The following is a 141,223-nucleotide window of genomic DNA, read 5'->3' on the forward strand; positions in this document are numbered from 1 at the left end:
ATATATATTTGTCTCTATATTTTGACTAACTAAGCTCGAGACCCTCCCTGACTACAGTTTCCCTCCCTCAATAGCTGGCATTGCTGCCCCTGGTGGAAATGCTCATCCGTCGCTCTACGCGATTCGTGTGTGGCAGCAGACACCCAGGCGGTGGATAACGCCATCTTCTTGGCCGGGACAACAGTGTCCCATCTGTCGAGGCTCTGCTACGAAAGGGGGCATCGATATCGCTGCGCGAACTGCTCAAACTACTGCTAGCAATCTCATCCGTGGACTCTGTATGGTCACCGCTGCTCTCCTCCAAACAGGCACTTCCGATGACCAGGAAAGAACGTCGACCGGCACCAAAGGATGCCGCATCGTAGAAGGAACAGGATCCTGAGTCGGGGGTCAGAACTCCATCTGTGTTGGCCACATCGCTCGTGGAGCGCTTGAGCTTGGGGAATTTGCTGAAGACTCGCCAGAAGCGGAAAACATCGCGAAAAACATTCTGCACCTGGTTGGAAAGGCAAGTATGTATATATTTTTATTTATTTTTCAAGTGCTAGATGATGGGAGCTGTTTAATTGCTTTGGCAGCTTATTGATTAGGTAGAGATAAAAAAAAAGTATTATATTTTATAATTTGGAAATTCTTCATAGAAGAAAAAAGTCTATACTCAAAAAGTCAATATAAATTCAACCTTTAAATCTGTTCAACATTTTTTTAATTTTGTTTAATTTAACCTCTTTCGAGATTTTTCCTTTTTTTATTTAATAAAAACTTTTGTCTTAAAAACTGAAAGGTTCTCTTAAGGTTGCTGCCAGTGATTTCCTTCCTTTTCTTCTCTTCCTCTTATATTTTTGTGACGAGTAAATTAACTGCGCAATTCGCCTGCATCACTATCGTCATCTCATTCACTCTCACTCACGAAACAACTTAAGGGACCAAGCTCAGCAATAGATAGTTTGACTCAGTTACTCGTTCCATATCTAGCATAACATGAGAAAGTAACGAACTAAAAATTAAGAAAAAGGAAACAACAAACTACAAATTGGACATTCAACTACAAACTATAGGCACACAACGACCAATACATAAAAATAAATTCATAGTCATATACATATATACTTTTTCCGCAATTATTTAAGTTTAAGAGTGATTATTTTAGCTTACAAGTACTGTATCTTAGTGATTTTCCCCCTTACCTGATCCACACTCTCTCTAACAGAGATCTCATGAAAACATGCGCAGGACAGCTCCCTGAACCTTCGTTGACCTTCTTCCAAGCTGACCATTCGATCGCCGGGCTGATCTGTCTTGTTGCCCACCAAAATGACAGGAATATCCAAAGTATAGTCCTGGTAAATCACAAATATATAGCTATGAATCCTATTTGTACTATAATCCAGATACTCACTTTACTGGCCGAACCCAACTTGCGTCTCCGCTTGTTGTAGTTGATGAGGAACTTCAGGCGACTGCACTCATCGAAGGAGCACTTGTCCGTGATGGAGTACATGAGGATAAAGGCGTCGGCCCAGCGGATATTGGACTCCAGACTAACGCCATCTAGTTCCTTTATAGAAAGATAGTACTAGTAACTTTCTTTATATTATATTTCTAACCAAAACCTTACTTGCAGCTGTCCAGTGGCATCCAGAATGTCAAACTGGATTTGCTCCTTGTCCAACGTGGTTTGGCAGGTGTAAACCTTCTCCAGATTCGGATCATATTCGCCAATGAAGCGTCGGGTAATAAAACGCACCACCATGGCTATATTGGGAGAGTCCCTTAATTTTGGTTTCCTTTATATTTTTGGGAGGTGAGCGGAAAACTCACCCGTTTTTCCCACGCCACTCTGGCCCAAGACCATAACCTTCAGAGTCTTTTGTTTGTTGGTATGCAGACCCAACTTGACCAGCGATGACTTTGGCGAGGTGGCATTCATTGCAGATACCAGGAGCAATTGTCTGCAAAATGTGAGAAAGCAGTGGGGTGAGAGGAGAACTAGGTGTTAACTTTGATATTTAGACTTGGATATACCCTAGATTTTATGTGAATTAGTAGATTCATTTTTAAAATCTTCGTTACTCAACTTTATTACTATATTTGGATTACTATATTATTTTTTCAATAATTAAAAAAAAACAATAAAGCTGTATTTAAGATTAACCCAAAAAACACTACCTCATTCCTTCTACATTACAGGGTATAAATATCTGCTTTATTTGGTTTTGGCCGGGTGTTAAGGTCTCGTATTTCCTAGACAATATGTCTGTTAGGAATGAGTGACACGACCTTTGTTGGCCCCAGATTCCTGATGCTGTTGTGCTGGCTAGTCCTTGGTCCCCCCCTTTAACCCACATCAAAATGCCTATGGTCTGGATAACAGAACTAGACCAGGTCGCTTTTTTTTAATTTCGGTCAGCAATTTTGCATATTTTCGGTGCGTAAAGACAAATAAGACAGGGAAATCTTGTAGAAACACTCAAAAAATTAAGAGCTTAGAGTAAGTTTTCAAATATTTTACAAATTTAAATTACAATATCCAAAAGTTTAGAATTTCAAACAGGAATAAAAAACAACAAAATAAAGAAACATTTTCTGTACTGTTCTTAAAAATGAAAACCTTTTTTGGAATATATTTATTAAAAACTCATAAAATTACTTAAATTATTTTTTAAAGTGTTTCAGTTTTGAGAAACAGCAGGAGGACTAAACAGAAGACGCTCGTCTTGTGTGTTCTTTATGGCCACCCATGGATATAAGCATATGTGGGTGTGGGGTTGGTGAGGGAATGAGTGTGTTTGTGCTTTTGATAAGGTCAACAATGTCAGACTACCGACAACTATGAAACATTTATTGGACACTTTCTGCGTTGTCCTCCAGAAACAGCCGCAGACGCAGAAAAAAAAAGGAGAGAATAAGAGTGGGAAATGCAGGAGTCCTTGGCCATTGTCATGGTCATTATTATAAATTACAAGAACACTCCCCAACCAATCGGTTGATTAGCGCAGGATGTCAAAGGATATCAAAATATGGCAAAACTAGCAAAATAAAGCGACACTCTGAAGGACGAACAACAAGTGACAACAATAAAATATCAATTATCACTTGGCCAGCAATGAATGTCTCTTGTTAAGACAGTGTCCTTCAGTTCCGGATATCGATGGGTCCTGGAGTTGTGTTCAGTTCAATGACATGTGACATGTACTGACAGTGGGGAACAGTAAAATAGGAAAAATATTTAATCATGTAGTAATAAATAGCAGCTGATAAGTATTTGCTGATTAAGAATGAGTGCCGCGACTATAAATAGCCGTGGTTAGAACAGTTTCTTGATTTACTTACTAAAAATATAAACATTTCATTATATTTTAACCCAAAAGACCTTAATACTCAATAATCTATAAACATTATTTAACATTTTCATCTTTAACAATCCAATATTGACTTTGTTATTTGTATTTTCCAAAGCAGCTGCCGCCAGTTCAATTACAATTCTAAGAAAGTTTCGTCTTCAATTTCCCATAATTAAAACGTATTTTTCGCTGGAAAACTTCACCTCTTTTTAAGGTTTCTTAGGGAGCAGTCAAGGCATTGAGCTGTAGCCAGGTCCTAGAGAAAGTGAAACAAATGTTCTCAATGGTACAGCCAACCAGGTTGTGGGCCAAACTAAGTCCAGCTTACCTCACCTCTTCCGAAACCATGGCTGAGTTTGCGACGCTTCAAGTTTTGCTGCGTAGATTTTAATTAGTTGGATTTGAAACTCAAACACTCGACGGTGCGTGCTTAATGAAGCATTTTCCCGCTTTCCTATTTTACTGTTTTTCCTGTTTTCCTGGCTCGTGAGCTCAGATTCCTTTAGCCAGCTGCTGCACCAACCTAACATCCATGGCGTATACGTAATGCCCAGCATCAAGTGGTTTTTCGGAATGGGCTTTAAGCTGATCCGTAAAGTTTCGTCTCTGTAGCCAGACGTTTTTAATCCCCGAAAGAGGAGAAACTTTTCCTGTTTCCCTGCTAATTTGTATTTAATTATACATTTGGGGGAAATTCTGTGGAATCAAGTCTCGCCGTCATGTTTGGTTTTTCCCACGCCCGCAAAAGTATGCAATGGAAGTCGTAAATTTATATTATTTCCTTGCCTCTCCATTTCACTCACTATCCCAGACTCTATCCTCTTCATTCGTTTTTTATTACGCAGAAAGTCTTAAGGAAAGGTAGAATAGCAGGGTCCTTGAACAAGAGATGATTTGCAGGTGAGGGGGTTGCACTGAGGCAAGGTGTAAAGCAGCTCCGGCACGCCCTAATGAGTTACCGAGAATTTCAAGTTTGGGGTATTCTTTCTGTTACAACATCAAGGCCCAATAAATGAAATCAAATGGAAAAGATTGGATTCCGAGGCAGCCTTTGGAAAAGCTGGGCTCCGCCTAGGAAAATATAAACAAGTGCTTGCAGTTGAGGAAGCAACAAGTAGATTTTCACGGACTGATGATTAAGTGGGCTGGCCTCCGGCCGAAATAACCATCATACTCTAGGCCAAATTGATTTGTTGGAAATTACATACTAAGGGGCTTGATTGGCCTTGAACTTGTTAGATAAAAACTGAAGTGTTTCTGTATTCGTGTGTTATTTTTAGTAAGCAATAAAATTGGAAACACTTGAAATGAACTTTTTAATTTAGAAACTATGTTAAAAGTTAAGTTAAAACTCTTATATGATTTATTAAGATTTTTTATAATTTTTTCATATTTAACAACTTCCACTTTCTTTCTTTCAGAAACAGGTCACGAAAAAGTTTTAAGTTCCCAGAAGTCGTTAAAAATCAAGACCCTAGCTAGGCTGGCTAATTAGTTTTCCACCTAAAGTAACACCCTCTGACTCATTAGCCAAACCTTATAAAAGCCACCCATAAAAGTTCTGCCAACAAAGAGGACTATATAGAAGTATCTGCCATCTTATCTTTCATCTCAAACAAAACTAAGCCCAAAACCAACGAGTACCCCTTATGTCAGGTAATGACAGGACACTCGCATGTCTGAGCTGCCAGGACGTCGACCGGACCTTGGCATAGGCATTGAAAATGAAAACCCCAGAAACGAGGCAATGAAGTGAGTTAGGGCTGTTGGGTTGTTGACCTGGTCGTTATGTTTACCAACACATGTGGCCCTATTGCGCATCCGAAATAAGTCGAGGCCCAGACGAAGATTGAGTTACGGCACTCTATAGTTTTCCCCCCTCTGTTTTTTAACACCCTAAAGCCTGCCCCTCTATACATAATTTTCCTGACACGTGCTTGGGCTGTTGTAGTCATCGCCCTGGATGATTGGGTTGATGAGGATGATTATGCCGTTTGTAGTTCCACCGAAAAACAAATCAAACTGGCCCAGCCAACAAGTGGTTGTGGGCTGGGGCAGCCGACGAGTGGGTTGTCATGGTGCCAGCAACCAATTCCACTTTCGGCTAAGGTCATGGGAAGTGCGCCACTTGCTATGAGGCCCATTGTTGATGATCGGAGTTGCCGTTGCCGCTGCCCACTCCACGTCGTCTCGATTGCCCCTGCCCAAACCACTTTTTCCGCGTTTTTTTTTGCTTGTCATTTCATTTTTTCATTTTGGTATCGAACAGTTAACATTAACTATATATGCACTCGAAGAAAAACTAATGCTTAAGATAAGGTTTTGCTGATATTAAATATTAAAGATTTTCACTACTGAAAGGACTGGAAAAATGGTTTGGCTTAGACTAAGTTTTCGGCATTCAACATTTATCTATCCCACAGCTTTTGTTTATCCTTGCTTATGTTTTATATTACTATTAAATATCATTTATTATAACTTTTAATAGAAAGCTAAAGACTTTTCTTTCACTGTTCAATAACTGGGAATGTTGCCATTGGATTTTCTCTCACTCACTCAGTTTGTTTTGCTGCGCGGCCATGAAATTGAAAATGCGTAAAAATCGTCGGAGTTGGCGGTCAACTTCCACCACATAAGTATTCACCTTGAGTGGGGTTTAAATATAAATACAAATATATATATATAAAAATGAAAATGAAATCTAAGAAAGGAAATTTCTTTCTTTCTTTTGTTGGAGTTCCCGAGACGCAGACAGTGCTAAATCAGCCTCATAAATACAAGTCAAGCGTCATAAATGTTATTTTAGTGGGGCTCACACGGGTGATTTTTGTTGACTAAGCAGCATTTAAGTAAACATAGACGGGGCTTGTCTTTACCCCTAACTGAAAAAGAGGTCTAGGTAATGGTCTGAGAAATGGGAAAAGCTCAGAAAAGGTAAAAGGATTAAGGTGAAAGCTGGGTGAAGGACAAGTTTTAAGCTGTTTGATATATGAGATGAGATGTTATGGTTAAGTTGGGGAGACTGCTGAGGAAGTTGTAAAACTTTAATCGAAAAATAATGAGCAATGAAAAAGTTTAAGCAAAATTATTGCTTAAGAACTTAAAGTGCAGTAAATTTAAAAAAATCTTCAAATTATAAAAAAATTTGAGTTAAATTTATTTTAGAAAACTAATAATTAAGTAAGAAGATATAAATAAAATTACCATAAAATTCTTAACCAATGATTCTGTTAAAATATATATTTAAATTCTTTTTTAAACATTTTTTAGAAATTTTTAGAAATTTATTAAACCAACCAATAAAAGGGAAACCCCAAAAATCCCTTTTTTTGTCGTTGTTTTTCCTATAAAAGTAGGTCCCACATTTCCTTCCCAAACATCACCCACTTCACATAATTATTATCAAATATGGCTGGCTTTTATCTGCTTATTTCTGCTCCTCTTTTATTCCAATAAAAATTTGGGTTTTCTCATAAATATCAATGGAATTTATGAGGGCGCACAGAGCGATACCAACGCAGGCCGCAAATTGAAAGAAATCTCTTTAGCCTCAGACATGGCCTGCCGCATTTGCCACATTTTCCACATTTGCCACTTGTCGTAGGCATATGAGATGCAAAATATCAATAACTCAGAAAGCCCCATAACATGTTCTACAGCCCCCAACCCCACTTGAGCCAGCCCAACCCTTAACTTGCTTCCAGCTTTCTGCTCTTTACGATCCCCATCCCCATAAAGTTCCCTTGCACTTGTCATACCCACTCATTGTGTCAGTTGTTCGTAACGATGAATTATTTTTGATACCCTAGGTTAAAGGGGTAGTATTTGGTTTGGGGATAAGTTGGTTTTGATTATTTGTGGGTTGATTTGCTGTACTGGAAGCAAGATATAGAGATTAAGGTAAGGTAACTTAAGAGAATTTATAGAGGTGACTTTGCAGTTGGAAAAACTAAACTTGTTACTAGAGCAGAACTTAATTTAAAAGGTTTTTTATAAGACAAACAAGGCAATCATTTATCTTCCAATTAAAATTTATCCAAAAAATAAATCTAATAATAATAAAAAATCATCAAGAGAGAGAGCTAGAGTAACCCTATTAATGTCTTCTTATGTACAGAAAATCTATTTTTTCATTTCAAAGCTAGAAAATATCTTCAAATATTTCCTTAATAATAATAACTTAACCCTAAAAACAGTTTATTCCAAACTTTTTTAAGCTTCAATGAAAGTTATCTTACAATAAGATTACCCAAATTTCATAGAGGGTATCAAAAATCTCCATCCGCAAACTATATTTTATGCCACTCGATTATTCTGCGGCTATGGCGTTTGTCATCGTTTGCTACTGTCTGCGGTCGGCTGGCAATAAAACGCTTTTGTCTGTGGCTTTATGGCCAGCAGCACAAAGTAACAGCCAAACGGTATTAACTAGTCACCTTATGATGGTATGAAGGCGGTGGTGCGGAAAGGTGCTAACAGAGGGTTTCTGATTATGTTTTTGTTGGTATAATAAATCTTGCTGGGCCGCTGAAAGACACCTCTTCCCGACCCAAATCGGTTGCAAGATAACGCATAGCTAAGGATGGCCAAATCGAAACAGAATTTTGCATTTCACTTTTGCCCAGACAAGCTGGCGACCTTGCCGCCAAATTTAAAACATATCAAACAAACAAATCAAAAACAGACAGAACGAGATGGAGAGCCGCACGGCAATTTGTTTTATTTCTGAAAACCATTTCAAAGTCAAACAGTTTTGCACAAGACTTTGATTTTCGCTTTTTTTTTGTTTTTGGCGGAAGTAGCCACAATCAAAGCCAATTAAAATGATTTACAAATCGAGAGAATCGAAAAAGATATACGTATTTAGCCAGGTGAAAAGAAATCTTCCATGGGCGAGACACGAGTCAAGGTCGTCTGGAGAATTGAGTTATAATTGAGCTTTAAATACTTAGTAAAATATTTTTTAAATACTTATTGCTTGATATTTCTCTTTTAACATATTTACTTAGGACCGTTGTGTTGTCATTCCCTTTAACCCTTTACACCCCCCTTGCCATTCCCAAATTGTTTACAAAATAAACAAGAACTAGCAACAAGCTGAGAAACACAACTTCTGATTTAATTTATTATGTGTTTATGAAATTTTCTGTTTGCTATATTTTTGAAACAAAGTTTTCTACTATTTGATTGCCATAAATTTGTTGTTTTTATTTACTTGTAAAAATAATTAAGTATACGCACCGTTGGCTGAAACAAGTTTGTTCTTCTCCTCCAAAATTTTTAGATTTTTTTGTTGTTTTAGATTTTTGATAATTTACAAGAAACCATTTTCATGTTGTTTTTAGAAGTGTTAAGTTTATACACTGATAAAAAATATGTTTATCAAATATTTATTTATCAAAAAAGTTTAAATATTTCGATTTTTGTAGACATATATATATAAATATATAGATTTGGCAAATGTTTGTTGGTTTCTTTTTTGTACTTTTTGTAGGTTTTTGTTTAAGGTTTTTACGAACTTTGGTTTTGCTTGTTTTGCTATTTTTGTCTTTTTAATTGTTATTTCTTATTAAATATATTTTTTATTTTGGTTTTGTCAAAAAAGACTTCACATTATTTTAATTGGTTAAATTTTTGATATTTTCTTTGTTATGTTATCTTTTTTTATAATAGTTTTTAAATAGTTTTAATCATCTTCTCTTTATGTTTATTATTTATTCTCCACCGTTTTGTGCATTTTATTGTTTTGCTTATTTCGGCGAACTGTTGACACTTCAGCTTCCTGTTTCGCATTAAGCCGCTGGCTCGCAGCAATTATGCTTTTATATATCCAACTAGTGGCCGTGGCAGTACCGCTGCCGATGCCATCGAAGTGGGTTTATTGCGACGCAGCGCCGTCCGATGCGTTGCCATTGTGGGGCAATAATACAATAACACCGTCACCCACTTTTCCACCTTGTCAGCGGTGTAGGTATAGTCCAATGGCTACGACGATATGTGGTCTAATGTAAAATGCAAAAGAGTTCGAGTTCGGCGGGGAAGGCGGCACTACACTACACTACTATCCAACCATCCACCCACCACGCGAAACAGGAATCACAAAATCTGCGACAGAGTCCTGGAACAAAGTTATCCTCTGCGACCGCGACGCGTCGCTTCTGCTGCGCTGCCGTTGCTTGAATGATTTTCAAAGTTTATATTTATTTTTGTTGTTTTCCTCAGCGCAACATGTTGAGATGGCATTTGGCAACATGCTTACATGTCTTTTGGCTAAGCAAGCTGAGTTTCAGCAACATGTTGGTAGATTTTATTGCTTAGTTTCAGCAACATGTTGATCCAAAAAATAGTGTTGATAAACTCTCTTTTGCAGGTTCTATTGTGTTTCTGCTTCTTAATGTAAATGTTAAGATTTAATATGTCACCTTTCCGTTTATTGGGGAAAACCTACGCAAAAATGTTCGATAAGGTGCTTTAAATATTTCCAGTAGACATTATTGATGTCGTTCAGCTAGCAAATATAAAGCATTAAGTGGATTCTGAAGCAGAAATGAATCCTTAGCCTGATAGTGAGGGCGATCAGTTTATAGATTTCACACCACTCTCAACAGATTGACATTTGCTCTCTTTTGTAACCAGCTAACGTGGTCAAAGTGCATTATTAAGGAAGTAGCCACTTTATTGTGGCTCTGGATATGGCCCTATGGAAAATTCCAACTTGACCGGCAAATTATGGCACTAAATTTTAGAAAAAAAGTGTCTGAATGTTCAAGATAACACCTTTTCGTAAGCGTTTTTATGCAATGTTAACTGTAAGCTAAGGAATGTTTAACTTTGTCAGCCACAAATCCAAAAAGCATGAGCTTTCCAATCTCTAAACTTTCATCGGTGTCATCGAATACTTTTTGAAATTCAATTAACTTGAATATGATTTCTATGTATACTTCTTTTATGAACAAGATTTTGATTAAAATATAGAAAATAAAATGAATTGCAAGAAAACAATTGATTTCACTAAGCCATCGCCGTTAAACTTGACCTACAATCTAAAGATCTTGGCAACAAATGTTGCCAACGACTATTTAAAGGCCCATTTCCATTCCTGTTGCTACGTTGCTCCATTACAAACATTCGCCCACCGCAGGGGGCAATTGAATTTCGGGTTCTGCCCAGCTGACCTTCACTTAACATTAGACCCGAGAAACGAAACAAACAAAAACACAAGAGAAAACGAAAAAGGAAAATGGAAGGCCAGTATGCAAACATTTTCCATGTAATTGGCAATAAGCCATGCCCTAATGCTAGGCCAAACACGGCGCCCGCCCACGCACACATGGCTGGTGAAAATGTTTACACGGCTTGACACGCGTTAAAATCGCATTCCCCACCCCCCAAAAACCACCTCCCCCATATACTATACTATATAACACTATATAGAGCTAAAGCCACCCTATTATCGGTGTGCATCTGTGGGGGAATGTGGCAACCTGTTGACATCGAAACGCCTGGTGGCACGTCCACTAATTGCTTCTGACAGAGGCAACAGGTTGAATTTTGCCAGCCGGGCTAAACATTAATTTTGGCCAACGCTAATGCCTTTCGCTTGAATGCCTTGGGCTCTGAAAGCCCACGCCCTTTGACCCTTTCCATCACAGGTTTGCCGTTGATTTATTTGTCCACCCTAAGAGCTAACCCTTAACCCCTGATCTCTCAGCCCCTTGCCACACGTCATGCTCCTCTGTCACTTTGCATTCTTGTTGTTTACGGATAATAAGTGTAAAGGTGCTGAAAACAAGACCCCTACTTCTTCTTGGCTCTGCTAAAAAACAGTCAACGATTAACTTGGTAAGAAGGTAAAGGGGATGAGTTTTCCATGAGGATAACAACCTGACTCTTGCTTATGTTAATTGGTGTTTATCGGAGAGATTTTTACTTTGCAAGCATATGGTCAGAAGGAGGTATGTCTTGCGGTATGTATCTCTTCCAAAACTGAAATATTTTAACTTTATTTACTTTAATTTATTTACTGTTTCTATGTGAGCTTTAGATTTGTTATTGCTGTGAAGATTGTTTGGGATTTCGAATGCTTTCTTTCACTCTGAAGAATGCACAATCGCAGGAATTCACTTAAAAAGCTCGTTCTATGAATCTGAATGATCATTAAGTCGTTTTTGTTATAAAGAATAAAATAGAAATTTGTTTTAAATGCTAAGAAAGGGCTTAAAATATACAAAATCTGATTATTTTTAATAAAGGTTAAATCTAAAAATTTTAAAATATATTCCTGAAAACCAATTCTTATAGAAAAGCTTTCAATTTTCTAACAATTGGCATTTTATTATAAATTTCTTAACTAGAAAATTTATATTTTTTATCTGTAAAAACGAGTTTAGTTTAAAAATTGTAAACATTTACATTTAAACATTCCCCCCATACCCCATCACACTGTGCCCCACTTTTAGTTAATTCATTTCACTGACACCCCCCTCCTCGCTCGACCAACAGTTTTCAAAGATCTATTTATGGAGGTCAATAAATCTTCCCCACCCCGTCATTATTACCCACATTATTACCTGAGTCAGCGAGCTTGATCTAAGAGCTTCTGACCAAAAGCTTTTCGGGCCAAGCAAAACAACAATTTAGAAGCGAAGGAAACAAAATTCATTCCGTCAATTGCAAAAATATTCACCAAAAATCATTTCGTATCAAAGCTAATACCCAGATTTGCCGATTTATTTGGATTAATTGACAGATTTTTAGATGAAAAATTAGCCAAATTAAGTTTTGTGACAGCTCAATCAGTGGAAAATTCGCAAGAAAAGTGAGTGAGAAAAATCAAAATTAAAAGAGATATTCAGTGCCTGAAGAGCGTAACAGAAGAAAGAGCGGGGGAAAGGGGTTTCCCAGACACTTGTTTACCATGTGAAAATTAGTGGTCTTCCAATTAGATTGGAATTAGCAACCAGATAAAGTCCAACAGCTGGGCCACGAGCCATGAGCCACGAGCCCATTGAAAGATTCGATTGAGGGGGCTCCCAACTCCTCCAGTGACTTTGTTTATGTTCCGATATGAGCGAGTGCTGTCTGCTCTCAAACCCTCTTTGATTTGATATCCACAGCTAGCTGATAATAGTAAAGTAAGGCATGGCTATAAGGAATATTTAGACTTATAAAGGATCATTCAAATATATATGTGTTTACAAAGATAATTATTTGAGAAATATAAAGTAAAGATAAGCAACTTTAAGCCAAAAATCACGACTAAGTTCAACAAGTTAAAAATCTGTTAAAAATGTTTGAAAAGTTTAAATTAGAAACAGGTACAAACTTAGAACTGATAAACATAAAAAAATAACTTAAATTTGTAAAGAATATTTTCCAAATCACCTTTTCTTTATATATATATCAATTTTTTATCCATATTTTTATCCATTTCTAAAAGAACTTATAAACATTATTTCTTTCGAATTTTTATAACTATAAACTAAAGTTCACATCTTGTCACCCTTCTTAGTCACCTTGACTGACCTTTCTTAGGTTATCTTTAGTAAGTTTCTACTGTACTTATATCGTTAGCAAACAGTTCGGCCTGGTCAGGTCTGGATTTGTTTGGTGTGGCCTGTATATAAATTAGTCTGAGCATGCTTTCGGGGCATGCTGGGCTCTCCAGACACGTGATTCACTTTGGCACACAACCTCTGAAAGTGGCACTAGCTTAGAAAATATCATAGCCAACTGACAATGACGATGCGGGTTGCTCATTTGCCTAGTTAAGATATCGATTAGAAAGTATTAGATAATAATTAACGATTTGGAAAGTTTTCTGATCAGCGGAAGATGCCATAATCAAGGGTTGATAAGATTAGGAATAAATATTTTTATTTATTTTACAAAACTTTAAAAATAGTTAATAAATATAACACAAAACTCTGAAAATAGTTAATAATAGCTTATGGTATAGCTCCCACATGAACTTTTCAAAACCCCTTACTGCGCCACAGAGTACCAAATAAATCCCCCTCTCTTTTCCCCTTCTACAAGGACTGGAAGTTTCCCCAATTTTCCCACACCAATTTCCATAGATTTCGCGTGTGGCACCCATGCTGTGACTATTTTTAGAGTCACCGTTGTCGCCTAATCAATTCCACTGCATGCAACAAATATTTGTGCCCCGAAATCGCGTTGATAGGAATGGGAACAACAGGGTGGGGGAATCGTCCTTAGATTACCTCCTGCAGGGACACGCTTATCGGCACGTCAAAGGGATTTGGCGAGGACGTAACCAGATTTGCATTCTCATTGCTAATTAACGCCGGTCCAATTATAGATGAGGAATGGGGGTCACAATGGGACGATGCCACCGGTTGGGGTGGGTGGAATTTATGAATTTTGGTTTTTGTTTTATTGCCCTCGGAATGTGAACTTTACGAGCTGCGGGGAGAAGGAGGCAATGCACGCATCGGGCACGAAGGCAACGCATGATGCACTGAATCAGAGAAGTGGGAGGTATGCAGTGGTTGGCGTATTGCCTTTGTTTCATAGCACAAAAACCCGGCGACAATGTTTGAGGAAATCACCATCGACGGAACATTATAAAACTGCAGTTGCCGGAGGTAGAGCAAGTCAAACCGCAACGCAGATCCATCAGGCAAAGGTGTCGAAAGCTGCTCACAGCACGCCACTAACAAAAGGTTACTCGATCTTCACAGCTGATTGTCTGCCGAGGTGATAATTGCACTCAAAAGAGAGAGAGAGAGAGGAGTGGGAGAAGACTTCCCATCGATTTGGCTGCCTTATCGCCAGAGAATGAGAACTATCAAACTGCCTTATAAGCAGGTCTCAGCCAGAATATCTCCCAGTTTAATCTGAACCTCTGAGACATCACCACGTTGATAAGCCACAGCCAAACGCGGAACTAATCTTCTTCACTTAATATTTTGTAGTGAAATTCGTTGTAGTTTTCCTCGCTTTCCTTTTAAACACGACAAGGAGTTATCAGGAGAAAATGCCGGAGAAACAAGTGGCACCTGTTATCACTAACCTGGAGGGTTTCGAGGATAATCTACCCGGGTAAGTCGGATTTATTAAGTTCATTAACATCGGAAGTGTGACCTTGTCTGCTTGCCTATGTCATGTAATAAACAAACTACTGATAAGCAAGTTACTGATACGCTAATAGTCATCCCGCTAATTACTAAACTTACTCGTACTCTTAATCTCCCTTCCAGTTACCTAAACTCCGAAATCCCTGTTGCCGTACTCTTGGACTACGATGGCACCTTGGCTCCCATTGCGGATAATCCCGCCAAGACCAAAATGCCCGTGGAACTGGAATCCATACTCCACAATATAGCCAAGCATCCGAAAGTCTTCTTAGCTGTGATCTCGGGACGAGGTCTCAAGGATGTCCAAAAGCAAGTGAACATCGATGGGATTACCTATGCAGGAAATCATGGACTAGAAATCGAATATCCCGATGGCTCCAGGCACGACTATGAGCTGCCCACAGAGATCCAGAAAAACTACACGGATATGGTTAGGGAACTAAAGGAGAAAGTGGAGAAGAATGGGGCCTGGGTGGAGGACAAGAAGGTGTCACTCACCTATCACTACAGAGATACACCAGTGGCTCTGAAGGATCAGCAGAAACAGTTGGCTTCGGAGATCTGCCAGAAGTATGGCTTCCGAGCGAATCAGGCCCATGAAGCCATCGAAGCTAAGCCTCCAGTAAACTGGAATAAAGGGAGAGGCTGCCTTGTATATCCTCAAGCAGAAATTTGGTGATGACTGGGCACAGAAGGTCAGTGTGGTCTTTGCTGGAGATGACACCACAGATGAAGATGCCATGAGGGTGAGTTTTATTAGAACTTCTAGTGTGGAAAATTTTTTTATTTTATCTACTTTTTTTTAACTTTTTAGGTCCTCAGAGGCTTGGGACGCTCTTTTAGGATTGCTGCAGATTCTCAGATCCAGACTTTTGCGGACTTCCGATTGCCCAAGCAGGCTGTGATGACGGATCTTCTCAAGTGGATAGCTAATGTCTATGTTAACTAGATTTAATATATATTTTAGAAGCAAAGAAGTCGATTTTTCTATCAAATTTTCATTCGGTTTATGTATGAGCAATATTTAAAAATCTTTTCAAAATATTACTTCTAGATATCAAATTATTTTTTATGTTTAGTTAGAGAAAATTAAAATAAAATGCCTTACTTATAGGGATACAAAATAATAATAATAAAATTAACTATAATATCATGCAAGCCAAAGTTTTCCGCGGTTTGTGGGCTTGGCAAGATGCTGAAATATGGACGCCGCGTGTGGACCTCAAGAATCTGCCGGCTTAATCTCAACTCTTTATCTTTTATAGTTCCTGAGATCTCAGCGTTTATACGAACAGACGTACGGACAGACGGACGGACGGACAGACGAACAACAGCTTAATCGACTTCGCTATTGATACTGATCAAGAATATATATATACTTTATAGGGTCGGAAACGCTTCCTTCTACCTGTTACATACTTTTCAGCGAAGCTAATATACCCTTTCACTCTACGAGAAACGGGTACACCAACTAGTTTGACGCAAAACCTTTCAAGAAACCTTTTAATATATTTTCAAATATGTTATATATTTTTTCATGTGAAACCAACAATTAATAATTCTTAAAGTTTTCAAAATCATTTCAAGTTTAATTTGGATAACCAACTTCCACAAGCCGGCAAATAAATATTTGCCTTGTTTTCCAGATAATCTAATACAAAATGTGTTCATCAATCTCAAATCAAACACAGCACTTGCTCTGCTTTTGAAGATCAAAAGAAAAGCAAATAAATCATGGAATGGAAATGTTTCAGAAAGAACATTGATCCAGACAAATTACTTTTCCGTTCGACTTAATGATCAAAAATCCGCAAATGTGTTGGAAATTTTTAAGTATTTCCTAAACTATAGAAAGGAAATAAAGTCCCGATAAAAAATGTATTATTTTTCCTAAAATAATCTCAGAAAATCTATGCCATATAGTCCACACAAAATGTGTCATCTTACAAGAAAGAGCAACACTTCCAAAACACAAACAACCTTAAACAAAGGTGCATTAAAGACATCATCAACATCTATATACACACACTATATACCACCTCACCTCCCCCTCATCGCTTACCAAACCAAAATTTGCGGCTATATATACATTATATATAAACGCCTCAAATACAGCCGAAGATCCATTATAGAATGTGTTTTTTTTATGCCTCTTCATATGCCTCATAAATATTGTGGGAATTACTTGGCCAACGTTCGGGGCAGCCAGAGTTGCCACCCCACACATTTTAAGAGAGAGCGAGGCTATAGCGAACTGAGAGCAAGTTTGGATCTCGGATACTTATAGATCGCCAGCGATATATGGCTGCTGAGGATAGCTGGTCATTAGTATTAAATCGGTCGAGGAACGTCCAGCACGGCGCGCAATATCCGTAAAATACGAAATAATACGTAGACCTCAGATCTTGAGATACATATAGAGAAAATGGCTGAGCAGAAGAAGGCCCCGCTATTGAAGAAGGAGGAGGACTACGTTAAGGCCCTCGAGGGGTGAGTTTTTGAGGATGAAACGTGGCAGGATTTATCCAGGACCTAAAGGATCATTGTTCTGCCCCCGATAGATTCATTAACCCCGAAACCGATCAGGTTGTCCTGCTGCTCGACTACGATGGCACCCTGGCCCCACTCACCGAGGAGCTGTCCGTCATGCCCAAGGATACCGAGATCAATATCAAGAAACTGGCCGCCAACGAGAAAATCTTCATGGTCGTGTTCTCCGGTCGCGAACTCAGCGAGATCAAGAACCACCTCAAGTTCCCCAATGTGACCTATGCCGGCAACCACGGTCTGGAGGTCGAATATCCTTCCGGCAAGAAGTTCAAGATCGAGATGCCCGAAGAGCTGCTGGAGAAGCACAACAAGCTGGTGGCTGAGCTTAAGGAGAAGGTGAGATATATTTTTTAATTTATATAAATTTGTGGTAAAAGAAATATTAAAAGTGAAATAAGTAAAGAGTGATGTATAAATATTTAAAATTTAATATAACATTTTAAAGAAGAAGTTAAAAAAGTGGCTAATAGAAGCTTAAACTTCTTTCAGAAAGTGAAAAACGAAAAGAGCATTCTTAAGTTCAAGGAAGATAAATAACAAATGTTTAAAAAATATTTTAAGAAGTTCAAAACTTATGTATTTTTCTTCAAAAGTAATATTTAATTTATAACCTTAAATGTAGATTTTTTAAATAATTTTAACATTTTTTAAAAACAAGTTTTTAGGATTAACTTTGAGGATTTTGATTTTGAAAACAGCCATCAATATACGAGGTGTTTCAAAAGTAAGGTTTTTCAAATTTAAAAAATTTCAAAAGAGCATTCTTATTTTTTTGTTATATATGGAAGACTCTTCCTAACATCTGAACCAAGTTTCAATGGAAAATCCTTTTGTTGTCAGAGGCAAGTTACAAGTCGTTTTGCGACCTCGGCGATTTTTAAAAATATGGATTTAGGATTTGGATTTTTGGCAAAAACAACATCACAATAATGCCTCAGCCTCCATATTCACCGGATTTGGCCCCATGTGACTTTTTTTTCCCTAAAACTGAAGATAATCGAAAAATTTGAAAAATTTGAACATTTGAAAAGTCACCTTACTTTTTGAACACACCTCGTATAACTTCTAAAAGGTTTCGATAATCGAAAAATTTGAAATTCGCGAAATTTGAAGAGTCACCTTACTTTTTGAACACACCTCGTAGTTTTTAGAGCATCCTTAGGCTTAAAAACCTGTAGCCATATCCTAAACCCATTAAACCTCTATTCCTCTCTTCCCTAGGTCGTGTGCTCTGGTGCCTGGGTGGAGGACAAGAAGATCTCCGTGACCTATCACTACAAGGGCGTCACCGACAAGCTGAAGGCCAAGCTGATCGCCGAGGCCAAGGGCTTGATCCAGGCCCACGGATTCCAGCTGATCGAGACCCCCTATGCTCTGGAGGGCAAACCACGCGTGAACTGGGACAAAGGTTAGTTGGTCTTAGGTCTCTTCCCGATCCTCTTCCAAAGAGGGGGGCTATTAATACACCCGTCATCGTTAAACAATTTGCCAACTGTTGCCATCCATTTGCTAGCTGTCCCCATGGCATTCGGATTCCTTTCAGCTTTCCGCACTTCGGCACCTGCTCGAAAGAATTCGATTTTTGACTCGACGCTTCGATGATTTAATTATTGCTAAAATTTCTTTATTTTCTCTATACCATCCCATAACCATCCCAATGGGGGACCCAACGTGGGCGTCTTTCACAAAAAAGAATGTATTCTGGGAAAATTTTCACACACACACGAACGGTGCTCAGAAGTTCAGTCACAAAAATCAGACAAAATTAAAACGTCTCGGGGAAAAAAGAAAATATGTATATATACTCGTATAAGGCGGCGATTATATATAAAAAATGTTTCGCTAGACAAAACATCCCGCAGCCAACTGATGTTAAAAGCGCGCCTAATACTATATATACTAGTGGTCCTATATATATATATAGTCAGTCAAGTCACTCGCCCGATTCCTTATGATAAATTAACAAATCTTTGTAATTTTTCATAGACACGAAATTTCGCTTTCGTTTTCGAAAAATATATCTCATCAACAGTCACAATATTTGAAGAAAGTTTTCTGTTCCACTTAAAGACAACATCATTCTCATTTTGGCGGGGGAATATTCGTAGTTTTTAGTTTTCTCAAAGATGAATGAAGCCAAAATGAAGCGAAACCAATTTAATTTGATGACGTTTTTCACTAACGATGCGTGGTTTTATATGTTTTACGAACAAAATGGGGAAACATATGGTTTATTTTTATTTTTATATAGATTTTAAGTTTCAGAAGAGAAAAATTATGCTTGCAGAAAAGGCATTTTAAGGAATTTTGAGTTTCAAATACAGGATTAGGTTGGTAGACTGTCTTAAACTTTCTTTTAACTTTTACTTATAAATATTGAAAATAATAACAAATATTAAAAAAAGTTCAATTTCTTCTATTTAACATTAAGTAATTCAAAAAACAACCTAAAATCATTTCAAAAATTGAATAAAACTCAACAAAATGTCTAATTAGACAGCGCGCTGAAAGCATATATTGAAACAAATAAACATTTTCCATAAATATGTATCCACAATCGATTTAGCAATATACATTCAAAGGCTTTTCAGTCTGCGCTATCGGTTTCCTAATTCTAAAAACCAAATTCACATTTCAAAGACTCCCTCAATCTGATAATCTTTTAAAAATCAGAACTCTCAATTCACCATCTTAACACACATTTATCCCCAATCTTTGATCTGTATTAAACCCACCAAATAAACCATAAATATTTCTGCATTTCCCAAATTCCCTCGATAAAAATATCTATAAAAAATATGCCATCGCCTCTGAGGAGATTTATGAAAGCCACTTGTCAACTCTGTCCTCTAGAAGTCATCCAACCCATACGAATTGTCGCTCAGGCCAATGAGCCGTGGCGACAAAATACAAGGAAAATATTTAAACAGATAAACAGGCATTTTCATATATAGAAAGCGTGAAAATCAAAAATTAATTATGATGGTGTACGCCTCCAAAGGCAATAAATTTTTAGAGACCAGAACTGAAAAATTATTGCAGAAAAGTAAAAAGCCGACAGAAAACTCATGTTGTTGTGATACAATTTTGTGAAAAATTGAAAATTTTCAAACTGGCGCATACAAAAGAGAAACCCGAATTGTTGGTGCCGTCTGAAAAATAAGAGAAAACTGCAATAGGAGGTGGGATAAATCTGTGAATAGACTGCGTCACCAATTAAACAAAAATGTGGCGTTAAATGCTGAGCCAACGGAAGGGGAAAGAGCAATATAATAAAAATAATACGCAAAGTTAGATAAATGTTCTATTAAGTTGATCTAAACGCAATTGTTCTGATTGTTAATGCATACCATGTTTCGATTTCATTTAGCCAAACACTCGCTTACTTGGCCAAAACCAAATTACGAAACCAAAGCGAAACTAGCGAAGATCCGCCCACGTAGACGCCTAAAAATAAAATTAGAAAAGAGGAGGAACAGAGCGGTTCGGTTTCTTTGGGGGCTGCAGGCGATTTATATGATCTAATATGTGTGCCGAGAGGAATTCTAGACTTTTTCAAAAATATTGTTCTCGCTTGTTTATCGACCGATTTTGGATGAGTTCCAGCAGTGCATAGCTAGGCATGTTCTCCTATACAGTCCACATGGCTTCCACAAGACCATTTGTTAACCCCCAACTTGCATTTATTAGGAAATAAACATTATTTTAATTTGATTCTATAGGTAAATTACTAACTAAAATGATTTGTAAACATTGGCAAGCTATCATAAATAGTCAACTATTAGCTAAAAATATGTTTAGTAAACAAATTTATTGTTTATTTCTACCCAATCCATTTATAATATGAATGTTAAAAACAACCATGACTAGCTGAGAAAGGGATAGGTTGATTATTGATCAACTAGAAAGATATATAAGATATAGTCCTCAAATCTACTAAGAAGCAAACTAAACCATCTACCATTTACGTTTTCCAGGTGAGGGCGCCAAGATGATCCTGGAGAAGCAGTTCGACGCCGACTGGGCCAAGAACCTGAAGATCGTCTATGTAGGCGACGATACCACCGATGAGGATGCCATCAAGGTCCTGCACGGCATCGGCAAGACCTTCCGTGTCTCCGAGCTGCCCACGCTGAAGACCTATGCCAACTACCAGATCAAGACCGTCGAGGAAGTTGGTTATCTCCTGAAAGCCGTCCAGGCCTACTACGAGAAGAAGAAGAAGGCCTAAAGAAGGCAACGCCAGAGGATATTAAGCTTAAGCTAAATTCCACACACACACGCACACTCACATTAAACAAACACACCATAGCTACACCTAGAGGAGAAGGATTCGTCCATTTGAGTTATATAAATACTTTACTTATTGACTGTTCGACAATTTCTCGCGAAACCTTTTTTGTGTCTTTGATTTTGCCAAATAAAATATAAATCAAACATTTTTCATAACCTAAGCGTGGGTTCATTTGATAACATATTTTAAATGTTTTTAAATTTATTGGTTTTAGGTCTATGAAATGTTTTTCAATGAGCTGTAAATATGTCTACCTTCTTTGCTCATTTAAATTTTCAGAAACTTTCTTTAAAAAACAGTTTAAAATTTATAAAATATTTCCTTTAGATTTTACTGTATGAAAGCGCTTAGTGAAGTTCAACTTTGAATCCTTTTAGGTTTTATAAAAACTAGTTTATCCAAGACATCTTTGCTATTCCGAACTTCTTATTAATTTATGCTGGTTTCCATGGCTTGAATACACGTTTTTCAGAAAACCAATTATTGGACCGATTATGTAAAGTTATTAATATTGCAACATCGATTTGGTCATTTGATTATCTATTTAGAAAGAAATATAAACCCTTTAATATAAATTTAGTTCTCTTTAAGCCTTATTTTACATTCCAAAATGAAAATTACAAGAAAAACCAAATCCTTTTGTATTTTATAGAGTGTAAAGGGAAAACTATTAAGAAAACATTTAAAAAACTCTGATATCTAATCTCAAACAACGTTGATCATGAAGGATATTTAAAGAGGTCATATTAAGCTACACATTAATGTAAGTCCCAGTTTCGTTGCAGATCCTAGCCAACCCTTTATCGTCTATCCCCCTTGAGGCCACCACGTCCTCCACCACCTCGGCCGCCTCGTGTGCCTGGTTTTGTGGTCGTCTGGGGAGCGCTGGTTGTAGCCGGGGCAGGAGTTGTCGTCGCCGTGCTTGGTGCTGCAGAAACACCAGATGGAGCGGCGGCGACCGGCTGTGAGGTGCCAGCAGCTCCCCCTTTGGCGGGCAAACCTGCAGCACCAGAGCCGGATGGCAGAATTGCCGGTGGGACTGTCGCCATTCCGCTGGGATTGGCCACCGCTTGCGGTTCCGGACGCTTTGGCTCGCTCATGTTCAAGGCCTCGTTGAAGACCATGCAGAATTCACCAATCTTGAAGACCTCGCCGTTCTTGCCGGAATACAGGGTCAAACAGTGACGCCAGATGGAGGCATAGCCCTTTGTCAGTCTAACAATATCGCCGGGGGCTATCAGCTTTCCCGGCTCGTCCCAAATCGAAACATTTATGCAAGCCGTTGGATCGCCCACCTAAAAGGATAATCTTTTTTCTCAAATTTTTGTTTGTTTGTGGAAAGAGAAAATTTACGCACCTTGAAGTTTCGCACTTCCCGATTTTCTTTTGTTACGGTGGCCACGCCCACTTCCAGTACGATAAAGATCACATTGATGTTCTTGAGGCCTGGCTTGATGTCCTTGATAGGAATGCATTCCACGTTGTACATTGCAAAATGTTTAAAAGTCTCTAAAAAGGGGCGAAAATTTAGTTTGTTTTGGCGTTGGTTGTTAGCGATGGGAGACTGGACGTTAGTGATGGCAGCCGGAAAATAGCTAGAGATGAGCAAAATAAGAATAAATAAAGACGTTAAATAAATATTTGCTTATTGTTTTTATGTCTCACTTATGTTGTTAGTATTAATTTAAAGAAATGTGGATTTAGTAATCTTAGTCATCAAACTATTCTTTGTTTCAAAAAATCTTATTATTAATGTGTAGATCTTTTTACATTTTACATAACCATAATTTATATGTCAAGTCCGTATGTTTCTGTGTCTCTTGACACTGGATTTTAATGGATCCCTAGAGTCAGATAGGAATATGAATTTCATACATATCGGGCTATTATATACTATGACTACAATGCAGGTACACATCATTTTCAATATATTTTAAACAAAAGAATATGAGTAAACTTATTTCTGGGGGAATCACCTATGAGTCATTCTACGGCACCTCTCACTTTGCTTTTTGGTGTAATCTAATTATCATCTCATTCTAATATTTGATTTATTGATGTACAATATTAATCAATATCAAGTTGAGCAAATCTTGTACAGCAATAAGTAATATATTCTATTGATATCAATTTTTTTCCTTGGAGTAAGATTTCTTTCCCGATACATAATAAATAAAAATGCTTATTTTCTTTTTAATTTCTTTATTTGACGCTGTATATATTTTGATTAACATGATTTTCCTATTACAATCTCTTAAACTTTATCATCTGATTGGCAAATGAAATACTTCAGAAGAGTTGTGCAGGATTGAACTACCATTCCGTTTTCAATCCCCAAAACGGAGATGCAACGCTGGCTATCGTTGTCGTACCTGGGTTCTTTCTTCCGCCATTTCAAATAAGGAGCTCGCTTCCCGGAAGCCCAGGACATGAACTGGCCCTTTTTGTCGATATCGTTGATCCCCGTCCAGTAATTATCATTTTTTAGTTGCCCAGCTATGCCGTTGAACTCGATATCATTCCGGAAGGCTGCCAAATGGCCATCCATATCTATACACATCTGTCCGGCTGTTGTCCAGTTCACCTTTACATTGTGTTCGATGAAGAAATACCGCGATCCTATCTGTTGATATCTCTGTAGCTGAATTTTCCTGTCAATTTGTGATAGGGTTTCCTTTATGCTTGCTAGCTGGCTGTCCGTCTTCAACTGGGCAGCTTTCAACTGGCCTTCAAAGTCTGTCTGATTGCCTTCTATCCTGTCTAGCCTTCCATCTAGGTCCTGCGGGACAGCCTTCGTCAAGTTGGCCTGCAGGGATACCAGATGATTCTCTGCATGGAGCTGTGACACCGTCAACTGATCTTCTATCCGGTCTAGAATCTCCTGGGTTTCGTTTAGCTTCACCTCGCAGGTATTCCAATCCGTCTGCCCATTAGTAATGTGATCAATTATTGGCTGCAGTGCGGATACGCAATATTCGCTGCATTGATTTGGAGGATCCGATAACAGGCACACGTAGCGCCTACTGTCTTCGGCTACTGTTAAGGATCCTTGAAGAGTCGCTAACAAAACAGCGCTAAAAAATATAGTCGTACTCCTGAACATTATGGACAACCTCTGAAGCTGGAACTTGATCAAGCACTGATACTGAATTCATTGGTTACCCATTTGGGAATTGCTGATAAGCATATTCTATTTTACCAATATGATAAGAGAATTTATCATTATTTGTAGAGCTTAGTAAGGCTTTACAACCATTGATACCCAGTGCTTTATTGCCCTCTTCATTTAGAAAAACAAAAAGAAACGCTATAGTCGAGTGCCGCTACTAGTGAAAATTCACAAAGCGCCACCAATTATCAGAGAAAGCATGTTGTGTAACTGATAGTGACGTCATGAGGACCATGTGAGGCCCTTTAACCTAAATTTCTTAATAAATAGCTAAATAATGTTCCGATTTTAATAATCTTTGGTAAATTGATAGAAATTGAAAAAATATGTTATACAAGGTCAAACTCTAAACTCTATACTCTATACTCTATACTCTATACTCTATACTCTATACTCTATACTCTATACTCTATACTCTATACTCTATACTCCATACTAAGGTAACAGAGCTCGGTATAATTGTTATAATATATTTACTAAGCTCTAAAAATAATGATCATTTCGCTTATCATATTTCTTAGTAGACTAGAACAAAGAAGATCAAATATGCTTATCAAAAATTGGGCAGGTTCTTTAAAAAGTCGACCAATGAATTCAGAATTAGTGCCTTATCAACTCCCAACTTCAGTGGTTGTCCATAATGCTCAGGTCCGCGGTAATAATTGTTTGCGTCTTTTTGGCCCTGGATCTCCTTGGATCCCTTGACAGAAGCCCAGGATGGAAGGCGCTACGTGTGTCTATTATCGGATCCTCCAAATCAGTGCAGCGAATATTGCGTATCCGCACTGCAGCCAGTAATTGATCATTTTACAAATGGGCAGACGGACTGGAATACCTGCGAGGTGAAGCTAAATGAAACCCAAGAGACCCTAGACAGGATAGAAGAACAGTTGACGGTGACACAGATAGAAATTGAGAGCCAGCTGACATCCCTGCAGGGAAATTTGTCAAAAGCTGTCCCACAGGACTTTGTTGAAAGGTTAGACAGGATAGAAGGCAGACAAGCAGCTCTTGAAAGCCAGTTGACAGCTTCGCAGAAGAAAACAGAGAGCCAGCTATCTGAACTGGACCGAAAAATCGAGCTGCTGAGATATCAAAAGATAGGATCGAGGTATTTCTACATCGAACACAATGTTGTGGTGAACTGGACAACAGCCGAGCAGATGTGCATTGATATGGGTGGCCATTTGGCAGCCTTCCAGAATGAAGTGGAGTACAACGCCATAGCTGGCCAACTCAATAAGGCTAACTACTGGACGGGCATCAACGATATCGCCAAACAGGGCGAGTTCATATCCTTGGCCTCCGGTAAGCTGGCGCCTTATTTGAAGTGGAAGAAGAATGAACCCAAGTACAACAATGATAGCCAGCACTGCGTCTATGTTTATGGGCATGAATAATGTAATGATTGTTCTGTCCTGCACCACAGATCTGATGCATTTCATTTGCCAAGCAGATGATCAAGTTTAGAAAACCAAGAAGACTTTGGAAGAGGAATTTCGTTATATTCATCAAATTATGTAAAATTTTAAATAAATATATGCTTGTAAAAATGAAAATTTGCTTTTTTAATTTGAGAAAATACAATTTGTGAGATTTGAAAATTAATTCGATCAAAAATGTTCTCTTATCTGGGCATAACGAAAGGTGTTATTCGTCACTCTTAAAGGGGAAACACTGATATCAAAAGAATATTATATTTATTGTACTTACTTAACTTTTCAAAGATCTTGATTAAAGTTGTACTTCCATAAATCAAATATACATGTGCTATGATAATTGGATTATGACAAAATGATACGATGCGAGGAATGAATGGCGCGCCAGAATGACTCAACAGGTAATTCCCCCGGAAACTTCCGCATGTTCGTATTCTCTTGTTCCATATACATGACCCATGTAACATTTGCTTTATGAACTGTCGATAATTTTGACTTTGACATTTCGAATGTCATGTCAAAAGAAAATTGCGAATTTTTATAGCGATTTTAAAACGCAAATCTTTTGTGGGCCACGCTATATAGCATTATTGGGTGTAACACAATTTGTTCAGTAACGCCTGTGAATTTTTGCGAGAGGAGTGCTAGATAACTTTCAGTTCGGTCATAAACATACCCATTACCTGTAAAATAAAAAGGTATATTTGAGTTGTTGAAAAGTAAGCATATTACATGTAAAGGATCATTCTCTTGGATTAAGATTAGTAACTAATCCGGTTTAGTAGCCTATGAACTCTGAGACCTCTGGAACTACCTTAAAAATTAAGCATAGTATTGAGCATGCAGATTCTAAGTATATGAAACAGAATATTTGAATATATTATATTTAATATGTTATATATTTTATTTTATATTTTTTTTTACCATTTATTATACCTGTTAAGTTATTAAAGTTCATGGTCAGTTCCATCTCCGTCAGTTATGTAGTATGTCTTAGTGTATTGCCTTACGCCAGATGGCGCTAGTTAAAGGTGCATTTCATTACATTTTTACATTTTAAAGTGTATATATGCTGTAAGCATATTTATTTACAAAATTGGTGACCTGAATAACAGTAATCTTTATTGTCCAAGCACTTCACTATATCTGCTTTAATTATTTTCAAAATGTTAAGGTCAATAAACCTTGATTGTTTTACAATATAGTGGAAAGATAAATTATAAGAATAGATATCAGAGCTTATCAACAGTAATGAAGGGTCTTTATAAGGCCAACTAAGGAGTTCAGTATCAGTGCTTTGCACAGTTTCAAGTTAAGTGGTTGTACATAATGCTCAGGATAACGTCAATAGTTTTCGGCGCCCTGCTGGTACTGGATCTCCTTGGGTCCTTGACAGAAGCCCTTAATGGAAGAAGCTACGTGTGTCTACTATCGGATCCTCCAAATCAATGCAGCGAATATTGCCTATCCGCACTGCAGCCTGTGATCAATAACATTACAAATGGGCAGAAGGGCTGGAGTTCCTGCGAGGTGAAGCAGAACGAAACCCTGGAGACTCTTGATCAGATAGAACAACAGTTGGCAGGGACACAGGACCAACTGAAGACTGAGCTACAAAAGGCTGTTCCGCAGGACCTCACTGAAAGACTAAACAGGATAGAAGGCAATCAAACGGCCCTTGAGAGCCAGGTGAAAGCAGTCCAGGAAATTCTCTCGCGCATCGATAGGAATGTTCAGCTGCAGAGATATCAACGGGTTGGATCGCGGTACTTCTACATCGAACACAATCACATGGCGACCTGGGAAAATGCAGAATTGATGTGTAATGAGATTGGCGGTCATCTAGCGTCTTTCAAAAGTGAGAGCGAATACAACGTTATTGCTGAACAACTATCGCCTAGAACACTTTACTGGACGGGCATCAACGACCTCGCCGAGCAGGGGAAGTTCATATCCAAGGCCTCCGGAAAGCCAGTCACCTACTTAAATTGGCTTACCGACGAACCCAAATATGACAAGTATAACTTAAATGATATCCACTGTGTTGAATTCCATGGAAATGTCAAACAAATGTTAATTGATACTTGTAGACAACCCTTGTTTTTCATCTGCCAAGCAGACGATGAAGTTTAACGAATTAAAAGCAAGAACAAGTAGCATGAGCTTTGACTTTGTGGAAGTTCAAAAATGTATCTTTGTAAAATGTTTAAATAATAAATAATTTTGACAATTCTACTAAGTTGGGATGAAAATTTAATATGAAAGTTATCAAACAAACATTACCCGATCAGTTTACTCGATGATAAAACACAGTAACCACTCTGACTACTGAATCCTTTTTAAAAATATAATTATCAAACTCTTCAAAAAAAATACAATTTAAATTGAAATAAAAAATAAAAATACAGCTAAGCTTGTTGCCGAATTCCCCTTACCCCTACATCCCAACCAAACCCAAACGACATAATTCTCAAGAGCTGATTTAAAATCGACCCTAAGAACACTCTCTTAAAGCATGAAAATGGCAGTGGCCAGAAGGCCATGTCCTATAACTCCCTTTAGCCTTTCAATGCTTGATGGAGATTTTATATATATATATATATATATTATATATAAGAGTATATATTTGAAGTTTCCATAGAAAACTTTGCAACAGTTTAAAAGTATTTTTGATCCTATTAAGAATTATCATATTTTATCAGGAACACTTTTCCAGTTGACCGTATAACCGCTGAGATCATAGATTCTAAAAAAATTGTTTAATTGGTCTTAATTGAGCCAAGCCCACTCCAATGCCGATAAGATAAGAATAGCTATGTTACCTATTTTTTAATTTTTTGTAAGATATTTAAGTTTCTAAAAGGTTTAAGTCTAATGTCAGCTTAGTCGCCTGAGATATAAATAAATGTTGGTATCCACTTTTGAGGAAATCTTTATAAATGATAATTCGATGTTTATTTTTGCAGTCTTTGGTGGCAATCTACAAATATATTTTATTTGATTAAGTAAGATAAACAGGTTGTCAAATGACACCCCTAGCAATATATATTCAACCATTTTCAGTTCATCCCTGACCCACTCTTCCCTAAACTATAAATTGGTATATATTGTGGTTATCAACAAACCTTTTTTGGGCGGAACAAAAATGTGTGTAGGAACGGCAATGAATTTTTGCAAGTCGAGTGGTATAATACGGTACATTAATATACCCATTACACGTAAAATAAAAAGGTATATTGGATTCGTTGAAAAGTTGATTTTTTTTAATTATTTGTTAAACCTATTAATATAACAAAATGATTTTATTTTAAGAGATTAAATCAATTTGGAAGACTTTAAAGTCGTTACAGAGTCAGTTCCAGCAATCCGAGATAAGCGGTATTCCTTAGTGCATTGCCTTACACCAGATGGCGCTAGTAAAATGACGCATAGTTACCTTTTTGAAGTGTCTTTATGCTGTTAGCATATTTATTTCAAAATTTGTGAACTGAATAACAGTAATCTTTATTGTCCAAGCACTCCACTGTCTCTATATCTAAATTTGTATTCAAAATGCTAGGGTCATAAAATCTAATAATCATAAATCTAAATCGTCTAAGCACTCGACATTAGGATTACGTCATTTGTCATATCCGTTTCTTATTAAAAGAGAAATTATAAGATCAGATATCAGAGCTTATCAACAGTAATGCAGTGTCTTATAAGGCTAACCAATGAGTTCAGTATCAGTGGTTTTTCAAGTTCCAACTTCAGCGGTTGCCCACAATGCTTAGGTCCACGGTTGTATTTTTCTGTACTTTTTTGGTACTTGATCCTTATAGATCCCTAACCCAAGCTCAGGATCGACAGCGCTACGTCTGTTTATTATCGGACCCTCCAAGTCAATGCAGTGAATATTGCGTATCCGCACTCCAACCTGTGATCAATCACATTACAAATAGGCAGAAGGATTGGAATACCTGCGAGGTGAAGCTGAACGAAACCCAGGAGACTCTAGATCGACTAGAAGAACATTTGGTAGTGAAACAGATCGAAGCAGAGAAACAGCTGACTTCCCTTCAGGCCAATTTGACACAAGCTATCCCAAAGGATCTCGAGCAAAGACTGACCCTAATAGAAGCCAATCAAAAAGACTTATCACGCCAACTCTTTGCGATAAAGAACAATACCGAGAGCCAGCTAACCGACATGCAGGATACGCTAACCAAAGTGGACAGGAGGACCATGCTGCAGAACTATCAAAGGATTGGCACCAGGCTATTCTACATTGAGCATTACCTATATGTGGACTGGAGGACAGCGGAAAAGATCTGTGTTGAGATAGGCGGTCATTTGGCTGCCTTTAAGAACGAACAAGAGTACAACGGTATAGCTGGGCAACTGAAGCAGCAGAACTACTGGCTGGGCATCAACGATCTCGCCAAACAGGGCGAGTTCATATCCTTGGCCTCCGGCAAGCCGGCAACTTACTTCCAATGGCGTTGGAATGAGCCTAAGTATGACAAATTCGATGGCATCGATGAGCATTGTGCTTACATCTATGGAGTTAGGAACTACATGATAGTCTTATCCTGCACCACTGATCTAATGCATTTTATTTGCCAAGCTGACGATGAAGTCTAGTGAAGTAGGGGGAAAACCTACAGAGTTAATTTTTTCTTCTTGTTATCAACATGTATTTTTAAACATAAATCTATTTATATTTTCAATAAATTTGTAGAATAAAAAATAGGTGTTTTTTATTTTTTGTTTTTTTTAATAAATATTGAAATAAAAAAATTAAAATATTGCTTAAAATATAATAAACCATTCTTATATCCTTTCCGATACATTGACAGTATAAAAATTGCACATCTCTAGCCTGCAGCTATGGACAACTATCGATATTTTTCGCCGACTTCTGCGGCATTCCTCTCGCCAACCTCCTCTGGTCACTCTAATCAAAACAATAAAAAATCAGGCACTTTTGTGTACGAAAATTAAAAGACTTTCCGTGCGCTCCAACAATGGCCTTGGAGTCCGGCAGCAGCAGCTCGGAGTCAGGCAGCTCCTCCACCAGCGGATCCACCAGTGGCTCGGAGACAGGAAGCAGTTCGGACACGGATTCCAGCAGTGCGACGCCGGAAGAGAAGCCATCCACAAATTCCTCTGCCAAATCCCAGACGCAAACGACGCAACAACAACAAACGAGTTCTGGGAATGCACCGCGACGAAAGCCTGCTCCTCCGGCGGCAGAGGAGAAATCCAAGGGAAATTCAGCTTCCGCCAACAAGAAAGTGGCCAATCCTCCGAAAAGTAAGCTTTCCAGCGACGACGACGATGATGATAACGCAGCACCGCCGGCCAAAAAGAATGCCCGTACCCTGGGCAGCTCCACCGTAACAGCCGCCGCTGCTGCCTCAACGGCCAAAAGGAAACCCCCTGCATCCAGCAATAAGGCCACCAATTCCGCCAACAAATCCAGCAATCCTCCACAGCGGTCGGCAAACAACAGCAATAACAACAGATCCCTGGAGAATGGCGAGGGAAAGAGGCCCTCACTCTCCTCCTCGTCGAACAGCACAGATGACTCCATGAAGATCGTCAAAAACGGCCGCAAGGTTCCCCTGAAAATGGCCAGCACAGTAAGGCCCAAACAAGTCAAGGGCAAACTGCCGCCGGCCAAGAAAAACGGCGGAGGTCCGGTGATCAGCAGTGATGGTAGTTCTGGCTCCGAAAGTGGCTCCAACTCAGGCGACGATTCCAGCTCAGGAAGCGACTCGGAGGGAACGGATTCCACCAACTCATACAGCTCACAACCAGTCAAAGGAGGAAACAAAGGTAAACAGGGTCTACAGAGGTTGATTACACGACTTATAGGCAGCTCTATCGAAGAAATACTAAACAAATTGTAATAATATTATCCAAAGTGGGTAAATATACAGAAAGAGGTGGCTTATCTAAACTTATTAGAAGTTTATGTACCTATATTCTGAAGAAGATCTCCATTTAAGTCAATAAAGCCAGTTCCCTCTGTCAGTTTCTTAGCCTGTCTTTGTACAATTGTTCTTCATATGTCATTAAAGCGTTTCCGATCTTATAAATTGTATTCTTAGTATGGATGAAAGCAGAGTCGATTTGGTCATGCCCATTTGATCGTCTATAAGATGAAGAAAATCTCTGAAAGAGATATTCAAAAATGTTTTACAGAGTGCACCCGATAACCGTTCGACACTTAACCACAGAGACCCTTATTATCTTCATAAATAAATAACTTCACATTTAACTAATTATTCCTATTTTGGCTCCCACAGGCAAGAAAGGTGGAGCAACAAAAATCCAAAATTCCGACAGCGAAGAGGAGCGAAAAGATAAGGCCAATCCCATGAGGAAACTGACACGATCGCTCAGCATGCGAAGGACCAAGCAGCAGCCCAAACAGGACACCGATTCCGAATCCGATGGCGAACTAGAAGATGACAAAATTCCGATCTCCAAAAGTCCCGCCAAAAAACCAGCACCCTCGAATTTGAATGCCAGCAAAAGCAAAGTGAAAAGAGAGTCCATCGGAATTAGCAGTGGAGTTCTGAGCTCCATTAAGTCCCGACCCGTGTCACCTATCACGCAGACAGAGAAGAAGTGTCCCATCGAAGGATGCGATTCATCCGGACATTTGAGTGGCAATTTGGACAAGCATTTCCTGCCGGAGGCCTGTCCCATTTATCACAACATGTCCGCCTCCGAATGCAAAGAACGAGCTAATGAGAGGAAACTGAGGAATGAACAGCGACTGAAGATGCCCGTTAACATTGTCACGGCGCCTGGGAAATCAACATACCAATCTCAAAACGCTTTCGCCTGAGCAGCGTGAGTTTCTGGCCAAGACTCGCGAGTCCAGGGCTAACTTTAAGCCGGCCAATAACAATTTTCTAGACTCAAAGGTGAGCCCAAATGTTTTAGTTATTACATCTAACTAATGGTATTGTTTACACCTCAGGTTAAGCTGGAAAAAGACGTCACTGACGAGGACCGAGAACCAAATCTGTCCGGCCTGGTGCCCGACTACGATCTGCAATTGTTCCGGGAAGCGCAAGCTCAGGCCTCCGAAAGGATAGAAGACGAACTGAAAGACCTTCCCGTGGGAAAGGGAATAAAGTAAGTGCTTTGATATTTATGATCATTTTTGGATATCAGTTACAAACTCTTCCCATTCACAGATATATCAGCATGGGGAAGTACAAGATGAAGGTGTGGTACCAATCTCCTTACCCCGATGATGCTGCCCGCCTGCCCAAAATGTATATCTGCGAATTCTGTCTGCGCTATCAAAAATCAGAAACTGGCATCAAACGGCACGCGGAGAAATGCGTTTGGCGTCATCCGCCGGGCGATGAGATATACCGCAAAGGCAAACTGCAGGTGTGGCAGGTAGATGGAAAGCGCTACAAGCAGTATTGCCAACATCTCTGTTTGCTGGCCAAGTTCTTTCTGGATCACAAAACCCTCTACTATGACGTGGAGCCTTTTTTGTTCTACATTATGACGCTAGCCGATGTGGATGGATGCCATATAGTGGGTTATTTTAGCAAGGTAAGTTTAATGAATGCCTACAATGAATGTATTGTCGCATGCCACAGAGTGCTTTGATAATGTGTTGATATTAATTGAGCACAAAAGTGCCATTTTGATTGAATGTTTTCAAATGGGTAATCTAATTTGATGTATTTGTTTCGAAATTAATTTATTCCCTGCCTTAGGCTTTGTCAATTTGTTTTTTATAATAAAGTAATTAAAGTTGATTATTTGGAACTCTCAATGGTCATCTATGTTCTTAGTGAGAAGGGTTATTGAGACGATGAAGCAAAGAACGACTGGTTATTATCTTTCCGAACTTAAATGTAATTTTAATAACTTTAATAACTTCAACTTAAGAAGTTTTAAGGATTCATAAACTCTTCTGGCCCCTAATAATAATCCTAACTAGATAAAAACCTCCTAGACTCTCAGCTTTATCCCAACAACAATCTTAAGTCGTAAAACTTAACCCTAATCTAATGATTTCGTTTCCTAATTGCTTAAATTATGAATAGTCACCGCCCCCTTTTTGCGGCAGAATATTCTCGAACTTTTATGGTTATTTCTTAGCATAAAATTGAATAATGACATTTTACAGTTTTATGATTCCTTTATGTCTGGAGACGGGCTATAGAGAGATGCCAGGAATGTAGAATCCGGCGGCCCAGACTCCGGAATGGCAGCCACAGCCCATGTACGGTACATATGTACGGCTGCTAACCAGACTATATGGATGTATTCAGATCCAGACACTGCCCTGCCTTGACCATGCCCACCAAAAACCAGATGATTTTTCCATCCTTTTTTTTTTATTGTCAACGTTTTCGGGTAAATAAGCAACAGACAAAGAGAGAAACAGGGAGAGAAACCGAGAGAGCGAGTCATTTCCCCTGGCTTTAAAAGCCAGCCACGGTTTCTTGACCTCCCCCTGAATATACGGAATATACACAGGCCCGGGGATACATTCACGGGTTTTGGGATCCCATCTCCACTTTTGCAGTTTAACTGCACGAATGCACAAAGTTTTTGGGCGCTGGCAGAGACTGGGTTTGTGTTACAAATTGCGCATGTCGTTGGCTGATGCTGCAGCTGCTCCTCCAGCTCTTGCTCCTGCTGATGGTGCCCCTCTTTGGAACTCCTTTTGTGACCCCTCGAATCGCTGGCGCAGCCTGCCGAGTCACTCAGAATTTTGGAGTTTCTACACATACTACAAGTTTACATATATTTACTACGCCCATGCTAGGACATTCATAATTTCGTTGGTACCTAAAGCGTATTAGGTTCTGCTTATATAAGTATCTAGATAGTAACCAAATACGAAGAGGAGAAGTTAAAATGAATTATAATTTAATGGTATTTAGTTCATTGAAGGGAATTTTTAAACAATCATAGGACGATATATAAAGAAAGGCGGGTTATTTGATAATTAATTCAGTTATTAAGTCTTTAATTTTCCAATTCTTACTATTGTGATCATTTCTTTTAGTATTTTTACTGGAAAAGTGTGTTGAAACCATTTTTAAAGGCTACTTATAGAACTCCCTGTGAATATGATGGGTTTGAGAGAGTATTTTTCCATTTTTTATATATAAATTCATATTCTATGGTTAAAGGTTTATTAACCTAATAATATTTAGAAATATTAAGGTCTTACAGAGTCAAAAGTATTCCCCAAAATTAACAAACTAGACTCCGTATAAACTCAAGTAAGGACCCAACCCCAACTGCATCCGGCAGTGATAATTTTCGGCAATCCTTTGTCCCGCAGTTAACCTCCAACTCTCTGACTCCAGAAACGGGGTCCAGACAGCAGCCAGACACTGAGGATTGGAGAAGGGAGGCAGGGCACGCTGCTCCAATGCTCGGGATGCTGTGGGATGCGCTTTGGACACGATTGAGGTCGTGCACCTCTGGGCCGGGTCCGGGAATTTCAGCTTCTGCGTCTGCTATTGCGACTGCGACTGCGCCTGCTCCACAAAAACAGCAGAGTTGCCCGGGCTAGGAAAAGTCCGGGATGAGGGATCCTGTGGGGGGGATCAGAATGGGAAACTGGGAAACAGGGACTTCTCGGCTATGTGGTTGCGTTCCCAGACATCAAGGCAGACAAAAGAAAAACGAGCAAAAAACATAGCTCAGAAAACAAAAACCAGGCGTACTACAAAGGGAAAATCAAAATGAAAAACCCGCAGTGTACATAAATGAATTTCCGAATTGTTGCCAGATTCCAGGATCCCACACACTAGGAATAAAATTTTAATATTTAGAAACTGTTTTGGGGGCTTATGAATGTTTTTTTATCTAATCTTTTAGGAGGGAATCATGGGATTAATACAAAAGCTAAAATTTCTAAACCATTTTGGAAGTTTTGAAAGAAATAGTAGCTGTAAGCAGAACTACAACACAGCAATTTGTTACTGGATTATTATGTTTATATCATTAGTTTAGGCCAAATTTGGGGTATTTAAAGATATATTTTTATAGAATTTTACATATAGAATTTATATCCCTTTCTTATATCGTATTATAGCCAAAAGGTTAAAATTTCTTTCTTTCACTTTTATAAGAAAGTTATAATTTCCCAACATCAATCGTGATATTTTTGTCTCTGTGCCTTCTCCATGGGATTGTTTTTTTGGCAATGACCATGAGAAGAGGAGGAGAGGGCTTTTGGCATAGCTTGGCTATATCCATGTACGAGTCAGTCTGGCCTGCGTATATAGCCCGATCCCCCAGCCTGTGGTCCTCGTCCTGCTGAACAGGCTATGTGCGTATGTTTACATATTTACGCACAGTTCTCTCGCTATTTTGGCCATCTCTTTTCGGCTGCTGTGACCATCTCTCTCTGACTGACTCTCTCTGGTGCTGACTGTCTATCGATTCATTTAATTTTGCTGGTCATTGAACTGCCGAAAAAAGCCAAAAGCGACAGATGAATGTTGCCATCATCTCTTCCACTTGCAAACGGTCACATTTCCCCTCTTCTTTTGTCTGGAAAATGTCTGTCTGATCCCCCAACCCCAAAGACTTTTCCCCATACTGATAGCTACTCCTTCCCTCTGGTGGAACTCACCCAACTCCTTGAATGATTTTACCCACTCCTTTTCAGTCTGTCATTGTTCTTGAATGTTTGTAATTGATTCAATTTTAATAATATGTACGCTTAACCTTTGGTTACTTTTACCTGGATTAGCGGAATGCCAAAGTAAACCCGGCTTAAGATCTGGTTTGATTGTCTTTTTGGATTTTTTAGTAATTTTAAATATTTTATTTACTTTTTGCAGCATATTCCCTTTCTGCAGGAGAAGAACTCGTTTTACAATGTTTCCTGTATTTTAACATTGCCGCCATATCAGCGAAAGGGCTACGGGAGATTACTCATCGATTTCAGTAAGTTTATATTTGACTCTTTATATAATAAAAGGGTAATAACTTTAATAACAAGGATGTTTACTGAACAAGCAACTTCTTTGTTAGGGAAATCATAAATGCCGGACTAGAGTTGTATAATATTCTAGCTTATTGGAATGTGTTCAATATTTTTGGATTCATTTTTCACTTCTGTTGTGTACGAAGCTTAAATCTTTAATATGTATAAATCCCTTTCTTACCTTTTAAAAGTTTTATTAAATAATATTTGTGTTATTTTGTTCTGTTGTTTATTTAAATTTGTATTAGGAACCTAAAAACTACGTAGAAAATGATTGACTTATTCCAAAAATAAATGGTTGCCAAACTATTGTTCGAATTTATTATACAAATATTTTGTTATTAAATCTTTACTTATCATTTACTTATTTAATTTAATATTATTACAAATTATTGGCATACTATCATAAATAATCATAGTTTAGTTTTTATTCTTTTTCAATCTTTAAACGAATCGAAAACACTCTGGAATGTTGTTAATTTGATTTACAAGTTTTCTTTATTTTATCATTAAAGTTTAGTTTCAAATGTTTAGATCTATCTTCTATCTTTAGAAGTTGTTCCTTTGCTGTTAAAGTTACTAATATATTAATATATAATACTATATAACATAAAGAAGCAGTACTTTTTAAAACCTATTCATTTTCTAGTCATTGCATTGCCCTAAAAATAACTTCATTGTTTTATTAAACCAATCAAAAGGTTAATGTATATATTTCCCCCTAATTGGCCTTAAGCGACGAATTCTTCTTGGCGTTCTTCTACAGAATTCTTCAACTTAAGCACCGAAGTGATCCTGAAAATCAGATGATATCAATTACATTGGTTGAGACTGGCTGGGGATTCCATTGAAATTTGGCTTAAATGAGGCTTATTAGTGAAAAGTATATTGGCCACTAAAATTTCCTGGCTTTATTGAATCATTTATTCCCTCTTCTTCTTCCTCCTCTGAGTCATATGTGTGTGTGTGTGTGTTTGTGTGTTTGCCTGAGTGTGCAGGTGTGTGTGAAATATAATCATCATTGCATGAGAAAAGCCAAACATGAAAGAGTCTTTGGCTCAGCTTTCCAATTGCAGTTTTCCCCCACCCATCCACTACCATTCCTTCTGCTACCTCTTCTTCTTCTTCATCGTCTTCTCCTGGCTTTTCCTCAGGTGCAGAACATGCAATTTCTGCATCAATTAAACGCAGACACACACAGGTGCACCGCATATCGCATAAGTAATTTTTAGCGGCTGCAACGAAAATTGTTTAAAATTAATCCAAGCCCACAGACAAGACAATAAAAATACACCACACAACCTAAAAAACCAAAAAAAAAAAAAAAAAAAATGGTAGCTAACTAAAAAAAATGATTAAAAAAAAAAAAACTGAATTACCCTGTTGATGAAGAAAGAGAGGGGAAGCGGCGGTGGAAAGACAAAGAGAGTCTTGAGTCATACATTTACATTCGCAATGGCGTCGACGCCGACGGCGAAGCCGACAGAGGCGGCGGCGGTGTCTATGTAAAGTCAATACATGCAATGTGCCCCATGGTCGGCAAGGGCTGAGAGGGAGTAATAGGGGGCCTGGGGTGTTGGGCGGTAATGAACGAACGAACGAAAGAGCGAGCGAAACGACATTGACCTTACACACACACACACACACACACACACACACACAAGCACACAAGCGAAGAAGGCCCACAGACACAAAACGAAGTGCCGGCCGGCAAAAAGAGTAATGGTCAACGGGAGAGAGGAAGAGAGAGAAATAGAGACGGACTTTTAGAGAGCGAGTTAGGTGCACGGAAAATAATTGATTAATCTAATCTATCCTAAGAAAATCTAGATTATTATAACATGCAAATAAGCGTTAGAGCTTAGTTTTAAAGTTGGTAGATTTGGTTCCATTGTTTGATTTATTTTGGGAAAGTACTAAATTTGTAATTTGTTTCTTTAGTTTATAAAGACCTTTGTTATATTGTGAAGTGCAGGAAAGCTTTATAGTTATATTTGAGTAAGATTGATCGGTACCTTAAAAAGTTGTAGAATCAACGATCAACTTAGAAAAACAATTATTAAAAATCGTTGATCGGTTATCTTTTACATTGACTAAACCAAACTTAAAGCAAGCCTATATTACCTACCTGAAACCATAAACTCTAAAATATAAAATAAATTACCTTAGTTGTTAAAAAGGTGATATATTTTATTAACATTTCAGGTATTATACAGATTTATTTAATGTTAGTTAATACATTTTTACCTTATCTTAAAAGGTTTTCTCAACACGATACCTTCCTTCATAGCTTATCAGCACAATGAATAATATTATAAAATATAAAAATAATGTTATTCCTTAGAATCTTATATGGCTCTATGTACATATGCCATGTACTAGCCAACTGCTCGGCGTGCAAATCATTTTCGTCATCATTAACTGGAATTGGTTATTTTGCACATGGCAGGTGGAAGGAACGAACACTTGCAGACAGACAGGGGTTAACTTAACCCACCAGTACCCCCGAAAAATCGTGCAATGTCAGTCATGTGTGTACGAGTGGGATGGCCATAGAGCATTTAGGTCCAGGTGTAATAAATGCAGCACGCAAAATGCAAATGAGGGGGCCGAATTTAAAAGGGGCGAACAAGGGTTGCCACCTACTGCATTAATTAATGAAACTTTCTAAAAACCCACAAACAAAATTCACCCAAGTTGCCGAAAAATACACGAAACGTGCCGCTTAAAGTTTTTTTGCTTTTATCTTCTGCGAGACCCGCATAAGCAATATACCCTCTAAAAAACACATATTTACAGTGGTACTTCTGTAAGTTGAAATTGAATAGACAAAGGACTTTTAAGTTTCTTTGTATTAAATAATTTTAATATTATTATAGTATTATTCTTAAAGTATAAAATATTTGTAAAATCAAATCTAAAATTGATCAAAACATTTTTGTGATCATTTGAAAATTGGCCACAATTTTATATTCAGAATTTGAAAAGAGTATTAAATGGGTATTATAATATAAAGTATACGTCTCTTAAATGTCCATTGTACAGTCTAACATATTTCAGAATACTCAACCTTTTTTTTTATGATAATTTTTTTGAAATCCCCAAAAAATTTCAGAGTTAACCCGCATAAATCCCCCCTTACGTTATAACAACGGCACTATATGTTCAATTTATAGAATTTATACTGTAGTTAAAATTTAGCAGACACAACAACACCAGAAGAGCAACAATAACAAGAACTGTTGGCGGCAGACAACAAAGGTCAGGACAGGTCACAATGAAAGGGCGTCGTCCTCTTTGGCGAGCACAAAAGAGCGAGTAACGGTTACTCTCTCGCTCTTTGTTACTCTCTCTCTCTATCGCTGCTCATTACTCACTGCTTTCTGCACTCTTGTAGCTGCATAGAAAACAACAAAATACAACATAGAAATAATAATTAGAGCCTTGCTAATTTGAGTTAAAGTTGCAGTCGCCGTCCTCTTTTGCACATTTAGCGTATATTTTCATTCTTTAACTCATTACTGTTCGTTCGCAGCGCCTGTGGCTATGCAACAACAATGTTTGCTGCGTCAGCGGCGAATGTTGCGAGTGCGAGCGAGAGTGCAAATGTGCGAATCAAAATGGATCGATAAAGTCGTCTCGACGTTTCCACCCACACTCCCCCTTTCGCTCGCACCAGCACCGTTGCCCCGTCTCGCCGCTCCAGGATTTATCGCGGCGAGAAAGAAGAAGAGGGGAAGAAGCGAGACGAAGTGCGGCACAAAGAAATCAAAGTGCCACCCGAAAACGCCTTCTTGCGGCCAGAAGTCGCGGCAGGACAAGGGGGCCTGCCCCTCGAAATGCATAAAACAGTGTGCACAGTGGGACGAAACTAAGATTACTTTCTAGTGATCATCTTTTTGTGTTTAAAGGTTTTTATTTATATATTGCCCGACTTTGTTGGGGTCTTAAAGAAAAAAGTAAACAAAAAACATTCCTTTATTAAATGATATTAATGTACTAATTATTATACTTAATCTGTCCCACTGTGCTCAGCCGTGCAAAAAGCGAAGTGCTGCGTTTGCCTTTGCTTGTGTGCGTTCAACCCTGCGCTCGTCCAGTCAGTCAGCAGGATTCTTCCCCCTGCCCCTTTCTTCCTCTATCAATCCTGCTCTCTCCATTCGCCTCCTCAGCTGTGTCTGCGTCTGCCATTGAGTGAGTCCTGCTCTCCCATGTTCCTCATCCGTTGGCTCACAGCTGGTGCCATGGGCGCAACAAAGGGTTAAGAGAGGAGGCTTTCCTTATAGGTAATAAATATTCCAGAAGTAAGAAATTAAAAATCTCTTGAGGAATAATACTATAATTAAGTTATTAAACATTGAAATATCACCAATTGTAGAATCAACTTTAAAAGTATTGCCTGCTCTTAGGCGCAATTCAAAAGATAACATGGTTAATATTTGATAGAAAATTTAGACATATAAAAATAATAATAAGAAATATTAAATGGATAGTCCTAATTATATTATTTTCATAATGTTTATGTTTATGTTTATAAATTTATCTCCTTCTGTAAATTACTGACAATTCCTACGCCCATGTCGCTCCTCTGGCATTGCCCCTCCCTCCCTCCGCACCTCCGGGCCACCTCTGCTGCTACTAACTGTTTTTTTCCCGAGCCTGCCTCAGTGGATTTTGTGTTGTGTCCTCGCTCTCTCGTCCTCGTCCTCGTCAATTTACTTAGCTTGCAGTCATTGTTGCTGTTGCTGCTGCTTCAGGCCACCGCTCTCCTTTGCCTCGCCTATTGTGTGTGTGGTTGTTGTTGTTATCTAGAGACGGGAATTGTTGCTGCCAGACGGCTCTAGAATCCAGAATATCATTTTTTGGGGTGGGTTCCTTTGGGGTGACACTGGCGTTGGGTTGAATGTACGCCAGAACGTTGTTTAAATGTGGACCCCCTTCTACGATCCCCTTGAATACTTTGCGGAATCCTGTCTAGACACAACACGCACACACTTAAACACCAACACTCACACACACACACAGGCAAGGCAGAGGGCGGGCCCAAAGTTGGTCACCATAAATAATACGCCGGAACTCGAGGACCTTGGTTCGGAACTTCGCCTCTATCTGTAGCATACTTCTTGGGGTCTATTTTTAACCCGCATCCGTATCTTTTCCGCCTTACTTTCAGGCTATCTATTGACCCGCGTGGAGGGTAAAATCGGTTCGCCAGAAAAACCACTGTCCGATCTCGGCCTGATCTCGTACCGCTCGTACTGGAAGGATGTACTGCTGGACTATCTGTGCAATAGATCAGGGAATACAATCGCCATCAAGGATGTTTCGCAGGTAATAAATTTTTATGTCAAATTAGATATTAACTAATATGTTTTATATGCCTTTAAGAAGAAATAAAGTAACAATTATAAACTAAATAATTTTATACATAAAATTTCTAGGAAACGGCGATCTACTCTTATGACATTGTGAGCACCCTTCAGGCTCTTGGCATGATGAAGTACTGGAAGGGCAAGCACATAGTCCTCAAGAAGCAGGTAAGTAATGAAAAGATATTTCACAGGATTTATTAAGCTAATCTATGCCCATTCCTAGGATGTCCTGGATGAGTACGAGGAGAGGGTGAAGCGGAGAGGAACCTTCCCCAAGATCGATGACTCCTGTCTGAGATGGCAACCATTTATCAATATGCAACCGAGTTCATCCCCATAGCCACGTGGTTGGAAGCATGCCAGAGCATGCTTTGCGGACGCCGACGATGATGATGAAGAATCCTTGGCCCCGAATTCCTGACTTCAGAGATTTTATTTTTTTATAGACTTTCTAGAGAGACATGCCTCTGATCCTCGTTGATCTTGGTAGCCTTTAGTATTGTGTTGATTATACGAAGCTCAGCCAAAGGTATCCGATACGATACCTTACTAAAATCATCATTATTTGCATTTATCTCAGCCGATATATGCCTTAATGTAGAATAATTATAGGAAAAACATTATTTTTGCCATGATATATGGGACTACCAAGATTGACAAACGATGGGAGGTTGGTGTTGTAGGAGTTCTATTTTAATTTTTTAATATTCGTTAGTAGATCTTAAGGCCAGCCTATAGTATTTGTACGTGTCTGTGTCTGTACTTGTTGGTAGTTAAGAATTGTAGTAATTAGAGACTTAAGTTACATAGCGAAATTCTCAAAACAAAAAATTATAAAAATATAAGAAAATATACTCGGTTTACGATCAAAGCCTTGTCTTGAGATTGAGATGAATCATGAAGAAGCCGAACACCCAAGGAGGAAGAGGGAAAGAGGTGAGTCAAGGAGTGTTATATATGTACTTGTGTGCGTGCGTGTTTGGCAGCAGCGCAAAAAGTGCACACACACTAAGAAGCCGAAACGAAGGCAGAGAGACGAGCGCATTGACATTGTCGCTTCGCCCTGAGAGACAGGTGAGAAGGGAGAAGGTAAGAGAAGTGGCCAGCCCAGACAGGATGCAAAGGGGCGGAGGGTGGCGGGACATTTAGCCAAAAAGCATACATATGCACCGGGAACAGCGCGCTGCAGAGCGACAGAAAGCAGCAGCTAGAGAGAGAGCAAGAGGGAAAGAGAGCAGGAAAAAAAGAGGGCACAGTGGGCCTTCTAGCATTTAAAAATGAAGCTAATCCATTAATATATACATAGAATTTGAAATCATTTTAAAGCAAATTTTAAAGAAATTTTGTTGAAATATATTTATAATCCATTGCTGATCATATATATCCATAATGTTTTTTAAACTATTTATATGATACTATTATATAAGGCAAAGAATCTAAAGATTACTAACAAAACTTGTGACTAAATCAAAAGTTAGTCACACCAATGAACAAGAAATATTTCTGTAAATAGTAGATAAGCTTTCTTTATATGCCATTTTAAGGCCAAAAGTAATATTCAGTCATCGTATTACGGATATTCCATAAATAAGTTAAAGAATTTACGAAAAACTCTGAATTTACTTTGCCTTTTGCAATTCGACCATCGACCAGTGATTTCCTGGAATATCAAATGATATTTATATGATTCATTTTATAAACCTGTAAAAAGTGAGTTCACCGCGCTTTGTTTGCCAAAATCAGCCCACTGTGCCGAGCTTTTTGTTGCAGTATGTTTAATGGTGGTGCAGTTTTATAACAAAGGAACTCGACTGAAGGCTGGGAAATGTATATACAGTGGATACTCGATAAATTGCGATATTTGTTTTAGTTTGCCATTTCCATCCATCTGTATACAATAATGGGTACTTTTATAAAATTTGACTTTGAGTTTGGTGATATGGCGAAAACATTGATTTGAGGTAGAAATGAATCCTCGTCGTTTCCCGTTTAATTTTTGGTTGAACTTCTATTTCAGGGAAACGTTTTACGATTTCCTTAGGTATATATCTTTTTGATTAGCTCCCATTGTCTGATCCATCTTCCGTTTTAAGATCAGAGGCAACCTTTCCAGCTGTAAGAGGAGCCTTGAACTTCCAATATCGATCTATTTCCGACACAAAAGTTTTAAAGTTTGTAGATGCCACTGCCATCTCTGCACAAAGTGCCCACTGTAGCGCCCATATGCATTTGCGTATCTGTGTGAGTGCATGTGCATGTGGGTGAGGAAGAGGAAGCAGGAAGCAGCAGCAGCAACGTCTCGTCTCGTCTCGGCGGAGTGTCGTCCCCCTTTTTGTGTCGGCCCCCTTTCGGTGGCGGCGCCACTGTGCGAGAGAAACGGCAACACACACAGGGCGAAAGAGAGCGTCGTCACTGCTGCGGTCGCTGCTGCTGCTGCTTGAAGCTCTGCCTCCGTCGACGTCTGACGCCGACGTCTGCGAATAAAATTCGCGCATTTGGCTCTTGATTTGCCGCAGACATTGAGCATTTGATCGCCAACAGCCGGCAAACGCGGTTCGCTCTCTTCGCAGCTTTCCTCGCACTCGCCACTTTGGCCTTTTGCCTTGTGCCGATTTGGTGTTCGGTTTATCTCTGTGGGCAGGAAAATCGCAATCGGCCGGGCCATATAAAATAAAGACAGTTTCTGGGCTTTGGCACAGTCGTTCGTTTCGCACCAAATGGGAGACAACAACGTGGGAGAAAAGAGAGCGAGGCGCTAAGAAATATTAACAGAAAATAGTTAACGCGCGTGTTAGTGTATGTGCTGGTGCATGTGTGTGTGTGCGTGAGAAAGCCAAGGAAAAATGCAACGGAAGTTGTCAGTCGCAAGAAAAAAAAAGAAGGAAAGAAAAAAACGCAAAACGGAACTGAAACATATTGTGAAATTCGAGCGACAGAGAAGGCGATACATCAACGTGGTTTCTGGAGCTTCTGGGTTTTTCTACCAAAAGGAATTAAAGAACATAAAAAAGAACTCAAAAGAGACGGACAGAAAGAAGAGCGAGGTTTATTTTTAGCATTTTGATATCACAAGGCAGCTTTTTTCGCTACACTACGAGAAAAAATGACGCAAATGGCGACCACATGATTCTACATATTTCCATATAACCATACAGACGTAGCTTTTTTTTTGTATTTGGGGAACTTTTTGTCGCTCAAATATTAATTTTAGATTTTTTTAACCCAGACAAAGCTCATTTTGCGGGTGTGTGCGTGAGTGATCGAATTTTGAGCAGGGACTTCTAAATTTTTTTTTTGCTCAGGGTTAAGGGCAAAAAAAAATCGGTGGCTTGGCTAGAAAAAAAGCATGTGCTGCAATTTTACTGCAGAAAAAAAGGAGAGAAGAGCGAAGAGACAGCCCCACACAGACAGGCAGACACAAACACAAACGAAGACAGTCATTTTTTGAGGTTAGGAATGCCCCACCCAAGCAATGGCTGCTCATTTATATACTGAATATATATATGTATATATATATAAGGCTATAGCGCAGAAATTCGCCATTATTCACAGTCCAAAGCTGTTCGCGATCGCAGGTTTATGAGGCGTGTTGTAAAGAGAAAAAAGAAGACAGCCGAAAAGGTAGTTAAAAAATACTTTTGCAAAAATTTAAATACCCACACAGACTTGAGAGAATTCGCAAATGTATTGAAAGGCACGTGTGTGTCTCAGCCGTATGTGTGTGCTTAGAGTTTAAGAGTGTGTGTGAGCGATCACGCACGTATCTGCGGTTAGTAACAGAGTGAGAGAGAATGAGAGCGAGCGGAAGAGAGAGGGATCGCAAGAGAGAGAGCTTAAAACGCCGGTTCTTTTTTTCTTAATTTTATGCTCACTTTTTGCGTCTTCTTTGGCTTTCATTTCTTTTGCTTTTTGTCTCTTTACAGCGTTTCAAATATAGAATATCAAGGGTCTGCCAGACGAAGCGCAAGAAAAAGAGAATTTGCTGAATGAAATGTAATAATTCTCCGACGGATGACGTCACGTCCTATGTGGTCATTAGCACTCCATGTTTGAGTCAGTGGCGCAACCAGAGGGGATCACAATGGCTTTCCCTCGAAAAGAGTTGGTAAAACCCTTATAACTAAACAAACTATTTTATCAATTTCAATATATTAACAAGTTTTTACCACAATCAACGAAAGTCTCCCCCAAAGTTTACTCTAGATACGCCCCTGGTTCCAGTTCTCCATACACTCATATGACTAATTTTGGCATTGTTATTGCATAAAATTCGCATGGCGTCATCATCATCGTCACCGTGTACAACTATAGAGATCGTTAACCCTAAAGCGGGGACCTAATACCAGGCACAAGGTCGTCTCCCGTACCCCCCGCCCCCAAAACATGAGTGAACGCAGGGGTCGTCATTTGCTGCAGTTTTGTTGCCAGGCGGCCAAACATCTGTCTCAAAACTGCAAAAAAAAAAAAAGAAGGAAAAAGTAAACCTGACTGGGCTTGGCTTTATATCTACATCTCCAACTCCAGCTACAGCTCCTACTCGGCAGTATATGTATAATGATGTTCTCCCTGAAAAGGCTTAAATGTCTTCTACCTTGCGCGCTAATCAGAGACCGGGGCTGGTTTTTACATACAGTCAGGTACCTGAAGTAGCGCGCGTGGTGTCAGACATACATCTCCATATGTCTTCATCGCATTTAACTCGCTGGCGAGTCCTCAAAACAAATCCCAGGTGTATCAACTGTCTCCCATGTCTATTGTACTTCATCAGGTGCTCTGGTGTGGCCTGTAACCCGGCACATGTTGAAGTACACTCAATATGAGGTGATTTGCATACGAAAACGGCATAAGAGTGTTAAAGCTCAAAAAAATTCAGATTATTATTCAAATTAATGTATCTTACAAGTTCTGTTCTATTTCATTAATGTGTATGTACATATAAATCACAAATACAAAATTTGTTTTTAAAATTAGTTTTAAATTTAATGGGAAATTTTACTGGACTGAGCTATTACCTAAATTTAAAATTACACAATTTTTCAAAAATAAGCAAAAATACAAAATTGTTCATCGTATTAGTGAATTTTGTGTTGAGAAAATATTTTTTACTTTAATTGGTGAAACATTTTAACTTTTGACTTTTCGCTAACAAGTTTTTAAGGTAATTTGAATTTTGCTTTTGTAATATATATAATGCATAAAAAAAATAATAAAATTGAGTTTGCATTTAATGAATTGTTTAGCTATTTTGAGTCAATAAGATCATCAATTTATTACAGCTTAAAGGTTTATAATCACATTCAGATTTAACCTCTCTCAAATTTCAAAACAGGTTGTGGCTTTTGTTTAAAAATAGATTGTTTACGGCCTGGAAATCATAATAACAAATCGTTCATCATTCTTAATGTCATTTTAATTTGGGAAGTGGTGATTATTAAAAGTATTTCATTCAACAATCACCACACAGTTTTATTTTATTTGTTAAAAATAATAAACATTTTATTTAACTTCCAAGTCAAATTAAATAAACGTTTCATATAAATAGGCATATACTATACTTTTTATATTGGCATTTATGTTATTATAGGTTTATAATATACTTCTTATATTGGCATTCAATATTTTTCTTACCTTAAAACTGTTAACTAAACAACTATTATTAATAGAAAACTAGAAAAGTATCGTTCGGTAGATAGTAAGTAACTCAGCCCTATGCGATAAAAAAGTGTGACCAAGTAGAACGTAGCTGTCGAAACCTAATTGGGAAATATTTAAGCAAATCTAATTGGGAAATCCAAATAAATACCGGATATTTTAAAGTGGTTTCGTAAAAGATAATATAATTATGTCATTATATAAATGTACATTACTAACTTTATCAGTACGATAATTCTTATTCTTATTCAATAGATAATTTAATTAAGAACCAAAAAACCAGATAGCTACGTCTACCTTACAGCTATATACTTCTACTTAATGGAAAATTTTATCATTCGATCCAAGAAAATTTGTTTATGTTGTCAAATATTTTGCAAACATTTTATATTTAAAATAAATTTTCCGCCTGTTAATAAAGTATGTTTCGGTATTTCAACCACCTTTGGCATTTTTTGGCGTTCCGGCTGCGTTCACACTGACCTCCTTAAGGTTATCGGCATAATTTTGTAAATTCTCGACTTTGCCGTTTTTCGACTAGATTCGTTTGTCAAAATTCCAACTGACGCGCCGCCGTAGAACCCAGTACACCCACGCGCGTCGCCACAACCAGATTTGGATTAGGATTTAACCGGGGAGACCAACGAATTAGGACGAAAATGCTGCGCTCCCTTGCAACAACACGAAACGAAATCGGGGCCCTTCGCTCCGTGCTCCTGCGATCGAATAACGCCACCTATATCCGCCGATCGGCCGGAAATGTCGGAGTGCGCGCCCTCAGCTGCCAGCTGATCAACTCCCGGAATCTCCAGAGCCTTAGGTAAAACTGTCTCCTCTAATCAGAAATCTCAGCGCTTTCGTTGAGGTTAGAAATGGTTGTGTAATATTGCAAAATGCGTAAGCTGCAGCATTTCGTTTTGTGAGGGAACCCAGAACTGGGGGCCATGATTGACAGGCCTGTGTCCAAGTATTTAGCATCAATCATGTATTCCCCAAAAACCTATATGTATATATGTGACATTTGCATGTGTTGTGCGTGCTCCACTGCTGATTGGATTTATGGCCAAGGTCGTATACACGCTTTAATATATCGCATGATGCGTGATAGTGTTTTGGCTGGCTGATAAGCTGGAAAATTCCGTCTAATGATTTGATGGGTCACTTTTTTCGACAATGGCTTTTGTTTACATCTGCTGAGTGTTCGATTAAATACCTGTACATATGTTCATAGTTATTATCGCGGCAGTGTTAGTACGTAAACAACAACAAACCATCAGCTGACCGGGCGGCCATAAATTAACCCATCAAAGTTGCTTAAATTAATTCGTCAGGTCAAATTAGGTTTAGTTCGGTAGCCAAAGTCAATGAATCATTTTTGCAAGATTGTCAGGATAGATTTTAACTCTTAAGAAGATAAAACTATTTTAAGAAATGAATGATAAGGAAACACTTCTATTCTTTTTAATTTTTACATTGAACATAAATATTTTATATCATTCTGATGGAAAGCCTTTATCATTAATTGATGAGCTAAATGAGGAGCATTTAAATTTATTTACCCTGAAAATTACATTTGTTTATATAATCAATCACATTATGATTTCCACACTTATGCAACATAACTCTCAATGCAATTTTTTATAGATTTTAAGTTGACTACTTTATCATTTAATTAAGAAAACATAAGGGTATTAATTTAACCTTTTCTTGTAGTACTTAAAACTAAGCACAGGAACAACCTTTCTAATCCGAAAATCTCTTAAATATAATCCAGGTCTAAACTTACCACTAGCCAACCCCTGGCAGGATGGAGCTACAACTTTGCCCGTGCCTATTCCAACCTTCCGGAACACATCAGGGTACCACTGCCCGCACTCTCACCCACCATGGAGCGAGGTTCGATTGTCAGCTGGGAGAAGAAGGAAGGCGACCAACTCAACGAAGGTGGGTAGGCCTACTCTTTAAAGACCAAACCAAAGAATTATATATATAATAATCATACTTCAGGTGATCTACTGTGCGAGATCGAAACGGACAAGGCCACCATGGGCTTCGAGACCCCCGAGGAGGGCTATCTGGCCAAGATCCTCATTCAGGGCGGCACCAAGGATGTACCTGTTGGCCAGTTGCTGTGCATCATTGTACCCGACCAAGGCAGCGTAGCGGCCTTTGCAAACTTCAAGGACGACGGAGCAGCCGCGCCAGCAGCTCCGGCTGCAGCGCCAGCGCCACCAGCTGCAGCAGCGCCACCACCACCTGCCCCAGTTCCAGTTGCCGCTGCGCCCGCTCCAGCTCCCGCTCCAGCCGCTGCTCCAGCTGCAGCAGGTACGGGGCCGTGTGTATGCCAGTCCGATGGCCAAGCGACTAGCCGAGGCACAACAGCTGCGTCTACAAGGTTGTTCAATCCCAACTAATGCCACTCTTACAATCATCCTGACCCATTTCGCCATGCATGCATCACCTGACTAAAATCCATTGCAATCAATCGCTAGTTATGTGAAGAAGATAAAGATAGTTGTAGATATATAGGAAAAGTAACTTTTCAGAAGCCTTATAAATAGGAAGTATGAACCTGTAAGCATTTATAAATTGACCTTAATGAAGTTAAACAAACTCTACAGAAAAGGAAGTACATACGAGGTGTGTTCAAAAAGTAAGGTGACTCTTCAAATTTCGCGAATTTCAAATTTTTCGATTATCGAAACCTTTTAGAAGTTATACGAGGTGTGTTCAAAAAGTAGGTGACTTTTCAATTTCAAATTTTCAAATTTTTCGATTATCTTCGTTTTGGGAACAAGAAAAAGTCACATGGGGCCAAATCCGGTGAATATGGTGGCTGAGGCATTATTGTGGTGTTGTTTTTGGCCAAAAAATCCAAATCCTTTGATCCATATTTTTCGATAGCAAAAAATCGCCGAGCTCGCAAAACAACTTGTAAATTTACGCCTCTCACAACCAAACAAAAGAGGATGTTCCATTGAAACTTGGTACAGATGTTAGGGAAGAGTGTACCAATATAACAAAACAAAAAAATCGATAATCGAAAAATTTGAAATTCGCGAAATTTGAAGAGTCACCTTACTTTTTGAACACACCTCGTACATTAGTTAAAGAAGATTCAAGCTAAAATAGAACTAACAAAAATCATTTAATGGCATTCCTCAGAGAAAGGGATTTTGAAAACAATTTCAGTCGTAAATGGCTTAAAAACTTAGGGTGTAGATCAGCTTTTAAAAATGCTTAAGTTATAGAAAGTCGTTCTTTAAAAAGTTAGCTCGGTGTTCTTTTTTTGATTCTCAATATTTCAATCACATTATCCTAAGCATCCAACCTTTCATTTAGCGTCCCCTGTCCAATTGTTCTGTTACTAATCCGCGGCTTTTGTGTGCAGGCAAGGGCAGTGGAGTCCATGGCTCAATTAAATCTGGTGATCTTGCAGGCCAGCAAGCGGCAGCCAAGCCAGCTGCTGCAGGACCTGCCAAGTCAGCAAAGGCAGCCGGAGCACGTTTCGAGGACATCCCGGTAACGAACATGAGGGCGGTGATCGCCAAGCGTCTGCTGGAGTCCAAGACCCAACTGCCCCACTACTACGTTACTGTGCAATGCAATGTGGATAAGGTGAGTAAACAACATGATCTTTCCAAGGTAAATTTACAATCTAATTCCAAATGAAATTTCCGTGCAGCTTCTGAAGTTCCGCGCCAAGGTTAACAAGAAGTACGAGAAACAGGGAGCCCGTGTCTCCGTGAACGACTTCATCATCAAAGCCGTCGCCATCGCCAGTCTTAGAGTGCCGGAGGCCAACTCCGCCTGGATGGACACAGTAATCCGGCAGTACGACGATGTCGATGTCTCGGTGGCCGTCTCCACGGACAAGGGCTTAATTACACCTATTGTCTTCAATGCCGACCGCAAAGGAGTCCTGGAGATCTCCAAGGATGTCAAGGCGCTGGCAGCCAAGGCACGCGACAACAAACTGCAGCCCCATGAGTTCCAGGGCGGCACCATCTCGGTGTCCAACCTGGGCATGTTCGGTAAGGGAATCTTTTTAACATCATGATTTGAATTAAATAATAAAAATGCAAAACTTTTATAGGTGTTAACCAGTTTGCTGCCGTTATCAATCCCCCTCAATCATGCATCCTGGCCATTGGCACCACAACGAAACAGTTGGTAGCGGATCCTGACAGTCTCAAGGGGTAAGAGTTGGGAATATGTAATAAGTAATTTTACTAAAAATGATTCGTTTACAGTTTCAAGGAAATCAATGTACTGACCGTTACCCTGAGTGCTGATCATCGTGTGGTAGATGGTGCTGTTGCTGCCAGGTGGCTGCAGCACTTCCGCGACTACGTGGAGGATCCGTCCAATATGGTATTGTAAACGGACCGGCACGACCCATCACATATTAGAGACTCCAACGAAAAAAAAAAAAAACAAAAAATTTGGAACCTCTCTTTAAGCGAGGAGTTTCGGTCGAGATATAAACTATGTGGATGTGTGGATTCTAATCGGTGTTACATATGTAAAGTCTTAAATTGGATTTAACTCATCCCATTTTATTACTTATATATATATATAGAAATTAAATTGTGTAATATTTGATGTAGTTATTGATGGTCACCTATCGTTGCCATGATTGTAGAAAGAACACACAAAATACTTGAATGATATTCGAATTAACTCACTCACAGAGCTGTAAATTTCCGTTTGATATGCAAAACGTTTTGTATGCTTCGTTCGCATATGTTGATCATGATCGAGTATGAAAATGGAAGTAGTTGAAAGTCCAAAGACGCGTTGAATAAACCCAAAACACACTCACGCTCACTAGCCAATTCATAAAAAATAAATTTGGTCTTTTATCTTAATATCGTTGTGGGGGATTTTTGTTATTGAAATTAGAAATTGTTTTAAATTGTAACAATATTTCGAATTGGTTTTGAATTGAAGTTGATACTTGATTAATAAGATTTGTTTATTTACTACCATTGAAGTACTTTTGAGAATTGTTGAACTGAACAAGTTGGTCAAGTGGAATAATAAAAGGTTGGTAATTTTAAGACTTTGTCTCTTCAAGAGTCTTGATCAAATAGTTTACTTAGGGAAAGGGCAGTTTCTCTAACATCAACTCAAAACATAGATTAAAAACAAATAATCACTATTTTCATTGGTTTATAGTATTATGTAACTAGTTTATTGCCAAAATGTTTACGAACTAAGCAAACACAATTTGAAAGTATTTACAAGCATAAAGTTAAGCTAATGTCTTTAGGATGTGGATGTTTGGTTGGGGATGGTTTTTGGAATGTTGGGCAATCACCACTGAGCCGGGCCCAACTGGCTCCACTCGGCCACGTACTGGGCCTGCTTCTCCAGGGCGGGGAACCACTCGACGCCGCCGTAGTCGATCGCGGGCAAAGTGCCCTTGTAGTTGGCGGGCAGGACGGAGGGGTCGAGGAACTTCTGCAGCGATTTCATGTCACTGCCGTGGAAGTGCATCTGCGGGAAGAGGAAGGGGAATTTGTATTCGATTAGAAAGTTTATTTTTGCATTGTTTGTATTATTATTTTGATCATATCAAAATGTCTTAATATCCTTTTTTTGTTTGTTCTAAAATCAAGAAAATGTTGCCTACTTTTTTGGGAAAAGTAATTTTTGGAAAACAAACGAAAGTTTTGTAACTTGCAACCTTTACAAAAGGTATTGAAAAATATATAGCTATAAGATACATTTCCCATTTTAAAGTTAAGTTAGAATCAGAAATATGTACTCACCCTACTATTCAGCTTCTCCTTGACGAAGGGCTTAAACAGCGACCAGACCATGTTGAAGATGAAGGGCTGCTTCACGAAATGCACCTCCTTCATACGCAGGAGGCATCGCCTCCTGGATGAATGTGAGCAGACGCTTGGAGAAGCTCGGCGACAGAGCCTTGACCTGCTTCATGCCCAATCCCTCGAAGTCCATGATACAGACCACTCCCCTCACCTGAGTCTCCTCCTCCAGCTGAGCTGCCAGATGGACCATATACAGCATGCGGAACATCTCATCGCTGCTGATCTCACTGGGATCCCAGAGCTTGCCACAGTTCACAATGAGGACACGGCGACCCTTCTGATCGCAATTTCTCAGAACATTAATCACACTGCCCTTCACGAACTTCTCCTTGACCTGCTCCACCAAGAGTCCACGGACCAGGGCGGCATACTCCTTGCGGAAACTGGCTGTGGTTTTCATCTAGAAAATAAACATAAAGAATGTTGATATAAATATAATATAAAGACTTGGTTATTATGAAATTATATATATAGCTTAGTAAAAACTCTGCTATAGCCCCGATAAATCTTTGAACCTGTGACGCATACTCCGTTGAGCTTCATCTGTTGGCAGGTGGGACCTTGCCAGATTACAATCCCCAGGTTTGATAAGGTATTGACCATTGGCCAGAACCATAAAGTAACCATATAAGTTATGCGGTTTCCTATGATGATAAATTTAAAAAAATTGCCGAACGTTCGATTTTTATGGCCTGATTCAGTCACTTTTCTTCAATAAGTCATTGAATATTGTTCATGCATATAGAGAATCCGATCGGTTGGGAAATGGGTCTCCTTATCAGGGGCTTCTCTGCCGGTCAGTGAGTTCAAAAGCAAAAAAGTTATCAGCAGACGGGTATTGAAAGCGATCTTGTTGTTGGCTTTTATTTCAGATCGTATGTTTCTTCTTTTACAATATCCCATATATTATTTCACCTAGACTATACCATAAATGAGGTGGCAATTCTTGAGGGGACTTTATAGGCAATACATTTTATGATTATTACATAATAATATATCAAAGCTAGTAAGACTTTTTTGTTTTTGGCTAACTGAAAGGCAACTGAGACCCTTTACTTATGAGGGTTCTCTTCTTGAGAGGATTTTTGAAGTGAAGATTTCTTCTTTAATATAAAATATGTTTCACATCTATCTATGAATGGTCAAAAGCTCTTTACCTTTTTTCACTATTTTATGAACATATTTGAATCGCCCAACTTAGGTTATAGACCCCATTCCAATAGCTGTGAAATGACGATGTTTGCTGGCGATAAGACCTGTTCGAGACGCTCGTTCTATGCATTTGATAATCTCTCAAATGTCGAAACAAATATCAAGTCACTTGTGTTGCCGGCGTTGATAAGGGAAAGTCATTGGATTTTGTTTCCAAGGCATTAATATACATATAAATATGTCTTAATGCGATTCGATTAAAGTTCGAGATGTGAAATGAATCGTAGTCGAATGAAAGGACATTATTGTTTTGTAAATTATTTATATAAACGGATTTAGCTTTTGGGAGTACTCTTTTTTTTGGAAAAGTTTATTTTTTTTAACTATTTTGTGTATTCCTAGAGCTTAATCTAAACTAATAAAGGTTTATTTCCTTTTTTGTGCCATAAAAGTACTAAAAATGTACTTTATGGATTGAGAATTCATTTTAGTGTAAAAATTATATTAGAACTTAGAGGCCTCATAAACTTTTTTCTTTAAAGAACAACGAACGAACGTTTTTAGGTTTCGGTTTATAACCATTTTGGATCTGATTTATGTATATTAAAGTGTTTATTTAAAAGCCTAAAAACATTAAATATTTTATAAATTTAAAAATATTTTCACTGTAAGAAAGAAAGCTACGCCTTCCCTGGTTTCTTTTAAACAAAATTTAAAATAGATGGTTAAAATAAAATGGTATAAAAATAATAAATACATTACTTCAAACTTTGTTAAGAAATGAACAAAATCGAGCAACACAACACCTATTCTTTAATTTCTCAATTAATAAAATAAGAGTTTTCATTCTTTTACTTTTCCATATTAAAGACAGTCAAACTTCCTCTTGGCAAACAACATACCAAAATGTTGTTTTCTTAGCCTTATTATTCTTCAGTCTAACAAAAGACTGAAAGTATTCCCCCACAAAACCTCACTGAACCCTTGTTGCATTTATGATACGCACCTTCTCCAAAGCACCTTCGGGGTAAAAGTGGCAGGCGCGCAGGAAGACTGTGAGGAAGGCATCGTCGTCCTTGTAGTTCAGCTCGGGCGTGGCCTTGAGCAGCTCTCGGAGCTTGATGATAGCCGCCGCCTTGACCTCCTCGGTTTCCCGGAGTTCCACCCGGGCGATTTCCACGGTCTCCGGCTTCAGATAGCCCAGACGCAAGTTAAAGGCCTCGTCGCTGATATCGGTGGCAGCCATTATGTCGGTTGGTGACTGTTTTTTTTTCTTTCTATAACTCGGGGCCTGCGTGTTTTTAGATTCGAGAAATGCGTTCTATGTTAGTTTTTCCAGTATTTCGGATCACTGATGATTGCCAGCGGGAAAATTGCAAACTTAATTTGGGGTAATTTGGCACCAGCACTTTTGGATCGATTTATTTGAACAATCTTCCCGGGATAATCAACCAGTTCAGTCTAAAAAAAATTGTTATTTACCTAAGGCGAAGTCAAACGATTTTCACTTTTCAAAAGGTTTTTTCAGCGTTCTTAAAGTTTTTGCTTCCTCGCGACTCGTGCGATTCGAGTCAACTGAATTTCGGTTTGCCTTTGGAAACCCTTGTGAGTTAACTTCTATATTATATATCAGCCGAACGACAGCTTCGACGGCGACGTCGATGATAAAGCCCGCTGCGGCAGAGGCGATCGTCTTGGCCCGACTTCCATATTCATTTCTTATCTTTTAGACTAATGGCGCTGTGCACATAGGAAACTACCAAAAAAACAAAAAAAAAAAAAAAGAGAGATCAACTAAAAAAAGGTCACCATTTCGGCTGTCAATCACCTTACGCCTTTAACCCTCGGGCATCTCCATTGAACCCTCCCCCTCTGTCTAGGCCTGAAAACCAACTTTCAAGCTAAGTTCCGAATTTTCTGTGTTTATTTTTTTTTTGGGGTTATTTCGCCATTGATCGTGATGTTTACACGCGCCTGGCGTCTTGAACCTTAGTTTAAATTACCTTTACCTCGAACTTACCCTGGCTACATCTCGGCGTCTGGGGCACGTAATAAAAAAGACAAATTTGTTAAAAAAAAGCATAAATATCAATTAACAGCGGAAAAAAGGTTGAACCAGCCTATTGACAGCGGAAACAGCGCACTGTTTATGGAGCCACTCATAATGCCCGTAAAGCGTTAAGATAATGCGAAACTATACTACTTAGAAGTACCCTGCAAACCATTTCGTAAATTACAAACCTTCTGCTAAATAAATTCAAAAAGCAAACGCTACATGGGCCACCCTATATAATGTTAATAATTGATCATATTTTACCTACTACTAACCATATTAAACCACAATCTTACATATTTTCGATTTGTAAATACCTTACTATGTTATATGTTAACTTGCTTCATCCTTTACTACCAATCCTATTAACCCACAAACTACCAACTTTTTACAGGGTATGAAAACTACTTTCGTCTAAAGTCCAACATGGAATTCTTAAGTGATAATAGCTCCCAAAAATATTCTGCTCCTAGGGCTATTATCGAATGTTTCGGTGTGTTCTACTGGCAAGAGAGAGAGCCATTCTAATCACAGCTCATAATCCTTATCAATGGCAGCGCTGCTCTGCTCTGTTCTCTCTTTCTCTCTCCTTTTTGATTTACAGAGAAACCTTTTGTTTTTGTTTGTCAAGTCAAGAGTGGGTGGTAGGAGAGTTGCGGGGTTGTGATTGGATGGATCTTCGTCTTTTCACACCTTTCGGGGCATTGAATCGGATCGGGGATCGTGAATCGCGACCCGTTATCATTGTTAGTAGCTTTTGTTGCTGCATTTCATATTGTTATTATTGGTACGTGATCGGGTCTTTGTTTTGAAATTCATGTCCCAAACACAAAACCATATTGTTGCCTTCTTTGCTAATATCGACTTATACGTGTTCTTATACAAGTACAGTGGGCCCTCGAGAGAGTTAACTGTGCATTTAAAAGGTTTATTGTAACTTACATGATCTATGTTTTTATGTTTTATTATTAATTCTACAATATTTAAAACTGATAAAAAAGATCTCCTTAATCATAAATAATATTTAATTAAAATATATTAGCAAGACCTTGAAATACTTAAAGAGTATTCTTAAGTTTAGATAGATTATGAACCCCAGTACATGTTATCGATAAACCACTGTATCTGAAACTAAGAATTACTGTTTTATACTACGGCCATATAGTGTAGTCATAGGGCAAAGTCTGCACTCTTGATACGATTTCTGTTGTCGAAGCCTCAACGTAGTCGTCAACCCGATGTACTGTTGCTATTGTTGTTGTTTCTTTGTTTTCGATTTTGCTCAAGTATTTAAGTTGTTTTTGTTATTGTTTTCACTTTATTTTGTTACTAAGTCGCCGAACGTCTTAATTCATTCTTTCCGAATGTTATTGATACTGCCATTGGTGCTGCATCAGCTGGTTCAATGAGCTTCTGTTTTGCTATTCCTGATGAGGATTTGAATGCGTTAAAAAGATTTAGTTATGTGTTTGGGAGTGAGCAGGTTCGATTTGAATCCTATTTGCTAAAAAAAAACATTCAATAGATTCGATCAACAAACTTATCTGGAGAGGCACAGGTGTTGAGGGGTTCGGTTGTAGCGAATTTCTGACAGTGATTTGGGTTGGATAGATAGTGTTAAGAAAATGTTGAATAATGACAGATAAGATATTTAAAAATATTTGAAAATATTAAATGCTGCTTAAAAATGTAGTTTAAATGTGACTTAACATTCTAGCTTCTTCAATTAAAATCCAAATATAAAACCCCATTAAAATATTCATTCTGAAACCTTTAGGAAATACATTCATTTTGATTTCAGTTTTTAAACCATGTTCTTACACTATGATCTTGACTTCTAAACAGTAAATATTTTATAATTCTTAAATAACAGATTTACTGTGGTCAAAACAAGTTCTATAAAGATTTTGTAAGTCTTCTGTTAAATCTTCTTGAAATTAACATGTTGGCAATCCATAACCTTAACCCTTTGAGATTTGATAGTAACTAACTATGTATTAAAAATTAAGTGGGCCACGAAAGATTTGGGTTTTAATCATTTCGTAAACCGCAAATCTTCTACTAAATATCTGACTTTGATTGACAATGCCAATATCATATTTATCGATAGTTCAAAAAGCAAACGCTACAGGGGCCACCTTGTACTAGCAAGCTAAGCACCTATATCTAAGATATATATAGCCTTAAGAAGGCTAATCTCAATAACCTTAAAAGACTTCTTAGCCAACTAATGCCGGTAGGCTAAAAATATTTATATATAGCCCCTCTAAAACTAATCGCAAGATATGCAGTCTATATGCATGATGTATATCATGGTTAGATTCCGTGGCTTCCGTTGATAAGTTGAAAATCCCCAGCGGAGAAGTATTGGAAGTATTTTTCATGCCTCCAGTGATAAGGTCAAGATAGTGTACTACCTACCATATTTGACACATGTTCATAATCAAGAAGGGACAAGGTAAAATGTCCCATGTGAACTTTAGTACTTGTCAGCAGGTGAGTAACTGTATCTAGTTACATTATTTAATTACGAGAAAAACAGCTGCTCAAAGTACACTCAATTAATAGAGCATACGATCAATCGATGTCTTACCAAAATCAATTTACCCAACCGGACGAAGTGCACCCACTGAGGCGTATGTCGAGCTGATTTCCAAGTTCGACTTTGCTCCTCCAGTAATCGCTGACGTCGGAAGTGATTTCAGTTTGCAGCCAAAGGGGCAGGCCGTGAATGTGTGTCATCTGTGATTAAATATTGGCTTTTGGAAAATATTTACAAGGGAAAACCACTGATGAACAGTCTTTAAGATGTTTTTTTTGGAAATTTGAAAAAATTAGTGTTAAAACTGAATGACTATTTTTTGAAGTTTTTGCCCAGTTACGACCCTCGAAAATATTTTTGGTTGGACTATAGACAAGGTTGAGATAACTATCATAGGTGGAAGAGTACACTTTTACGGTCGTCTGGTGAGGTCAGTTACAGTCCAAGTCAACTCTTCTCAGGTATATAATTTGAGGCACTTAACTGTAGGTTCTAAGAGGGCCTAAATGCTTTTTACGATTATTATAATTGTTTCTAGAATATTGTTTTATAAATGCTTTAATGCTAAGTACTTTTGTATATTGTTTAGACATTAAGAAGAGCTTTTCTTTAATTTTTTAGACATTTTTTAAAAGCATAAAATGAATAATCTTTAAGGAAAATATAAAAAAGGTAAACTAATATGAACAATACCCTAAAATCATGTTTAAGCTAAGAAAGGAATAAATAATAATTATAAAAACTAAAATAAACTTAAAATTACATCTAAATTGCATTCTCCTAACATGTACTAAACTTTAATATTGCCTAAAAAACCCTTTTAATATGTTTTAAAATATTTAAAAATGTCAATAATATCATAAATTAATATCTATAACTACCTTCTCTACATAACCACATTAAGTAATTAATCAACAAGCTATTTGGCTCTCAATACTTGGTCATTATCTTTATGGCCAACCCGTAATTTCCCCACAAACTGCCATAATTTAGATAACTTAACAGGGCGAAAAATGTTTAATTTATCAGCCAAAAGAAGCAGCGGCGATGATAACGAAAACGGCGTTTGGTTAAAAAAAGAAAACTGCAAGCTTGGCCAAATCAAGCAAACCGAAGAAGTGGCCAAGAACAAATGCTATGAACTTCACCCGGTGGCCTTCAAATTGGCTAAAGAAAGTTGAGCATTCCAGTTTCGAGTGCTGCCATCAGCAAAATGTTTACCACGAAAAGTGGCAACAACAATGGGAATTACTCAAGCGTGTTTAAAGTTCGCCCCCCAGGGCCTATGCCTTGGCTAATTGTTAGATTAACACGATCTGATACTATTAGCTGATTAAAGCACGTTTATTGTTTTTGCGATGGCTTGTAGGTAGGCAAAAAGCAAAGCAGAGCTTTTAAAAGTTTGAAGGTTCAGGTCCTTGCTTTGAAGCAGTTAAGCTCTGGCGATCAGCCAGTGTTAGGAAATGCCAAAAGGGGATTATTTTGTTTACATTGGTTAGAACGATTAATACATTTTACAGATTACTTAGAGTCTAAGATATTGTTTTAATATTAGCAAACAAATTATATATTGATCTTTTTTTAAAGAAAAGTAACAGTTGTTATATTACTTTTAAAAATAATTAAATATTTATTTAGAAATATTTTTTTTATTTATATTTTTGTAAAGCCTTAACCCTTAACAATCATAAAGTGCTATCGGCTGTTCTTATCCTAATATTACCTTGTTTTATTTTATACCCTTGCAGAGGGTATTATAATTTTGGTCAGAAGTGGTCCTTCACTGCGAAGACGTTTCCTAACTAAGATTTGTAAGTGTTCTTAAGCTCATTAAGTTGGAGAAAATACGTAAAAATGAATTCTTTAACAATGTCAAGTTTTAAAAAAATATTAAAAGTAACCATTTTTGAAATTTTATCCATGTAAATATATCTCAAAATTGTTAATAATTAAATTATAGAAATAAAATACTTTTTTTCTTTTTGAATTTTCCTAAAAATACTTCCTAAAGAAGGCTTAGTGGCTCTTACTAACTGTGGATAAAATGCTTAAGCTAAAGCTTTAAGCTTGTAAATCGCTTAAGTTTATGAAGGGAGAGTCTTGCGAACGAAGCTTTTGGCAGTGCTGGATAGGGCCAACAGAGAGGCAGAGAGTGAGCTTATACTCCGCTCTCTACTTCGGTTTAGCATTTAAAGTTCGCCGTTTTTGTTTTTCTTCTTGTCAAGCTTGAGTTGGCCAGTTAATTAATAACAAGAGCTGGAGAGCGATTCACAAACTCAGAGTTGTTTTGACCGCGTTGCCATTTGGACGTCGCCGCATTTTCCGCTTCTGCTCCGTCTCAAGTTCGCACCTCCAATTTCGCGTCCTGACCGAAAAGTAAAAAAATCGAAAACACACACCCCCAATAAGCTCCACCCCAACCGCCGCCTTCTTGGCCAATTGCTTAAGTTTGTCTGCAGTGAAATTTAGTTTAGCATTGCCAAAAAATTTAAAAAAAAAAAGCAGAAAAAAAGAAAACCAAATATCTCCGTACTACAAGGCGTGTAATTTTCTGTGTATTTTTGCGGTAAGTTGCGTTAACATTATGGCTCATAGAAAGCACTTTTTGGGCATTGTACTCGTAGATTTGATTTTACTTTTGCCTTTGGGCAATGCGCATGCGCAGCCCCGTTGACACACTTTCTGCCTCAACTCCACCTGGCTCACCTGGCTAACCGGGCATTACCTGCCACAAGCAGCTTACGGCTTTTGGCCATAAAAACAATTACCACTTGCCTTTGCCGCTGCTGACGTTGACTGCAATTTCGTCAGCGCGTGCGCTTTGATTCGGAGAAGTAAACCCGTCCTCCCCCTTAGACCACACCATGCCCATGTCCCCGGGTATTACCATTCATAATCTCCATGGCTCACTACTGTGGCACTCTGATCTGCGGTAGCTGATAATATCTCCGTTGTTAAGTAAAGTGGGGATTGCCTAAGGCAGAAGAGTGTGTGAAAATGTGCGGTGTTAAGAGGCGTTAGGCTGCAGCAGGTGAAGCTAGTTTTGAATGGGCCAAAATAATGAAACGAACTTGTTAACTGTGTCGTTGTTTTGGGTTAAGTATGAAATTATTTTAAAGCTGGCGCAGAGGTGTTAAACTTAATGAACCGTTTGGAATTATCAACTAACTGTATTTGTATTGCCAAATTATAGGTTTAAATTGGTGAAATGATTAGATGATATTCTAAGAATTTGGCTGTAAACAGTTTTTATATAGATAAATACAGGTTAATTAAGGGTTAAGCAACCACAAAAATGTTTAATTACATTCTCTTTTAATATTAGTTAAAGATTTTTGAATTTTTTATAACAAAATTCATGCTAAAAGCTTTAGAGGGGTTAGAAGTTAGCTGTTAAAACTCCAGTCAAGACTTCAAGCAAGTTCCTTTGAGGTATACCTCTCCTTATAGCGTGTTCCCACTGTCACCTTCATAATGCATGCAAATGTAACACAATTGAAATGCAAATTGACGCATCAGGCTGCTGTCCCACTCTCGCACCCAACTTTGTTGAACATCTTGTGTCCCACTCTATTTGGGTTTAATTTCTGTTGATTCACGGGATCGACGGTCGCAGTTTATAAATATTTCAGACGCCAATCAGCCGATCCACCGCTGGTCAATGAAAGTATTTGCTCTAATGACACCATAACATTGATTATTTAGTCCGATTTGCATAGCGATTAGTGCTATTTGGGCAACTTATTTGGGCCTCCTCTATTTAGCCATTACACACTCTGCTTGATTCTGCAGATGACCTTGCCGTTCTCACTCCACTCGATGGCAGTACGAAGAGTCGCCGAAAAAATAAGTGAACTCAAAACCAGTTAGACATCTTTTCAGTCTGTGTGTGTGTGTGGGCATGAAATTTACCCAAATTGTTAACATTTTGTCAAGTGAAGGATGCCAAAAAAAGAGACTTGCGAAAATATACAAAGAGCCGTTATTGAATCTGGAAATTTACATATTTTTTTTATTTCGGAATACAGAAGTCAACTTCGTACTTGGCCAACTGAAGGCGAATTTTTATAGCCACAGCTTGTACGATCCGGTCGTTTGATTTTTTGGCATTGTGAAAGAAACCGAAACCAAAACCGAAACGGAAACCGGCTATTCCTGCTCCTCGAGAATTATTCAAGTCGAGTATTTATTTATCTTTTGACGAGCCGGTTCAGTGTTCACTTTTCAGTGGGTGAGCCAACAGAATTCCAGGTGCTAACTCGAAATCTAAGTAGATTTGTGCCAGAGTTATTTGCTTACTGTTGCCCCAGATCATGTTTGCTGAAGAAATACTAGGCAATAGTGTGTTTTATTTTTATAGAATATTTAAAAGTCTTGAATCTAAGTTGGGAGGTGTTCTATTTTGCTTAGCTAAGTGTTAATTTTATTCACTATTTTGGCATCGTTTGATGACAGACTGCTTAATCTTCTTTATTGGTTAAAAGTTAGTTAAAAGTTTGGAAATTACTTGCAGGCCACAGAGGCGCAGTCTGCTTATCAATTTTGCAATGTCAATATCACCTATGACAAAATTATGAATGTAAACAGTGCTGGGCCTACTTTTTCGATTTTCCCAGAACAGGTACATAAATTAAGCAATATTAGTGCTAGGAAGGCAAACTTAGGTTTTGATCTCAGATCAAAAGGTCAAAGAGAATAAAGAAAGAATGTTTTTGGAACAGGCTTAAAATGGTCATTATGTACATACCACATATTGTGGACTCCAAACAGGAGAGTAATATTCAGTTTGTTTTAGAGAATTAGAAGAAAGTCAAACAGTTAGGACTAATCAATCATTAACTTTCTCAATGTTAAGTCATGTATCACAAGAATGAATAGGAAATTCCGTTTGCCAAATATTGTAAAGCAAAGTGGACACTTTTCTCTTCTTTTTTCTAGTCTAAAAGCTTGAAATTTATTAGGTTGTCAAAATTCTCTTGCGGTATAAAATTGGTTACAATAATGCGATTCAAGACAAATATGCGCCGTTTTGTTCGATGAAACGCGTTCCCAACGAGATGGCAACTTCATAATTCCCCTCTCATATAAGCTCGCTTCCCTATTGGCAAAAACTCGGGCTTGCATCTTCGACCACTCTCACAGAACGAAAACTTGATACCATCGTTGTGCGGTTGAAATGGAAACTGTATCGGGTCCATAAACTGCACAAATTTTATTGAGATGCATTTTTGCCTTTATCGTAGTAGTACTGTAAAATATGCCGTATTTTCTCTTAATTTTGCTCCATGATTGCGAAGCTATAACTCACGAACGACTTAAAAGAATAGACAATCAATCAAACACCTGTTAGCGCGTGAAATGAGCTTTCCAAAAAGGTATTGTTTGACCTGATGCGACGAATAAAACAAGAACAATGCGCTTTAAGCGCCAACTAGGGAAAATACCGCAAGACTTTTTAGGCAGCCTAATATCTTCCTTTTTTCTAACCTCAAAGCTTAAAATACTACCTCTAGTTGAGAGTTTTCAATCTTATAAAGTCTTATTAACTTTAAAATGCTAATGAGAAAGTAAAAGTTTTTAAAAAATGAAGCCAACTTAGTGTCAAAAACCTAATTAGTCATTGAGAACCTAGCCCTAAGATTATTTCCGGCTTAATTTAAGGTTTATTTAAACAAAATTGACATTTCAGAGGTGTTTACTTTAAAGCAACCCTTAAACTTAAATTAAAATTGCAAATAATTGCCATTAATAACTATTAAAAACTATTTATAAAAACATCCATATGTATATAAAACCCATAAAAATGCATGAAGAATTTTAAAAAATTCTGAAATAATTACTGATGTTTAAAGATCATTAGCTTGTTTCCTCCCTAAACTGGTAATTCCAGATTTTCCCTGGCCTTCAGCTAACTCGAACCCCCTTTGCATTTAATGTTCTGGCCACTTTCATTGATTGGCTTATAACCGGCTAATTGCTATGGGATCTGGCAGGCTTATATCATTACAATAAAAATCAAATTGCTTACTAAGCCAAATAGATTGATATGCAAGGCACGATAGATATGCCTTAGACTTTTGATCGGAACTGGCATTGGACTATATGTACAGTGTTCATAAACTGGATTGACCCATTTGGGAGTCAGGGGCGCAACTCAGCTGATATTGAAGGAGGTTGTAATCAATTTATTAGCTTAATCGCTGAGTTTATGGCTCAGGTGTTTCAGTTTTTAATAAAGTCTTTAGTAGAGTAAAGAGTTTGATTGAGATAATCTGGTAGCTGGCTAAGTAAGTTGGCACTTTCTGGGGGTATATCTAGTGGAAGATGGAATAGGAATTATAAGATGATGTTTTGGCAAGCTTCTCTCTGGGCACTTTTTAAACTTTAAGTAAGTAAATAAAACAAATTTAATCTCTATAAGGAAAGTAAAAGCCTTTGAAGTAAATCTTAGATACATTTCAAAGAGTATTTCCAACTTCGGTTTTGTAATTTCTGTTTTTCCTTGGCTTTTGCCAAACAATTGCTTCGTCATCTGTGGCGGCGAGACAATCGTTGCCAATAATTTTACTACAAAGAGAAAAACTATAATTTGCATGTAATGGCTAGCTAGTTGACGGTTTTGATCATTTTTCATATGGCTTGTTTATTTATGCATATCATGTTGAGTGCATTTTTGTGCATTTATTTTAAACTTTAGATTTTTGTCTTGTTGTGTTTTGTTTTTTTTCCCACTTAACTGGCCAGCAGTTAAGTTGGAATTGATTAGCTAGCAGTTTGCTTTTGGGATTATTTCTGTGCGCTGTGCGCTAATCTATATACAGTAATCGCTCGTTAGTATGGGTGGACATAACCCGATTAGACTTTCAAACTCAATTTGAATGTTCCTTTGTTCAGTTTTCTTTTGTTTGGCGATACCAGTTATCAGCTTATTTAACCGACTGGCTACTGCTATTAAACTGCAGTTCGTTCGCAATTTCCGCTTGCAAGTGACAGCCATTTAGTCCAACCCAGTGAAAGGCCACAAAAGTTCAACGAGATAAAGTCAAATAATACCCAGTGGAATATAATTATTGAGGCAGGTGAAGTTGTGGCACTCAATGCCGGCTTTTTAATAGGCATCTCTCTCATTGTTTTTGGGTAATTATTTGCTTACGTCAGACTTTGATCGACTGATGGAAGTTTTCCCCGAACCCCCATCGGATTCTGCCAGAAGTACATCCGTGAAGTGGGGTTCGCTGTACATTGTTGTGGGTCATAAAAACAAGCTGGGTTTACAAGCAAGCTTGTTAAAAACGAGTTGTTGGGCCTTGGATTTATCTGATTTCAAAGCTGATCAAAGCTGTAAATTTCCAAATTCCTATTTATTAAACTTTCAATTGCCTTTTTGCACTTCGATCAGAATTTGATTACAAATTAAGAGCCAAATGAAAAAGCATTTAAAATGTAATATTGCTTAATAAAATCACTTTGTTGGTTCGAAAATTTTTGTGTTAAATGCCATTTTATTAAATAATTTGGTTAAGTAACTAATAACTGAATACGAGGTGTGTTCAAAAAGTAAGGTGACTCTTCAAATTTCGCGAATTTCAAATTTTTCGATTATCGAAACCTTTTAGAAGTTATACGAGGTGTGTTCAAAAAGTAAGGTGACTTTTCAAATTTCAAATTTTTCAAATTTTTCGATTATCTTCAGTTTTGGGAACAAGAAAAAGTCACATGGGGCCAAATCCGGTGAATATGGTGGCTGAGGCATTATTGTGGTGTTGTTTTTGGCCAAAAAATCCAAATCCTTTGATCCATATTTTTCGATAGCAAAAAATCGCCGAGCTCGCAAAATAACTTGTAACTTTACGCCTCTCACAACCAAACAAAAGAGGATGTTCCATTGAAACTTGGTACAGATGTTAGGGAAGAGTGTACCAATATAACAAAACAAAAAAATCGATAATCGAAAAATTTGAAATTCGCGAAATTTGAAGAGTCACCTTACTTTTTGAACACACCTCGTATGTGTGGTCTTAAATATGAAAAATAACTTCTCAAATATGTTTTGTAATAAGTTGGGAACTAAATTTATAAAATTGTGGTATCTTTAGAGATTTTATACCAATTTTATACCTATCTTGGGGCTATATTAGGTTGTCAAAAAAGTCTTTCGGTATTTTCGCTAGATGGCGCTGAAAGCCAACTAAACTAAACTAAACGACTACTAAATTTGAATGGAAAAATCAAAAAAAATATATGTAAAAATACAAAAACTTTCCCACGATGTGGAAAATACTGATAACCCTTTTAAACTCACCTTTAAGGTAGTAAAATTCGAACTGGTTTAACAGCTTCAAAAAGGGAAAAAACCCAAGGATGATGTTCAAGGATTCGTTCATTGACTTCAGGTTGATCGTAAAACCAAGGTCCTTATTAACTGGTTTCTTTATAAAAAAAACTTTAAAATTCTGGGAAAAAGTTGATCATTTACTGGATGAAACTGGCATAAGGAGTGTATATTAAGGCCATAAGAGGTTTACTTCTTAAAGTTTCCCTAACTAGCACGTGCTTAGAGTCATAAAACCACTCCTTGTCCTGCCTTAAGTGCATCAACGTTGAAAAAATAAACTTAATGTTAAATTAAAACAAGAAAAACCTCCCCATAAACTTGATTACTCCTCAACTCAACCCACATAACTCAATAAACTCTAGAAACGATAAAAACCTGCTGCGATAAGTGCTGAATCACTATGAGACCGCCTCAATCCCAAACAAAGGGGCTGCCCTAGGTGACTAAATTTAAATTCGATATTCCCTACATGGAAAAAAGCGCCAACAGAATAATATTAAGCCGTAGATCAGAGATCACTTCCTTGTAATTAGCACCCCTTCGCCATTTCTCAGTTGAGGCAACAAAAACCAAACAGAACTTTGCCTTCGGACTAAGTTTTTATATTTAGTTAGTGAGTGTGATAAACAAATTAACTTAAATAGAGTTAAAACACAAGTGAATTGCACAAGTTTATGTGGTATTTTTTCAAAGCATTATAACATGATATTAAACCTTTTCTTTAGAGCAATTTACTTGACATTTTGCGTGCTAGTAATTGGCCATAATATTATTCCCCACGATCATGAAAATGTCTCAAAATTAGATTTCCTCGCATGTCACACCCAAATTTTCAGTCACTTATTTTTTTGTCTAATTTAATTGGATTTTACAACACCCGAGAAGACGAGATTGACCAACAAATTAGTATGCGCATAACTTTATGGGCTGTTGAACTCCACGCCAAAGACCAAAATCAACACAGAAAGGCCTAAACCAAATAAAAGCATAAATTACACAAGATTCATTGACGAAATTTCTGGAAGCCAACGAAAAGCCGTCGTCAGTATGACAAAAAGCCCAAAATGCTGATTCGAGTTTTCAACTTCAATCCAACGCTTACGAGCACATATTGTATCAGCCAACAATCTCTGATCTTGGCCTTGACTTTTACCTTCATTCGCGTTGACCGCAGAGAAAAGCCAATATCAAAAAAAAACTTACTAATTGCTTCGAATCATAAGAGCAGCAGTAAATCAGATTTAATGGCCAAAACCGATTTGCGCTACTCTAGGCCGGGGCTCACTAGACCAGGTTCTTTAACTTCTCAACAATTCGAGTTTTGATATGTGTTTTGTGTGCCATTGTCAAGTCCTTCATGACAGGGCATAGATCACAAGTGCTACGTCATCGGGCTGGCCAGCTTTTTCTATTTCTGTTTTGCTAGCCAAGGTGTTGCCAAGTCGTCTGCGAGCCAAACTGGCGGGGCACGTATTAAGTTGGTAAAGAAAAATAGCTATGAAATACATTATAGAGAGGAAAAGTGTCGGAGATTATAGACCCTAAAAAATGTCTTAACTTAAATATTTTCTGCAATACTCTTGGCCAAATTGTGAAGGAATTTAAGGCTTTAACTAGTAAGGGTTAATGTAAGAAAAGTTCAGATTTTAGAAAGCAGCGTTTAAGAATGTAAAAATGTAAACTAAATATTTATATTTTTATGAATATTTTCTCTAACATTTATTCATACTTTTTATTTAACCAACTTAATCTTTGATCTTAACTTATTAGATTTGCATTTAATTTAAATCAAAAAAGATAATTTTATTAGACAGTTTTTTGCAGATTTTTTGATAAATTAACCAAGAAGTCTAGTCAAACGCCCTGACCGAATTTCTATAACCTTTGCCTGTGAGGGTATCCACTGCTTTAAGCCATCGGACGCACGTTTTGCGACCAGTTTTGGGCACTATTGTCTATCGGTCTATAGATTTCTATATCTATATTTACCTGTTTGTCCGACGGAATCCTCTTCCGTTGTGGTTTCGGCGATTTTTCGGCTTTTCGACTTTTGCTAATGAAGATCAGCATTGAGTCATACATAAACATGCTATAGTATCTTAGCTATATATACTCGTATTTAACAGTTTCCATTGGAGGCGAGGCATTGAACTGTTGCCGCTTTTGCTTTGGGTTTTGCTTTTGCTTTGGGCCAAGCTTCGCCTTTGGCCAAGCTGCGGAAGTAACCCAGTTGTGCCAATCGCTTTGAGGAAATCGTTGCCAAACCACTCAAAATGTTTGAGTCGATACCAAAACAATTTCATTCTCGTTCGCAGCCTGAACCGGTGAACACCTAACCGCCAGATCACGGAATTCTCATCTCAGATCGCATCCACACATCCATCCAATCATGGGCAAGGCAGAGTGCATCAGCTATGACGAGCAACAGTTGCCCTACATCGATCTGGGTTCGGCACAGATCCGTATGGAGAAGGATGCCGCCCCAGAGTGGGCGCTGAAGAAGGCCCAAGACGAGCTGAGGGAGGTGCCCGGCGTTAAGGAGCAGGCCATCGAGGAGCTCAGGAAACTGATTCAGAGTGAGTTTAAGATACTTAACTTTTATGATGTGTAACTTATTCATTTATATTTTTACTAGATGAAAAGTACCTGAATCTGCCGCTGGATGATGAGTATATGATGATGTTCCTGCGTCCCACCCATTACTATCCAGACAGTGCCTTGAAAAGGGTAAGTGTTAGTCGTGAGGAGATATTAGGATGACATTAAAGAGTTAAAAGTTTCCGTTATTTAAAAGCATTTCTCTTTAACTTTTACAGCTCAAGAACTTCTATCACATGAAACTGAAGTATGGAATCGCTTGTGAGAACATAATCCCCAGCAAGTTGAGGAACGTCTTCGAGGCGAATATTCTGAATTTGCTGCCCCAAAGAGATCAGCACGGTCGTCGTCTTCTAGTCTTGGAAGCAGGCAGTAAGTTTCGCTGATTAAGAAATAAGAAAACATATCTAAGAGTTCTTCTTAACCCAGAAAAGTGGAAACCCTCCCAAGTGCCCTTGGTGGATCTGTTCCGTGGCATTCAATTAACCGTCTTGGGTTCCATGGTGGAGCCTTACTCACAGATTTGCGGTGCAGTTGTCATTATCGATATGGAAGGTAAACAATTAGAGACATTAAATAGCAATTAAACAGGTTAATTGACACAGATTAACTTTTTTGCAGGGCTGCCACTTAGCCACATTACACAGTTTACACCGTCGTTTGCCGCCATGTTGCTGGACTACATCCAAGAATGCATCTGCATGCGCTTGAAGGCGGTTCACATCGTGAATAATTCATATATTTTCAATATGCTATTCGCCATTTTCAAGCCATTCATTCGGGAGAAGCTGCGCAAGAGGGTGAGTTCTTAGGGAACTAACTTAAAAAGTTAAGAATATTTTAATAATAAATCTTAATTCTTGCAGATCTTCTTCCATGGCAAGGACTACAAGTCCCTGATCTCCCACATCGAGGCCAGTGCCTTGCCTCCCAAATACGGTGGCTCTGCCACTTGGGAACTGCCGCCTGGCAAGCTCCTGGGAGAGTTCTTCGAGTGCTACTCCAAGGATTACGAACGTAAGATATATATTTTCTAATCTAACTTTATAATCTAATTAACTTAATATTCCCTTTTAGTGGCTGACAGCTATGGCTATACTGAGGGCTACAAAATGAAGAAGTAAAAGTACAAGATTAAAACCCCTAACTAGCCCCTCCCCAAACTCCCCTTTTCTATTTGTATTTTAGTCACTTAAGTTGGGTCATTTGTGATATTGCAAATATTGTCGTACTTTAAGTCATAGTCTCTTTGCCCTTAAAATTTAAGGTTCAGATCAAAATATTCACAATAATTCGCAGGCTCATGATTAAAGCTCATGATCTAGGCATTAAACTCGATACCATATTATGTACTATACATATTCTATAACTGTTATTGAAATAATAAAGATGAAAAAAGATTTTGTTAAAACTTGAAATTTGTGTGGTAATTAGTAAAGTAAGGGAAGTTTATCTTTAAGGCTTTAAGTAAGTAATCTAGAAACTTTTTTTAAAGATATGCATCTAAAAAAACTTTAAAAACAATTACAAAGAACTCTGTTACTAATTTTTTTAGAATTTATAAAAGATTTAACCAGGTTATCAAACAGTAAGTAAGTATCTAAACTAAGGGCAGATCATTCACCAAAAAACAAATATAGAGATGTCAAGAAACTCTTTACACACTGACAAAAAAACATATTTTTTTACTTTGCATGCAAAAATAACGCCTTTAGCTATTCTTTTTCAATATCTCTTTAATGAAGAACTATAAGAAAACATGCACATACATATTTAGTGACGCTTTTGTATTGCTTTGCAGCTGTGCACTGAGAGAAAGAGAAACGGTTTAGCAATTCCAAAGAGAACTAAACTCTAAAGGGCAAAAAGAAGATAAAAAGAATGAACTTCAGTGTAAGTGTTTGAGGATGAACCTGGAAAAAACAAGAACGAAATATTTTACAGTTAGCAACAGAATGAGGCGAAATGAAGAAAACGAAAATAGCAAGGAGTTCGAGGATAATGCAGAAAGAAACAAAAGCAAATTGTATTGCATTTGGCGAACAATAAGGGAGAAAGAGGAAAACGAAATTTTTTTTTAGTGGAAGAGCATCGCAAACGCTCAAAGCTTATGGGAGAGCAAGTCCATATGCAGAGAGCATATACAAAAACAAATGAGAACTCAGAGCATCGGCACTGAGCACCCCTGACTTAGAGCATAGGAGTTGAGCACCATTGATCTAAGCAACCTTTCCTCCTAAAAGAAAACGGCTGATCATCATAACTTCCAGATCGGACTAGTAGATCAAAAGGTAAGAACAAATTATTCGTTGAAAGGTACATATGTAACATGTAGATTTAAGCGTTTCCGATCCTATAAAGAATGTATACTTTTATTCAGGATCTATAGCCGAGTCGTTTTAGCCATCTCTGACTGCCCGTCCGTATGAACGCAGATATCTCATTAACTATGTATAAGAGATAAAAAGTTGGGATTTCTGGCAATAGGTGGCGCTTTACTAAATCAATTTGTGCTAAAAAATGTTTTTTTTTTTTAAATTGGAAAACACAGTAACGGATAACTCATAATCGCGGCACTCGACATATATCCGTAGTCTGGTCTTTGTTTCTTATTTAATTTTTTGTTCATTATTTGTAGAAATATTAAACCCCTAATTGATCCCCTAAAAAAGTTACATTTTTTATAGTTATAAATTTTATTTGACACGCACAGTTTTGGTCAAGAGAACATTTTAATACAAAAATCATAACTAAGAACTAAGGAATGTAAAAAGAGTATTCGTTAGCTAAGCGAAGGCCGGCACTTGGACCGATTTCGGAGGCTATCTAATCTTTGGCATAGGCACGGGAATGCTTGCAGTTTTTAGTCGGGGATCTTTTTGGAGTGTCACTAAACTAGGAACTACGACTAAAGCGCTAGGACGGCTTAACTATCTAGATGACGTGGATGTGACGAGGATCCTTCTTCAATCCTGCTTATTGTCGCTGATGGCCGTGGATGCGGTGGCCACACTTTCACCCGTTTGGGATTTTAATGATGGTTGGCTTCCTGCCCTTTTCCAAGAGCGGAGAACTGTCCGGAGATCCTTTGACACTCTTCTCGCAGACCAAAGTCGAGGACTTGGACTTTAGTTCCTCGGCACTTGAGAACTGGGAGCGACTCTTGTACTGGCCATTGGTTTTGGTTTTGGTCTTCAGATCGTATCTACGATTACGACACGAGGCCACCAGATTCAAAACTGGAGTCCAGCAGAGCAGTAAAATTCCGATGGCCAAGCAAATTCCGGCAAAGATTTGTCCAGAGATCCGGACTACGGGGAGCACCTTCAACTGGTCAGCCATTTCTGGAGTGATTCTCACTTTTTGCTCAAACCATATCAGAGGGAAAAATATCTTTGGAATTCCTGTATATAAACTGATCCCCTGAATTGGCTCCACCAGCATGTTAACCTGGAATCGGGCAGCCACCTCCAATGGAATTCCCTGTACTTGGCTCTACCACCATATAGAACTCGTGATCCTCCTTCTTAGGACTTAAGTCCCTCCACCTGATCTACGTAGTAGGGATCTGCGTTGAAGAAGTGGGGATAGGACATGAACACAGGAGATCCAAAGCGGCAGGAACTAATGTTCATCACTCCCGAAGGAACACATTGGCCGCCGCAAAAGCAGAGGTTATCCGGATACAGGGTGCCTGAAATATAAATATCAATATTAATAGGGTTTACTTTATAGATATTAACACAGAAAAAGCTCACCATTATCCACGGAGCGTGGTCCACCAGAGAACTTGTAACCCTGCAACCCTTCAATATCCACGGTTTCCACGTAATCCAACGGAATCGTGCGGCACATATCCGGCGTAAATAGTCCCACACTATCACCTGGCTTAAGATGCTGTGGCCTGGAATTCTCCAGCGGAACCATTTGTCATTCCACAATAAGAGTCAAAAAATCCAGTATTCTCCTGATAGTTCCACGAATGCATCTGCCCCAGCTTGGACAGATGATCGGCACCCGTGAAGACATTGAAGACACCAGTGAGATCGGCGCTTCCATTGCGCGTGTAGAACCATCCAAATTTATCAAAGGGCACTTTTACTTCATCTCCAAAAATGGGCATGGCACGGGCCACGTCGATCATGGCGTCGTTGTAGCCGGTGAAAAGGAGTTCATCGATCGATTTTCGAATGGACATTTCGGCGCTGTACATCTTCAGGCCCACATCCACCATGGAGCGCTTGACATTTGGCCAATGCTTGGCAGTGGCGGCAGCGGACTGGAAAGGGAAAGTATTTTTAGAATTTAATGGTGGAACTTTTGAGATAATACCCACCAGAGCCACAGCATTAAGGGTGGTAATCTCATCGTCCAGGCTTCCTTTACTGCCCTCCGCATCGAAGTAGAACAAGCTGCGTCTGCGGTAGCTAACAGATGCATTCTCCGGATGCCAGTGGAGGTCCACCTTATCGGGCCGCTCTGTGAATCGATAGGGGCCCACTTGCTCCATAATAGGCTTAGTGGAGAAGTTGCCGAAATCCTCCGGATTCGTCCAGTTGTACAGATAGATGTCCAGACTGAGATCCATTGGTGGACTCTTCCAGTTGTCGTAGACACGTGTGTCGGGGGCCAAAGCCATTTCCTGCCGAAGAAAAAAAAAGCCACAATTAGAATTAATTGAAAATCTCAACGAGTTTTCCTCGATCTCTGACTCGAGCCAATTGAGTGGCGGCAGTTTCCCTTTGGCTCTCAATTGGCTTTAGCCGCTAATCGAATGCAGCTGGCTGGGCCAACACATGGTGACCACTGACTGCTACTTACCTTCTGCATGATCCAATCGAACAGGTCCACCCAGAACATTCCGCACAATATGCCAAAAAGTCCCAGGCAGAAGCCGAAAATGCCGATAATTAACTTGCGATTGCTTTTTTGGCCCCACATTGCGCTGTTCTGTGTTGGCATAGCTCACGCTGGGCCACTGTGTGGATATCTAATGGTCCCTGTAATGATATGCAAGTTAATAATATGACAATGGCGATAGACAAATTGACAGGCTAATAAAAATTGCAAACATATATAAATAGATTGATTGGATGGCTGCAAAAATAAATGCAGTGAAAATAAAGGGGATTTATGCTTATTTTTTGAAAATACAGCTTAATATATTAAAAAATTAATGTTATAGTTTCAAGTTTAGAATATAATTAAGTTTAGAATTATAATTAATTTAAGTTAGTAGTATATTTAAATATATTAATTGATTAATAAAGAGGAAAGATGTCATTTTAAGCGAGGGTCCCCACAATTTGTGTTGCCTACTTTTAGGCATTGCTAGTAAGAGACAAAAACAGGAATATGTAAAATAAAATCTTTTATTTACAATTACATTTAATCACATATTCACATTAATATAGCAAACAAAGAAAGTCCCAACAAAGAATCGAATATAAACAAAATGCATAAAGCCCGACACGTTATTGAGTGACGAATTCCCATAGCGTCTATTTTTATCAATATAATTGAATCAATTTGAGCAAAGCGTGACTTTCAATTGCTGTTTACACTCATGTAGAATATACTAAGCCGGGCATATACACACATATATACAGAACTATAGTCGCAACCCATATCAGTGGTGATAATTATAAAGCCCCACCGACACTCTGCCATGATGAGACTTAATTAGTTATGATAGATCTAAGTTTTGCTGTGCAAATGACACGAAGTGCATGTAGATAATATGATCAACGCTTCGATTTAATACCAAAAGATCAACAAATTAATAGAGATGTTTAAATACAGCTAGCCAAATTCCCTTATAGAGAGCACCTACTGTTTGCCCGATAAGCGGATTCTGAACTCCTAGGTGAACAGACCCATGAGGAAGCCACAGATAATTGAGGAAATTGAACTGCAATGCACTTATCGCTTATCGAGAACCCATACCCTGGCAATCATTCGACCAATCTAACCAGAGTTCCCATCACTATTTATCACTTTAGCATAAATATTGCATATGTACATAAGCGACTTGGTTCGCATCTCCCTAATATATATATCGTCATAATTGAGTCTATCAATTGACCCCGCTGTGAGCTATGGTTGGGTCTTTGACACTTTCCGTTATTATTGCACATGAATACGAACACGAATCTATATATATATATATATATATATATATGCTTATTTGGCAGCGTGTCAGCTCTGTTCTGGTGTCTGGTAAATTGATATGATTATGTCTTTTGAATGATGAATGCCTGTCGAGCATTTGTCGGCGCCTTTTTATTGTCTTCACAATTATTCTAGAGTGGCTTTTAATTGGAATGAACGGTGGTCAGGTGCAGAATCTAGACTTCATCCCGTATTTTTTTGACTTAATTCAATTAGATCAAGAGCAATCTTTTAAGATAGATTTCAAATGGTAGTTAAGATTTAGACATGAAAATGAAGTTTTCTTTTTTCTAATAGTAAAGCTCAAAGAGATCTTTATCAAAGAAAGAAGTCTTTCTCTCTCTACACAAAAGTTTCATCTGAAATTTGGCCTTGGAGCCTGAAACCTCAACACTGAATAATTGCCTTTAATTAAGTTTAAACTTTCTTTTTGCCTTTTTGATATTTCATTCATTCATTATCAAATTAAGCTCTGTCGTGTCATTCCCTCTGGTTCTTGATCTTTCATTTTAACATTTTTATGAATGCACTGAACGCTTTATTCATATTCTATGCAAATTCTGAGAGAACACTGAACTCAGAAGTCAACTCAAGTCATAAGGAAAGTGAATACATTTTTGAAACAATGAACCAAAAATGTTGGGATAGGTAAACATCTAATCAAATCAAGTCCCCTCTTACAATGGGTAGAAATTCTAAAGGCTTTGTCATATCTGATACCTGAAGATCATCTTTTCCATGTAAACCAAGTCAACACCTACTTAGTTTTCCTGGTATAGATTGTATGTAACCCCCTTTGACCACAAAATCCGACATTGAGATAAAACCGCAAGTCTGAGATTCGACGCAGTTCGTAAAAAGCAAAACTGCGTCAAGTCCGTAGTCGTGCAATTTGCATTTGCTCGGGCGACTTCTTTGATAATGAGCTATCGGCATGTAATTGAGTTTTCGCAGCCTTCAAGTACGGAAATACTCGACGCCATTACAGACTAAGCCAAAAACTATAAATAAAGATTTTGTTTTTGGTAATTCGCAAAGAAAGTGTCAAACCATTGGGCGTGCGAGTCCCAAAATAAGTTTGGTATTTTAAAAGGCATTTGCAATTGTGATTCGTTAGCAGCTTTAAATGAAAGTGAATTTGATTGTAGTTTAGGTTTGAATTTAGTTTTAAGAGCTTGCTGAGTCACGGAAGTGCTGGTAAGCCCTTTGCGATTCTTAAATAAATAGTAAATAGGCTTAGTGCATAGTTAATAAAGTAAATTGAGTTAAGTTCTTAAGCAAAAGTTAAGTTCTTAAACCTAAATAACAGTTCTTTAAGTTCGAACAAATTTTAAGTTTAGTTTAAATTCGTTTTAAGAGTTTGCTGAGTCACCAAAGTGGTTTTAAGCCCTTTGGGATTCTTAATTAATTGAGTGTAAACAGCTTTACAGATTGCTAGTTAATTGATTAAGTTTTTAAAGCAACAAGTGCTAGTTAAGAAATCATTATTGCTTACAAAAACAGTTTCTATAAACTTGAACTATATTTAAACAGGTCGTATGCGTAATTTGCCAACGAACAGCTGTTCCCATTGAGGATTCACAAATCTTTTGTCTACATTGGTTACTCAATTAGTAGGCAGCCAGAAAGTGAATGAGAAAATTCTTTAGTTCTAAGCAACAAAGAAAAAGAAAAATATAAATAAATATTTTTATAATTTATAATAAGTTTTTAGCCCTTTAGGTTAACAATTTTAGGTTAAACAATGCACGCAACTACAATTAGTAAGCCGCACTAATCAATGAGAAATTCTCATTCTCATGCTAAATTCAAATCAATGAGAAATGCTTAGAAACATTTAGAACAAAGATTAATTAAAGAAAATATATAAATAAATATTATTAATATAATATTATATTTGATCTGTCAGGGTTGCGGGAAATCTTCAATAAATATTCATTGGCTTAGAAAAGTTCACGCAATGGCAATTAGCTGAAAGCAAGTTCATTTTCAATCGGGCTGAACTTTAAAAGGGCAACAGGTCGTATGAGCAATATTTATAAAACTATCTTCTAAGGATAATTACTGTCAGTTTAATAATTTGTAAAATGGCTAATTTTTCAAGTTAATATTTACAAAAATCTATTTTTTATAATATATTTAAGTACAAAGTAATATATATATATCCTTATTCCTCAATAATCCTGATCCAATCACCACCATAGCTAACCCCACAGATACAAACTCCCTAAACATCCACAAATTCTTAAACAACTTCCAAATCACCTCCCAAATCTAACTAAATCAAATTTTTGGTAAATAAAATGTAAATGGTAATCCCTAGTAATATCTTGTATTTTACTCAAAAACCAAACATTCACAAGCTATTTATTAATATATATAAGTAAAAGTAATGTATATATTATTTATTATTTAATTTAATTTTTATATAGATTCCTACTCTCTCTTCAATTATCAACAAACTTATGGAATATTCATGATTAAAATATGAAGCTTTTATTTACAGGATCAGTTGCTGAAGATCTCCACATCTTCATGTGATTTATCTTTCGTTTTATGTTACTTAAAATAATATTTATAGTTTTTATTCTCAAAAATTTCTTTCCTTTCTTATTTTTTGTTCTTTTTTGAGAAAACCAACTTGGTAACTTGGAAAACAACTTCTACAAAACCCTCCATCTGAACCTTTGCTAGCAACGAAGTTCTATAATTTCCTGCTTTACGAGTATATATAGAGTAAACCCAACATCATCCAAAATGTATGCAAATAGTTACAAAAGGAGATTTTCTAGATGTTCCTGTAATAAACATTTTCATTGGAAATGTAAGCAAAAGGCCGTAAGATGGACATTCTTTCTGGAAAAACAAGACAAGACAAGCCTTGATTTTGTCAACAGGCGGTATGCTTAATATTTCCTTGAGCAGCTGTTCCCACTGAGGACTGGCAAGTGCCCACGACTAATTTTAGAACATTATTCGCACAATCAACAGGTCGTTCGGATAGCCCAAGCTGAAAGCCCTTTGTTTTGCATTCCGGCACTCTTATTTCTTCAAAGAGAAACGCCACACAAAGCCAATATAAACACAAAAAGAATGAATAATATAGGTTGACACTGTACATAGCTTATATACCCATATTCATATATACATATATATGGATCTATGTCTGGCGGCGACTGTAGTTCACTCTTTTTAAGTTGATTTCATTTAATGGCCTGTAATCTTAATAAGTCTGCCGGCGATTAAACCAAATCGAGCCAAGACAAAAATTTGTTAGCCATTCAGGAAACGCGAAGAAATTGCGTGATATTAACAAAGGAGTTTTCCTTTAGCCTTGCTGAATTTGCTTTTCGTTTTTTGATTTTCTTTTTTTTAAAGGCACTCACTTGACTTTATTTGCTAAATAGAAACAAATCACGGTTTTGTTTTTCAACTTTAGTTTTTCGGTTATCCTTGCGAGGAAATTGAAATTCGATAAGGATGTGGACACAACGCTTGAGCACGTGGGAGGATTATTTTACACACAGAGGCCGGAGAAGTGGACGCGAGTCTCGAGGAAATGCCGTGAAATGGTACCGCTTGGCCCGGCGGCTTCGATGCGACTGTGCGGCGGACTCTCGGCGAACGGACCGCGAGCAGTGCCGCCAGAGAGAGGCGGGAGCAGAACAGGGGGGGCGGGGCAGAGCTGAGCGTAGCGGTTTCTGCGGCCGATGAATGTCAGTCAAGTGCGGCACATGGAAATGGAATGGGAAATGGGCTTGAGAAGAGCTCTGAGTATCCGAGAATCTGAGTATCTGAGTATCTCAGTATCCGTGTCTGTGCGAGTGGGTGTTTGGGTTAATTTACGCTTTGGGCTTTCCATAGTTTTGCCATTGAATTTTGAATTAAACTAAAAGTAATCTGAAACGCCAGCATGGCTCCCAAACTGTAAGCTGCAGCAGAGTGCAGAAATGCCCAGAAAGAACAGTGTTTAAAATCTTTTGGAAAATTGAACCACTTATTCTTGACATTAAATAACTTAAGAAACTTTTAAAACTATTATAAAATAATCAGTAACTATACTTTAAGAAATACACTTGAAATATTTCTAAATATTTTTCAAGTTTAGCCAGGCAAAATGCATTTTAAAGCAAATAAATTAATTTATATTACAATTTCTTTCTTTCAAGCAACTCATCCTAACAAATTTTTCTATCAATATGCAAATTTTTGTATAAAAACGCAACTAGGTCACATTTCAAAAAATCACAAACCGCGTAAGGTAATCCTATGCATTGGACTTGGATTTTTGTACCATTTGAGCGGATTTTCGCATATGAAACGGGTGGCGTATGGAAAAGTAAACAAATCGTAAAGTAAAAACCAAAAGTGATAACAAATTGTCGAAGCCTTATCAATGCGGCTAATCGTGATGATTAGCACTGGGTGAACAGCGCGAACAGAGCACGCCTAACCCCATACACTTGTAAGCTGCGTAAATCAGCGACCGGTGATCAGAGCAAAGTTTCGTATATCATTGGGGCAAAACTCCCCAGCAAATGGCATAAAATAGAAAATAAAAGTCACCCATGGCGTTTGGCTGAGGCAATAAAACAATCAAATGACGTTGCCTCAGTGCGTTTTTAGGCTGGCTCCCTTATTGGATTAGTGGCTCCTTTTTGCCTCCCTTCTCATGTGGCGTGCGTAGTGGGATTAGCATTTAGTTGGGGTCAGTTACCGCTGCAGATTATGTTGCAATGTTGGCAAGTGGAGCAGCCAGAAGTGGGTCAAGTCATCCCTTAACTTTGAATTGGGTCTCGGGCAACGTTTTCTATTTGAATTCATTACTGAAATTCAAGCAGTGACTGTCAGTCAACACAGAAGTCAATGTCATAGCAGCCAGCTTTTTTAAGGTTATGTTTTTGTTTACGTGACGTAAGAACGTTTGTAACGTTACGTTTAAAATTAATTAATTTTAGTTTAAATTCAATTTAAATAGTTTTTATTGATTAAATATACTTTATTTTTGGACATGAAAATACACTTTATCAAAGAATATATTTTTCTGCGAAATTCAATTGGAAAACTTTATGTTTATCTGGTTTTCTTTGTACTTTCAAATAGATTAAGATAGGCTACAGAAAATAGTAAATTAACTAAATAACAGTAACCTTCAAGTTGGAGTTTTAAGCTGACTTGGGAAATCGACGACAAAAATTTTGAACACAACTAAATGCAATAATTCTATGATTAATCTCCCAGATGGAAAGCATGAGACTGATTTGTTGAATTGGAACCAGTGTCATCCATAATATGATGATGAGTGAATCGAAACTGGATTAGGATAATGAGGTAGCAAGTAGCAGCGCCTGAGATCTGTAAAATATAAAATTAAATAAAAAAAATAAATTTAGTAGTGAATAACTCACAGTAAAAATCAAAGTGCGATCTAGACGAAATAATCCTGCGGCAGTAAATAAAACCTTTCTATGCGACAGCTGCAAGGAGAGTCGGAACAGCCGATCTCTAAGCTCCGGATCATCGGTGATATTCAAGATCTTGTGGACTATGCCCGCCGTATAGCTGCTGTGCAAAATGGTTCTACTGCTTCCCTCCACAATGAGTACGATAATCACTATATACCATATAAGCTGCATGAGGAAGAAGGCAAAGAACTCATCGGCCTCGAAAACATCCAATCTCTTGGGATTCAAAATAGCCTCTAAAATGTAAAAGTCATCAAAGAGAATGAAAAGGAAGGATATGGCTATGATTCCCAGCAAAGGATAGGTAAAGTACTCCTCGATGGTCTGGCAAATATCGCAGAGGAGATTGTGGATATTTGACACCTGTTTGATGGCGTATTCTGGGTTGAGACGTATGACGGAGGTAACACTGTACCGCTTCATCGGAGTGCTGATTAGATTTCGCAGGCGATGGGTGTAGCGTCTGTGATTGACGACCGAATGCATGGGGGAGAGTTCCAAGGCACTGCTTTGCTCTATGTGGGCATCTAGGATGTCCTGAAGGATCTATCAAGGGGTAAAGAAATTGTAAAATAGTTTAAAGATAGGTAAAGATATTTAGGGTTTGATTAGGCCATTGCATTTTTCTTGATTTTTATGAATAAATAAATATAACAAATTTAAATATTTGTTTTGACTATTCAATAATCTTTTCATTTGATTTTTCATAAAAAAGAAAGTACATTATTCCAAATATTATACCAACACTAACTTTGTAGTATGTTTGCTTATGGTTAAAAACTAAAGCTACAGGAAAAAGGGAATGGCCATAGCAGGTGAGGGTTTTGGCTAAAAATAGCAAAGCAAAAAAGTATGCTACAAAAAATGTGTTCGGCCACTGCACTTCACTGTTTCTTAGAAAGAATTAAATGAAAATTAATTTTCTTAGACAGAAAAATTATAAAAAAAAATAAAAATAAAATATTTAAGCTCCTTTTCCTTTTCCTAATTTTCCGTTAAAAAATACTTTCATAATTTTAAAAACTATTATACTGCATACAGAAAGTAATTTGTGGTGGTTAGTCCTCATTTTATACCAATGAACTGTAAACTAATATTATTCAATGTACCTCAAACGTATATCATTCATCATTTAAACCTTCGTTTAACCTTTTACTTTACCTTACCATATCTCTTTATTAACTATGTGAGTATTTAGAACTCCCTACTCAATTCCATAAATAAAAGTTCTAATTCTGCACAACATATTGCCACTATTTTTAAAAATCTCAAAGCTAACAACTGCATGCACAAAATCACACATTAAAATCCCATGGCACTCACTTCGTTCAACATACTAAACCGACTCCTGGCCAAGTCCGTGGTGCATAGAAACTTGAAGACCATCAGACTGATATTGATGTGCGGCAGGGCAAACGCGGTGAAGGTCACAAAGGAGGGCGAGATGGTGGCACTGACCAGCAGGCTATAGCTGACACACAAGTAGATGACGTTGAACAGCAGCATGCCCAAGGATATGAGAAGGCTGGACAGCAGGATCCTACGGTAGTCCAACTTCATGCCCAGCCTCACGAATATCTCATCCACCACAATGTTATTCTGGAGAATGCTGACCAATCTCTGTCTTTTGAACATGGCAAAGCCAAATATTGTCAACATGGCCAAGATGCCTGTTAACCGTAAGGTTCCATCGCTGATTTTGGTAATATTCGTTTGGAAGAAGTAGCCAATTATGGAATCTCCCTCCTTCACAGAGATACCGAAACACAAAACGAAGAACAGGAAGTGCACTATGCCAGCTATGAAGGAGAACTTTGATGTTTGCACTTCCTTTCGAGGATTAAGATTCAATCGAAAGGGAGCCAGACCCAGAAGCGAGATGAACGTCAGGGGTCGCAGGGCCTGGAACACATTATCCGCCTGCGAGAAGCGTTCCCACAACTTAAAGGCCATTGGTAATCCTTATTGGTAATAGATATAGAAAATAATGCCGTGTAACGTCCGCTCGTTTCGCGTATTTTCCGCCAACTGACAACGGAAGTCTTGGCCGAGTGATGATGATGATTGCCTTTGTGTCAACTCGAAACACGATGGATATATCATATATCAAAATCGTTAAAGGGCTGTTGTCACACACCTTCGCACACGTAATAAGCTAATATCAATAGTGGCAAATATTTAATTAACCTTAAACGGGGGGCTGGGATCATCGGTGGCTAAGGTCATTTACAAGCAAGTTCAACGATTTCAACGGAATTCATGACATTGCTACTTTTTTTTTGGGGGCACTTCTATGACCTATGCAATGGCTATTCATTACAATTGGCAAACAATTTATGGCAGTCATTTAAGGGTCACGTAAGAGTGGCTATTTAGTGGTCCCTTGTTTTAGAAGGTTTTCATGGTTAATTAGTTGATGGGCAGTAAAGAGGCAGAAAGGGGTTTCTATTTGCTAAGTTCTTAAAGAGGTTTAAAGTTCTTAAGAAGATACTGCAAGGTGTTAGAAAGTCAAGTTGAACTCACGTTTATGCAGAAATTCTTGGTGTTTAAAGAAGATAACTTACTCATGTTTGGGGAACATGTAAAGCTGTTAGGAAGGACTATCAAAGTTGGTGAACTTATTATGGTAAAGTAAGGCTGAGTATCCTTAGCCCCAGCCAAAAAAACCAAAACACTTTAAACGATTCTACTTTTTATTTGCAATCGTTCGTTCACATTGACAGAAAGTACTTTTTGAAAGCAACGGCAATAACAACATTTACAAAAAATACACATTCTGCTGGACGTATTCTATATCCATATTTCACCGGCTCCATTGACTCCACATCGCGCTTCCCATTTATCAAAGACACTAAAAACACATCTAAACCGTATGATTAGCTGTACTGTTGAATAACTCGCAGCAGGAACTGCCTTGCCCATAGCCATTGCTGGGGGAATTGGAGGTGAACTGCAGCAAGATGATGAGATAAGTGGTCAAGGCCCCGCTGATCTGTGGTAAATAATGAAATCATTAAGGACTTGAAATAGAAAGATAAGTAAGTGTATAAACCGACCGTAAAATACAGAGTGCGGTCAATGTTAAAGAGGCCAGCTGCTGTGAAGTTAATCTTGAGATGCATCAGTTGCATGGAGAACTGCTGCAGCTTCTCCTTGACCTCAGCACTTTTGGTTTTATTGAGTAGAGAGTGCACTATGCCACCCGTTTTCTCGCTCTTCTTGATAGCCCGATTGCTGCCCTCCACAATGGATATTATGGCAATCAGATACAAGATCATTTGACAGGAGAAAAACGTCACGAACTCCACTGTTTTGAATTTACTTTCCCTCTTTGACTTTCCCAGCAGAGTTTCCAAAACGTAGTAGGCATCGAAAACGATAATCAGAAAAGCTATGGAGATAATGGTCAGCAGTTGGTAGGTGAAATATTTGTTGGCCGTGGCAGCAGCCTCGCAAATCAGATGGTGGATCTCCATGGACTCTTGTATGATCTCAGCTGGATCTTTGGTTACAATGGTGTACATGGAAAAGGAATCCAGGCACTGGAGAGATCGCTGCTTTTGGGTCACTGCCTTCAGGTTGCGAGAGTCCCATTGATGGGCGAGATTTTTGAGGACCTTTAACGAGAGTAAGTAAAGAGGATATTAGTTTAGGGAATCATTAAGGACTGGACCTAACTTAACGTTATTCAAAGCACTCAGGTAAATGCGCAGTTTGATCATTAGATTTCCCGCCAGAAAGCACACCGCGCAAACTATAAAATGCGGTGAGAAATAGCTAATAGTTGCCGAGATGGAAAATGTGGCTGCATCTCGTAGGCTGATCATTAGAAAGCTGCCAGATATGTAGGCTAGCATGCTGGCAGTTAAAAACATAACCAATCGATTCATTTTCTTTACAGCTGCACCCTGATGCAATGCCACGCCCACCCTGGGAAAGGCCTCCGTCTCAAGACCATAGAAAATCTCGAAAATTTCCAGTAGTTTCCTTCGCTTCAGCATCGATATTAGAAGTATAGCAAAGATTCCCAGCATTCCGTTGATTTTTTGCAATCCATCTATCACATTGGATATATCCGTGAGGAAAAAGTTGGACATCAAGGACTTGCGATCGATGGTGCTATATAGAAAGTTTCCCATATAAATCCCCATTCGCATGATGATGTTGATGTAGCCAAAATACGAGTCTGCTAGTTTGCCTCTGCCTTCCGAGGAAGTGGCCACGTAATAGGGAACGATACCAAGCCACGCGGCCATGAAAACAGTCAAACGAAAGGAGGTGTATACGTCGCTAGGACGTTTGTCCGACTTTTTAACCAAGCACTTAAAGAGCCACATGGCGTATGAGTATTTTTTAAGCCCAACATCGTCGTGGCATTCGGCAAGTGGGATAAGAATCTTGAAAAACTAATGACAACCTTCATGGATAAAAGTTAATCCATATCACCGATACGTATTTAATTAGCGGAAGAGCTAGAGGTCATTAAACGAGGTCAAAAGGCTTTTGTGGATAAGTTGGCTTAGTCGGGGATCGGTTTTTTATTTACTGAAAGCCTAATTTGAACGGTTTTTATATCTTTTGTAACTTTTTAGCTTGAACAGATGCTTCTTATGAGTAATTACTAATGAAATTTAAAACTTTAAATTAAGTTTATAAACTTTTAAGCTTAATAACATCATCACCCACCTTATTCAGCACATCAAAGTGCTGCCACAGACGATGTAAGGCCGCCCCAAACAGCATCACAATGCTAAGCAGAAAAATTTGTGGTACATAGAAGGCCACAGTTGCCGTGTAAATAGGTCTAACATCATTCCCCAGCAGCATCCAGATCGAGCTGATCAGGTAACTCAACTGGACGCCATTAATGAGAAGGATCTGAAAGTGCCTCAATCTCATGATGGCAGCGTAGTTAAAACAAACTCCCAAGTTAAGGAATCGATCATCTATAGAGGATATACGATCCCAAATGCGAATCAGCAATCTGACGCGAATGCTGCTGCAGAGGAAGAGGATGGACATTCCAGTCATGCCAATGAACTTTTGCAGGGAGTCACCCATCTGAGATATTTGGGACTTGAAGAAGTAGCCCACTATGCTCTGCTGTTCGATGAGGGCGGCCAAGAAGCAGTAGCTGAAGAAGCTCAACTGCAGCAGGGCATTCAGGTAGCCAATTTTGCTCAGTAGAAACTGTCTCTCTCCCGCCTGACCCCTCAAGCGAAAGGGGGTCAGGCCCAGGAGATAGGTGTAGAACAGCAGACTCTGCTCAGCTCCAAAAGCATCCCGTGGCTGGAATAGTTCGCGGCAGAAACTAGACATTGTCTTATGTTTAACTCTTATATAAAACATATATCTTGCATTGCAAAAGAAAATAAAACTACTTCTGGTAAATCCCTGAAAAGCTCCCTTTTATACCTTCAGCAGCTACATTTTCCCAGTGATTAGTTTTTAAAGTATTTATGATCCACACCTCTAACGTCACGGCGGGTTAAATATTGTATACTTTTCAATGTTCGTTGACAGGTCAGGTAATGGAAACCCGTCCATCAGCCACCGACAAAGTTTCCCATTTAATGACACTTTCTACTGCGGTCTTCTGCCAGTGTTTATGAAATTATAAAGAGGGAGTTGCTATCTCTCAGCTGGCGGGTTCAGGGTCACTGTTTGTGCGGGCTAATTAAATTAATTGAATTGAAACTGAATGGAATTGAAAACACTTAAAGACGGTGCTAAACGGGATGGCAAAATGTTTTTGTCGCTATTACCTAAGCGTCCTTTGGGAACAATTCAGTCATGGAGCTTGCCAGTTGGCTAGCAAAAGAGGTTGTAAAATAAGTCATAATGCAGGCACTTTTTTCAGTTTGAAACGCTTTGAAGCTTAAAAATCATATCAATAAAAAACAGTATTTAATTTGTTAAATTATAATACTAAATTCTATAATTAAAAATTTATGACAAATAATGAAAAGGAGTCGAAAAACAATATTTTGTGTCTCGTGAAAAATGTGAAACATAAATCTGAAAAAATCTATAAAAATAAGTGCAAATATATATGTTAACAATCTTTAAATTAACTTGTCTCAGCATCTTTCTTAAAATGAAATGAAGGAAACACATTTAAGAAATAAATAAAATGTTTGGGAAAACCTCTAAATTCTTTTCCACTTTCATTTCTCTTTCAAACCGAACGGTCATGTTTTTAGCTTTTGCGTTGTTCTCAAGCTATTTAATCTAAGACACAGCTCAATAGAATCCCTTACCTTATTGACCATCACCAGACGCATCTCCACGAGATATGTAAAGCAGCTGAAGAGAGCGATGGCAATGGCGATGACCGTGTGCTGGATGAGGAAGGTAAAATGCAGGGCCAAGGTTGGCGACACCATCGATGAGTACAGAACGGAGAAGGTGCCACAGGTAAACAAGATGTTGACCAAGAACATGGAGATCAGAATCATATAGCTAAAACGCAGAACCTTACTATACATGATCTTAACTCCCACTGTCTGGAGTTGCATATCCATGGTGTGGAACTTCTGGAGGCACCGCTCCAGCCGATGATTTGGAACGAAAGCGGTCAAGTAAATGACAGTGACTCCGATGAAGCCACTCACAATCTGCATCATGTCCCCAAAGTAGGTGATGCGGGATCGAAAGAAGTAACTTGCCACCGATTCGCAGTTATTATATATAGTCAAACTATAGGCGAAGACGAACAAGGCAATGTGCATGATGCCATTCAGGTAGCCAAAGATGGTTTTCTTGATGGCTCTCTTTCCGGTTTTGCTGTCGCAACTGATGTAGAAGGAGGTGAGTCCATGGACATAGGTAACGTGGAACACTGGACGGAGGCACTCGTAAAGCTGTTTGGCGGTAAAAAATCGCCGAAATCTACGGCGCAAAGGCTGGCATAGGCCAGAACCCACTTCAATATCCGGGGTATCCGCCGGATCCGTAGGATCCACCGTTTCTTTGGCCGTTTCAATGTCCATGACCGCTCCGTTCGGGCTTCAACCGGCGACTGAAGCCAGGAACCGCAAATGATTTGCATTTTACCAGGACCCGTCAACCCACGAAGTTTGCGGGTGGGGTCGGCAAAAGTAAATAATTTTCCCATTTTTATATGTAACCGCCGCGATGGTCTAGACAAGCTGCTGTCCGCTTATGTTCCGACCATTAACCTATTAGCTTTAGCTGTTGCATTTTAATTAATGTCGCCCCCTCTGGGGAATTATTTCCCCAGGGTAATCCCACGATTTCCCCATGTTAAGGGAAGTTTTTCGTCTATCTATTTGGTTCAATGAATGACCAGAGACCCTTCTATTCTGCCTGCCCCTCATAAGCCTAATTAATTTCATGGTTTCCATGAAATGCGAAAGTGAATTTATGCCAATTGTTATGGCTTAAGCATTGCGTGTCCTTTGGCAGAAGAGATTTGGTCAGAAGCGTGAAAATTATGGCCATCAGAAATGACATCGGAAAGTACTCATTCATTTTATTGCTTATAAGGGGTCAAAATTCTTCAGTTTTTTGGTTAACTAGGCAGGGAGAGGGGTAACTTTGTTTGGGAATTTATGCAAAGCATTATTCTCAGAAAAAATCCTTGGAATTTTAACGATTTTGTATTCAAATTTTCGGGGGGTTTAAAAGAAAAGGAATTTGTGAATACAAAATTACATTCTCTCTCTGTGGGTTATAGGTAAATAACGTAGCTAAACATATGTTAAACCTACTTTGTTTACTCTTTTCTATGATTGTGCAATATGAAAAGTTAACTTTTAATAATATTAAACACCACAAAGTGAAAGGGATTAACATAAGATCTACAAATTCCGAACTAAGAAAAAAGGACTTTAAGCTATAAAAGTCATCTAATACGTTTAGACTTTAAGCCGGAATGAGAATCAAAAGATAAGCCTTTACATAAGTTACGCCTTAAAACCCTATGCATTGTTTGTGCATTTTGTGGTTTTAAATAGAGAAAGGAAAAAAAAAACTGAACACCTTGAAGAAAAATGTTTAAATTGTTTAACAGTGCCTAAAAGTATGCAATCGATTGGCATATACGGCAGCCAAAAACTAGGCGAGTTGCCACAAACTATTTACATAACTAATAAAGAAATTCAATCCATGGCCCAGCAGACCACTCTTGTTGGTCAAATAGTCTAGTCTCTGTTATTTGCTAACCATCCCCCTCCAAAAAGCCAACTTAATTACTAAAGTCATTAAAGAGAATCATAGCACATGATCCAGTTCGATAAAGCCTGTTGCCTGGACATAAATTACATAATTAATTTCCACACTTGATTTGCGATTGAGTAACTAAATGATAACAGCGAATCCCTTAATGGAAACCCCGTCACGCATCCCAGACACCTTGTCTTCACCGGGTAAATATTTACCTGTACTTGTTGGTCGCACTGATAACCCCTGACCCCAACCCACTCACCTGATTGATGATACTGAGGCGCCGCTCGAAACTGAAGGCAATCACGCAGAACAAACAAATCGCAATGGAGACGACCGAATGTTGCAGGAAGAATGTCATGCAAACGCAGAACGATGGTGTGACATCCAGTGAGACGAGCAACCGGAAAACTCCCACAAAATACACGCCCAGGATCAGGAGCTTGAAGATCAGCACCAGCAGTGAGTACCGAAATATCCTCGAGTACTTCACCCGTATTCCAATGTTCGAAAAGTTCGTATCCAGGCTGTGCAAAATAGTTAGGGTGCCCAAAAGCTTGCAGCGTTTTAGGATTGCCGAGGTGTAGATCACGGCACCAGCTATCAGACCATTGAAGATCTGCAGGCGATCGCCGACGGTGGAGATCTCAGTGCGGAAAGAAGTAACCCACTATGGATTCACCCTGCCTCAAAGATGAGATATAGCAAAACCCACAGAGGCAGATGTAAATGAAGATGTTGAAGACGCCGAAGAAGGACATCTTCAAGTAGGATTCACCCATTTTCCTTCTCACCACATGGAATGGCGTCAGTCCATATAGGAAAGTCAAGAAGAACAAAGGACGCAGTGCCTCGTAGACCTGCGAGGATATAAAGTATTTGCGCACACGACGTAAGGCGGACATAATGGCGAAATCGAACTTATTTAGACCGGAAGCGGAAATGAAAATAGAGCCAAGCGAATCGCACAACCGTTCCGGTGAAAGTGTCAACGCGAACTGTTTGGTTAAAAGGGAAAACAGCGACTGCCAGGCGACGGATGCAAACGAATCGAGCTGAAGGATAATAAAGAAGGACGAACAGGGAGGAGGAGTCCCGTGGAGTGGATATAAAAATGAAATGCCGGCTGGCGAAAGCTCATTATCATGTTGTCTAGGATTCGCAACAACAAGTGTCAGGCTATAGCAACAAGTGTTATCGTTTTCTCACTCTATCAACCTGCCAGTGATGGCAAAAAGTTATTTTAAGAACGCAGTAAATGGATATAAATACATGTTAATAGAGTAAGAGTGAACCGCGATTTTTTGCAGTTTCTTAGCTGTATTTTTGTCAAAAGAAATCGCACGGCAAAAACAATGACTGTTTTTTTCAGCTGACTACCAGTACTTAAAACCCCTATACCTTCTTTTAACACTTTTGTTCTGATTTTGTTAGTGCGAGTGCTGATTTAATGGCTAAAAACCTAAAAACTAATTTTTAACAGAAATGTTGAATATTATATGCGGGTTTTAGCTCTAGCTCGGTCAAAACGAGACGCAGAGCCAAAAGAACGACTGTTTTGTGCTGCTAACGACCAGAACTCACTACCCCTATCACTCGTTTTCCGATTTAGAGAAATTAATTTTCGACAAAATTTCGCATTTTTGATAATCAAAATTTGCGAAAAATGCGAAAAATGTAAGTTTCCCAGATTTGATTGCAAACCAATTGGGAATCATAGCAATCAAATTACGAGCCCTACGAGGTATTACATTCCATATTCTGAACATTTTTGGCTGTGCTATGGGTAAATAACTGATTTTTTGGGGCCCAAAGTCAATTATACGTCTTTTAGAGCCCAGATTCTTGCCGTTTCTTAGCTCTAACTTTGTCAAAACAATACGCATGACTAAAGCAGCGATTGTTTTATGCAGCTAACAATCAAAACTTCAAACTCCTATACTTGCTTTTATCAATATTGTTCTGATTTTTTCTTGCTAGCTCCGGTTTAAGGGCTGAAAAATCGGAAAACCTATTTTTAAGAGAAGTTGCAATACTGTGTTCGGCTCTTTAGCTCTAGCTCGGTCAAAACAAGACGCACAGCTGAAAGAACAACTGTTTTGTGCTGCTAATGACCAACACTTACCACCCCTATCACTCGTTTTCCGATTTAGAGAAATTAATTTTCGACAAAATTTCGTATTTTTGATAAGGGGTACCATCATCGAAATTCGCGAAAAATGCGAAAAATTTAAGTTTCCCAGATTTGAATGCAGACCAATTGGGAATCATAGCAATCAAATTACGAGCCCTACGAGATATGACATTCCACATTGGGACCATTATTGGCTGTGCTATAATTCTATTCAGTGGAGAGTAAGGTATTAGGAGGTGTTTTAATAGTACTCAGTAACATCTATGTAGACAGCTAAATACAGTTTTATTTTGCTTATTTATTACCTTGAATAGGCAACGTTGAATGGGCTTTGATTTCAATCTCGATAAGAACCATTAAATATGAAGAAATCAGAAGCTTAAACTTTAATTTAAAGCAGACCCACCAGTATAATTTTACTTGATTTTGATAACAATTTTCATGTAAAAAAGAAATGCCTTTCTGTCCACCTATAAAATATCCAAATCATCATCACCAAGTCTTTAAAAAACATAGACGCCTTGAATATCATTCAGCTGCTAGACTATAAAGATAAGAGCCATTGAGTGAGTGTGAGTGTCCTCGCATCCATGAGAGTTTGCCTCGTGACGGGCAATTCATTATCTTCATTATCAAGAGACACTCGAGTAATCGCATATCTGGTCACACTCGAATAATGGCTGTATATGGAAATGAGGGCGAAGGATACGGAGGGGGTTTGGTTCCTGGCCATTGCTTTTCCCATAAGCTTATCAGATTTCTCCATTCGTGTTGATTCTCGTGCAAGAGGAACGAGGGATTACTCTGATTGACAGGTGATATATGATGATTGGATGGATGGTTTTTATTTTTCTTTTGCAGATGAACTGTAATCGTTGATGTGCCTATACATCAAATCTGATTTAGTTTGCTTTAATTTTATGTGACAATTAGTAAACAGAGCAAGAGATATTAATAGGGAAGTTCTAATTTGTTTTGGTTACTAATTCTAAGTACTCGAATAGCTATATAGGCTCTTTTAATTTATTTTTAATATTAGTACTGGGTACTTATGTTTTGAAACTGCTTTTAAAGCTGTCCAAAAGTGTGAATTAGAAAACCAAGCCTTCAATCGCAACGAATCCTTTGTAAATTTGTACTAAAAACTTATTGTGGCATACTTTTGGGCAGTTTTAAAAGTAAATTTTTACTTACCTTGTGCAGGCAGACGAGTCTACGTTGAACCGTTCTTGTCATTAGGCAGAACATGCAGATGGTTATAGAAATGGCCATAAGTTCATAGACCAGAATAAAGGTCAACTGCCACGAAGCGTGAACCTCCATTTCGGAAAGGCATATTAGGCAGGTGGTCAAAAGGACGGTGTCTAAAAGAACTACACAAGAAATGACCAGGACAACTTGGCCCACAACAGTGTGAAAATTAACAGGACTTCGTAAACGAGCTAGCTTTCGATCTGCTTGGTCCATAGTCTTCACAGATCTTAGAAAGTATTTCCTTAGGAGCAGCGGCAAAATAAAAGTTATGATGGCCACTATAATGCCTGCTATGTCATGAAGTTTTGTGCTGATGCGGGAGATATGATTCCGCATAAAATATCCAATTAGACTCTCGTTGCTCAGGTTGATGTAGCTGTAGCAGTAGGCGAGCAGCAACCACCGGGAAATGGCATTCACAAATCCATACCAAGTTTGCTCCAAGGAACTTTCCCTTCTCGCATTTCGCCTCACCAAGAACGGAGTAATGCCCAGGGCAAAGGCAATGGCCACCATCAGGGAAATGGATCCATAGCAATCCCTGGCACTCAGCCAAAAGCGCAGACGTCCACGGAATCCGCGAAAAGTGTCCACTCCGTAGTGGATCATTGCTACAATCCGAATAAATTACATTTCTCCGCCGAAACGAGGTTCTGTCATTTCGCTGAAGTGCAGTCCTTATCGCAGATTAAACTGAAATGATATGGTAATTGCTGTTTTTTGTTGGGCAGCCATGGTAACGAGATTAATTTGAATTTCATCAATTGATATCTAACAATGAGCTAATGGAATCATATCCCAAAGTATTCTAATCTGCTTTTGATCTGGTAATTAGGTAGTAAATGAAGGAGTATTGAGCACATAGTTGGATGTAGAAAACAAGTGTACTCTAAAAATAGACACATAACGATAGGGATAATATATCTATTTTACAGAGGAAATACTATTTATTGCTTCTTTGACATACTAAAACTATTTGGTGTTCCGAACATAAGTATATTTTCCTTTTAACTCCATAAAAAACCAACTTAAACCCAATATTTATGTTACAATGCAGTCTCACAACGCATGACAAAACCCCGCATTGCCAAAACTATGCAAAAACGAATCCAAACAAGATGACAGACTAACAAGTGGTGCCATCATCCTCATCTGCTGCTAGCAAACTGAACAATGCAAACGAGATTGCATAATGAAACCCACCAAACCCGCCACCGGGGTAATGAGCTCCCAGTTTTAAGCTCTCAGTTCCAACATCGTGCCTCAGTGCAACAAATCATGTGTGTCTGGCTCAGAATTTTCGTCGCACAATTTGGCTAACGACACATCCACAAACGACACTCGAAACAATAACAAGAGTGTATCTGCTGTGGTTGGGTCTGCCCCGAAAATTCTGTCTTTGAGCTACATAACTTTTCCATGACAATGGCGCCGGCGTTAAATCAGATTCATCCTAAGACTGTAGCCAACTTTTTTGTTTATTTTTCACACGTGCAACGCAAGCTATTTGTCAGATAAAAATATACATAGTATACGAAAGTGGAAATTTGCAAGTAAGATGCATAAGTCCCAATGCTGCGAAAAGGAAGGCTTTAGGTGAACTGCAGTCTTGAAGAAACTTGATGTACTTATTAAAAAATGTGAATAAATCAATAAAAATATAGCTGAAAGTTGTGTATTTTAGTAAATAAGAAGTATTGCCAAAGAATATTCTTACCATAAGTTAGTTAAATTACAAAAATGCAATTTTAGCAAAATGAGTTGCTGCTTAACCTGTAGCTTTTAATGAAATTACCATATACAAATATTAACATTTTTAATACAGCTACTAAACCTCATAAGTGTTCTCTTAAAATGGCAAATTACTTAACTTCTTTAATTATTTTTAGGTTTATTAGCTTATGCAATACTTAATAACCATGTGTAGGTGGCTTAAATTGCAAATTGTTTTCATAAAAACGAAACATTTTTTATTTTCCTATGCATATCCTCTTAGGCTTTAAATAAATTATTTATTCAATTTAATAAAAACAAAGACCACATTCGTTTGTATCGCTTAAGTAAATAAATATTGGCCAAAATTAAGTATAACAAACAAAGGTAAGTAAACCTTTTCCTTGGCCAAAACAGAAATGAACCGAACACTTATTTGAACAATTTCGGCTACCCAAAACTAAAAACCGAATAAAAAATATACCTATAATCGCAGATAAATGAAATAAATAATTTTTGATGGTGGAAAATGCTTTGGTTAATCGCCAGGTGACCGAAGCTGCGCCGAAACCTCTGACATTTTGGCCAACAAAGGTGGCGAAACAGATGTTGGTTTTTGGCTATGGAGATGAGATGCGATGGGTTACAGAACCCCAAGGTGCCGATGCCTCGTGATGCGGTAAACAGTCAAAGTCAGTCACTGGGTTATGGTAACCTCAGATATATCTACAATATATATCTTATATGCAAAGTTGATAGACCATCGACGTCTACATTCGCCAAGGGAAAAGAAGAAGCTAATTGGCATCAGCGCCCCAGCCCAAAGCTAATTATGTTATGTTATTGTAATTTATCACTGCTTACGCTTTGTGGCCGCACTTCTTTTCAAACAGCAGCCGATTTTTTAACTCTGCACCTGTCCGTGAATAATATGTCTTTAATCGTGGTCCAGAATGACTCAATTATATGGTTGCCTTTTACATACATACATACATTCATATATGTATAGCTTTAGTTTTTAGGTTATGTTGTCACATATTATATTTAAAGTTGGGTCTATGCATCTACATATATATTCTTGATTATTAGCTAATTTTTGTTCATTACACATATTATTTTTGTGTTAAGATAAAACAGAACCATTGAAAATCTTGATCATTTTTTAAGTTAAGATAAACAATCTGTTTATGATGTGAATTCATAGTGACGAGCGCATTTTAAACAGCATCAAAGTGAAAATCATTTAATTATTATATTTATAAATAATGTTAAATAAATAATATATAAGAATTAATGTGTAATAGAGAATATATAATAAATATTGTATAATAAATAATATTTAATAAAACGAATACAAAAGTTTAATCCCAAACAAAAAATCTTTCAGCTGAACTTATTCAGTTGAACCAAAAAATTGCACAGAAATTAGCGAAAGAAACAGCACAACGGAATATGCAAAATAACGGTATATTGCAAACGGTTCTTTACTAGCGCACACTGATTGACACAACTATAAAGTTGAAATGTATGTAAAAAACATGCGTATGATCAATATTTGATGAAAAAATCATGAAAATGCAAGAGATTTTATGTGGACCTATTTAGTTGATGGGCAGTGTACAATATTTAACATTTCATAATAAAATAAGAAAAGAGAACACTAAGAGAGACAGGACTAACATGAAGTAAACCTAGAATTGTATTGTATTAGATAAATTGCTTTAAAAAATTAAATACTTAGTGATTATTATTGAAGATATAGATAAAGCATAGTATATTAGTTTTATATAGTATTAAGGTATAGAAAATAAACGTAGAAAATATTTAACTTAGAATCGTACGTACGTACTTTACGGCGGCCTTAAACCGTTTCACCGCACCGTTCTCAATCATTTTAATTTAAACATAAGGCACAGAGTTGTAAATAAATAAATAAATAAAAGTCATAATATTTTTTATTGAGATGTAAATAAGTGAGCAGAAAGAAAGCTTATAGTTATGTACGTAAAATTTTTAAATTTTTGAAAAGAAATACAAGGACGAACTTAGCTTGAGCTTTGAGCATCACTATTCTAATATGAGTTTACAGTCTTAGATTTAGTAAAGTTAGTTAATCATTATTTATTTATTTTACTTAGTCGACTATCATTTAAGGTGCTTAATAAGCACTGCTTATCATTTAAGTTTAATTTGTTTTAAGACATACAAAAACCACTTACAGTAAACACCAATTAGTTTACCAAACTTGCTTGTTCATAGCCCAGTTACTTACATTTATTTGAAAAGAAAACTGCATATTTAAGTTACCCAAACATCGCTCTGTCAAAATGAAGCCATTTGGTAAGAGCAAACATTTCTTGAGCCGCTCGCAATCAGCCGGATAAAGAGTTTTTGTGCCAATCTAATGATGACTTTCCTTTGGCAATCGCCACGCAATGCGAATGTTGCGTAACCGGCAGAAAGCCAGAAAGCAACTGAAATCTCTGCTCAAACAATGAGCCCAATTGTAATTAAAAAGTTGTAGCTGTTGGTGTCTGAGGGCGGCGGGTATGGGAGATGTCAAATGATAGATTAAGCGACCCAATTATGAGTATGTGGCTATGAGGCTGCGTGGGATTTTGCCAATTTGTTTGTTTTGTAAAATTTGAGGCGAAGGAAAGTGGAATTGCAGGCAATGGAAAACTACAAGCCCACACCAATCGTGAGCATCAGCCGAGGGCCATAAAAATCTCTATCAAAATATATACTTTAGATCTATATGTATATACATATCCATGAGGCCTAAGGTCTCTCGTACTTAACTTCATGGTAAGCGGAGTTTTAATTTTTATTGTTGCTCCGCCGGCGAGACCCATTTTTTAATTGTTGCTCGCCTCTGGGTAACTGGGTAACATTTTGGAGTGGAGTGCAGATCTAATTGCAGCCACAGCCATGGATATGCCTTTTGGATTGTTCGGGTATATATATATATCTTCTGATTCAGAGACAGATTCGTGTGCTCGGCCTTTTGCAAGTCAGCGTTCTTCAAGTTCAAGTTCGGGGCTCCATCATTATGGCGATCGGAGTTTGGCGTTGTTCACACTTAATGATTTCACACATCTGGCTGCTTCCACTGATTTTGAGATCGGATGTTTGGATGTTTGGCAGTTCGGATGCATAAATCACTTAAGCAAATGCGTTCAAAGTCACAGCTAACATCGAGATATGCAGGCTCTCTGTGAAGGTCTGAACCTTAAAATACTCTTAATGTGATATATAAAAAAGAAAAAAGTGCTTAATTAGTAGTAATCAGTGTAAACTTTTTAGCTTAGAAATCAAATTACTGTTTATATCTCGTTTTTGTTTCTTAGTTATGTTGGCACTTGGTCAAAAAATCTTAATAAAATGTAACTATATTAATAGAAAATGTTAAAGAAGACTGTAATGTACCAAATACTTTTATACAATTAGTAAAATATTACAAACAACATCAAAAAAATGTGAGATAGATTCTAAACTAAGAACTAACGTAGGGTTAGGAGCCATCCCAGCTTAGGCCTTAGGCTACATCTTCGAATTAGTAATAATAAACATTCATATTTTTTAATAGAAACTTAATTTAAGTTGCTTTAAGATATACATCCAGTTTCGATGACTTCATTTGGCCAACTGCTGTGTTAAAGTTGACATTTGGTTTCTCTTTAAGCTGATGTGCAAATTGGCATTAATCTTTAATCACTTTCATTTCTTCACTGCCTTGAGAGGTTTAATATTAATTATCACAGAAGCCAAGTCAATAAATCCTCTGCTCCACTATGCATACCTTCACCTAGAGTATACGAAAACAGAAGATGAACGAGTGTCCCGGCAAATTTGAAGCGATATCGAATCGATTTGAAGTTGTTGGCTGGCACTCCAGCGCACTTCGCTGAAAATGCAATTAAATTTAATTTACTGAACGACCTCCCATCGGGCATACTTTCATGTTTTATGTACTAGCAAGCTAAAAATGCAATTTGAAGATGAGCTCGAGGTGCGTGAGAGGACACTTGGAACAGATCAGAAGCTGATTCGCCTTGTAGGGGTGAACTTGAACATTGGAGCAGCATTGGAACCAGATACCAGCCCATATTATTGAGCAATATTATTGGGCCGAGCACAATGAAAATTAATGAATTTTCGGGTCTTGTGCTCTCATTAAGCAAATCTCAAATAAATCTCATTAATCATATTGAGTAGGCCCACAAAGGCATCGAACAAATTCATTTTTAACAATTTAAACATTTTCTTCAGTTTTCGTTTTTGTTTATCTCCACGCTGGGCATTTTGCTTGCTTCTTCAACACCTTTTGGCTAATGATGAGCAAATTGTGCCGGAAGCAATTTAAGCTCTATTGATTTTATTGACACCGTTTTGCTTTGTATTGGATATTCCCAAAAAAAAAAAATACATATAATTGTTACATAAAAGTAAGCTAAAGAAAAGCTTAAAAATATTAAATGTAACCCCAAAGGCGATTCGACTTAACGCGAGACAATTAAAATAAAATCAAACTTAAATGCATAATCATTTCTCTAAACAAAGCTTGTAACGGTTATCGATGAGTTTTGCCTTTTTCACACATATTAGGGGGATGGTGAGGGGGTAGCAAAAAAAAAACACAAAAGACTCAAGCAGCGAACTTGCAGCGGCAACATGTTCGAAGCCGCAAGATATGCACTCGAAACTTCAAGTTATAGGCCCCAAAACCAGTAGCACACTGACACATTTATGGCAGCAGCTTTAGCTGCAACTAACTCAATTAGCCATCGAATGCATTCCGAGCTCATCTCTAGCTAAAAGGCCTCCTGCTGTTTAGGCCACGTTTGTTTGTTTTTGTTTTATGTTTTCTGCCTCTGCCAGCCGATCACTCGATCACTCGTTTAAGCCAAGCCTCCAGCCCGGTCTGAGCCATGTTCGAACATCGAACCATTGGCTCGTTTTTTGCTCGTTTTGGTTTGTTTGGCTTTTTGGGGCCAAGCTATAAACCCTGGCAAGATCGTCATTGCGTTCAGTTGGTAAAAGTGAAGCGTTGCGTGCGGTTGGCCCAACAACAACAACGAGAAACATCTCCAGCTTGGATTTCTGTGCTGTTTGCTCATCGAGTCTTGTGCCCCGTTCTGTGTCGTTCGTTTCTATCGAAAAGGTGATTATCACACATCAAAGGCCATATATCCTTTAAGGACAAGTGTCTGGTTAAAAGTGCTTTCTTTTTTTCGAGATTTGTGATTTGTAGTTTAAGGTTTTCTTCCATTGGTTGGTAGGTTTAAATAAGTGGGTTTTAGTTTAGTTTCCAATTTCAGTTTGCAATTAGACTTTTCAATAATGAACAAAAAGAGATCTGTGATTAAGATTAGAAGATATTGAAAATGAAGACGATCTGAATTGTTTTAGAAGGAATGATCAGTAATGAGAGAGAGAGAGAGATTGTTGATTTTATGTAAAACATGTTTCATGCTAAGAACATTTTTAAGATTTTTGTAGTTTGGTTTGAGGATAATTTAGATAAAGAATAACAATCAGATTGATTGAGGTAAAGAAAGTTGCAAACTCGATTTTACAAACATTTAAATGACATATTCAGGCTTTTCAGGCTCTTTATCATTGTCAACCAAAAGCATTACAAAATATAACTAAGTAGTTAACCAAGTAGTAGCAGTAGTAGTTCTACCAAACGATGACTTATCAAATTTTCTTAAAATTCTATTCCAACCTACGACAATTAATGCTGTCACAACGCATTCTGTCAGCTTGAAGAACATGGCAAACAGTTTGAAAAACATTGTTAGTTAACCCAACAATGAGTGAGTTGTTTTTTTTTTTTCTTCATTTGTGGCCTCATTTAGCCCAGTTTTATGGCCGACAAGCACGCCCACTCACCGCCCCCAGGGTCATGCAGTGAAGCAGAAGATTACGCAATATGTTGGCAGTGCAAATGAGTGGAAAATCTAATTTTCCAGCAGCATGCAAATATTCGAGCAGTAATTGCCAAAATGTCAGCCTGCGCCAGCTTGTAGCTACTGCTACTGAACAGTATTAAGAGACCGTAAAGTCTTAGACCCCAACATATATTTTGGCCAATAATATTTTATGACTGGCAATAAAAGAAACTTGATAAGAGAAGCTTTGGCATTTTTACAACTGCAACTGGAGATGACCTCACTTAAAGTCTTCTTTGACAGGTCAATGGTTAAGCAATTTCAATGCCGTTTCTCAGCGCCATTGTGGAGGAGGAGGCTGTCCTCCTTCGGTCTGCAATCTCTGAAAATTCCACAGTAGAAATCACCAGTCACGATTCCGTTTCCAATTGACAACAAAATAATTTATCTTCGCGGAATGCGGGAAAGTCTTTGCAGCCGAAAAAAGTCTCTCTGAGCTTCTCCTGTCACTCTTTTGGATGGATTCTGCTTAAAGGAAAGTTTTTCGCCAGTGGGCGTAACTCTTCCGCCCCTTACGGGTTGTTGCTTGTGCCAATCTTGTAGGTTTTTAAGAGGAATGTTCTCAATTTTTCCAGTTCTTTAAATATTCTTTTTTTTAGTTGGGCTTGTAAAGGCTTTTCATTTTAACTCTTTTTCATTGTTAAAAAATCAAATTTTGATTTTTCTCTAGCAATATAAGTCTGCATAGATCACAATTTTTGTAATATCAGTGGTTCTGTAATAAGCCTCTTTCTCGCAGTATTTTATAAAGTTTTCCCTTCCCTTCTCTGGCTTGTTTATTTACCTGACCATGGTCAAAAAATTTGAACAACTCATTAGCGTCTATTTCAGAGATGAAAGTGAAGCTGGAGGTGGGCCCAGGCAATTGAGAAGATTCCACTTGAACCTCTCACCAAGGCCCCTCGATTCCCTGCTCTTAGTTTCCGAGCTCTGAGGCGCTGTCAATATTTATTGATATGGCCTGTACATATAAATACGATTTTATGTGATGACCAAAAACCGAATGAAGAAACATGACCATTTTCACTATCATTTCGCTTCATTGTTATTGTTTTGCTGAGCTGCACTCTGTCTGTGGAATGTCAGTGTTTTGCTCATCTCACAAAAACCAGTAAGCTGCAGGTGCTGCTGCCGCCTGCTGACCAGTAAAAGTAACGCTCCTTCTGCCTGTCTGTTGGTCTGGTGGTCTGCTGGTCTTTTGGTCTGAAACTGGCCACAGTTGACAGACTTTCTTCTACAGTCTGTCCAGTTTTTCTGCATATTGTTTACTGCTGGCCCACTGGACACTGTGGCTTCTTCTTCTTTTTCGTCGGGCCGCGACGAGACCAGCCAGATCTGGCCAAGACCAGACCGAGACCAGGCAATTAAGTCGTCGCATCCGCCTGCAACTTTCATAACGGCAGCATCCTGCTCCCTTTTTCTCTCTCTCTCTCTCTCTGCCGTAACTGCGTAATGAGGTCAAAGTGGTTGACCCAGAGCACAGATGGCGCAACATCACACATTCTAATTAGCACTAAAAAGAGACCTCGACGGCGATCAAAAGCGAGCTATCTAGATGCACAAAGGTGGGATGTTGTTGCAACAAGTCATCATCAAGTGTGTGCACTGCAGCTGGCAAATCCCTCTTCTTTGTAATTACTGTCATCGCTGCGCCACATGAGGTGGTGCTTAAAAAAAAAGATGAAACTCGTCTTGGTCTTCGGCTGTGTTCTACAAACAAGCTGCAAGTGCAAGAGTTTCTCGATGTTTTCTCTGGAGAAACGTCTGCTTATCGATTGATTTCTAATTAACAGGAAATGGCAGACTCAGATCTAGGTGGTTCTAATTAAAAGAGGTTTGAAGTGTTGGAGAAATTGGGATATTAATTCAAAGAACTTATCCAAGAAACTTATTTAAACACCTAATTAATATATTCAGATATTTATTAGTTTACATAATAGTTATAAAACTCTGAAAGTACTCATTTAAATAACTCCAAAAGCCATTAGATTTATCTTTCTTGTTTATTATAGCTACCATAAATCTCACTCAAAAGTTAATTAATTGAAAACCAATTGGCTTTTTCAAATTTATCCACCAATAATATTTAAATACTTCATAAAATATTTCCAACCAGCTATACCTTTTCTTGTGATTTAGACACCTGTTCCGCTCTTAGCAGCTAATCACAATTTTTAACAAATTTACTTCAGCTCAGAAAATGCTCGAGGAGCGTGATATATAAATAAAATTTGTTTGCCAGCTAAGAAGAAAAATCCAGTAAAAAAAACCAGTTAGTTAGAGCCAGGCGACCAGCGACCGCTGTAAAATGTAATGTATAAGCCGGAGATTAATGGCCATGTAAGGGGTGGTGGTACAGCAGGTGGGAGGGGTCTTAAAAGTAAACGAAAATGTTTGGCAGATGCAACCACGAAGCACTAGCACAAGTGTCTTGGAATTAATTATCTAACAATTCGGATTCGGAATGCTGCACAGATGTGCGCAAGATAGTGTGCTTAGAAAAACATCTTTTAAAGATTTTAACTCTTCTTTTTCGACTGCTGTGTTATTTTGTAATATTTATTTGGCTATTGAGCACGCTTTGAAGGTTGCTTTTTGCACGCCGCACAGGTGAATTATATAAATAAATAGTAATTTGAAGAGCCTAAGCCATCATTAGTCATTTAGCCGCCAAAGGAGACACGAAATAAATGCCTTTCTCCCGCAACTTATATTCACAAGTGCCACCCCATTGAAGTGTGTTCAATAAAGCAAGTGTTGCATAATAAAAGAAAACAAGCCACAAAATACAAAAGTCAGGTCAGAAAATCACAAAAAAAAATCAACAACAATGAGACAAAATGAGAGCTGCTACTTGGGAGCAAGTGCCTCGAGGAAAGAGTCGAAGACAATTGGTTCGAAGATATTTCAGCAGCTGCTAATGCCCTTACCCACGGCAATTAGCCGAAGAAAAAACTTGTCATATACCCAACGTATTGGTAGCTTTTGAAAATAGGAAGAGCAAATGAGGCAACGGAAATTCAAATTACAAAATTTACAATCCGTGAAAAAGGCAAAAGAAAAAACATGCAATTGCGCGTGGCCAAAACAAAGACCAAAACACAAAGTGTTATCAGGCGGAAGAGTTTCGAATATATAGTATATATATTGACCAGGGACCGAGAGACCCAGCAATATGTGTAATGCATGACCATGGACGGGGCTCAGGCCTCGAACTCGGGCAACTTTCTCCATTAACTGCGAGTATTTATTAGTTTGGTATGCACAAGACAAACTCTGGGCTCCGCATGTGCTAGAAACGCTGGAGTACTGGCATGCCTCTGACTAATGGCCATATATTCATGTTCCCAACTGTTGCCGAGTGGTACTGGGGCTGTGGTTGTGGGAGTTTCTTGACGTTGGATAGGTCAGGTTTTCTGGGCTAGGTCAGTTACGGTTTGGTAATTTTTTTGAGGTCACTGGGACTGTTTTTCTATGAACTGTTGGTAAAATTTATGTTAAAAGTTTTAGAATGAAATGATTTCTATTCTATTCCAGCTTATTACATCACTTTTCCCCAGTTTTTACTTATTATTATTTTAAAAATCAAATAGTAGACCATTTTAAGGGCTACAGACGTCTACCTTTATTTTTTTGTAAACTTTTGTTGAACCCACATTCCCGATAAGACAATTTTCCTTTCAACTTACTGATCTCTTTCAATCACCAGTAATTTATTTCGACTAATTTGCAATTTACTCTGGTTAGTTAAAGATAATTAGCTCTTTTGTTGGGAGGATAGACAAAGCCCAGCACGCGTTCCAGCCATTTGTAATAAAATTAAACCTCAGCTTAGATCAGCCAACTTAAATCCGGATCTAATTGCAAGCAGAGAGCTTATATAAGATGCAGTTTTGATTAGTTGGCAAGTGGCCAAGTTGGCCAAGCGGCTCAAACCCAGAACCAGTCGCACATCAATAAGCACATCAAAATTTGCATACAATTTTCATGGTTTTTATGTAAAGATATAAAACAATAAGCCCATTTGCATAGGTTTAAGTACAGTGATCGCACCCCATGAGAGAATACCCGCACACTGTTGCTGGGCGAAATAAGCAGTCAGCAGTTGTTCTCACGTTTTGGGAATAGAAACCAGGTTGAAGGCCTCTCGCCCAAATGGAAAACTACTTAATTAGACGAAATGGAATTAAATTGTGCAAATTGACAATTGTAAGCGACAAATTCCATCTACGAAATACACTCAAAATTGATCAAAATCGATGCAAAGCATTTCCAATCACTGATTTTGCATAAAACCCAGCGGCTCATCCAAGCGGAAATGCAATGGGTGGGGCACATCAGGTCCAAGCCTAGTCAGAATCGTATTCTAAATCAGTTTTAGGCCGCACTTTTGGGGGGTTAGGCCAGTCTGGATTTGTCAAAAATCCGATCAGTTCAGCGGGTCTAATTGGTGTGTAAATACTCTGAAATTAAGTAAGCCAAAGTTGGTTCTAAGTTTATAATAAATGGAATTTGCTGTTTAAGGATTTACAAAGTTTAAAGGACTGCTGTATTTGCAAATCGAAAAAGACTTTTAAGTATTTTACAGATAGCACTATGAATTACCTCATAAAGTTGTTAAATTAAAATCTTTTATGACATTTTTATAGCTGAAATAAAAGAGTTTTCCGTGACTATAAGCCCGTTTACTTTATGATGATGAAGTTAATTAATAGTTCCGGAAGACTTTTTCAATAATAAATAACTTATCTTTATGCATTTTCTGCCCTAAACTAATAAGTTTTTCACATATTTTCCCAGCTATCCAAATATGTCTGTGCTGCGAGCACTGCTGCTGCTGGCCTTCAGTGCCACCGTGGCGCTGGCTCAGCGTCGTCTGGCCCTGCCCGATCCTAGGAGTTGTGCCAACCGAGTGCGTCATGCCAGCTACCGGGATGCCAGGGGAGTGTCCCACTCTTACTTCTTCAGCTGGGAGCATGCTCCCACCCGCAGTCTGGAAGTGGATTGGCTAGATGCAAGGAACATCTGCCGCAGGCATTGCATGGATGCCGTTTCCCTAGAGACGCCGCAGGAGAATGACTTTGTAAAGCAGAGGATCGCCAGGGGCAATGTGCGTTACATCTGGACCTCGGGCAGGAAGTGCAACTTCGCCGGCTGCGATAGGCCCGATCTGCAGCCCCCTAACGAGAACGGATGGTTCTGGTCGGGATCGGGAGCCAAGATTGGACCCACCTCCCAGAGGAACACCGGCGATTGGTCGGCAACGGGTGGATACCAGCAGCCTCAGCCCGATAACCGAGAGGCTGCCCAGGGCAACGATGAGAGCTGCCTGTCCATTCTGAACAACTTCTACAACGATGGCATTAAGTGGCACGACGTGGCCTGCCATCACATCAAGCCATTCGTGTGCGAGGACTCCGACGAGCTGTTGAACTTCGTCCGCTCCCGGAACCCCAATGTCCGCTTGTAATTCTAACTAGCCTAAGCCTGAAGGAGATGAGACGATTAAAACTTACATATTTATGTAGCCTTAAACGGAACATTGATTGGTTGATTGATTGATTGTTTGATTCGTTGACTGTTCAATCCAACATTGATGGCCTCCAAACCGCCTAACATTCGTTTGTTCGGTTAAGTTCGCAGCAAAAGTTCTATAAGCAAAATTTGTAATAACATTTCTGTGTCGATCCGCGCATGATAAACAAAATTGTTAAATAATTTTAAAAATTGTTAATAAATACAAATTGAACCCAAGAAGAGTGAAAGGCTTTTGTTTTAAACATTTAATGCATAGGTATATTTGTATTTAGTTCATTATACGATTTCACTAGAAAATGCATGTATGTAAATATATATCCATAGATCGATCTGTTTATAGGTATTTCCTTTATCTGAATACTTTGGTAAGTTCTGTTGCTTGCGGGAACTTAATTGTCTAGTTTGTTAACACTAAAACTAATTTCATTTACGTTTAGGAATAATTCAATTATCAAACGATTCTTTTCCATTTAGAGTTTAGAGCTTTTGAAAAAGACACAAAGTTTGCAGATTTTATCTAATAAAGTAACTGGTACAGGGTTGATAGAGTGTCTCTTTAGCTGTTAGCTAGCTAAAATCAAAATCAAATTAAATCAAACAAATAATAATATACAAGCTTAAAACTAAATTACAAAATAATTTCGGGCTTCATCAGTGTTCTTCAGGCATGCTAAGAGAAATAATATACAAATATAATAAATTTTAAGAGTGAAATACAAATTAATCGAATCGTTCAACATAAAAATCTAACAACAATCAATAAGCAATTTAAAACTTAGTCACTTAAGCTTAGTCATAGAAATTAACGAGTGATTTCGGTTAACTGGAACTTATGGTACTGGTCGTTTAGCACAGAATATATAGTTCGGATATCGGTTATCGGTTATGAATGTTGTGTGGAGTTGGAGTTCTGTGTGTTTATGTGGGACTGTGGTGGTGGTGGTGGTGGGTGTTGTTGCTGGTATTTTGCTCAACAAAATACGGTCCTAAAAAGGGAGAATTTCAAACTGGTTAATACAGAATCGAAGAAGCTTTGGTAAGGGTTACAGAGCAGTATAGTTAGTTTAGCCGAATTTTGTCATAAAGCGCTTACGGTTAGTTTTTGGGTCGGATTAATAGCCACCGAAAATGGGGTTTTCTTTTTGGTTGTTTTCTTGGTGTTAGTCACATGCACATTCCCTCAGCCTAGACTCAAACCGTTAAGCCCCAAAGCCGAGCTTTACCTGCCGCAAGACAATTTCGAATTCAAATTCAACGACAACATCAAACAAAGGAACACCAATAGAGTCTATGTTACGACTACGTTGTGGTTACGCTAACGCATTACGTTCTCTACGCCTACGTTGTAGGCTAGTGTTATTTGTATACTTCAAGATTCGTTTGGTTTTCTGGTTAGCTGTGCGTGTGGGTGACTGAGTTTCTGAATTTTGGTATCTTTTTTTTATGATTTTGTTGGACTTAAGCAGTACTTGAGTTATGGGAGGCGCCACTGATCGCATTGAACAAAGCCATGCTGTTGCGCTGGTTTATGCTGTCGGCGTCGTCGCCAAGCGGCTGGAAGGACTCGTCGTCGAGCAACTCACTGAGCGCCTGGCATAGCTTCTCGTAGTTCTCCTTCAGCACATGATGGTACTCCTTCTGGTCTGCACTGATGATCCGCTCGTTGAGGAACAGGGCCTTCTGACAGACCACAATGAAGTCACTGCAAAGGAAAGCCATCATTTAATTGATTATGATTGTAAACTGGAGAAAAGAAGATTAACCGAAAGACATCCTTAAGATCTCCAACGCGATCCAATGAAAAGTTATTGACCACCTTAGCATCGAGGAATGCATGGGCGTAGGCCAGGGGACCGGCATTCACCGTCACAGCCACACTTCCCTGCAGACGCAGCTGCAACTTCTTGACATCGGCTGGTGGGAGTATGATCTCCTCCAGCTCTGAAACCTTGGATTGCATTTCATCGATGGCCACCTCTATGGGACTCAGCTCGATGATTTCTCGCGATTTTACAGGTATACGTTTGAGAACATAGGGGAAAGAATATTGTGCTGTAAAGATTCATAGTTAATATCTAACTAAATATATTTAAAAGAAAAGTTGTCTTACTTTTTATAACCGTTTTGCGTTTCCATTGCTCTTCTACACTGCCACGGGCTGCCCCCGATTTGGTGAACGGCGTTTCGTACATGAATGTGTCAACATCGTGATTCTGCTCGAATTCATTGAGCCGCTGGTCGAGTTCGTCCTTGGAGAAGAATGGAATTACATGGGTGACCTGTATATAGGCAAGTTTGGCATCCAATTCGTCCACCTTAACCTGAAAATATTAAGTTTTATACATTTTAGTTTAATTAATATATAAAAATGAACACCTTTAAGTCTGAAATCAAGTCGTCAGTCCAGTAAATATCAGAATGACATTCGATTTCGTGTTCTTTGTCTACTTCCTACCCTCAGCTGCTTTATTTCAAACTATTAAACAACTTTGCTAGGTTCTAGTAAATTGTTTGTTATTTTTATAGAACAACCACTGCCCACACACTAGAGCCACAGCAGTATCCAAATTTTGTATATATTTCGCGTTCACATTTTTAGGCACAAACCACCAGTTCATCAGATCGCCACCAGTCTGTTCCGTGTCCTGTCTGTCTGTTTCCGGTATGGAGCAGTTCTTCGGATTTCCGGCTAGTGGAATGGGTCTGGGATTGGTTCAGATGCCGCAGTGTGAATATCCAATCCCAGGTGCGATGGAATACTCGCTCAATCCCAATGCGGTGGAGTTCGTGCCTTCGTATCGTCAGAAACCAGAATTCCCAAGCACAGTAACCAAAACGGAGGCCACATCGACAACTACATTGCTCCATCCCGGAATGCTAGGGGATGCTGTGGATCATGCTGGAAATGGATTGCATGTCCGTCAGATCTTCGAGCTCCTGAGCCAACTGGGAGATGAACAGATGCCGCTGGAGGAGGTCTCAGTGGGTTTGTTACCAGGTGGCCAAGGTCTCAGCATGACATTCACCACAAATAAGCCAGGACAGCTGCCGCTTCCGGATTCAATGAATCCGTTCTTCCACAAGAACCATAGCCTCCAGCTGGCTGTGGGCGATCAGGAAAAGGTGGCCAGCAGACCGGAGAGCGTTCTGGTGGCCCAGTTTCTCATCCGGGTCAACGATCTACTGAACGAGAAGTACGAATACGGTGGAGATGCCTCCGTGTGTCCCAGGTGCACTTTGTGCTCCAATCGCAGCTACACGGAGCTGGAAATCGAGAATCAGATCGAGGGTATAAAGGCCTTCGAGAACTTCTTCACTTTTACAGAGTCAACGCGCTACCAAGACTTAGTTTCCCACAAGGCCTTCAAGGAGCTGTGCCGTAAACTGGGCTTGATCGTGAGCCGGGATCAGATCCACATTAACCGAGTTGCTGATAAAATGACCACTGTGGTTCCTCCACCAACGGCACAGCCTTCCGCTGTCACTGTTAGCAAAGACGTCATGGAACCCGATGCGAAAGGTGATGCCTATGCTGGCGATGATGAATCTCGTTCGAACGAAGGTGAGCTGACGCCAAGAGGAAATCCTGATCCGTCGATGTCAACAGAATATGTTAGGGGAAAGCTTTACAGGTGGGTTAAGAAGTAACAGCTTTGATGGAGTCACTACTACCTTTACACCATTTCAGGTACGAAGACTCCGAGGGATCTCAGCTGGTCAACGAGTTAAATGAAGCTCAGCAAAGTACTGATTCAATGATAGTGGATGACTTTAATTTCGAATCAGCATCTAGTTCACCGATCAAGTCCGTGGTGACCACCAGTATGCCTGCTAGCTTCCCCCGTTTATACAAATCGGCCAAGGCCAAATGCACAGGTAGAGGAGCTGGACCTAGTGGCGTCCAGAGCTCCCCACAGCCTCACAGAAGTTCGGGTTATGCCCGTTCGGTGGTGCGGCCAGCACAGGTTACACCCAACACCATGGAGAAATGCCGGAGCGCCGCAGTCGGTGGGCACTTCCAAGGTGGATCATCTGCTTCTCGAAAGATGGAATCATGCCCACCGGGTGCAGCTCGCAAGCAAAATCGCTTGACTATAGCGAAATCGGGCTGTGTTTACCAGCAACCGGGGAACATGACAGGAGTTGCCTCAGGCCGTGTGGGCAAACAGGGAAAACCAGGGAACACTATACAGAAACAGCAGGCAAATCACATGTGAGTAATATCATCTAAATTAATTTGATGTTTGTTATCTATTGGAATTTTTTTCAAGTGGCAAGTCGGGAAAGAGTTCCGCCCCCAGTAGGATGGGGATACCCAATTCGAAGCAAAACCAAGTTACATCGCAGCGAATGATCCCAAGAAGCACAAATGCTTCCATGATGCGTCAAACGGAAGTCAAAAGGGTAAGTTTTTCTTAAATTCAATTTCTTAATAATCCTACAAATTTTTGATCTAATTTTAGCGCATGAGCCTGATGCGCGGCGATAGCGATACTGATTTGCTCTACAACGAATATCTCTTCAAATGATTTGCAGGTGAATTCTGCAGATTTGTTGCTTCTCTTTCAAATATAATTGTTCTTCACGCAATAGACCAACATAAACTCTATGCTGATTCCTTTTCTATTTGGCTAAATAAATTTTAAAAAATTCCAAGGAGGTATCCTCTATTTGTTATTATTGATCACAAACGAAGCTTCAAAGTTGGTACTCCACTTACCGGTGACGAGTCCATGATCATCTTAACCACATCTGCTCCAAACTTCTCCTTGTACTGCTTGGCCAGTCGCTCAGAGATTTCGCTCAGCGAAGTTAGCTTGGGCTCCTTGTACACGTACTCGATGGCATGATCCTCTTCGAAGTATATCTAAAAAATACAAATAGTTAACTAACAGAATGATCCACTGTAAGATTCCCTACCATTCCATAAAAGACGACCCTGTAAAAGCGACCCAACATTCTCTTTCCTGAACGATTCACCTCTACGATTTTGTTGTAGGCCTGAGTCAGATGCTCATAGCAGTGGGCCAGATCCAGGAAGCTGCGATCCCTTTCGTACATCGGAAGGATCAGTTTGTAGAGCTCTCCCAGGCACTCGAATCTTTCAGCGCGGTCCAAGAAATCCGCACACTGCTTCAGCTGCTCCAGAAGCATTTGTTCCGTATACTGGGAATCCTGGGCACCGGCATCTAGCTTAAGACCCTGCTCATCTAAAGGTATATTCCTGGATATCTTCCCGAAAGCCGTGGAGGACCAACTGAGAGTGCAGCCTCCTCGTAATCGCAGATATTCGCACATCAAAGCAGCTATATGAAGATGACAGCAGGCAGCCTCTGATAGATTTCCGTTCTGCTCATGGTTCCTGGCCATCGTTACCAGCCAAGTGTGTCGCAGCTCTGGCGTGGAGGCATATGAGTTGGCCAGAGAGTACTGTAGTTCCAGCAGCCTTTCAGGGTCCATATGATGAGCCTGCATCTGGGCAGTGGCCATTAGGACAGTGCGCACCCGGCGCGTTAAGTCCTTGACCTCCATGGGGAAACCTGTGCCCTTCATGGCCTTGTCGCTATTCGCATAGCTATTGATGATGGACAAGCTCTCCTGGAATCTGGCATTGTTCAGTCCAATGACGTTGCCAATCATCTGCGATACTGAGATAATAACTTGCAAGTGCACCCGGGTTAGTGCTTTCCTGCCACTGAACTCAAAATTACTGCGCATGAGGAGGTATAAGACAGCACAGGATTCGTGGCGAATCTCCACCAGGCGACTATCGCAGGCTTTGAGGAGCTCATAGACCATCTGACCACACAACATGGCGTTGCCCTTGAACAAGGCCACTGCATAGTTGTTAATGAAAGCTCTGAGCGCTGCAAAGACGTGCTTGGAGAGCCTTTCCGATTGACCCAACTGCAGGAACCTCAGATAAACTCTAGCCAGCTTGGGCAGGATTAAGCTATCTGCCAGGAGTTGTCTGAACTGCAGGACATACATTCCTAAGCAGTCCAATATGATCATGCCGACTTCTGTGGCCAAATTGGATTCATAAAGAGCCAGTTGACTCCTAGCCAGAGTGTCCATATCCTCCAGCAGATGCTCCCTGGTTTGGTTCAGTGTTCCACTGTTTGGCTGGTGTTCCTGGTTGCCACTTTCTAACCCAGTGGGTGGTTGTGTCCTTGCTGGAAGAGTGTTGGCCTTGGCCGAACGTCCATGGCGAGTATCTGGTGTTATCACCACACTTTTCTTGCCCACATAGCGGAACTGCAGGAGGCAGAGATCCAGAATGGAGAGGAACTGCAGAGTCTCGGATTCATTACAGTTTTGCCACCAGCCCACCATTTGGTCCTGGGAGAGGTGCTTGATGATGAACAGGAAGCCCAATAGGAGATCCTTGCTCTCCACCGAACTGAACTTATCGCAACGGGAAAGGATCTGTGCATGGGTAACGCTCACCGAGCGATTGTGTCCATTTCGAAGGGCCACATCCGTGTCTCCATTGGTATAGGCTCCTATTGTGGTGGTGTCCTGAGAGTGCTAGAAATAAGAGTGCGCGTTAGCAGGGCTTTCTGGAATCGCAATCCCCAAACTTACCCCAGAGTCCGTATTAGAATTCAGTGAGAGATTAGAGATGCCATTGCTAATGGGTTGTCCAGCGATGGCGGCCAGATAGTTGTGCTCCTTCATGTGAACCGAAGTGCGGTATGGGCTAGGTTGATCACAGTGCAGGGTCAGCCGATTTTTCGAACGGGGTGTTGAGGTCAAGGAGCCAAAGGTGGAGGAGTCCTTGCTGAACACATAGCTACTGGAGCAACTCAAGCGCTTGGTATAGGAAGCAGAGTCCGCATAAACATGTCCATTTGGAGTACAAGCTCCAGACTCCGACAAATCATCGATCCGATGAATGTTGTCCATCACAACGCTTAACCATGGAACATACAGTAAGGCAATCCTTGAGAGCTGACCCCTCTGCTGATACCGATTATCCAACTCGTGTTTGGCCAGGAGATCCTTAAAGATTCCCAGAGCATGTCGCCTTACATGGCCCACTTCATTGAGACTACTCTTCAGTTCCTGGAGTAGCAAACCCGACAGAAAGTGCTGCCTGCAGAACTGCTCGGAGAGAGTGAAGTGCTGCATCATCTCGGGTGGCCTGTTCTTGGGATTCAAGACAAATGGCAGGTTGAGAGGCACATAGTGCTCATGCTGGCAGATCTCTTGCAGAAAGTTGAACTTGTATTCATGAAGTATCCGAGGATTGCCAGGAGAAAACTCTCCTATGTAAAGGCGGATTAGGCGGAAAACGAATCCCCTGTCCATGTAACTCAGGCACTGGCGCACGAACTTGGCCAAAGAACGATTCAGTATAAGCGTTTCTTCGGCTAAATCCTCAAACCGAGTGGTTATGTAGGGCATTAATGCCTTCATCAACTGCTCCACCCGATCAGCGTACTCCTTGGGAAAACGCTCGTTGCGCAGCATTCGAATCTTCCCGGTGGCCAGCAAATGCTGGGCCATGCTCTTCACAATCAGGTCGAAGAATATCGCGGAGTACCTCATGAATTTGTTGACGATTAGGAAATCGGGATTAGTGGGATTCAGAAGGAAGGGCAAGTGCCTGCATAGCTCTCCATGAACGGTCCTCTGTCTAGCCGTTTGCTGGCTGTAGTAAGGTGCGTGGAATACGAATTTCACATAGGCTCCCAAAAGATCGGGTCTCTTGGCCTGATCGCTTATCAAGTGGATAATGTTCGTTATCAGGCGGATAACATTCAAGCCGATTTCTTCGGATTGCGTGTGAACCAGCAGAGTGAAGAGCTCATTCAGGAGCGTCGGCAAATAGTTTATCAGCGACTTCATATCAATGGCATGGGCTGCCTTCAGGATCTTGCAGGTTTCCGTTTCCGCCGGCACAGCTCCAGTTTTTCCTCCCTCCAGCAATCTCTCGCAGTGCGCGAAGAAGTTATGCAAGTGCTGATCCGCCGTCAGAACCGTGGAGTCCAGACGTAATCCCACTGTATATAGATTCCTCTGATTATCGATCCACTGGATATCCGGACCGCAGTTCTGCTGAGAAATTGGAAGGGTTTGTAGGCAGCCAAGGGGGGTTTTGGGTGGTGGTGGTGGTGGTGGTGCGGTAAGCATGCAGATCAGTGCGGAGAAAAAACACAGAAAGAGAGCACAGGTTAGTTGGCAAGCCGGGGAATGAATGTGTATGGGACCATGAAGGTAGGTTGGGTAAGAGACGAAACAAACATTTCATGAGTTGATGGACTGCTTTGCGAAGCACACAACGCCTATAACTTACCCCCTTGCCCCAACCCAGGGGTTGAATGGAGAGGTAGCCCACTGGCAAAGTGGCAGCCACCGGTAGCTGTTGTTCCTCCAAGCAAATCCGATTCTTCTGGAGCAATGGCAGCCAGGCATAACCAATAGGGGTCTCAAAAGCCGCATGCGCATCCTCTCTTCTTGCTCAGATTACAGGACACATGGTAGAAGGAGAAGAGCAGATGGTGTTCCGGGAACAGTCCCAATGGAAGACGCAGTTTTATCTCCTCGTACCAGGTGGGCGTCACATTGTGATGCAGCACCGGGCAGGCTATCTGAGACACTAGAAGATCCTGGCCAGGGCGACCATAGATGCACTGCATCCAAGGAAATTCATTAGGACTTTTGAGTTCTCAAATTACAGTAAGTTCTCACCTTTAAAGGCTTGCTGTACTCCCCATCGCCATCACGTAGCTCCACCACTACCGTGATGTTCCTGGCCCGTGAGAACAGTTTCTGACTGTCGAACTGCAAACTGAGGGGATACACGTAGAGGTGGTTGCAGAAACTCGTATACGGATGAGCATCCCTTTCACTCTGGCTCTGGAACTCGGCCACCTCAACAGTCGGCGATTGCTTGGAAGATGGACTGAAAGTGGACAACGGAGCCAGCGATTTGCTCAGGCCGCAGGGTGTGGTTTGGTCCAGGAACTGCATCTGCATCTTTAGGCTACCAGGAATGATAGTTAGTTTGCTCAGCTTTTCAGGTTTGCGATAGTCAACCAAGAGCTTTAGCAGTTCCTCGTCCTTCAGTTTGGGTAATTCTTGACGATAAATGGGACTAAATTCGAACTCCTTCTTTGGATCAACATCCAGTTCGTGGCTGTACTGCTTGAACAGCGGCCTTGCTGCCCAGGCGAAGGGCTGCCTGTAGTGCCCGATGTGCTGGGCACAGCTCTTGGCCGCTTTGTAGACCTTCTGACCCAGCTTGGGATCCTTGCCAGCTTTCAGATACGGTTCCACAGCTTGGGCTATGCCAGATTGCAGCAGTTTTTCCACTCGCACGACCTGTTTTAGATATAGTTGGTATCAATATGGCAATGAGATAAGCAAAAGTAATTACTAACCAAATATATATCGGCATGTGGGGCTGTCACAGACAGCAGACACTGTCTCAGCTGCTGGAATTGCTGGCGATTTGATCGCAGCAACTCGGCGGAGACTCCATCGAACAGGGAGTGAGGTGCCTGGGAGGCGGAGCTTCTATCATCGCCCTCCGCCGACCTTCTGGGCACTCCACAACCTGCCACAGACGAAGGAACTGGTGTGTTCGGTAATAGCTGGGCTGCCCAATGCTCATTCACGTTGAAGTAGAAGTTCTCGCTCAGCTTCCGATTCGCCTTGGCATCGTACAAAGCCAGACTGGTGATATAGGGCTCCACTTGCTGTTCAACTCCTCCGGCAGAGACCTCATCCTGCGGGATGCATTGCAGCCGAAAGCGTAGGTTGTGGCAGGTAAGCAGTAACCGCGTGCCAAAGTGCTCTCGATACTGCTCCACGTTATCAGTACCACTGCTCTTGGCTGGCGACTGATAACAGGCAAACAATCTGCGGCGCTGCTCCCTTCTGGCCAATGCTATCGAGTGATCCGTTTCCCTGCCATACTTCATCAATTGGGGGTGCAGTGATTGATCCAAACCTTTTAGGGTACCAAAGGTGGGGGGTTCCATCGCAGGTGGCTGGAGTTGGGGACTTGGATTCGAACCGATAGATGGTTGGCGCTCCAGCGAAGCATTTCGCTTCTCCTCTTGTGCCCGATTTTGGGCCAAAACTGAGGAGATTTTGCTTAGCCAGTCCTTAAAGTCCTGTTCGTTCTCGGCGGCCAAGGTAAAGGACTTATGGCCCGTCGTCATGCGTAGTTCGAAGCAAAAGCGACCACGTTTGGGATTCTAAAATGGAATTATCGAGGTTATCTGTGGTTTTTTATGGTTATTCGGTAGGTAATCACTCACCTGTACCACATCTGTACAGAAGTCCATGACTATAGTGGCCTTGGCTTCGCCCTGCTTCTCGTCTTTGTGCAGTTCCAGTATGTAGGTGCCATCAATCTCCTGTCGCAGATAGCAGTAGCGGCGCTTAAAGGACTTGTTGCCAATATTGGCAAACATTCGATCTGAGGCCGAGTCGGGTCCTTTGAGGAGATAGCCCTGTTTGGTAATGGTATCCGCCTGAGAGCGAGTCATCTGTTCGTCAATCCTATCCTGATCGGCATCGATTTCGTAGACCTCCTCCAGCAGTTCCTCAGCAGGTGAGATACTAAGTAGAAAAGGTTTCATTAGATTCATATTAGTTAAGGATGAATATATTCCATACCTGGGAAGATCATGGCAGTTTCCGCCGTAGGCATTGTACTTGTAGTGAATCAAGTGATTCTTCGCCCTGTAGGTGTACAGAGCCTGCCTTGTGAATCGGGTGCATTCTGCTCTCGAACCGTTTGGCTGTCCATCGACTATGTCCTCGCCATGGCCATCATCTGCATACTCATCGATCTCCTCCGGCTGCGCTAAGTTGGAACGAAGGGTGATCGAGGACAGGGCTGACTCATATGAGGTATCCTTGTGACTGGAGGAGCCATTCGAGCACTGAGAACTCTTCCTCGACAGTTGGTCATGGCCATTGGAATTGGTCAGGCTGCTGCTACTGCTGCTGCTAGTGTGTCCATTGCCATTACCATTCTGGTGGCTCCCATTTGACTGTATACTCCCCTGCCGACTCACTTGACTGTGTCCATTTCCATTGGCAATAATGGAGGGTCCATGGAGGGGACACACGATCGCCTCATTGGGAGGATCGAATCGGTCGGCCACGGATTTGGCATTGCTTCGCTGCTTACGCGGCATGATGATCTCCTGAAAAGGCAAGGGGAAAAGAATATTCGTGAGAAAGCTAATCAATTTTATAAAATTCTAAATCTAAGTCTTGATCTTAATCTAAAATATATTTGATCTTAGACAAATTGACATTATAATTTGTGAATTTGTTCTTCCAATTTCTTCTTTCTTTCTTTCTTAAAATATTTCCCCACTCACCGAGACATCATCGGCGGGATAGATGAGCAGCTCCCTCTGCGGGTCATTTTGGATAACAGTTTTATTTTTGGCTATAAAGGCTTCGAAGTCGATTGGCTCCACGACGAGTGGCTTGTTCTGAAATAAAGAGATCGAGATAAGTATAGGATTCTATATGCTTTCCAAATGTTTGCTTGCTAATTTATGCAGGCCACTTGTACAAGCACAGCGATTCTATTAATAGCATTCCCAAAACAAAAAATAATAATGCCCAAAACGCTATCCATTCCCGAATGCCTGAATGCAGGCGGCTTTTGAGAGATTTATCGATACAGCGCACGCCATAAATTCATGGCTGGTTCGTGATGTGTTAGATGGGTTCTTAATTTTCACTCCCCCCCCCACACAAACAGCGCAGACCCTGACCGCATTACAAAACGGATGCCCCCCCTCGTGTAATGATATTTTCCATGTCTGCCCACTTGGCATAAACAAATTCATGTCGTTTAAACATTCTTACATTTTGGCATTTTGCATTTCTTAGCCCCCCAGTTGATGATATTTTCGACTTTTGCGTCTTAACTTTGGCAAGATGATGATGAAGATACTGTTTAGTATCTGTGCTACGAGGTGTGTGACCCAACCTGTGTGACCCCACCCTTTATGACATGTTCATAGAGGGTTAAAGTGCCACTTCCGTTTCGGCATATCCATTCCAGGCGACTGTCGGATGTGCTGTCATTTTATTGTCTTCTTGAAAATCAAGGTGTGTGGGCTAGAGTTCTGCTTTGCTCTTGGGCTTGGCTGAGTTCGGTTCAGTTCAGGAGAAGATACAGGTCAATTCAGGTCATGGGAAAAGGGCATTAAAAACACCGCTTAAGTGTGGGTTACTGCGCAAATATGGCGACATTGGAGAAAGGATTGTCATAGGTTGCGAATGCTATTAGGCAATAATTATGGGGAGTAAGGTTTTGTCTTAGGGTTGGGTTAGAATGGAAATCAACAACATATGAAAGTTAAAGAAACCTTAAAAGGGTATCAACTTAAGGTTTACTAAGCCTAAAAGTTTAAGCATTCAGTAGAAAGTTCCTTCTTTCCTGGGATATAATTTAGCTCTTAACCTTAAAAAACCGAAATGAAAAATTCATTTCCGATCGTTTTTTAGCACACAAATCTGCACAAATGTTTCAAAATACTTTCAGGGTCAACATTTTAGAGCTTAAACTTTCTAGTTTTAACACATTTCCCTACCAAAGCTAGCCACCAAGCTCTACTCTAAAAATCCATAAAACACAGACAGGTAATCAATCTATCTATATCAGCTTGTCAGCTTGTGCCCGTTGCAAACCTTGGCTTTGGCCCTGATTCCAATCATGTGCCCAGCCACGCCCACATAAATACCTTGCCTGTGCGTCCACACCCCCTTTTCACCAGCAAGTGCTGCAATGTCAATGCACTCGCCCACTTAGCCATTAACCACTTTTGGGCCTGGGCTCGGGGGAAAGCATTTTCCATTGTGAGCTCAGGTTCGGGCCTTTTCCTTGCAGCTCCTCCAAGCCGCCTCTTGGCACGCACAGTATGCAAATTGGCAGACGTCGCCGCTTGCGTAATTAAAACCGCAAACCGGCGACAGCCTCAACTTCAAAAAAAAATCATAGCCACGGGTAAAAACTACACCTACTAGCCGTAGGCGACAAGTGCATAGGGGCATTACGCAAAGCAAAAGGTAAACTCTTCGGCGATCGGCCAATTACCAAATCAAGTGCCCAGCCCAACAGCCCGAGAAAGTTGGGCAAACATTTTCGGTGGCTAATTTGTGGGTTTTTTTGGTTAGGGGTGCGCTGGCAAATAATGATTTAAAAGCCAAATTAAAATCAAAAAATAATGCATTGCCTTGGTGGTCAATCACTAGACACGCAAATTCGCGGTGCAAGATTTCATCAGGCACAACAACTGGTCCAGCAAGGCGTGAAGACCTCAGAGATCCACCATCAACCATCCACCACCAGCGATCAGTGACCATGATCTGAAGCCATCAACCACTTTATGTTGAACAGGAATGGCATATTAGCGGATTTAGTTAGGGTATAAGCAAGGCATCTGTTTATTAAAAATACATTTTATTTTATAACTTTTAATTTCCTTCTGAAAACAGATCCATAGATGTTAAAAGAAAACTTCCCTAAAAATAAGTTCAGCCTTTTAGCTACTTCTAGCTACTTTTTAGTTACAAATCCAACATCTCTGACTACTATCTTTGCCAGCAGCCAGCTTCAATTTAAAGTTAGCGGTTCGAGGCGCCACGGCAGGCAAAACGTGACGATTTATGCATATTTCAGTGAAACATTGACCAGGCCTCAAGAGGCATAGAGCCTCCCATCTCTCCACCAACCCTGCCCCTGGCCCCTTCTTCTTAACAAGGCTTGACTTTCATTGATTTTGCCAGAGCAATTGGCCCTGGCATGTCTTGGCTGGCACTTGAGTCGGTGTCCCTTCATTTCAGCTCGCTTATCAATTGAAATTGCAACAATGCGCCGGCAGATGCCTTCATTTATATCCGCTATATATAGTCATAGTCTTAGACAGGCATATAGAAATGCTGGATAGGGTCACGAAATGTCGGCTCGGCTCATTCAGATTTCGCTTTGAAGTGGAAACCGTTCAAGTGGCTCCTATATACCCTAGACTTTTCCCTTGCCGATTTGCATTTTGTGGGCAACGGAATGATTGTGACTAAATTTAGCTTAACTTACTGCATATGATTTGTTGTGTCTGGGGGTCTGGCTGAACTTTTGACCCGCACGAATATTGTTTTTAAAAGCTGCCTAAGTTTTATGGAATTTTTTTGAATTTTCAAAAAGCTTTTGGAGAGATAAAGATAAGTGCCAGGAAGTTTAGATAGGAGGGAAATTTAGCTTTCAATCTGTAGAATAGTTTTATAGGCTTTGCCAAAATTCGTTCCTCATTCAACTTTGGCTACATTTTCTCTAAGCATTTCGAGGTTTATGCCTTTCTAATACCATTACTACATAAACAAATATCTAGAGCAAAGAGTATACAAATTTTATGATTTGTTTATTTGCAGTTTTGTATGGTCAATGGACAGACGGCAGCTGGCATCCGTTCGGTGATAGGAATGTGGCATATAAATTCCATAAATTTATGCCCATGCAGGGATTTCCTGCTACGAGCAGCGAACATGAGTCGCAAAATGCTTGAAAAGAATTGTGCTGATAAAATGCATATATTTATTTATAATTATTTTGTATAAATTACAAGGCAAAGTAGTTGCCTTTATCACTGCCTCAGCTCAAGGAGACGTTTGTCCAGTCATCGGATTTGCAACTTTGAAACTGGTTTCGGCCCAGAAAGTTATTTGTTTTGGCCATCTTCGGTGGGTTTCACTGTTGTCGCTTGGTTCAACGAACCCTACAACATGTTCAAGTCAAATTGAAAAACCCAAGCCCAGTGCAAATCTGTAACTGGCCCACCCATTAAGGTGGCGACAAGTCAGCAGTTTTCCTCAACCATTCCACACATTCCACGCACTAAAAACATGTTGCTAAATAAAAATAAAAATAAATAATGAAAACCCAAGTAAGCTGAAGTCAACAAATTTCTCGCTTTTCGTTATACAACAAAATAATTTATGGCCGACCGGGCAAAAGTTGAACTTTCTAAGCAAGATATTCTATTCAAAATGGTCAAATGGCCAACGAATTTCACCCAGTTCCAAGTCCGATGATTCGTAGGCAAATTTACATGTCCGGACAAATGAGGAAGCTTACCATTAGCTTAGCGTTCAATTCAAAGTAAATACTTTGGCAGCGGCATTCATTAGACGGCTTTTTGTTGTCCGGACAATGAGGGAAATATCGCAGAGAAATGTCGCCTGCATAAGCGGCATTTAAATCATAATCACAAGAGCTATAGCATAACTATAAGATATTTATGCACTAATCGCCCGCCGATCAGCGTTATGTAAGCCATGATGTCGCTGTAGTCGCCGTTTTAGACCCGTTTCAATGAGCTTGGCTTCGGGATGGGTAAAAGTTCCGCCAACACTTTCACTGCACAACTTTTAACTTGATAAGGAAATGGAAGATACTCGTATATTTTAGATATTATGGTAGGAGTATCTTAGCATTGCTGTATTTTATTGGATTTTTGATAAATATTTTATAAAGTTTATGCATGTTAATACCCCTAAAGTGATCTGTGTTATTCTGAATTAGCCAAGTTCAAAGTCTGGTTATTTTCTATAACTTCTCTTTAGTCTTAAGGTATATCTTCCCCTCCCTCTATAACCCAAAGAAAATCTATACTATATACACTTCTCTGTCAAGTGAAGCAGGTTGAAACCCCTTAATGGTCTCAACCTGTCAAGGTCAAAAGCTAACTGGTTGGGAAATTGCAGCCAACTCGTGTTGGCCAACTCAACCAGAAGTACGAGAATAACCAGAAACAACCTTGAGGACAATATGTGGGGAAAAGAAATGAAGATGAAGACTAAGCCAGCAAAAAAATAATTGCCCTAAAAGCAGGAAAAGCAAGTGCAGCAAAAACAGAAAACAAAACCAGTGGAAAACCCAAGAAAAGAGACAAAGGCAAAGACATAAAAAGTTCCCGCGCAGAAAAAAGTACAAAAAAAATAGTATATATAGGCAGGCGAAGAGGCGGCAGATAAATATAATCATATAGGAAAACTCATCCAGTTACCAGTTCTTGGTCATGACTCGTTGTTAAGCGAATAATTAGCCATCGAACGATGATTAAAGAAAGTAAAGGAAAAACTGAGAAAAGCGCACACACATTTTTGGAGTAAAAGAGCAAACAATCGAACGACAGACATTGGCTGAAAGAATATTGTGGCAGAGGCTTTAATTGCCGACAAGAGTCGGCCACGATAGCCTCTCATTTTCAAGATGCCTTGGAAAGTTGACAGTTTCAGTGCAGTTTTCAGTTTGGAAAATTGGGTGCCAGAGAGGCGACGGCGAGATGGATGGATTCTGCCATATGTGGACGGGGCAACTTTCTAAAAAGTACTTAGCACTTTCAATTACAATTGTACAATGTGTCTGCCAACGCCAAGAGGCCGGTTAAAAAGACGGCAGCCAGAATCTGGCAAGCTAATTACATTTATGGTCGCCTCAGTCGGTGCATTGGGAGAGTGTGAAATATGTGTTAATTACACGACGGCGAATGGCCATCGTAAAATTCAAGTGTCTCCTCATTAATTGCTCAATTGTCGAGAGATCCAAAGCCTAATCTCCGGGGTCGACAGACTCGCTTTTGGCCAAAAGTTAAAAAGCCACACGACACACCCATTTCATAATCTTCGGTTTGCCATTTAAAGCCAAAAACGAGGACCTAAGCTGGATAACCAGTTTTCTTAAGAGAACCCAAATGATGGGAGTTAATCGTGGAATTAAAGAAGTATCAGTCTTCTGTGTGGGTTACTTAAAGGTTGGCTTAAATGGTAATCCTAATAATTATGGTTGCAATTATTAGTCATCACGAAATGGTTACGAACTAGTCTTAAAACTCTAACAAAAACTATAAATTAAAAGATCTCTAATTAAAAGTTGATTTAATTTTAACTGAAATTGAGATAATTTTTGATTATTTTTCATATAATAAGTTTATAATCTCTAATTGGCTCTGTAACCTTTGAATAGTCTTATTAATGTTCAATAAAATATTCTTAAAATGACATTTTTGTTTAGTATTCCTCTTCAAATATCCCACCACATGCTTTTAATACACTTTTAATTAGCAAATTAAGATGCAAAGTATGCCCAATTAATTAAGTTTAAGACCTGCCAACAAAGATCTCAATCTAGCCACACGAATTATCGAATTTAAATCAAATTAAACTTTATGTCTTCATTTATAAGTTTGATCACTAAAAGAAAGCTCGTAAAATGTGTGACTTTTGAAATTAAGACAGTCGTAAAACATATTCCCCTGCTGTCTAACACACTCATCACTCCTTCAGTAACTCTCCTTCTCAAAGAGAAAATCTGCCATATAGTGTCAAAATAGTTTCAGCTACATCTACTTCTCATTTTGGGGTAACTGAAACCCCGAGAAACATCAGTTCGTGCCGTCTTTTTGAGGGCATTAGACACGATGCCCAATAGCAACTTTCATTCTGCGAAAAAAACAAAAGCCTCCGCTTACAAAAGTTGCACAGAACAAAGAACAAATCACACATGCAGATGGGAATAAAGGTTACTGACATGTCAAATGAATGTTTGTGTCTATGCCAGTAGCCTTTTTACCCATTTACAAAATGCGAATGAGCCAGCCAGCGCAGCCAGCCACAGTGGAACTCACAGAACTACGACTGGATATTTGCACAGAACTTCAAGCACAAAGCTAGCACATTGTGATTGCCAAACGGAAGCGAGTTTAGTTGGTCGGTCGTTTTGTGTTTTTGTTTTGACTTATTTTGCAGTTAGTAACTGTGTCAGCCGTAGCAAGTGCTAACAGCTTGCTCACACACCCGCCAATATCCCTTGTCCCTGTTTAGCGCTTCTGGCCAAAAGTGAACGACATTTGCACAAAATATTTGCTATTGGGTATGGGTATGGCTGGGAGAATGGAATCTATAGAATGGAGATGAACATAGAGGAAGGTATTTATGAAAAAGATGGTAAGAAATATTGGCAATAATAAAAAGGGTAATATCACATGTTCTCATCTTCACTAGAAGTCAGTTTTTATGTTCTTTAATTTTTGAAACACAGCTTTTATCATCATAAAACATTATGAAGTTTAATTATTTATATTTAAGTAAGTAAGTAAGTATTTAGTAATCAGTAGCCTATCTTCTAGAATTTTTAGATTCAATGTGAACTGATCTCAGACTCATACAAAATTGATGATACTTTTGAATTCCTAAAAACCTCTATCAATATTGGAACCCCAATTTGAATCCATATTTGTCTCTGTGCACATTTCTTTCTATGCAAATGAAGTTTCCCTATAGCGATGGAATTTCCAATAAGTAATATACAGCTGGAAGAGTAAGGGTGGGTCCGATGTGCAAATGATTTAGCAGTAAACAAGTAAAACTTGACAGCAAAGTTGAATTGAAATGCGAAAAGTTGACTTCGTTGGGAGTGGGTGGACCAAGCAGAGCGCCCCGGCAATTGTTTTCATTATGCAATAGAGCAAAGTGCAACAGCACCAACTCCACACAGAAACAGAAACAGAAACAGAAAACAATTGTCAACAATAATTGTCGGAAACAAACAAACAAGTTGTCTAGAGTGGAACATTTATCATGAATAGAGGTTTAAACTTCAATGTACGAGTATGTACACCCACACTGAATTAAAAAAGTGGGCACATAGAAATGTAAGTGTGGAGGCGTCTTTTAATGTTTTTTACTTAAATGTGGGTTCAATAAATGTTGTTTTTTATGAAGAAAATGCATTACTCTCAAGCAAAACAAACTCTACTAAGATGCTTATCTAAAACCTAAGAGATTATCCACATTATCACTTCAGTATGTTTACAAAGTGATAGCCAGTAGTTAAACAGAAGTCTGGAATGCTCAACATCTCTTGAGCATCTTGTGTTTTCCAATCAAATATTTAACGCATCTCCAAGAAATCCAGATTGCAGACCAACAAAAATCAATTTATTAACAGCAAAGTTGTTATTAAAGGTAAGTACCAGCTGAAAACCTCTTAAACTTTCGATGTAGAAAGAGAAACCGCCTGAGCAGAGACAAAAGACCCTTCAAACACCAAGTGACAACATTCGAAGTTCCCTTTTCTTATTACCTTTTCTTCATTTCGATAAGCTTACCAACGAAAATCTCCACCATACCTTACACCTTTCACTTCCATCGAGAAGAGTTTCTCCTACAAATTTACAGCCCATCCATGATCAGCATTTTACTTACAATCTTTCTTGGTTTCTGCATTCTTTCACATTTTTTGCACTTCATTCATTTACTTCTTTTCTTGCAACTTTGTTTGTTTTCGCAGTTTAATACTCTTTGTTGGCCATTAATTTATCAGTGCATAAAAATCATAAACATTAAAGGCCAATAGTTTGTAAGAAATGAAGGCCAGAAGTGAGAGGAGTTCTTGGTTAATGTAAATATAAATATAAATATTTTTATTTAGCTGTGAAATTCTTGATACCTGACATGAGAACAATGAAATAGACGAAAATAAATTTCAATAATGATTTAGCAACACCACAAAATTATTTATTTATTTCGAGGCTTGTTGAGAGAGAAATTTAAACAATTTAATTTAAGCAAAACAAATTGAAGGTTGATTCTGCGTTAAATTGCCAACTCATTGTGAGGGAGTGTGTTAGAGATGGCAAACCAACGATTGTTCACCTTATCAACGATACATTTCTTTGATAAACCAAAGCCTTCTACCCATTTCCTCATCCCAGTTCCTTAGTCAGCTTAATGGTAGTATTGATTTGATTTAATCACTTATATTTAACATCCTAAAAGTACAAACTTAATGGGGATTGTCCATGAGTCAAGCTGTAGAACGCATTCAACTGCTTGGTTGATTGCACCTGCCGATGGGATGGAAAAACTTGACTAGAAAATGCGACTCATTCTCACTGGAGACCAGTTTTGATGTCGATACATTATTTTTGATGTACGGTTTCGTGTTCGGCATTCGGTTTCGCAGGTACCAGCTACAGGTACAGCTTCACGTTCAGGTTCAGTTTCGGTTCTGGTCTAGGCACGATTTCAATGTCAATATTTACACGACTGTCGCACCGATAAACATAAAAAGTTAGCATCATCGTAGTCGTTTATTGCTGTTTTTAATTGCTCGGCGGCAGCTTCTTCCTAGTTTGGCAAGTAGAGAAAATATGCATAAAAGAAAGTTTATCTCTCGAGCGAAATCTAATTAAGATACTCATGACATATTAAAATAAATCACGCAGCCAAACCGCAAAAAGGAGCGCCATCAAAACTAACGAGAGAGCGAAAAGTCGAGCAGATGCAAAGGAGTTTGAACGGGTGTGGGGGTCCAGGGGGAAAAGCTGGGCAAGAGAGTCAAGGTCAGATCGAGGAATCGATAAAAGTTTGTCGCCACCAGGCTCGGAAAAAGGAAAAGCCAAGGAGGAAAACCGTAGGAGGACACATTGAGGTCACAGATTATTGTTATTGTTGCTGTCGGTACGAAGCCACGCATATTAATGAAGTGGCATTGCTCTAGTTATTAAGTAATGCAGGGTAAGAGAAGATATATACAATGTTTAAGTATATTTTTTAAAATAATATAAACACAAAATGCCAGAAATTAATATTGTTGAACTTCGGATTATTTATAATCAAAAACTAAATTTATTTAATTTTTGTTAATATTTTTACACATTATATAAGGGCTACAAATCTACTATATATGTTTACCTTGTTGTGACTTTCTTTTCTTATTAACATAAAATTGATCATATTTTGTCTTTTGTTATTACTAAAAGCTACCTCAAAGAGTTTAGGTCTCTTTAAACATAATAATAAATTTCTTATCTACAAACAAGAAATACTAAAAATTTAGATTTAAGCAGTTTAATTTTTATGTTTTAAATGTGTCCCAAGGGCTCTTTGATATACTCGTATAAAAGCTTATGAAATCTCAAGACGCCAATGAAATATTTTACAAGATGTACCCCCTATATGATATACATTTTCCTATATATTTTGATATACATATATTTTATCGTGAAACATATTTTTACCGCAATGGAGAGGCTGCGCTGATAGCGGCCAGTGCAGTTGATCTAAAATGATAGAGAAGAAGAGGGGGAAATGTTGGGGTCAGTATCAGAAGCTTTCTTATTAATAGCCAAAGGTTGATCGGATGAGGGATATGGTTAGATGGCCATGATGTGTTTAACAAACAGAATCGGAGCAGAGTGGCGCTCATTAAATCGCAGTGGACGACACACGTCAACTCGAGGGAAAAGCTCAAAAAAACAGAACAAAAAACAAAAGTTGCGAAACGATATTTCCGGCGGGGAATCGGGGAATGGGGAAAACGAAACGATGACCGAGACACAGAGAATAGAATCACGGAATACAGAAAATAAACAATAAAGAGGAGATGCGCAAAAAGAGCAGGCCAGTAACAATAAAAGCAGAAAAAAAAACCTTAAATGGGGTAGAATTATGTATAAGTGGGCTACGAATAGCTAATGACCTGGAATGATATATAATAATATAGATATATATATATTATAGGTGTTTAAAAATTAGCTTAAAATATAAAACAGTTCAAAACACTTTTTTACAATCAACAAGTTTTTCTTAATTTAAATAAGTTTGAAATATATATTTTGGCATACACAAATATTCAAATATTTAAATTAAGCATATCGCAAAAAATATTTAAATAATAAATTGAAATAAATTGTTTTTGATCAGTGTTTTTATGGTGTCCCTTTTGCTAAATCTACTCTCTAAAATTCCATTCAGATATTTAAAACTAAACGCTTTTGTCTACCTAATATACCCCACCTGTCAACAAGTTAGTAGGGTAATATTAATAGGAAAGCACGAGCACTTGAGCCATGACCATTTTACCTACTCCACTTCAAACTAAAAATTTTCCTCTTACCACTTTTTTGGACACTCGCACGTGAAGCTTTCCAAAGCACTAAAAATAACATTAAATAGAGGAAATTCCCAGACCCAGTAGGATTCAGGGTTGACACAGTCAATAAAGTTAGATTTATTAGTAACGAAACAAATTTACTGCGTAGTGCAGTGCTTAAGAATGAATTCAATTACAGTAAAACTGATTTACTAACTAAATGAAACTAAAGCTTTAAGTAGGACAAATTTCCACTAGAGTTCGGCTTATTTCGATTCATTAGCTTCGACTTATGAAGAACATCTCCAGTATATAGAGTATACCTTTTTTTATAGAGGTGCTCAGCATAATTGTGAGATGAGGTCATGACATAAAAGGTAGAGCCTGCCTTGAAATTCTTCCCGAAATGGAATACAATAAGCTAATTCGTTCTCATAAATCATCCGGGGTATATTTTTTAGGAATCATGTGGTGTGAAAATTATGCTGGACAAACATTTTTTGCAGTTGCAATAAAAAACCGGATATGACATTAGTAAATCAAGGCAGTTGTGTTTTTCAACACTTTCTAATTAATTAAGTTCGGTTAGTTATTTACTAAAAGGCCCTTGAGTTGGAAATATGCAGTAGCTTGCAGTAAAGACCACCAACAGTGGAAACTCTAGAGAACTAATTACATTATGTAAATTCCATGCCATATACTAAATACATTTCAAAGTCGCAATTTGCTGATGCTAAGAAATTCCAGACCTTTTCAATTATTTTTCCGCCTTTTTGAGTTTCCCTTCCTCTCTGAGCCCCCTTTATTTTTGTTTAAGGCAAACCACCACACATTTGATATTTACTCTGATATCGGATAACAAAATGCGGTACATGTGCCCGGCAATAAGTTAACAACTATTTAAGCTAACAAGGCGAAAACACATAAACAAAATTCCATAAGTAAACCGAAAGCGAGCCATAAAAATTAACCAAAAACTAACAATGTAAATTATGGTTAAGTAATGAACTGCTGTTTTTTGTTTTGGGAATGGAACTCCATTGGCCTGACCCGCTGAACTACATTAGACTTGAGCTGACAACGAAATATTTAATAATTGCTTGCTGATGGAGGGGGAGAAATTTTCCAAAAAAAGACTGTCATTTGGGATGTGCAAAGCCCCGTGACAGGTTGAAGGAGGAGCAACCCACTCATTGCAACCCACTCAACCACTCTTCGTTTTTATTGGCGTTGAAACTATCTATCCATCGGCAGTCGCTTATTATGGTTTGATTGCCTGTCGGCCGGTTGATTGCCGCTGTAAGCCAACAAATGCTTATCATTTTGGCTTCGACTCTCACTTTACGCACTAATTGAATTAGGAGTTCGTACGTATATATCTAACTATATGAAAGAGGAACCAGAACCACACACACACACTCTAATTGACATTGGAAGCGTGGCTAATGACACTGTAATATGATTTTCTTTTGGGTCCGTAATAATGCAATTAGTGGGTACTATCAATAGAGGGAGATGGGCATGTTTGTACATCAGTATCTGTTTAGGCGGCAACACGTGGGCGAAGCCCCCAAAAAATGAAGTCACTCCCTAATCTTGAGCTTGTTTTAAGTGCTTACAGAAATACAGGCGTAACGTCTTTAAAACATAATTTTATTAGTCTAACTTTTCTATTCCGCACAGATAAGCTTATTATATCACTTTTAAACAGCCTCCTTAGGGAATCATCACTGTGCTCGTCTACAGAACCTCATTATCGTTCAACATGAATATAAACAAAAGTGGAAGCTGCGTCGGAATTTCAAATCTCACGGCCTTGAGGGATTCTTCTCTCTCTTGGGGTCTCTCTTCTACAATCTTCAGAAACACAAATTTTACCGATTCTCTTGAGTCTCTCTTCTACAACAACACCCAAGAATAGAATTACGTACGAGGAGATAAAGAACACGTTCTCCCTTTCCATAGAGCATTTTCAATGTTGACTTTTCTTATGCAACCACTGATGGATGGAAACACATACATAGTTCGCCTTATAAAACATTATGATCTCGATGATATGTGCTAAGTGAAAAGAAAATATTATTAAAATTCAAAGCATTTGGCACAGACCCAACCGAATAAGAAAACAGGCCCATCTGCACAGCAGAGGGAGACAGAATATGTATGTAAACTTAAACTTTTTCTCTCCTAAACAATAAGTTTAAAAATTGAAATAATTAAACGAAGTAAAGAAGGATGTAAATTCAAAAACTTTTATATTTTACAGCAAATAAATCAAATTTTGCGTAAACTTGTATAATTTTCTTGACCACAACTGTGTGTGTGACTGTGTTGCAATATAGAAATATGTGCGTTTAAGAGTGGGAAATTCTATTGAATAAAGCCAAAAACACACAAAGTCATTTGCATTCAGACAAATTCTATATAATTTCCCTTTTTTAATTTATATTTCCTACATATAAATAATACCAACAGAAAAACTATAAAAAATTAACAGGAAGGTAAACAAAACAAAAGGTGACATGCATTACTGGAGACACACCCACACTAATATACAAACACACATATATTTACGTAAAAGCAACAACTGCACTTCTGAAAGCCATAAATAGAATGGCAGGAGTGAGCGAGATGGCAGATGAGCAGGTGTAAATAAGGGAATTTTAAAACTTACCAAAACCGCACTCTCTCTGACCAGCTGAGAGACATTCTCTCGCATCTGACCCGCCGAGCCGAGCTTGTTCAAACCGCGCGTAAATTTCCGCTCCATCCTGCACCCTTCTTTCCTCACTTTCAGGAATCAAACAAACAAGTTGTTGTTGTTTGGGTTCTTACTCTCTCTGTTGCTTTTGTTGCTCTGCAAAAACCGGCGGAAATTCAAAAATAGAGAGAGAGACACACACACACATACACGCACAGCAGTCAGGATGCGCTGCTGACTGCGCAGTCAACGTCGCTGCCAGGGATGACTAATGCCTTATCCTTGTTTTTTTTTTTACACTTTTTCTTTTAGCTTTATTTTGATGTTTTTCTAAATTTGTCGTGTTTATCGATACAGCACTGTAATTTGTTGCAATAAGGATTCATTTGCGAAATTCTTTCATATCCATGTTATACACAAAACACCAATACACGCGCGATGAAATTCCCACGCCCCTTTTGGCAAAAATTGGTGGGCTTATTGCAACAACAAGAAACACAAACACCCACGGCAAATATTTTTAGCAGCCTTCTAGCATCCCGTTGGATTATAAACAATATATATTTTAATGAGCTAAACACAGCTTTTTACACATTTTTATTTGTGGCTATATTTTCTCGTAATTTATGCGTATTTTTGCGTAGAAGGTGTTTTTTACGGTTTGCAGCGGCGATTTTGAACGAACTGTTTCGGCATGAGGTTTGGCTTTTCAATTTGCCGCTAAACGGAGCGCTGAGCTCCTCACGCGAACGAGATCCACCGATTTGTGGGGGACGCAAATTGTTGGGGCGATAGTGAAAAATTTGAAAACACTTCAAATCACTAAAAAATACCAGAAGATGTGGTAAAAACACCACCATCAGAGATACACACTTCGGTTTGGTTCTTTGATAGAGATTAGCAGTGATTGTAACCAGTTTGGCTAAATTACAGAACTATGTTAAGCTTAACAGAAAACAATGTGGCCAGACTAGAATATTAAAAAGTCGTGTACTAAAACGGTTATTTTTGGTTTAAGTTTAAAAATAATTATGTTTTTAAGGACTGCATGTTTAGGTCGAAATATAATTGTCGTTTTAGACATTTCTTTATTTGGGAGAAGTTTATTTTTGATTGACGGGGTTGCCTAACTGGCATTAGAAAACTATTGCTTGATGATACAGAATAAATGGAAAAACTCTTAGGAGTTAATTTATTTATATAACAAGTCAGAAATCAAGCAAAAATAAAAGATATCGGCTCTTTCTCTTCTCGAAAGTTCCTGGATTGGCAACGTGAGGAATTTTGCCATCAAAATCCGAAGTTATTCAGAAAAATGATATTCAAAGTTTTATGATTCCGTTCAGGTTTTCCACCCCATTTCAATCCATTAAAAACACAATTGTAAATTGTTTATATATTCCATATATTTTGCATATATTTGTTTGTTTTTTATACTTTACACAATAAAAATGATAATGCATCTCAACAAAAACAATTATTCGCGGTACTTATTGGATAGATTTCAAAGACAAAATTCATGCTTGCGTGTAACTTTTGCTTTTGGAATTTGTTTTCCCAAATACTACTTGCTTGGTTTCATTTAGCGTTTCTCTCATTTGTCGGTTATTGGGTATTGGTAATCAGTAATCGATTAGAAAATAAAATAGTCGTAATTAATTTCGATAGATCCGTATATATGGATCGAGAATAATATGTCGCTCCTACACATATGTACATTGAATGCGGCATGCAAATTCATTTCGTGAGTCATCAATTCATTGATGTTGTGGTTGGTTGGTTAAACTTAAGACATAATTAATTAACATATAGTTTAGGTAAAAGTATTTAAAGCAACTTAAACTTAAGAATTAAGAGAGTTCTCTCTATCTTTCTGTTGATTTCTCGGTGTGATTTCTGTCGAGTTTAGAATTAAATTTAAAATCATATATCGATAATGATTTAGTTAGTTGTTATCTTCCATTAATGGGGATGAAAGTGTGAAGCGAGAGTCACAGTAGCAGTCACGGCAACAGTAACAGTTTACGAGTGCGACTAACGAACGAGTAACGGTTTTGTAAACCTCAAAACTTTGCTACATGTGTTTTTTTTTTTTTTTGTTTGCTTATCATTTTGTGTGTTTTGTGATTAGTATCATAATATATCGATATCGATCTCTGTGTGATGCTTTGTGATTGATCGCTTTCTACTTAGGTTAAAGTTTGGGATGGGTTCTGGAATTGGTTGGTTTTGGGGGGGGGCTTTACGTTTTATGATTTATGATTTAGGGTTAGGATTAGGCTTGTTAATCTTGCGTTAAATATGCTTAAAGACTTATATTATATATTTGGTGTACTTTTTTGAGTTTTGTGTTCTGTTTTCATTTGCTGTTTAATCGCTTTGTTTTTAGTTTAGTTTGTAACTGTTTGTATGTAGTTTATATAATAACTTGTCCATGCGCATGCCTGCTGCAACCTGTCCGATCTCTCTGGATCTACATCTACAGCTACGTTAACTAAATATAATACAGTTTTTGTTTTTGTTTGGGGTTTCTTTTTCTTTTTTTCGGGGGCTACGCCATCTGTCTGCTATTCAACTCTCCAAACGATTCCTCGGTTCCATTTCTCCAAAGTGTTATACACGGCACAGTGGTCACTCCTTATCCAGCCTTCCTGCCTCGTCCAGTTCGGTTATCAAAGGTTTGCGTTTTACGCTTAGATGGGCGAAATGGAGATGGGTGGTGAAGTTGTATTATCGGGCATGTACTCCTTGAGAAGATCCCGTAGTCGCAGGATCTCCCTTCCAGCAGCTGATAGATCGCCTTGCAGGGAGAGTTCCCGCTCCCGAAGTCGCTTGATGTCGCGCTGGCAAGTCTGTAAAAAGAAAGCAATCGGATTAGTATGAGTTCATATTGGAAACTAACTTGGAAATATCAAACTAGTAAAGGTATTAATCAGGGTTACCCAATTGAAAGACCTTCTTTAGCTCAAATACCTACCACATTCTGCCTGAGTAGATCCAGCTTGTCGCACTTCAACCGCGTTACCTCCTGGCGCAGGTTCTCGATCTTCACGATCGTCTCATTGCTGGGCGAACTACCCATCATAGTCGACTGGACGCCATCCAAGCACAAGGAGCACGCCTTGGTGGTGGCCTCAGCGGAACTCATGCTCTCCAACCCAGTATCACTGTCTATGTAGGTTGCTCCGCCATCCAAGTGCGCCATCATCGGATCCAGATCAACGCTATTCAAACTGGAATCATCGCTCGTCTCCGACATGGTGGCCACTGCAACCACTCCGATTTTGGGCGGCACTCACAGCTGCCGCTACCACGCCGACTCCGGAACCATTTTGGGGCAGAAGTCCGCCATTGGAGTTGCTGTTGTTGTTGTTCGCCTGGCGGGAGGTGATGTCCGGGGAGGAGGAGGTTGACTCGTTCGAGGACTTGGATTTGGATGAGGACTTTGAGGCCGTGCGACTGCAGGTCTGTTGGAAAATGAAAAGGTAAGAAATAAGTTAAGGTTCCAAGGACTTCATAGTTTAAACTTACATTCAGATTGGGTGTCTGCATTTCGGGATGCGCCTCCTTCTTGGAATTCAGTGTGCCCAGCTTGGTGTTCACGCTAAACTTGTCCGTGTGTCCGGGTCCATGACCATTTCCAGTGTCCACGCTCTGGGAACGCACCCTCATGATTAAAGCCTTCTTCACCGTATCGATAAAACGAGAGCCGGCATTGCCGCCGCCACCACTTTCCGCCTTTGGAGTCTCGGGTGTGGGACTTCCGGCCGTCACCTGGGCAAAATCGGTGCCCAGGAAGTCGCGGGTCTTCTCGCGCAGCTCCTCGCATAAATTCTGTAGCAGAGAGGTCCTGGTACGCTGTTCCAATTTCGCAAACTTTTCAGCCTTGTAGCACGCGTTCTCCGCATTGATCAGCTTGGTCAAGATGAACTCCTTAAACTCCTGACCCTTGCGAAAAACTGCGGGATTCGGCAGAGTGGGACCAAAGAAGGGCACATCATCCCTGGCGGTAACGCTGACCTTGTACCGGGTATGTGGGGTGTTCGGTTCAATGGGCTGGACCACGATGAAGGCGTGCAGAAAGTGACTGGCGATCATGTCGGGTGAGAAGGGAGTGTTGGTCTCCTGGAAAACGATGGCCACAATATCGTTGCCAATGTGACGTTTCCTCTGCAGTTGCTGGGGATCGCCCTCGGTGTGCGGCAACAAGGTGGACACATGGAACATGATCTCGCGCTCCTTGAATACCTCATAGACAGCTGTATCGCCCGTATGACCATTCTGGATATCCAAACCACCTCTGTACCCCTTGTGATCCTTCAACCTTATCCTCTGTCCTAACACATCCAAGAACTCGTCAAAGGCTGGCGATGTCTGTTGGTTACCGAACAGCTCCTCCTCCGTGGTCTGTCCATATCTTTGGTAGAGCACTCCGAACTTGAAGTGCGAAACGAGGACATGCTCGTCGTAAACGCTGATGAGTGTCGATGCCTTGGGGCACAGGATGGGCATGAAGTGCTCCACCGTTATATTTTCATTCAGAGTTTGGGCCATTTTTGCCGGACTTGGCTGTGGTAGCAGACATGAAACTGGCAGAAGCTCGTGCATTGTGCCAGTTCTCAATCTCATCAGGATTCTCATGTGCTCCTGGTTGGCCACATTCTCCGACTTGATAGAGATTAGAATCGGGCCCAACTGCTCATCCTGCCCTATCAAATTCGAATGCTCCCTGGCGGCATAGAATCTCCTGTAGCACTTGGCCGTATCGTCCGTTTCGAACTTAGCCATCCAGGTTGTCTGTGGCAGCACAGGATTACCCCTGGCATCATAGCCGCACTCATGCTCAGTGCCATCCATCCAATAGCCTCCGTGCAGGGGCAGCTGGATCATGGGATACGGTGCCGGTTTGGCCAACGTCTCCTCCAGCAATCTCTGCGAGGCGGGAATGGCCGAAACGATCGATGAATTGGAGCTCACCGATGACTGAGATTGATAGTGGTGTCCATTGGACAGCAGCTGGCAGCCAGAGGCACTGACCACTCCACTCAGTTGCGGGGAGGCGGGCGTGGAGCTGCAGGCGGAGCCCGAGACTGTGGAGCTGCTCGAGTGGTTCATCGAGTGGCGCAGTGTCGCCCGCGATCCCGAATGCTGCAGCCCACCGTTGTGCGGATGGGCGTGACTGTCTTGGGGTGAGTGCGGCTGTGGCACGCGCTCCTCACTTGCGTTACTGCCGCGGTGGTGGTTCTGTGAAGTAGAAAAGAAATTGAGATACAAGTTAGTTGAGTTTTCTTCAAAAGATTTTCAAGAAAAGAAAAAGCCATCCTTAGCCTTCCCTAAGCTTAATAATTATTTTTCCTCAAAGGTAACCTTTTCGTTTCCAAATCAAAGATAAATCCGAAAAATACAGAAATTTCAGCCCAAACCCAATCCCGAGCGGAAATAAATATAATTTTTCCCTGGCCATTCTCTGCGAGTACGAATACGAAGCTGTCTTGATTGTTCAGCGGGATAGTGTGTCAGAGATCCATGTGTGGCACACTCCATGCCCATGCCCCAAACTTGGGGGCCTGATTATGCTAGCGAGTGTGTGGGTGCCACAGTGAAGCCTCCCACACGCAGGCGAACTAGAGGCGGAATTAGAGGCTCTGCAGCACGGCTGCATTATAATTTCATGCAATTATCGTCAGTGAAACACCCGCCCGTGGCCCCCCAGCCACGCCAAGCCCCTGCTCCATATGCAAATGTCCCGGGCCTCAAAGCCTCCTCGGGCCATGTGGATGGATTGGATAATGGCAGAGTGGTGCAGTCGTGGCAACGTTCAACGGAGTGCTGCACAGCGACTGTCGATGGCTGTGCAATTTTGTTGGCACAAACTATTTGCAAAAGCGCCAAACAAATATGGCAGTGGGTGGAAGGGGCGTGGTCGTGGATTACGTGATGGATTTGCCAGAGAGGGAAACTTCCAATGGGTTTGAATTTTTGATAACATTAAGCCAACATTTTCATTTGACATGAAAGGGGTAAGGGGTAAGGGGTAAGGGGTAAGGGACGAGGCTCCTGCTCCCATTTCCCATTTCCTTTTCAATTCCTGGCGCCACTCGAAGCTTTTGTCTGGTCGACCCCCTCTTAACCCATGACCAAACTCGCCTTAACCCCATCATGCCTTGCCTCCTAAACAAGCAAGCATATTAAAAAGTTTTCTTTTATTTGCAAACAGTTTTTCTCCATTTCTGGGATTCTTTTGTTGCACTTTAGGGCCCTGCGCTGGCCTGCAGCCAAATGTGGCACGTACCCAAAGGGGTTAAAGGGGAATGGGAGAGGGGGGTTACGTAGGGGTTCATCGATAGTGTTCGTGCCTTGATTTAATAGTCTGCCTGCTGCCAATTGCAGCTGCAGCTGATGGCTGGAAATAATGAGCCAAAGGAAGTAGGAAAATGGAGGAAAAATGGTTAGTAGTAGTGCCACCATACTTGGCCAGGCCAAGGAAAGATGTAAAAATAAATACACTTTGGCAGGCACTTGGAGATGGAGTAGGAGAAGGAGGAGGTGGCTGCCTCTCACTTCTGCAATCGATTGAAGGTTAACCGATTCGATTATTCAAATTCGCGTTGTGCGCCATTCAAGCCGAGTTTCCAGTTTCCAGTTAGTTGACTGCACCGCTAATGAATTGCATTTTCAGTCATTTGGGTGCATATCCAATGGATTTTGACATCCATCCATCGCTCAGTCATTCATGAGTATATGTATCTATGTATCTATGTATCTATGTATCTATGTATCTATGTATCTGTATCTGTATCTGTTTCGTGTGAACCAAACTATGGTCTAAAACAAAATATGCAAATGCAGTTTCCTACTGTAACTCCCCCCGCCTCACTTTTGCAGACATACAAAACGAATGTGGCAATTGAGAAAAATTAATAAATTTTGTTTGTAACCCTAGACGGTATAAGGGGGGCGGTGGAAGAAGGGGGGTGGTGGAATGGAATTAAATGGAAACTGGAGCTATGGGATAGTTGCAGATATTGCTTATAGAGTCGGTCACGTCACACGCTTAGTTGGCTTCATTTGCCAAGGGCGGTTGCTCTTTTAATGTTTGCCTAAATGGGAAACCAGACGGGGGTTAACCTCACCCCCGAAAATAAATACACAGATAGTTGGATGGATAAGCTCTGTCTGTTGGGTCAACAAAAGAAGAATGACCGGCGTAGTGAGTCATCTAATAAGGAAAATCGTACTCCCTTACCATCTCTTTCCCTTAGTTAATTTGTCAAGATTTCCACTTTGTCAATTGGTTTTTGGTTTCTGTTTGGCTTGTTCTAGGCGATCTAATTAGGAAACCATTTGTGAGGAGAGGCTGCTGGCAGAGAAGTATTAGGCACAAGCGGACAACAACTACGGACAGAGAACCGGAAAATGCCAAAGTTAAATGTAATAAAGTGGAAAGCATGACGAATGTAGAACTTGCGCAGAACAAGAAACTCGCTTCTGACAAATGATCATTCCGCTTTCCGCCGAACAATAATGACAATCATAATGCTGATGATGAGGTTTATGTGCCGATTCCGAAGAACTTAAGCGGATTACATTCAGCGAGTACCAAGTGAGTCTACACGAGCCACAAGATGTGGAAAAGTGTTACGAGCTCAGAGCTGAAAAGAACATATAGAACATACAGAAAGCCAACCAGAAATGAAACTAAAGCATCAGCCATATGGCAACCTGAAGAGGGGCACATACAGTACACAGAGAACTAAACTTGAAACTAATGATATAATGGCCTGCCTTTAAAGTTAGGCATTACTGTAATACTTTGAGTTACTGCAAAAGTTAAACATTAAGTTGTAATTTTCTCAAATTTTATATCATGACATTTCTCTCTCTGTCATCGTTTCGAGGTTAATGGGGTAGTGGCAAGACAAGAGGGACTTGCAGCGAGTGCCAGGGCAGGGTCTGCTGCCCCTGGCAAAGTCATCTCTCCTGCTTGCATTGAACAACCGATTTGCATATGGCGAAGGGCAGCAGTTCCTCTTTTGGACACCTCCTCCATATGTGCAACAAAAAATCCTGCGACGCTGGCAAAGTCAACAACGCTTCCTTGTTGTTGTTGTTGTTGTTGTTGCTGTCGCTGTTCAAGTGCAGGCGGGCGTCATTAAAAATGTGCATTTTGCATTCAACGCCCTCGTCATTCTCACACCCTTAAAAAAACCGAAAAGAAAACAAAGTATAACAAAGGCACAGGAAACGGGTTAAAAAAAAGGGTTGGGGCTGGGGTTGGGGTTGGAGAGTCACCATCAGTCATCAGTGCTTGTCAAACTGTTAATATCATAAAATGATTCCCTTTTGCGCCTTTGTGAATATCTTATGCAGTTCACATTGCTCAGCTCAGAAAGTGTGACACATTCGAGCTACCCAAGTGATTGATATTTGTGTGTTGTCTACGCACGTCAGACAAATGTGAGTGTCTGTGTGTGGGAGGGAGGGGGTGAGGAGGTGGAGATACCTCTGATGGAGGACAAATCCCAATCCCCCAGAGCAGCCCACTCCCCACATGATTTATTCCTGACTCTGCGGTTGGGGTGATGCAAAAACACAAGCCCTGACTCGAGATTGAAGTGCTTAAATCAAAACCGCATAAATCACAAATGTCACAAGTCAAGAATGAGTGTCAAACTGTGAATGTGGGCGAAAAAAGGGAAAAAGGATTTCAGACTTGGGTATTAGGAAAAATATTAAGCAACCATCCAACAGCTAAGACATTATGCTGATCATTAAGAACAGTACTAAAAAGTCAATCTAAAAAAGCAGAAGCAGAGATCACAGAACTTTAATAAGGAAACCGCTAGCTCTTAAAACAAAAAAGCCTAATGGGTTCAGCTCCAGCTGCGACGCACTTTAGAAGCGATTGAAAAGTTGATCTTTCAACTTAAGATTCTCCACACGTCCCAGTGAATCGACCCAGGCACGATTGTTATGTTTGAAACGCTTTCACAAACTTAATTAACATACACTCAGAGAGACTTGCTTATCACACTCTGCGGTGAGCAGAACAAAACGAGTGTTAAAATGGGAATAAAAGACAGAAAACTTCACATGTCATAAAATGAAATAAAATATTTATAGAAGCTTTGGAAGCCATTGCACCTGGAATGAGATCATGTCGTGAGTGTGTCAGGTTTTTAGGGGGCGTTTTTGTTTGGCCAAAAGCCAAAGTTTTGGCAACTGGTTCATTGATATTCGTTTTTGATTCAACGATTATTGAACACCAAACACGGCCTAAATAAGGCAATCATCGAACGTGTTGTTGCTGAAGTTTGGCGACATTTTCATTAGCGGAACAAAGCAAAAAAACGTATAAATTTGTATAGCAGAAAGCGAAAGGCAGCCAAAAATGGTTTCGATATGCCACTAAAATGAAGCAAAGCTGCTGGCTGATTGATTTTTAAGATCCCCCGCCCCCCCTCCTAATTAATAAAAAATCACATACATTATTTTGCGGTTTCTGTGATGGCTTTAAAAATAGTCTTTTAATTGCAGCTTCGAGCTGAATTCGAGTTGCATGTGAAGTCTCGCTGTTTGTGTGACCCAATTTGTGCGCAGTGAACCCAGCAACACCCGCTGCGAGTATTACCTTTCTACCCAGGTAACCCGGGCTACCCAGGCTACCCAAGCACACATGCAGCATAAAATTAGCTGCGACAGTTCCAAGGCAGAATCAAGAGGGCTTTGGCTTTGGCTTCTCGGCCAATCTCCAGAGCCAC

The 141,223-nt window shown here is 39.3% G+C and overlaps 19 protein-coding genes and 1 pseudogene across 21 annotated transcripts in view; 10 read left to right on the forward strand and 10 right to left on the reverse strand.

The window, feature by feature from the left end:
* Window positions 1-20: 20 nt before the first annotated feature.
* On the reverse strand, window positions 21-8,784 carry LOC108106882 (ras-like protein). The gene is made up of 6 exons (XM_017214130.2): window positions 8,586-8,784; window positions 1,822-1,952; window positions 1,619-1,755; window positions 1,400-1,558; window positions 1,188-1,340; window positions 21-496 (listed from the first exon to the last, which is right to left on the reverse strand). Exons 2-6 carry the CDS (start codon window positions 1,928-1,930, stop codon window positions 68-70), a joined length of 987 nt encoding a protein of 328 aa, XP_017069619.1. The 5' UTR covers window positions 1,931-1,952; window positions 8,586-8,784; the 3' UTR covers window positions 21-67.
* A 5,147-nt stretch (window positions 8,785-13,931) lies between these two features.
* On the forward strand, window positions 13,932-15,490 carry LOC108107171 (probable trehalose-phosphate phosphatase 1). Its single transcript, XM_017214587.2, is given in 5 exon segments — window positions 13,932-14,032; window positions 14,285-14,411; window positions 14,570-15,080; window positions 15,082-15,192; window positions 15,261-15,490. Coding segments are annotated over 4 exon segments (822 nt in total). The 5' UTR covers window positions 13,932-14,032; window positions 14,285-14,346; the 3' UTR covers window positions 15,396-15,490.
* Window positions 15,491-16,754: 1,264 nt separating this feature from the next.
* On the forward strand, window positions 16,755-21,445 carry LOC108107115 (probable trehalose-phosphate phosphatase C). Its single transcript, XM_017214503.2, has 4 exons — window positions 16,755-16,936; window positions 17,008-17,332; window positions 18,218-18,404; window positions 20,974-21,445. Exons 1-4 carry the CDS (start codon window positions 16,872-16,874, stop codon window positions 21,225-21,227), a joined length of 831 nt encoding a protein of 276 aa, XP_017069992.1. The 5' UTR covers window positions 16,755-16,871; the 3' UTR covers window positions 21,228-21,445.
* Window positions 21,446-21,813: 368 nt separating this feature from the next.
* LOC108107116 (SOSS complex subunit B homolog) lies at window positions 21,814-22,845 on the reverse strand. Its single transcript, XM_017214504.2, has 2 exons — window positions 22,648-22,845; window positions 21,814-22,585 (listed from the first exon to the last, which is right to left on the reverse strand). The coding sequence occupies exons 1-2, from the start codon at window positions 22,777-22,779 to the stop codon at window positions 22,091-22,093; spliced, it is 627 nt and encodes a 208-aa protein (XP_017069993.2). The 5' UTR covers window positions 22,780-22,845; the 3' UTR covers window positions 21,814-22,090.
* Window positions 22,846-23,478: 633 nt separating this feature from the next.
* Window positions 23,479-24,393, reverse strand: LOC108106894 (accessory gland protein Acp29AB-like). The gene has a single exon (XM_017214144.2). It carries the CDS (start codon window positions 24,391-24,393, stop codon window positions 23,545-23,547), a length of 849 nt encoding a protein of 282 aa, XP_017069633.2. The 3' UTR covers window positions 23,479-23,544.
* Window positions 24,394-25,099: 706 nt separating this feature from the next.
* LOC108106912 lies at window positions 25,100-25,929 on the forward strand (annotated as a pseudogene).
* A 1,275-nt stretch (window positions 25,930-27,204) lies between these two features.
* LOC108106877 (accessory gland protein Acp29AB-like) lies at window positions 27,205-28,133 on the forward strand. Its single transcript, XM_017214124.2, has one exon. It carries the CDS (start codon window positions 27,228-27,230, stop codon window positions 28,029-28,031), a length of 804 nt encoding a protein of 267 aa, XP_017069613.2. The 5' UTR covers window positions 27,205-27,227; the 3' UTR covers window positions 28,032-28,133.
* Window positions 28,134-29,654: 1,521 nt separating this feature from the next.
* LOC108106916 (accessory gland protein Acp29AB-like) lies at window positions 29,655-30,554 on the forward strand. The gene has a single exon (XM_017214167.2). The coding sequence runs from the start codon at window positions 29,664-29,666 to the stop codon at window positions 30,519-30,521; it is 858 nt and encodes a 285-aa protein (XP_017069656.2). The 5' UTR covers window positions 29,655-29,663; the 3' UTR covers window positions 30,522-30,554.
* A 248-nt stretch (window positions 30,555-30,802) lies between these two features.
* LOC108107098 (histone acetyltransferase KAT7) lies at window positions 30,803-43,122 on the forward strand. Its single transcript, XM_017214480.2, is given in 9 exon segments — window positions 30,803-31,718; window positions 32,192-32,700; window positions 32,702-32,818; window positions 32,875-33,032; window positions 33,095-33,467; window positions 36,734-36,839; window positions 42,053-42,210; window positions 42,321-42,416; window positions 42,475-43,122. Coding segments are annotated over 9 exon segments (2,448 nt in total). The 5' UTR covers window positions 30,803-30,904; the 3' UTR covers window positions 42,592-43,122.
* A 5,236-nt stretch (window positions 43,123-48,358) lies between these two features.
* LOC108107039 (dihydrolipoyllysine-residue acetyltransferase component of pyruvate dehydrogenase complex, mitochondrial) lies at window positions 48,359-52,727 on the forward strand. Its single transcript, XM_017214396.2, is given in 8 exon segments — window positions 48,359-48,723; window positions 49,678-49,847; window positions 49,911-50,233; window positions 50,235-50,298; window positions 51,295-51,521; window positions 51,589-51,937; window positions 52,000-52,102; window positions 52,157-52,727. Coding segments are annotated over 8 exon segments (1,527 nt in total). The 5' UTR covers window positions 48,359-48,562; the 3' UTR covers window positions 52,287-52,727.
* Window positions 52,728-53,077: 350 nt separating this feature from the next.
* On the reverse strand, window positions 53,078-56,507 carry LOC108107040 (retinaldehyde-binding protein 1). Its single transcript, XM_041817709.1, is given in 4 exon segments — window positions 53,078-53,405; window positions 53,681-53,779; window positions 53,781-54,143; window positions 55,902-56,507. Coding segments are annotated over 4 exon segments (885 nt in total). The 5' UTR covers window positions 56,142-56,507; the 3' UTR covers window positions 53,078-53,222.
* Window positions 56,508-61,751: 5,244 nt separating this feature from the next.
* LOC108107111 (alpha-tocopherol transfer protein-like) lies at window positions 61,752-71,841 on the forward strand. The gene is made up of 8 exons (XM_017214500.2): window positions 61,752-62,056; window positions 70,141-70,401; window positions 70,461-70,552; window positions 70,642-70,795; window positions 70,853-70,978; window positions 71,045-71,223; window positions 71,290-71,440; window positions 71,501-71,841. Exons 2-8 carry the CDS (start codon window positions 70,215-70,217, stop codon window positions 71,545-71,547), a joined length of 936 nt encoding a protein of 311 aa, XP_017069989.1. The 5' UTR covers window positions 61,752-62,056; window positions 70,141-70,214; the 3' UTR covers window positions 71,548-71,841.
* A 1,265-nt stretch (window positions 71,842-73,106) lies between these two features.
* LOC108107158 (protein peste) lies at window positions 73,107-80,184 on the reverse strand. Its single transcript, XM_017214566.2, is given in 9 exon segments — window positions 73,107-73,455; window positions 73,457-73,906; window positions 73,908-73,961; window positions 73,963-74,117; window positions 74,182-74,326; window positions 74,328-74,702; window positions 74,760-75,065; window positions 75,245-75,423; window positions 79,981-80,184. Coding segments are annotated over 8 exon segments (1,692 nt in total). The 5' UTR covers window positions 75,386-75,423; window positions 79,981-80,184; the 3' UTR covers window positions 73,107-73,389.
* Window positions 80,185-81,823: 1,639 nt separating this feature from the next.
* LOC108106921 (putative gustatory receptor 28a) lies at window positions 81,824-84,012 on the reverse strand. The gene is made up of 3 exons (XM_017214170.2): window positions 83,383-84,012; window positions 82,003-82,605; window positions 81,824-81,949 (listed from the first exon to the last, which is right to left on the reverse strand). Exons 1-3 carry the CDS (start codon window positions 84,010-84,012, stop codon window positions 81,824-81,826), a joined length of 1,359 nt encoding a protein of 452 aa, XP_017069659.2.
* An 889-nt stretch (window positions 84,013-84,901) lies between these two features.
* Window positions 84,902-91,151, reverse strand: LOC108106906 (putative gustatory receptor 28b). The gene is given in 4 exon segments (XM_017214157.2): window positions 84,902-85,051; window positions 85,116-85,676; window positions 90,509-90,904; window positions 90,906-91,151. Coding segments are annotated over 4 exon segments (1,332 nt in total). The 3' UTR covers window positions 84,902-84,922.
* Window positions 91,152-93,368: 2,217 nt separating this feature from the next.
* On the reverse strand, window positions 93,369-94,243 carry LOC121529755. The gene is made up of 2 exons (XM_041817708.1): window positions 93,575-94,243; window positions 93,369-93,395 (listed from the first exon to the last, which is right to left on the reverse strand). Exons 1-2 carry the CDS (start codon window positions 94,241-94,243, stop codon window positions 93,369-93,371), a joined length of 696 nt encoding a protein of 231 aa, XP_041673642.1.
* A 6,144-nt stretch (window positions 94,244-100,387) lies between these two features.
* Window positions 100,388-107,058, forward strand: LOC108106972. 3 transcript variants are annotated; one of them, XM_017214286.2, is made up of 2 exons: window positions 100,388-100,511; window positions 106,105-107,058. In XM_017214286.2, the coding sequence occupies exon 2, from the start codon at window positions 106,115-106,117 to the stop codon at window positions 106,772-106,774; it is 660 nt and encodes a 219-aa protein (XP_017069775.1). In that variant the 5' UTR covers window positions 100,388-100,511; window positions 106,105-106,114; the 3' UTR covers window positions 106,775-107,058. The 3 variants fall into 3 exon arrangements, with proteins under 3 accessions (XP_017069775.1, XP_017069777.1, XP_017069776.1); XM_017214288.2 differs by lacking the exon at window positions 100,388-100,511 and adding an exon at window positions 105,700-105,754; XM_017214287.2 differs by lacking the exon at window positions 100,388-100,511 and adding an exon at window positions 105,703-105,777.
* A 19-nt stretch (window positions 107,059-107,077) lies between these two features.
* LOC108106969 (dedicator of cytokinesis protein 9) lies at window positions 107,078-132,238 on the reverse strand. Its single transcript, XM_017214276.2, is given in 15 exon segments — window positions 107,078-108,544; window positions 108,606-108,894; window positions 108,953-109,163; window positions 111,563-111,709; window positions 111,763-113,373; window positions 113,431-114,906; window positions 115,145-115,297; window positions 115,299-115,481; window positions 115,540-116,172; window positions 116,232-117,053; window positions 117,117-117,420; window positions 117,478-118,013; window positions 118,194-118,310; window positions 127,908-127,949; window positions 131,436-132,238. Coding segments are annotated over 15 exon segments (6,864 nt in total). The 5' UTR covers window positions 131,532-132,238; the 3' UTR covers window positions 107,078-108,300.
* Window positions 109,306-111,495, forward strand: LOC108106971. The gene is made up of 4 exons (XM_017214284.2): window positions 109,306-110,474; window positions 110,531-111,055; window positions 111,114-111,246; window positions 111,306-111,495. The coding sequence occupies exons 1-4, from the start codon at window positions 109,507-109,509 to the stop codon at window positions 111,369-111,371; spliced, it is 1,692 nt and encodes a 563-aa protein (XP_017069773.2). The 5' UTR covers window positions 109,306-109,506; the 3' UTR covers window positions 111,372-111,495.
* Window positions 132,239-133,691: 1,453 nt separating the features above from the next.
* LOC108106922 (rap1 GTPase-activating protein 1) overlaps window positions 133,692-141,223 on the reverse strand; it is a gene marked incomplete at its 5' end in the record, with an annotated part of 32,379 nt that continues 24,847 nt past the window's right edge. Inside the window, 4 exon segments of the mRNA XM_041817707.1 lie at window positions 133,692-134,314; window positions 134,440-134,742; window positions 134,744-134,929; window positions 134,994-136,706. Of these exon segments, the coding sequence (XP_041673641.1) occupies window positions 134,156-134,314; window positions 134,440-134,742; window positions 134,744-134,929; window positions 134,994-136,706 (2,361 nt within the window).

Source organism: Drosophila eugracilis, unplaced genomic scaffold, assembly GCF_018153835.1.
Source record: "Drosophila eugracilis isolate 14026-0451.02 unplaced genomic scaffold, ASM1815383v1 contig_1850, whole genome shotgun sequence".
Classification (NCBI taxonomy): Eukaryota; Metazoa; Arthropoda; class Insecta; order Diptera; family Drosophilidae; genus Drosophila; species Drosophila eugracilis.

Excerpts from the sequence above, each read along its gene's own strand:
- LOC121529755 (XM_041817708.1), bottom strand. The coding sequence starts at position 94,243 with ATGATCCACTACGGAGTGGACACTTTTCGCGGATTCCGTGGACGTCTG. Across the intron at positions 93,396-93,574 it reads GACTCGTCTGCCTGCACAAG|AGCCTATATAGCTATTCGAG; the intron begins GTAAGTAAAAAT and ends ATAAATTAAAAG.
- LOC108107116 (XM_017214504.2), bottom strand. The coding sequence starts at position 22,779 with ATGTACAACGTGGAATGCATTCCTATCAAGGACATCAAGCCAGGCCTC. Across the intron at positions 22,586-22,647 it reads GGGAAGTGCGAAACTTCAAG|GTGGGCGATCCAACGGCTTG; the intron begins GTGCGTAAATTT and ends TTATCCTTTTAG.
- LOC108106877 (XM_017214124.2), top strand. The coding sequence starts at position 27,228 with ATGCTCAGGATAACGTCAATAGTTTTCGGCGCCCTGCTGGTACTGGAT.
- LOC108106972 (XM_017214286.2), top strand. The coding sequence starts at position 106,115 with ATGTCTGTGCTGCGAGCACTGCTGCTGCTGGCCTTCAGTGCCACCGTG.
- LOC108106916 (XM_017214167.2), top strand. The coding sequence starts at position 29,664 with ATGCTTAGGTCCACGGTTGTATTTTTCTGTACTTTTTTGGTACTTGAT.
- LOC108106882 (XM_017214130.2), bottom strand. The coding sequence starts at position 1,930 with ATGAATGCCACCTCGCCAAAGTCATCGCTGGTCAAGTTGGGTCTGCAT. Across the intron at positions 1,559-1,618 it reads ATGCCACTGGACAGCTGCAA|GAACTAGATGGCGTTAGTCT; the intron begins GTAAGGTTTTGG and ends CTTTCTATAAAG. Across the intron at positions 497-1,187 it reads TTAGAGAGAGTGTGGATCAG|GTGCAGAATGTTTTTCGCGA; the intron begins GTAAGGGGGAAA and ends CTTTCCAACCAG.
- LOC108106971 (XM_017214284.2), top strand. The coding sequence starts at position 109,507 with ATGGAGCAGTTCTTCGGATTTCCGGCTAGTGGAATGGGTCTGGGATTG. Across the intron at positions 111,056-111,113 it reads AAACAGCAGGCAAATCACAT|TGGCAAGTCGGGAAAGAGTT; the intron begins GTGAGTAATATC and ends ATTTTTTTCAAG. Across the intron at positions 111,247-111,305 it reads GTCAAACGGAAGTCAAAAGG|CGCATGAGCCTGATGCGCGG; the intron begins GTAAGTTTTTCT and ends ATCTAATTTTAG.
- LOC108106921 (XM_017214170.2), bottom strand. The coding sequence starts at position 84,012 with ATGGCCTTTAAGTTGTGGGAACGCTTCTCGCAGGCGGATAATGTGTTC. Across the intron at positions 82,606-83,382 it reads GGTTTAGTATGTTGAACGAA|ATCCTTCAGGACATCCTAGA; the intron begins GTGAGTGCCATG and ends ACCCCTTGATAG. Across the intron at positions 81,950-82,002 it reads ATCGCACTTTGATTTTTACT|ATCTCAGGCGCTGCTACTTG; the intron begins GTGAGTTATTCA and ends TATATTTTACAG.
- LOC108107115 (XM_017214503.2), top strand. The coding sequence starts at position 16,872 with ATGGCTGAGCAGAAGAAGGCCCCGCTATTGAAGAAGGAGGAGGACTAC. Across the intron at positions 16,937-17,007 it reads TACGTTAAGGCCCTCGAGGG|ATTCATTAACCCCGAAACCG; the intron begins GTGAGTTTTTGA and ends TGCCCCCGATAG. Across the intron at positions 17,333-18,217 it reads TGGCTGAGCTTAAGGAGAAG|GTCGTGTGCTCTGGTGCCTG; the intron begins GTGAGATATATT and ends TCTCTTCCCTAG.
- LOC108106894 (XM_017214144.2), bottom strand. The coding sequence starts at position 24,393 with ATGTTCAGGAGTACGACTATATTTTTTAGCGCTGTTTTGTTAGCGACT.
- LOC108107111 (XM_017214500.2), top strand. The coding sequence starts at position 70,215 with ATGGGCAAGGCAGAGTGCATCAGCTATGACGAGCAACAGTTGCCCTAC. Across the intron at positions 70,553-70,641 it reads CAGACAGTGCCTTGAAAAGG|CTCAAGAACTTCTATCACAT; the intron begins GTAAGTGTTAGT and ends TAACTTTTACAG. Across the intron at positions 71,441-71,500 it reads CTACTCCAAGGATTACGAAC|TGGCTGACAGCTATGGCTAT; the intron begins GTAAGATATATA and ends ATTCCCTTTTAG.